Source organism: Cuculus canorus, chromosome 2 (assembly GCF_017976375.1).
Source record: "Cuculus canorus isolate bCucCan1 chromosome 2, bCucCan1.pri, whole genome shotgun sequence".
Classification (NCBI taxonomy): Eukaryota; Metazoa; Chordata; class Aves; order Cuculiformes; family Cuculidae; genus Cuculus; species Cuculus canorus.
In genome coordinates, this window is record NC_071402.1 from 100,408,295 (window position 1) to 100,552,473 (window position 144,179).

At 40.4% G+C, this 144,179-nt stretch overlaps 1 protein-coding gene across 6 annotated transcripts; it reads left to right on the top strand.

Moving 5' to 3' along the window:
• The first annotated feature begins 1,980 nt into the window (after positions 1-1,980).
• On the top strand, positions 1,981-72,891 carry TPPP (tubulin polymerization promoting protein). 6 transcript variants are annotated; one of them, XM_054059404.1, is made up of 5 exons: positions 2,039-2,115; positions 7,161-7,291; positions 21,271-21,585; positions 58,397-58,550; positions 69,579-72,891. In XM_054059404.1, the coding sequence occupies exons 3-5, from the start codon at positions 21,275-21,277 to the stop codon at positions 69,771-69,773; spliced, it is 660 nt and encodes a 219-aa protein (XP_053915379.1). In that variant the 5' UTR covers positions 2,039-2,115; positions 7,161-7,291; positions 21,271-21,274; the 3' UTR covers positions 69,774-72,891. The 6 variants fall into 6 exon arrangements, with proteins under 6 accessions (XP_053915375.1, XP_053915379.1, XP_053915381.1 ...); XM_054059402.1 differs by lacking the exon at positions 2,039-2,115 and adding an exon at positions 2,521-2,907; XM_054059403.1 differs by lacking the exon at positions 2,039-2,115 and adding an exon at positions 2,928-6,900.
• The last annotated feature ends 71,288 nt before the right edge of the window (positions 72,892-144,179 follow it).

Here is a 144,179-nt window from a genome sequence, read left to right on the forward strand (position 1 = left end):
CATTACTGGGCTATTTACCATACATTGTTTCAAGTTAATCTACATTGCATTCATTATTCCCTTCTAAACTAGGCTCTGACTTAAAGCTGTACCTGTCTTAATCTGCTTCTCAGCTGTATGGCAGGGACTCTTGCTGAGCCTCATGCCAGCTCAGACTTCATAAAGGGTAGATTTTCTGTGTCTGTACAGCGAAGGAAAAAAATACATTATCTTGGTTTGTGTATCTTAAGGCAAGTATAGGCATAAGAGTATTTTAAAAAATTAGTGACATATCTATCCTGCTTTCGAAAAACTGAGATTCTACTGCACACTAACTAGATCTTTTTGCATTTCTCCCTCACTTCTGCAGGTTTTAACTTCATTCCAGCACAGCAGATATCAAGTCCTGGTCCACCAACCTTTGCTGGGTCATTGGAGTCTGGTCATAAATTCATGAATGAGGATGAATAACACGTCATCACATTTCTGCTGACTCTTGAACTCTCTCAGTACCCTAAGATTTTTGATGAGATGGCTCCAGATGAGGTTAGCCGCTGCACCTCTCCACTATGCCAGACCTAGGCAAGAGGCAGAGGGGAGGGAGTCTGCCTAGGGAGGGACTTTTTATAAGGACACGTATTGATAGGACAGGGGGCAATGGCTTTAAATTAGAGAGGGGAAGACTTAGACTAGATGTTAGGAAGAGATTCTTCATGATGGGGGCGGTGAGACACTGGCATAGGTTGCCCAGGGAAGCTGTGGATGCCCCATCCCTGGAGGTGTCCAAGGCCAGGCTGGATGGGGCCTTGGGCAGCCTGATCATGTCGGAGGTGTCCCTGCCCATGGCAGAAGGGGGTGGAGCTGGATGATCTTTAAGGTCCCTTACAACCCAAATCGTTCTATGAAGTTCTCTGAAGTAGCAGACTGAGGGAATGCAAGGTTTTACCGAATGCATGCTGCACAGACCAGTCTTTTACATGATTTTCATCTACTTTATGTCAACCACAGCTTAAAGCACAGCAGAGCAATAATCTGGACCCAAGCCTGCCAGAGCCCAGTATGACACAAAGGACTGTGGCACCCCTTGTTCTCTGCTTCTGATACCGAAAATACTGGCAAATAAAACTCTCTAAGACTCTTTTTGGAGTTTTAGGAAACAAAGCATCCTTTTTCAGGCCTAGGCAACACAAAGAGTGATCTCCATCAATCGTGTGCAACAAGACAAAAGCTGTTTATGGGATGTATTTCCCACTTATGTGTCTATGTATAAATTTTCCCAGAAATCTTATGCATAATCTATTACTTTCCAAGATCTAACATTAATATCATGAAACTTTGCAACAGTCAAAACTCTTGCTAATTTGGAGTTGGCTTCAGCTCTGCCTGACCTGGCCTTTTCAGATAAGACAAAAACTCCAGAGGCGATTAGAGACGATGAGAATTCTTCAGCACAGATCACACTGCAAACAAAGCGTTATCATCTTCGAAGAATGAACAGTGTCTGGGGGAAAGAACCCCTGCTTTAAAGAAAACATGCTTTCACAGGGATATTCTGTCCAACTTTCAAAAAACACAATTGCTTTGATGAAAGTTAACTGTCCTTTAGCTTAAATCAAAATATTCCACTTTTTGTAATAGTAACTACTTCTTGTATCGCTTTTGCCTCGGGAAGGTGCAATAGGATGCTCGAGATGGCGGAGGCTGCTGAACCCGGCCCTGGCTCTTCCCAGCGACCCCGCGAGTCGCTGCCTCGCGCCCCCAGAGCCTCAGAGAGGGAAGGAGTCAAGGAGCTGCCGCCTCGCCTCGCCTCGCCTCGCCTCGCCTCCCCCTGCCCTTGCCCCTGCCGAGCACCAGGCAGCAAACAGGGAGGAGCAGGCAGAGGAGCCGCCGCTCGCGAGCAGCCATTTAAGGCAGCGAAACCCTCCGCTACCCCTGAGCTAATTCACTGCCGCGGGCTGCGGGGGGCGGGAGCGGCCGCCCCGCCTCGCCTATGGGGGAGAGTGGTGGGCGGGGCCGGGCGGTCACTAGTGCCTGGGCGCAGAGGGTGGTGCCTGCGGAGCCGCTGCGCCGGCTGGGGACGGCCGCCCGACAGTGCGGAAGGCGGGCGAGCGGCAGGTTGGGACCCGGGAGCCGCCGGTGAGTGGGCAGCTCGCACGGGGCGGGCGGGACGAGCTGCTCTGCTTTGGGAGTCGAGTGTGCGTGCGATGGTCCCGCGGCGGCCGGTCTGGGGACCGAGAGAGCAGGGGAGGGGGCGGGTGCGCTGCCCTTATGTAACGCGGCGGGGGCTGCGGCGGCGGCTTCCCTGCAGGATTAACCCCTCGGCGTCCCTGCTATTTCTCCGCGTCCCTCCTGCGCCCCGCGAGAGCCCCGACGGGGAGAGGGGCTGCCCTTGCCTGCCTCTCGGAAGGGGCTGCGGCAGGTGGGGGTGCGGCTTGGCTCTTTCTGCGGGGGATCCGCCGCGCGCGGCCCCCTCATTGGAGATGAATGGGTAAAGACTATTTTCTTCTTTTGTTTGTTGTTTTTTTTTTAATGCCTAAGTGTTAACTGAAGGGGCTTTTTCTCTGAGAACCGCGCCTGTATGGGTTCTTCCATAAAACCGGCATCAGGCGTGGGAGACCGGGCACTGCAGCGTGACGCCCGCAGACTCTAGGGAGGAAAAAACAGGACGAGACAAAATCCCGTGAATTAACCTGCGAGTTTGGCTAACTAGTTTGCAAAGGAATGCACCTCCCACCCCAGATCAGGAGCGGTTGCAAGTATTTCTTCGATCCTGGGTAACGGTTCTTGTGCCGGGGTGAAACGCTTCCCGGGAGCCCGGAGTGCGCTGCAGGTGCGGAACGCGCGTGTGAGCAGTGGGTGCCTCGAGCGCGGGCAGCGCGGGAAGCCTGATGCTGCTGACAAGGAGTTTCCCTGTGCATGTTTTTCAGGGTATGTATGAGCAGAGTTGGGGGGGGAAAATTCTTTCGGATGTTACAGAGGATTGCATAACTGCATATATATATTTGAAAAAGAAAAGGAGGGGCAAAACCAACCCCGATCCTGAAATGGAACACTTGATACGAGACTGACTTTTACTGACTCTTCACACTGTTTCTCAAGCACTGTCATTAAATAGCATGCTTTAGAAGATTGGCAAGTATAAGCATGATAGTGAAAGAGTAAGGTTTGAGGTCCCCCCCCCAGTTCTGTGAAAGCTCCGGTAGAAAACAGATACCTATCAACTTTCATAGTCTCAGGCTTAAAATAGCATGACAGTGGACATTTTTTTAATCCTTTAGTGATGAACCACTTCTTTTTCAAATTATGTTTTTTATAGGCCCTACTCCAACTCCAACCTTGTCCTTCTCAAAACCAAAATAAAATTCTGTTTTGAATGCTTTTGTACCTCTGGGTCACAGTCATATGCCCTTACATAGTCCATCATTTGTAACTGCTGAGGTGTGTGTCCAGTTGTTGTGGTTTAACCTGGCAGGCAGCCAAACACCAAGCAGCCGCTGGCTCACTCCTGTCCCTGATGGGGGTAAAAATCAAGGGGGGGGGGGAAAAAACAATAGAGTTTGTGAGTTGAGATAAAAACAGTTTAATAAGACAAGAACAGGAGAGAAAATAATACTCGTAATAATGATTAAAGACTATACAAACCAATTTGACGCCCCGTGCAACTGCTCACCACCCATCAAATGACTGATGCCCAGCCTATATCCGAGCAGCTATTCTACCCCTAGCCAATTCTTCCTCCCAGTTATATACTTAGCATGATGTCGTATAGGATGGAATATCCCTTCGGTTAGTTTGGGTCAGCTGTTGTGGTTATGTTCCCTCCCAGCTTGTACACCTACTCTCCAGTAGAGCATGCAAAGTTGAAAAGTCCTTGACTTAGTTAAGTATTCCTTGGCAACAACTAAAAACATAGGTATGTTATCAACATTATTTTCATACTAAAGCCAAAACACAGCACTATATGCAACTACTAGGGAGAAAATTAACTTTTATCCCAGCTGAAACTAGGACACCGGTGTTAAATTGTAGTACAATTTAAAACTTAGACAGCATGCTATGCAAGGATCAAATAGCTGATAAAGTTCGCATAGGAATCTCCTGCAGTACCTGCACTTGACTCTTGTAAATGTACGGAAAGATCTTTATAAATGGAAATATACATCCAGCAAGTTGTTGTTTCTGTGCCCAATTTAAAATGTGAATGTGTGAAAAAATAATGTCTTTTAATTTTATTTTTATAGTAGTTATATTCATTCTCGTTACTTTCTGAAGGCAGCTGTATGATAGAAGATGTTTTTGCTTCTTGTGCATTGAGCTTAATATTAAAGAAAAGAAAGAAAGCAAGCTCTTTTACTGAGGGAGGCAGGCAGGGCCAGGCGGTTCTGTCATTTTATGTTAAGATTACTGTATTCTGATTATAGGTAGAGGCAACTAATTTTACTTAATATATATCAGAATGTTTTAGAGAATAAACAGTATAATGTTTAATCTTGATCATTTGCTCTCAGATGATAAGCTAAGATGCAAACTAAAATAGTTCCAGACATTTTTCTTACTTTGCATGCTTTGATTACATAAGTCTTCTGTGTGAGAATGTGACTCTTTTTCACAAGCCTGTATCACTGTATGAACTAAAATAAGAACAGTCTTCCCCGTGGTGTAGTCCTTCAGTGATGTCCTGTCCTTTGTATTTGTACATGCATAATACTTGCAGCCCTTGCCTAAATGAAATGGAAATGGACTCTTCAAAACCATTTTTATGCCATGTGTAACTGGATTTAAAGACGGGTATATAATTTTCTCCTCTAGTGTTTCTCTGCCATACTGGCATCACTACTACCGCCTTAAGTACTTTTGTTGTCACTGCCAGATAGTTGAAAATAAATACTTTGCTGACTGTTTGTATTACCATAGTATCTGGGAGCTGGCCGTGATTAGGGACCTTAACTAATGTGTTAGGTGCACTCTAACCGTGGAACAAAAACTTGGTCCTGGTCCCCAAAATTTAATGGTCCAAAATACAGAACAAGACACTGAGTGGTACAAATGCAGCTGTTGTTAAGGAGAAGACACTAGTACATGTGTGTGCATTATGCAGGTAGGTATTGTCTCTCATATGTTAGAGCAAAGGGAATTGTGGTAAAACTGGATGGTAAGGCTTGCACGTTTCTATGAGAGGAGTTCTGGTATCAAAGAGCACTCTTGGGACATGTGAGTAATGGCTTGGGTTTGTGGGATTTTTTAAATGTACTCTAATTGACTAAATGCTCAGAGTTGAAATAAAATAAAATCTGTGTTGACCCAATATGAAACATTTTATCTTCAGGCAACTTAATTTTTACAATTCTTTAGATTTAAGGTAATGTTTTAAAATTTTGAAATGGAGTTTTTATTTCAAAATCAAAGCGTCACACAGGAAAAATCACATTGATTTTTCTTTTCCTCAGTGTTTTCTATAAGCTACTTTAGCTTTCATCATCTTATCTCTCTCATGTGCTCAAACATGCAGAAAATATCTAGTAACAAATACACCTTCAGCAGACAGAAATTTCTTAGTGAATGCATCACCCTGCCCATCCTAAATTGCCTGTACACAGAAGTACTGCAAAAATTTCCCATTGCACTGTACTCTGATTATTGGAAGACTTTGATGTTCTAGTGAAAGCAGCTGTACATTGAGAGGATTTTAGTGGTAAAATATCCCAATATGAATATGATATTTAACTATTCAGACTCTGCACACATAATGCCGGACAGGCTTACATGGCCTGTTCAGGTTTCAGGACATTTTTCTGACTGGCTATTTATCTCAAGTGCTGATGGAGCAGAGCAGACTGATTTTTGTGCTGGTCATTTTTCTCAGCTCATAGTAATAATGAGCTGTCCATCGAAACAGATGGGAAGTTTTTCTCTTTCGTTATTTGTTATATGTAGTGGTTCGTCAATTCAGTTTACTTCAGCTAAGAGGAACTCTTCACTGTGCTAGGACTCTAAGGCAGATGGAGAAGCCTAGGCTTTTACTCTTGCTAGTTGTGTTACGTTTCCCTCCTTTTCTTTTCCTCCTCATCTTTCCCCTGCCTTGCAGCATCCTGAGTGTGTGGTATGAACTTACCTTGTCCTAGATATAAAACCAGGAGTATACAGACCAAAACTTCAATGCATTGTGTATTAGATGAAAAGACAAAAATGGATCCATACAACTGTCTTAAATAATTATAAAGTTAGTTCATGGTGAGTTTGGCTAATCTCAAGAATATGCTGTGTGCCGGTTTTGAAATATTGGAGCATTTGGCAAAATGAGCACAGAGAAACTTTGAAAAAAACAAAAATCAAGGGCATAACAGTTTTTGCCTGAATCTGAGGGATGCAGACCTAGTTTGAACAAGTTCTTAGATGTATAGGAACGGTGTTCTGTTGGATAAGTGCTAAGGAAGTTCTTGCAGTGGAAATTCAAATGCTAAGAGGTCTTGCTCACAAAAGCGTTCTTTCACTGACGATGGCTCTGCTTATAGGTAAGTTTAAAACATCTATGTCTGCCTGTCTCATCAGATTTCACTATTGGAAGAATCAGTACCTGAACATACATAGATGTGAAAGAATTTATTGATGATTCAGCAAGGGAAGTGTTGCCTTCCTATTTTGTGCTGAGCTGTGGGTAGTAGAAGAAAATCTGTACTTAAAGGTTAGGGGGTTTCTTCATTATTCAGAAAAAAATGAAGCAGCAGAATTTAATAACATAAAGGATCTTCAGACAATCTAATCTGACTCATGCTTTAGTTATTTGCAGTTAGTTATCTGAGATCAATAACATATACTTGATAAAAGCCTGTCTTTCAGAGTCACCAGGCTAAGCATGTCTTCTGTATTAAATGAAGTCTAATGTGCAGATGTCAAGATGTGAAGTATTTGCAACTATTCTTGGTAATTACCTTCAGTATTTCCAGTGGCTGATTGTCTGTCTCTGAGGAAGTCTTATTTATAATTTGCATTGGCATAGCCTGAATTTTCAGCTATGTTTTTTTTTTAATATGTCTTTGACAGTAAATAGCCATTTAGTATGTGATGCAGTTTCTCTACAAAAGTATTTGATACCTCACTCAAGTAACTTTAATCAACTGACAAATTACATTGGTGAAATTTTTTAAGTCTCTCATAGTAAAACATTTTGTCTCATTTTGTAGCTCATACACCATCTCCAGCTCTTTGAGCATGCTCATTCACTGGTAAAATACTGAAAAGGACAAAGTCTTCAAAGCAAAAGCAATATTTCTATTTTACAATTCAGCGCTGAATTGGATGCCCTCCTAAAAAGGTATAACATCTGACAAAAGCGGTGGGTATATATACTAGTTTTAGACAAAGAACCATATAAATCTTCAAAGAATGCTCATTATTTTTTTGGATTATCCAACCGTGTCTGGAGACTCCCTTCAGGTTATCCCCTGCAACAGCTGCATCTTACAAGGCAACTAAGCATATTGATACATTCTCACAGCCCTAAGACAGACCATCTCTTAGCCTAAAATATCTACATGTTACAAGACAGATTTGCATGACCAGATAAAACATACAAACCAGCTGCAGCAAAACTTCTCAGTTAATTCTCACAAGCAGAGGTGATGCTTTTTGTGACTCTTAAATTTTACAATGTTTTCCAGGCCTGTAAGTCTCTGTTAGCTGAATTTATCTTCGATCTAACTTCTATCTTTGTCAATAGCATCCACTTGATTCTCTTGATATTTTTACCTATAGCTGGTACACAAAGCCCCCGGTCTTACTGATTTTTTTTTGAAGTGCCCTCCTTGCTGTACAATCTCTGATCTCCTTTCATAGAGTGGATCTTCATTACTCATGGCTTTTGCAGAAATATTTTGGAAGGGTTCTATGGAAGTTCAGACTAGTAGTCAGGTCTGGGTGGGGGTGGGGTGAGGCTGCGATGTTTAGTGTATGAAGAAAGGAGGGTAAGCATGCTCTGCAGTTGTAATATTACAAGTCAGGAAACCTGTGCTCAACTCATACTAAAGTGATGATAGATCCAGAATGTTATTTGGAGCTGAAAATTAGTTGTATGACTAACTACTGCAGAGAGCAGCTGTTATTGTCCAGTGTTCTTGGATCTGAGATTCCCTGCCTACATTTATGCTTTTGCCTTGTGTAGTTTTAAGTGTTATCAGGTGAACATGTGTCATTTAAAAGAGAAAAGTTCTAATAGAACTATTGCTGATAAAAGGTGTGGGTGTTTGTGTATAGATGCTTCATTTATGCGTTTATAAAGAGGTGATATTTTGTGAAGTGGTTCTTTGGAATGGAGAAATGTACTTTACTAAGAACTAAACTTAGTTTTGAATATAAGTGATATTGTAGTAATAACTATGCAGGTGCATAGCAGCAATAGTTCTTAGAAATAAAATAGCGTTCTAGTTTGAACTAAATTAGGATCAGTTTTCTGACTTTTCAGCTAAGCCTCATCCAAGTAACTTCATTTTCTGAAATTTATGTTTTTCAGACAATGATTTTATCTAGAAGTGGTAATACAGTGCATTGGTATGCAGAAAGGCCGTTGCTTATACTTATTCCTGAAGAAGCCAAGGCCATTCTCAAGCTGGAGGAATGTCATAGGTGAAAGAGTTGAAAAGGGGCTACACCTGTAGGGAGGAGCAGACAGCACAGGTGACTAACATGATATTCCATGCCATGTACGTCATACTTGAGATAAAACTGAGGAATCATGAGGATCAAGCTCACTTCTTCAATAGCTGATGTCCAATGAGGACCTTGTCTTATCTTTTTGCCCCTGATCAGTTCTGTGCGTTTCTGAATCCAGCTGCCTCCTGCTGCTGAGTCCAGCCTGGGATCTTTTCCACATGCCCACTGTGCAGTATCTGTGGTGATATAGCCACCAAGGAAGGGAGCAGTTTAATATATTAGTTTATATGAATAATAGTATTAATAGTATTTTCATTATTATTATTGTTTCATTAAAACCGTCTTTTTCTTAAATTTCCCTTTCCCACAATGGGGCATACGTGGTGGGAGAGAACTGGGACTGCTTGCTTTTGGCTACCAATCCAGCTGGGCTGGGGCTAAGCCATGACAAGGGGTAACAGCCATTTTTCAGCAGTGAAAATAATCTTTCTGGTTGATAATGTGTTTTCCGAGGTCCTTCCTTTAATAATATATGGAACTTCATCGCAGCATGAAATAGTGTTTTGCTAAGAAGAAACACTGGATGACTGCAGTAACCACCTTTGTTGTTACTTGGTGTGTGTCCTGCTGAAGATCCTGATATACAATCTAGCTAGCCTTCCCCTTATGTATAGTGCTAGGTGCACATATATTTTTAAGAGAACTTGAGGTTCAGTACTGCAGTGCAGTTCTTCATAAAGCCTGTGAAAATATTGCATTTTCTTTAAGTAAAGATGGGTTTCAGTGTAGATAGAGCTGTAGTAGCTTTGCCTGGTCTATGGTCTTCTCTGCTCATTTTCATTCTGTGTTACATGCTAGGTAAAATGCATAGCATTCATTCACTTGAGCATCACGTGTGGAGAAATATGCCTAGAGCAGGACTTGGAAGAGAAATCCTTAACTCTGGTTCCTACTGATAGCTGTGAAAGAAGCTTAAAGGAAGCTTTAAGATTATTGTGTAAAGAATTGCATTTCATTAGGAGGATGTTGCATTTCTCCAGCTGTTTATCCCTTCCCTCAGCTTGAATGTTTATGCAAAAATGTGGGGAAAAGATTCCATCTGCTGTACTTTGTCTCTGCTGGTTTTATTTGGCATAAATAGTTTCAGAGAGAAAATAAATGAGAATTCCCTTTAACTGCAATTCTGTAACATTTTTAAAACAGAGGGCAGATAGACCAAGTACTAAAATAAAACAGACCCAGTCAGACAAATTCAAATGCCTTGCACAATTTGATAATGTTGTGAATCCAATTAACTCATAAAAATAGCACCTCTCATGCTTATTGGAAAGTAACTTTCTTTTTTACTTGGATTGGCTGGAAGGTCTTACGAAGTTTTGGGTGGCAACTATTTGTGGTGCAGCAGATAAGTTTTGCCAACAGTACAGAAACAAATTCTGATAAAAATTATACCTTAAGCACTTGCATGCTTACCAAAACTTGATGCGCAGGAAGGATTAGCAGGAGAATGGAAGATAAAAAGAGGAAAAAATTAACATAAAACTACTGTGTGCCTTTGGGCAGAATTCTCTGTAGTATGCCCCTTTTCTGAAAGCCAGTGACCTTTCAAGTTTAAGACCATATAAGAAATTACTTTAGGAAGGCTAGTAGTTTGATTAGGTTGAAGAGCTGAGAATGTGGGTGTGGAGATGTTTAGGCTTATGCATTTATAAGAGAATGGCACAAAAATAGGAAGCTTATTGTGAGGTTAAAACGGAAGTAGCAATCTTAATGTTAACAACATATAACTCTTCAAATCTTTAATATGGGACTTATCTCAACTTCTGGGCGGTGTTAACTGCATTGCAAGGGTCCACCATTCAGCAGAAAGGAAGCAGTCTAGGAGGTTCCTGGAGTGCGTGGAAGACAACTTCCTCACACAACTGGTGAGTGAACCAACAAGGGAGGTTGCCCTCCTTGACCTGCTGTTTGAGAATAGGGAAAGGAGCCGGCAGGGGAAAAAGCCAGCTTGGTTGAGCAGGGAGATCTTGAGATGCATCAAAAAGAAGAAGAAGGTCTATGAGCTTTGGAGGAAGGGGCAGGTGACTTAGGTGGACTACAGGGAGGAAGTGAGAAAAAATGAGGAAAAAATCAGGAGGGCTAAGGCCCAACTAGAAATCAAATTGGCTAAGTCTGTGAAAGATAATAAAAAGTCTTTCTACAATTACATCAACAAGAAAAGGAGGACTAGGGAGAATATTCAGAATATTGGATGCAGAAGGAACAACAGTGACAGGAGATAAGGACAAGGCTGAGGTACTTAATGCCTTCTTTGCCTCAGTCTTTAATAGCAAGGAAAGTTATTCCCTCTGTGTACAAACCCAGGAGTTAGAGGAGCAGAATGAGGCTCCCATGATCCAAGAGGAGGCGGTTAGAGACTTGTTTGCCCAGCTAGACACCCACAAGTCTATGGGGCTGTATGGGATCCACCCAAGAGTATTGAAGGAGCTGGCGGATGTCCTTTCCAAACCCCTTTCCATCATCTTCCAGCAGTCCTGGCTGACTGGGGAAGTTCCACTAGACTGGAGGCTGGCTAATGTTGTGCCCATCTACAAGAAGGGTTGCAGGGAGGATCCGGGGAACTACAGGCCTGTCAGTCTGACCTCAGTGCCAGGGAAAGTCATGGAACAGGTAATCTCTGGGCCGGGCCCAGAGAGTGATGGTAAATGGAGTTAACTCCAGCTGGAAGCCAGTCACAAGTGGGGTTCCTCAGGGCTCGGTACTGGGTCCAGCCCTGTTCAATGTCTTTTATCAATGACCTGGATGAAGGCATTGAGTGCACCCTCAGCAAGTTTGCGGATGACACTAAGCTGGGTGGAAGTGTGGATCTGCTGGAGGGTAGGGAGGCTCTGCAAAGGGATCTGAACAGGCTGGACCGCTGGGCTGAGGCCAATGGCATGAGGTTCAACAAGACCAAATGCCGGGTCCTGCACTTGGGGCACAACAACCCTATGCAGTGCTACAGCCTGGGGGAAGAGTGGCTGGAGAGCTGCACGGAAGAAAAGGCCCTGGGGGTGTTGGTTGACAGCTGACTGAACATGAGCCAGCAGTGTGCCCAGGTGGCCAAGAAGGCCACTGGCATCTTGGCTTGTATCAGAAACGGTGTGACCAGCAGGTCCAGGGAGGTGATTCTCCCTCTATACTCAGCACTGGTGAGACCGCACCTTGAGTACTGTGTTCAGTTCTGGGCCCCTCACCACAAGAAGGGTGTTGAGGCTCTGGAGCGTGTTCAGAGAAGAGCAACGAAGATGGTGAGGGGACTGGAGAACAAGTCTTATGAGGAGCGGCTGAGAGAGCTGGGCTTGTTTAGCCTGGAGAAGAGGAGGCTGAGGGGAGACCTTATTACTCTCTACAACTACCTGAAAGGAGGTTGTGGAGGGGAGGGAGCTGGCCTCTTCTTCCAAGTGACTGAGGGAATGGCCTGAAGCTCCGCCAGGGGAGGTTCAGGCTGGATATCAGAAAAAAATTCTTCACAGAAAGAGTCATTGGGCACTGGAACAGGCTGCCCAGGGAGGTGGTTGAGTTGCCTTCCCTGGAGGTGTTTAAGGAACGGGTTGATGAATTGCTTAGGAACATGGTTTAAGGGACTCGATGATCCAGTGAGTCCTTTCCAACCTGGTAATTCTATGATTCTATGATTCTAAGACATAGCCATTCCTACCTCTCGCATTTGATCTTTTCCCTGTCACTCTAACACCAGGAAAGGAAATGAGCATTTTTTCCCCCCTCCAGCTTAAGGTGTAACCACAAACTGGATACATATATGAGCAATATACTAGTGCTGCTGGACCTGGAAGAAAAAGAAATATGCATCGTGGCAGATATTCTTTACCAGCAAAAAAAAAATTAATTACAGTGACTAAAACGGTAAAAATACTAAAACTAGGATTAGGAGTAAAGGATTTTTTAGAACTATATCCCAAGTAAAAGTTTCCTGCATAAAGCAGCTTTAAGTTTTAAATTTATTACCTTTTTCTACACTCCAAAACCATCCTCTCTCCACTTCCCAACAATTAAAATATTATCAAACCCATTTGAAATGCATAATTAACTAAAAAATTCTACAGTTGCAATGTATGTCAAGTCTTGTAGGAGACTGAGAACATAACTCCATTAACCACACAATCTGGCACTTTTGGCAAGCCATGTATGGTACGTGTATGCCATATACCACAGCGTCCAAACTAGCAATGCTACAACCCCTTCTTCCTCTAGAGGCAGGTGTCAAAAAAGAGCTCCAAGTTGCTGCTGTGGCTATTTTTACTCAGCAGGACAGCACACTCCTATCCTCCCTTCTATCTGTACAGTCATGGGTTGAATGCAGAGGGGAAAACAAAGCGAGAAGGAAAGAAATGACAGAGGGAAAGTCTCTTAGCAAACCTACATATCTCTTAAGACACAGGATCAGCCCCCCACCATGTTCACCAAAATGCCCTGAGGAGAAGGACTTGGGGGCACTAGTGGATGAAAAATTGGACATGAGCAAGTGATATCTGCTTGCAGTCCAGAAAGTCAACTGTATCCTGGGCCGAGTCAAAGGAAGCATGGTCAGCAAGTCGAGGGAAGTAGTCCTGTCCCTCTACTCTGCTCTGGTGAGACCCCACCTTGAGCACTGCGTCCAGCTCTGGAGTCCTGAACACAGGAAAGATGTGGACCCATTGGAGCAGGACTCAAAAATCATCATAAGAATGTAGGACCATAAAAAGTATCAGAGGGATGGAGCACCTCCCCTGTGAGGAAAGGCTGAGAGAGTTGGGGTTGTTTAGCTTGAAGAAGTCCCTGGGGAAACTTTATTGGGGCCTTCCAGTAGTTAAAGGGGCCTTATAAGAAAGATGGGGGCAGACTTTTTAACGGGGTATATAGCCATAGGACAACAGGTAACGGTGTTAAACAAAAAGAGGGCAGATTCAGACTAGATATAAGGAAGAACGTTTTTACCATAAGGGTGGTGAAACACTAGAACAGGTTGCTCAGAGTGGCTGTGGATGCCCCATCACTGGGAACACTGAAGGTCAGGTTGGATGGGGCTCAGAGCAACCTCATCTAGTTGAGGATGCCTCTGCTCACTGCAAGGTTGGAAGTTGAACAGATGACCTTTAAAGGTCTGAGAGAGCTGGGCTTGTTTAGCCTAAAGAAGAGGAGGCTGAGGGGAGACCTTATTACTCTCTACAACTACCTGAAAGGAGGTTGTGGAGAGGAGGGAGCTGGCCTCTTCTCCCCAAGTGACTGAGGACAGGACAAGGGGGAATGGCCTGAAGCTCCGCCAGGGGAGGTTCAGGTTGGATATCAGAAAAAAATTCTTCACAGAAAGAGTCATTGGGCACTGGAACAGGCTGCCCAGGGAGTTGGTTGAGTCACCTTCCCTGGAAGTGTTTAAGGAACGGGTTGATGAAGTGCTTAGGGACATGGTTTAAGGGACTCGATGATCCAGTGAGTTCTTTCCAACCTGGTAGGTTACCATTGGTATCAACCAGTTAGGGTACCATCTCCACTCTATGTTGTGGCCAAAGCTCTGAGGTGTGAATGTAAGCAAAACAGAACCTTGGACTTTATATAAAAACAACAGCAAAAGGAATTGCAGAACAGGAGGAAGTCAAGGACTGAATTTGTAGATTTTGCAGCTTAGTTGTCTGGGCCATATGGTAGAAGAAGTTAAGAAATTAGGGAGGGATCAGGGTTAAGATCAAGAACCTGAGCTGATGTTCTGTTTTAGGGCTATTTTATCCAACTTCCTGTCTTTGAACTCAAGATAAGGAATTTGAACTGGAGGCTTTGGATTTTAGTTAGAGGATGACCCTGATGCTCAGTGTAAGTATAGCTTTGGGATTTTGTGGAGTTGTATTGCAGGTTGCAATGGAGCTAGTTGTGTGTGATGAATAAGGTTATATGCAAAGACAAGCATTACATGAAACAATAGATGTTAGTAATGCCATTATTGTATTTTAATTGTGATGTTGAATCTTTGCTCTAAGTTGATCACTCAGCAGTCTCCTAAGCGTAGGTCTTCTTGATGCTTGAATGCTTTCTGCCCTTAAACAGTTTAAACTGAAAGTTTTCCTTAGTTAACAGGACTCTTGACCTCCTTTTAGCGAGATCTTGGTTGGTAAATATTCTAAAAAACCAATCGGTTTTACAATAAGCTGCCTTTTCTATTAGCAGGATTGTATCTGAGGCTGTAATAAGTATCTACTGGAATGTTCTAGTCTTTTGTGCTGTTTTAGACAAATACACTCTTATTCATTTCCATGGCAGTTAATGCTGTAAGAAGACTTCCATTAAGAACTGATTTTGTAATACTTGCTGCAAATGAAAGTAAGTTCTATTTATGTTGGGACAGAATATTCCTAGCGTGCTAGAGGCAAACCAGACAAAGCAGATGAGAAAGTACATGGTATAGCCTAAAAAGCTAGACATTTACATTTTTGATAATTTCTTGTTGATTATTTTTTTTAAAAGTTTTTTTTTTTTTGTGTGGAGATTGTAAACTTGGTTAACACATTTGCAGCTAGTGAGACAATACATGTGTTTCCTCCATAGAGTCAGGGAAAATTTGCTCTTCACCGTGCTCCATACGATCATATATACCTGCTTTATGTGGCCTCATAATTAAAGCAGTGTAGAGTACGGGTCTCAGGGTTCTCATTGTGTTCTGAACTCTGGCAACAGAACAGATGTGTTTCTTCATTCCCCCTGCTTTGGGTTCCTTCTCTGTGACATCGCAGCAATGCTAACTAACTTCTGTTACAAGTACTAAGCTGTCTCCCTTCCTGAGCATATTAGTCGTGCATTAGTTCCCAAGGACGGGGCAGAGAAGGTGCCACAATGAATTCTGACCATGTAGGGTATGTGCAGGTTCCATAGGGTTGCATAAGTTGCTGAAACTGTTGGTAAAAATAATCTAGGTTTTAGTAAGTCTTGGTTTTCCTTGTTGGTGTCTAGAGATAGATTACTTCTATGAGTAATTCCCACAAATCTAAATCACAGCCACATCAGAATTGCTGCAATATGTTGACAGCTGGAGAGAATGCAAATAAGTGCAATAAGTAAATTAATATAAATCTTTCAGTAGACCTGACTATTAGTCAGTACTGAGCTTTGGGGCTTATTTCTGTGTACCTGGTATTCATGCAGCTGTAGAGAAATGGCAGCTGTAATTCACAGAAATAGTAGCTGTTTGTCTTAACATTTTTTGAATACGAAGTCTGAAACAGAAGACCGTGAGACTGTGCCTGTAACTTTTTATTTAACAAATTAAGAAAATCAACTATGATCACCTTCAAAACAGTTCCATGCTGAGTCAGCACACAGCTGCGTATGATGCTGCCAACGTTCAAAGCAATTCCACAGATCATTTTCTGAAAGGCTATTGAGGATGTCTGTAATTTTTGCTTTCACATCTACCAATAAAAAATGGGTTCCTTTGAGCACCAACTTTATCTTTGGTATCTCTGCACTGTAAGCCTCAGACAATAGTTTCTATCATGAATTTCTTGAGTTTCACAAGAAACTTGATGTTAACTCACTTTTCAGTCTTGCACACCAACATTTTCCAACCAAGGGAACGTCTGTATTTGAGCACACATCCACTCGTACTGAGTGAAGTGATTGAGTTGAGCCTTGTCTCACTGTGACAAATCAGAACACATTCTATAACTATCTCTTTGGCTCTCCCTTTCCACTCTTGGTTCCCAAGCTGTAGAGTTAGTCTTGTGGGATTTTTTGTATCGGACTTCATAACACAGATACATATGAGACTTTATCTACGGGACCTCTCTCAGCTGTCTGCCTGCAGATGGGGTATGTATTGTAGTTTCTGGCTAAACAGAAATTTGATGAGATAACTCTTTCTAATGGGTTAGGCATGTGCTGAAAACAGATCTGCACGTTCACTCTATTTTAGCATGCGTTAGTCATGACCTCAATTTGTTTGATCCCTAGCTTAATCTATGTCTGTATAATGTGCTTTATTATTTACCTACTACAGGGCAAGAACTGTTGTTTCATGATACTGAAGGAGTATTACATGACATAGACTATAGCTGTTCATAAGAACACCTAGTCGTCTAAATATTCTGTGGATTTCTTGAACCCCATTTTTTGGGGACATTTGTTCTTTAACAAAACCTTCTGAACTCTAGCATCTGCTTATACCTCTTTCTTAATGTCTTGTATGGCTGCTTTTGGTGATGTGTACCTGCTAGATTGGAGCCAGCTGTATTTGGAGAGGATGGCATTGGTGGTTATTCACTCCTTCCTTCCCTCTGCTGGCTCTGGAAATGTGGTATTATCTAACTGTGTGTATATTGGACTTCTTGGATGGTGATAAAAAGCAATTCTTTTTAGATGCCGGTTGTTGGCACCTGAACAGCACATGCTATTGAACAGTGGTTTAATTCAGTTTAACCTAGTTTTACAATTGTTATTTTAGAACACTCACTTTCTTTTATTACTTCCATCTATCACCCTGCTGTGGCCCCTCCACAAATTACTGCTGGTTTACTTCTAGCAGAAGCTACCGAAGAAACGCAAAAGGAAGATTAAAAACTGCATTTGATCATGAAGTTTGGCAAAGAGGTTATTCTGTATTTCTATTTGTGAGATCACTTCTTCAACATACCACGACCTCCTTCCTTGTCTCTAGTCACTAAAAAAAACTTAAAGGAGCTGACCCCATTAAAAAACTTCATATCCTATGTTGTGCAATACTTTACCTTCTTATAATACTGTATCAATGAATGTATTTCTCTTCAGAGTATGCTGTTTGTAGTGTAAAGAAATGAAACACATTTTTAGTTTGAAGCTAGATCAGTATTTCCACCAGGTAGCTGCTTTTTAGTAAATTTCCTACTATTGCATAGGATTTTAACAAGTAAAATTTAATTATGGTTCAACAAGAAAAGGGGTATCCATGGCAATTTTTAGCAACCGCAGCAGACCACTAGTTTTAATCTATCCTTAACCTTCTTCACATGATGAGGATTTCTTTCAAATTAGTCTGCTTTGCATACCAGATTTCCATTCAAAACTGAAGCCTTTTTTTATAGAGTGCATCCTGTTCCTGTTTCCCCTGGCCCAGAATAACTTCAGACACCTGATGTGGTTTAGTGCTCCCCAGCCAGGTCAGCAGCTAAACACAAACAATTGTGATCCCAATCCCCACCCCACTCCAGAGAAGGAGGAAAGGAAAATGAAAGAGAGACTTGTGGGCTGGAAACTAAAACTAAAAGAGCTTTAACGACATAATAATAAAAAAGGGAAGTAAATAAGATAATAATAAAATATATACAAATATACAAAATTGACCCACCTGATGACTATATGTCACCACTAACACTGCAAAGCAGGTATAGGGAAAGGTCCTGGACTGAATTCAGTGGCAGATGGGAACTGGACTCAGGAACTGGATTCAGGAATGCGTGATTCAGGAATCTGGGATCAGGGGCAAGAGGACAGATATCAGCTATCAAAGAAGACAGAGCTTGACCCTTGTGATCCCTGAGTTTTATTGTGAGTATGGCATAGATGGAATGAAATACCATGTTGGTCAGGTTTGGGTCACCTGTCCTGTCTGCTCCTACAAGTGTGGCCCTTTTTTGCCCCTTTCACCTATGACGAGCTTGAGGATGACCTTGGTTTCTACAGGAAAAAATATAAACAAAGCCTATCTGCATACCAATCCTTGTGTTATCACTAATAGAGAAAAACACTGTCTGAAAAACATACAGTTAACTTTTAGAAAATGGAGTTACTTAGATAAGGCTTAGCTGAAAAGTTAGAGAATTGATTCTGCTTTTAGCTTAGAGCAGAAAAACAAACCAGTACAAAGTTCATAATAAATGAATGGCTGAGAGAAGTATATCAAGAAGTGAACTATCTTTCTTAAGGCCAAGATGTTTCTTTAGGCATTTTTCCCATATGAAGTTTATAACTGTTAACTTATTAGAAATTGAAATCAAGTGAAAAATATTTTCAATAGTTACAACTATCACATCAAAGGCAGTGTAAGACAGTAGTAGGGACAGAAAACAATGCAGTCATTTTAAAAATCGCACAATTAAGAAAAGCAGAACACTTTCAAATGTGGGTTTGGCTTGTGATTTGAAATCACTAGTTGCCCTTAAAAGACATTTCTGCTACGCTGTGCCAAGTTGTGTTGTGGTTATGAGTGACATGGGATTAGGCAAAGTTTTCCTTCAAGGCACTGACACTGACTAAACAAAGGGTTTGTTCAGGACATGCTTAAAAATGTAGGCAAGTGGTTATTTTTTCTAGTTTCTGATGAGACAGAGTGGCACATAGTTTTTGTGCTTATACAACTGTGCAGTTGTATCTTTCAAGGATATTCACACTGAGTATAGCTTCTTGACAAAATTGCTAAGAGCAAGAGTGGGCTATTCCCAAAAATCTCTTGGAAGATTTATTTGGCACAAGACAAAATTGCAAAATTATATGAACTGAACATGCCTTAATATTAGCAGATCTCCACCTTTTCTCTTGTTACTTGCTTATGAAGGTAACTTTAATTTTTAATATCCTATACAGACATTTTAATATGCTATACAGACGAACTTCACTTTTTTTCTGATGTGTACTCACTCTCCCTTTCTTTTTTTAGCTAGTTAGTGTTAGCTTGGAAAAGTGGTTCTAATTTCTAGTTGCAGTGGATTTGAAATGGTGCAAGCTTGGAAGAGACTTCTCCTTTTGGAAGTCAGGCTTCCTCAAAGACAGAAATAGATCATAGATCTTCATGATCTGATTTTTTTGATGTAATTCTTTTTTGCGTAGGTTGTGTCAGCAGTGTTTTTGTTGTCTTCTTATGGTCTTTCACCATTGTTGTGTAACAAAAGAATGCATATAGCTTGATGAATCAGACAATTTAGACTGATCTAGACACTATTTTGGTGAAAATTTAGGTATCTGTAATACCTATAGTGGCTTACAATTTACTGGGGATGCTGACTGTTTTGCGGTTCCAGTATTGGGACACTTTCAGAACAGTTTATTGAGGTTAAATTGATGTTCCTTGGAGAGCTTGCAGGGTGCAACTGAAAAGAAATGGGAATTGGTTACATTTAACTTTTTAATTTAGTAACCTCCCCCGCCCCCCCTTTTATTTCTAAGGTGCACATATAACTCTCAGGCTACAGTTGGTAAATTGCCATTGGTTTAGCTTTAATTTAGCATTTTGATTTGCTGGCCAAAACTTGTGCTGAGGGTGTAAACAAAATAGAAGGATCCCCAGTCTTAAGATGTATCAAGGATTTTAAGTGTTTACTTGAATGTTTTCAATATACACAGTAGTGCTTTGGCCAGCTTGCATTTGCTGAAGTGTAAAGGGCAAAGGTCCTTTACTATAGTTTTTTTTAAAGGTTGTTACTAATCATGAAGCTTAACACTGCTGTATAGCAGGTAGCGTGGTTAGTTCAGTTGCAGCATGCCGGAAGGGGTATGCCTTGGTTGTTCAAGTGATAAAAAGAAGAGGTAGAATTTTAGAATTGTTTCTGTTGCTGAAGAGTTTATTTGTTTGTTTGACCTTAACTAGTAATACATACCAATCTTTGCACGTGTTAGTCACATACCGTGTATAACTGTAACTTTAGAAGACTGGCCAAGGTAAGTATGGTGGGCTTTCCAACCCTTGTACAGTATTTCCTGAACTTTTGATACCTGAAGCACCACCTTATGGGTAGCAGCACCACAGATGTTAGTCTGAGCAGCAGTCTACAGTGCACCCCATCCCTAGGCTTTTCAGTACCTCTTAGTTCTGCCAAGCTAAGAGTGTATGGGTAGAAGTTAAGTCCATGGGACATTAGGGTTTTTTCTTTTTATAAAGACACCTGAAAATAACTTAATGTTCTGTTGGTCGGTGGAAGGTTTCTTTTAAAAGGCAAACCTATACTACATAAACATGGGGTAATTTGGAAGTTGTTCTCTGTAGTAATGACATTCCTTCTCAGTGCTCGTGCATCATGGATATGTTTGTTCCAAATGAATTCCACAGCTACAGTTCTTCGGGCATAAACTTGAAAAATTAATGTTTTTGTTAACAGGAGAGATTTGTCTGAGCATTTCTGAGACTTCCTTACTTGTTCGCACTTACATTAATATTTTGTTGCACTTCCAAAATATTTCATTTCTCATTAAAAAATAATCAAAAAGCCACAATCCAGAAAATAAGCCACAATCCAGAAAATAAAGGGCTGTTTATTTTTCCTTCAGAAATAAAAATAGGTAGTAATGCCTACTGTGTAAAAGAAACACTTTTATTCAAATCAGTAGAATGACTGTGGTGATTGCCATTTAAAACAAACAAAGAAAGAAATACTAAGTGCTCTCATATTGGCTGATGTAATAATAGTGAAATTGGGTTTGTGCCCTGTTTTTTGAAAGACTTTTTCTTTATTATGCTAGAATTTTTTTCTAGATAGACAGAAAGTTACATAGTTCTATGTATAGACTGTTGTTTAATGTGGAGAGCACTGAGTTCTTGCTAACTTTATAGACCATTCCTCTTCATGCATTATGATGTGGACAGTACCCTATAGATTAACAGAAGGTAAACTAGTACAAATTATTATAATGAATTTACCCTCCTCTTCTTTGTAGCACAATGGCTGACAGTAAAGCAAAGTCGACCAAACCTGTGAATAAGACTCCTCCCAAGTCTCCTTCAGATCCAGCAAAAGACCGGGCAACAAAACGGTTATCCTACGATTCAAACAGCTCCCATGAGGGTGCTATGGCAGGAGAAATAAGTGCTCTGGAAGAGGCCTTTAGAAAATTTGCTATCCATGGTGATACAAGAGCCACAGGAAAAGAAATGCATGGGAAGAACTGGTCAAAGTTATGTAAGGACTGTCATGTGATAGACGGGAAGAATGTGACAATCACAGATGTTGACATTGTCTTCAGTAAAATCAAGTAAGTTAATTTCCTTGTCTCTCAAACAAGTTCTGTATATACCCTCCAAAATTATGTGCTGTCGCTTACACGTGTTGTGACAAAGACATAAAGTGCCTCAAAATCGACTTCTTTCTTCTTGTTTTATGAAACTATGTTGCTTTATCTGAAGATACAGCTTTCAGCTTGTGTTCTGCTATCTTAAACTGACTTCAATATCACAGATATTATGATGTACAAACAGGTATGGTGTGATCAGGACAAATGCAGGCTGTTCCTAGAAACATGTTTTTTGTACTGCAGTAAATGATGTGAATGTTTCCTGAGGTTGTAGTTTTACATCTTGCCAAAACTCAGCTGCAGTGGACTGAGGCTCAGGTGCAATATGTACTAAAAGCCATTATATTAACAACAGTCCTGATGTCCAGCACAGCACCTACTCAAGTTTCAAGTCCAGAGCCTTGCCAAACCGACAGTGAGTTTGTGATGCAGACTCACAACTGATTAACCAGTTAGAATTATTCTATGTCAGTGGTCCTAGCTTATTCTTGTGAGCAAACTGGAGCTCTAGTGAAGTCTCCTGCCCAGATTGAAAACCTAGGCAGGCTTGATCCAGAAATCCATCAAATCAAGTGAAGGCATTCAACTGTTCTGGCATGTTTTGTGTGAAGCGCAAAATATTTTTTTTAATACTTGCCTTATGTGTAGAATGGGATCATTTTCATCTTTCCCCTCCCCATGATATCTGATCCAAAAGCTTTGTCTTTTCTGCTTTTTATTACCACAGTAACTGTTTAAAATCTCTCACATGTCATTGTGTCAATGGGCGTCCTTTGAAGAAGGTCCCTTAATTGAACTTGCAGCTTGTAGAAACATTTATTTGGCTTGTGCTCTCAGCTACTATGATATAATGCTGGGGAGGACATGCAAACTCAGTTGCTCACAAGGGTAGCTGGGAAAACTTGCTACAAGCACTGACACTTTAGAGTCCGTTAAAGCTTAGAAAGGCAGAGAAGAAAAGCCACTTGATCTTGGAAGGTTGTCCAGTGTCTAACATGCAACAACAACTGGTTGTCCAGTGTCTAACATGCACGGTTAGAATGACATTATTTATTTGATTTCTGTCTGTCTGTCTTTCTGTCTTAACACTATATGTGCATACCTCAACCCTCCTCTTCTTCTGTCAGTCCACTTTCTCTTTGAGTCCCTACTTGTGTTTTTTGGAAGTTGAGTGGCTAGAGTTAGTTATACTACCGGTGAACTAGCCTATTTGAAATGGATGTTTAGGCTGTAGGATTGTTTTTTATTGATCTGTGATAGACAGTGCTGGCATTTATTTTCAAGTTTTCATTAGTTTTCATTGACTTAAATTCCTCTGTATCTGTTATCACAGAAAATAATAAATCTTATCACTACTTTCTCATGTCAGTATCTGGACAAGTTAGTTATCTGGACAACCCCATGATATGGCATAAACAATTATGCAACACCAGATATAAAGAAATATCAGTTTTAGTGCTTGCATTGTGAGGTATCAGGGACCTGAAGCTCAAGGGAAATATCAGCATATGCCCTTGCATTTCTTCGGCAGTCTCAGCTCAGCTTGAGGGCATTTTTTTCTGCCTTTGTATGAAGGTAGAAAACTGTTCAGCAGTTTCTCAGACCTTTCTTCTGAGACTGCTGTGAAGTGTTGTCATTTCTCTTGGAAGAAGCATGCCATTCCTTCCTCTCTTGACCTAATATTTAATAGTTTAGAAGATGACTGCATCAAATGTAAAAGCATTTTGATCTTAATTTTTCATTAATTACTTGCTCTTTTCTCACCTGCACATGTACATAAAACATGTATTTTTCGTATTCTTTAAATTTAAAAATAAAATAATTTTAAAAGAATATTGTTTAAATGACAGATGGGGAAACTTAGAATAGCTGAGATTTACTGCCTTTATTGGGAAGGTCTACTTTTTTGTGTGCATGCTTTTGGTAGGTATACTTCCACATTTTCTTAATGTTGGGTTCTTCTGGGTTTTTTTGTTTTTTTTTTTTCATTTTTATTCTTGAGAGCAATTTGTTCTCAAGGTCATGTTTATTTCACATACAATATTTTAAATTTTGACATGGGAAGGTCTAATGACTGTACTCAAGTTTTAGTAATATGCTGTAACTTAAGAGCCGTATGCATACACTGAGTATACAGGATTTCTCAAGCATGTTCAGACTTCTCTTTGCTTTCTTTTTTGCTTTGCATTTAACCCTGCTAAAGGATGACCATAGTTTTGGTAATGCATCAAAAGAAGGATACTCGCAGAATAAACTCCTACTCATTTCCATTTTAGAAAAAGCTTTTTCCCGGTGGAGCACTGTAGTTTTTTGTCAGCTGAAGTTTTTCCCCATCTGTGTTGAATGAAAAACATTCAGTGCTATAAAGGAATCTCTTAACTCCCCAAAGTGCAGATTACTACTTCCATGCCTCAATAAGAGTTATGCTTATAGGTATCAGAATGCTCTGTACTTCACTGTTGTTTTTAGACTGATCTAACAAGATGGTCTTTGGCCTTGGATTTGTATGGTCATCCATGGTGACTCAGTGAGATGGGGCTGGTATATCTTGGAAGTTGTAGTTTGGCCAGGGAATACACCCAAAGGTGGTAAGAGATGTTTGTTGTACCTGACTAGAATTGCAATCTAGTATTGTGATTGTTGGGTCTATTGCTGGGAAGTTACTGTATGTTCAAACACTAGAAAATAATTAATCTAAATGTTTTTGGATTTATTAATTGCTATGTTTGTGTATAAAGCCCATGTTTGTCATCTTGCTAAGTTTCCCAGGCTTCATTTATTGTCGTGCTACAGATACTGGCAAAGTAGATAGGAATTACAGGTTGCTGGCAGTCAGGATAAATTAACTAGGGAATTACTAACAGATATGTTTACCTAGGAACTACTGAAAAATAGTGGTTTATTCACTGACTGCTGCAGGAGAGATTTTATGAGTTCAACTCTGAGAAATAATGAGCATTTCAGACTAAGCGCCTCTGTCAAATCAGGTGAACAAAACTTTGAGAAGTTTTGAATAGTTTATGATACTTCTTCAAAGCTGGGTTTATGTCTGTCTTTCAGAGATTAGTTCATTTAGGGTTAAATTTATGTTGTTATAAAGGTTGAGGAAATTCTAAGGCACTGTTGTCGCAAACAAGAATATCAGTGTAGAATGCTGTTTTCCTTCTGCATGAGAATATCTGGTGAGACTACAGTATAATTTGTCTATTTATCTTGCATAACAGGTCCATTGAAAGCCTTCCTGTGAGCACAACATTTATATGTACTTTAAGATAAGAAGGAGGAATGGTCTAATGCAAGGAATGCACAGTACTAGACATAAAATAATTGGTAGAATTACATTGTTTGCTATGAGAAGTTGTCAATTGGGCGATTCCCCCCGCCCCGTATTTCTGTTTAACAGTGATTTGTAGGTTCTTAAGGGTGTCGCAAATCCTTCCAATTTGGAGGTGTGTAAATTAAGTTTTGTGCGTTTAAAAATTTAAATAATAGATATATTTTTCTGCCTTTTTTGTCACTTTTTACGTTGAAACTTTTCTGTTATCAGCTCAGAAAATACAAGAAGCTAAGCAGCCATCAATTTTGCAGTGGAATTAATTGAAATGAAAAGCCAAAGTTCACTTGTGAGAGTAACCACGTGTATGAATAAGTTGCATCCCTAGAGATCAGAGGACAACCACCTACAGTTATACCAAATATTTTGACTGCATTGATATAGTTGGCATAGACTGCCATTTCTATAATAAGCAGAAAAGAAAATTTTTTTTAGGTTATGAAAACATAGAAAAAAGACATCTTATGCAATATTGTTACCTTTCAATGCGTGTTGCACCTAGAAAAGCAAAACAAATTCTGAAGAGTGAATTACAAAGTTTTACTTTGGGATGAAATCTATTAAAAATGCAGCAAAACCAACCAAAGTGTATAACCATAAATGCAATTATGTAGTAAGCTTACCTTACTGTATTTTATAGTTACACAGTCAAAACTTGAGATATTGGACTCTCTTCTTCATATGTTCATTGGACAGAATACAATAGTAACACTATGGTTACTGAGTAAATTTTCACTTCAAAGATAGCTCCTTGCTTTAAGTTAAGCAAAAATATCTTTTGCTAATTGGTATGAGGATAGCCTTTTCTCTTTAAATGGCAAAAATATAACAACCCTTTCTCTGAAAAAATGTTAACCGTTGTTTAAAAAAAAACCCAAAATCCTGAAAATGCTCATAGGAAGTAGTTTTTTTCACTGGTTCCTAAATTCACTGCCATACTTAAAGACAAGGATAAGTCACTATCACGTACTATAAAAAGGAAAGTTTTCATGAATTACTGTATGTGAAATTTTCATGACAGGACCAAAAATAGTATTTCACTATTTAGTTTAGTTTAGTAATGGTAACAACTTCAATTTCCTTCTAGCTTAGGCTTTAGCTAAAATGTAGGGATTTAGTATAAATGTCTTAGTAAAATTAGATGATTATAAACTTTTATCATTTGCAAACTACCTGAACCTTATTTAGGCATCTTTCTTTTCTGTTTTGCAAATTAAAAGTGACAATACAATCTTGATGTACTGAATATAGAGACACACTGCGAAGATGCAGTAGCATTTGAAAATGGATGGTTTTTATGGGAATGGGAATTCCGTGGGTATCTTTTTAGTAGCTGAAACAGTAGTAGCTGAACTACACAACCGTAGCTGAAAGTTTAGTAGCTTTCCTTCTTGGAAATTTTCCTCATTAACTGACTGGTTTTTTGTTAGTCTTCAAGAGTTGCAGAAGTTTGTAGGCTGTGTCTTGTATTGTGCTGGCAGAGTGCAAGGATGGATTTAGTGAATCTTGTTGCCTTGGATAAGGCAAGCTCATGAGTGACACAGGAGAAGGGCACCTTAGTGTTCTGCATTTGGTATGAAAAGCAACATTTGGCTGCATTCCTCTTCTTAATCCAGCAAGACAGCGAGACACAACAATCTTAAGAACTTCAGAGTTTTGTATTAAGGAAAGCAGAATACACAAGAGGAATAGATGTTACTGATCTCTGACTAGCATTGTGGCATGTTGCCTTTGTTTACTGGAGTCAGCAACTGCTCTGGGAAATGTGATATGTTAGCTATACATACACATACTCCACTTGTGGTATGTAGTTAATATGGTAATAGTGATAGCCCCAATATAAATACTTCTGCTCTTATTTAAGAAGTCTTACCACTCAGCAATGCAAGAATATGGTTTAAGGACTGCCATAAAATGCTAATTCTATGACATGATTAGATAGAAAAATAATAATATTTCTGTTTACAGTGGCATGTTACTATGGTTGCAGTCAGGCCTGGATGACGTCATGCCTTGGATCCATTGTGAGCATTTATTTAGGTAGTTGTCTCCATGGAAACATGTATTTGTTTTGATGTTACTATGTGTTAAATTTTAAACAAATTTTTGTGGTTCTATACTGGATTGTTATTGAAGACTAGTTAATCTACGGAAGCTTTGTAAATATACCTTACTGCCTGCCTTCTAGAATATTTTTGGTAAAAGATTAAGTGAAAGCATAGTTGTCCTCTCAGATTCCATTAATAGCTCCTTATGTTGCTTTGATGTGTTTTCTTGTTGCTGAGGAAGCCATGTGTTCTAAAGGTCAGAAAACTCTCCTCCATCTTTCTGAGAAAGGAAGGTTTTGTTCCCATGGAGAATCTTCACAACAGACTATATCATGCCCTGACTTTTGAGCAGTCCCACCCATACTCTATCCTTAGTACGTCTTGTACAGTCAGCTGTTTAGCCTAGTTCCCACAGTCTGGATCAGTCAGAGCTCTACAGGAGTGCTCCCACCTGAGACCAGCTGGCTCTTAATTCAATAGTATTTCACCATTGCTACAAGACTGTGGAAGAAAATGGATAATGTTTGCTTTAAGCAGCTGGCAAAATACTTTTTCGCAGGAATGAAAGCATACATGCTTTCCCCACTTGTCAGCTATAATATAATTGTCTTTTTTTTGTATTGAACATTTATAGTACTTCTTTCTTTCTTAATGTATTTGAAAGAAGTAGTACTTTGATGCCTGTACTCATTCAAAACCAATATCTCTCCATAAGGTTTCTCTGAAGTAACTTTCATTTAACAGAGATTTTAATGAAACCTCTCAATTTTTTTTAAGCTGTAAATAGGTATGAATTAGTTTTTATATATAAATGAAGCGCATAGATATAAGTTGTGTTTTACTTCCCTGCTGGAGAGATTCTTTTAATAGTGACATAGAATCTGATTTGTGTAATCCTACTTTATGCATAAAGTAGACATAACAGTTAACTTGTGTATTCAGTATGTCTGCACCAGGAAATAAGTTTTAAGTGATTATAGTGTTGTGCAGAGTGGTTTAGTGGTATGCAGAGCGCAGTCTGTGCTGATAAATCTCACCCAGGCAAATTGTGAAGTAGTGCAATTATGGATACAAATGTAGGTAGGTTACAGCAGAAAGTGTTCTTTACCACATCATCTGTACTTTATTTTAATTGAAATTAAGATTCAGTTTGTCCAAGAGGCCAAATGTAATGTTGCCTTTTGCACTTTCAAGGATAAAGGCCTTTTATTTAAAAAAACAGAGCAAATCTTTTCCCCCTCTGCCAAGAGCATAAATTCTAAAAGTAAAACAATGACCACTAATGAGAAGAAAGTTTGATTTAGATTACTCTTATGCAGGCTTGTTTTATGCTTTTCAAATGGACAAATTCTGTACTCCTAATTATGTATCCTGATAACCTTTTGTTGTGAGTAGAAGTCACATGAAAGCCTCTAGATAACAGTGGTGGGTGGTTCAGTTCTGAGCTGATGAGGAATGCTGCATGATGCCCTACAGAGTACTATATAGTGGCTTGCTTGGTATTTGCTACACTTTCTGGCATATGCTGCTTGTGGACTACAAGGACTTCTACTGATTTAGAGTAAAAGTAGGGCTGAGATATGAGATCTTTCTTGTATTTAGAAGGCTTTTTGCCTGTCTACTCGCTTTTTTATGTGAGTCAGCCTAATTTCATCGTATTGCATTGTCATTTAAGATTGCCTGTTTTTCATTTATAAAAACAGCTATGTGAAATCTGTGTTAGTTACAAAATGGCAGGAGAACATGCCATTTTAAGGGACATGGAAAAGGTAGAGATACTCAATACCTTTTTTTTATCCTTCCTTTTCAACTGGTAGGACTTGCCTTCAGGGTTTTCCTGGTCTCTGAGCCTGCTAGTGCAGTCTGTGCATGTGGAGCAGTACCCACAGAAAAGGAAGGCAGAGTTAAGAATCATTTGAGCCAATTAGACGTACACAAGTCAGTAAGACCAGGTAGGATGCATCCAAGGGTGCTGAAGGAGCTGGGCAATGTCATTGTAAAAGCTGCTCTCTGTCATCTTCAAAAGGAAAAGGTATGGAGGTTCCCAGTGACTGGAAGAAGGCAAACGTAACAGGCGTCCTCAAGAAGGGCATAAGAAAAATCCAGGTAACTACAGGCCAGTCAGCATAACCTCAGTCCCTGTGGAGGCTGTGAAGCAAGTCCTCTTGCAAGCTCTTTCCCAACACACAATGGACAAGAAGTCGATTTGGAGCAGCCAGCGTAGATTTGCCAAGGGCAAGTCATGCCTGATCAACCTCATTGCTTTCTATAATGAAATGACTGGCACTGTTTGCAAAGGGGTGTAGTATATTTTGGCAAAGCCCTGGTCACATCATCACCCGATTAGTAAAGTAGGGGCTAGATATCAGACCAACAGTCTAGGAAGCAGCTCTAGAGGTCATGGTGGACAACCAGTTGAACATGAGGAATGGGAGCAAGAAAGGTTAGCCACATCCTGGGTTTCATGAGTAAATGTGTAGCCAGCAGGTCTGAGGAAGTGATCCGTCCCTTCTGTTTGGCATTAAAGATCATCTAGTCCCAACCCCCCTACAGTGGACAGGGACATGTCTCACTAGATCAGGCTGCCTAAGGCCTTATCCAGCCTGGCCTTGAACACCTCCAGGGATAGGGCATCCACAGCTTCCCTGAGCAACCTATTTCAGTGCCACACCACTCTCATTCCTTCTGTCTAGCCTAAATCTGCTCCTCTCTAGTTTATACCCATTGCCCCTAGTCCTATCATTACAAGCCTTTGTAAACAGTCCCTCCCCAGCTTTCTTGTAGGCCCCCTTCAGGTACTGGAAGGTTGCTGTAAGATCTCCTTGGAGCCTTCTCTCTTCCAGGCTGAACAACCCCAACTCTCTCAGCCTGTCCTGGTATGGGAGGTGCTCCAGCGCTCTGATCATCTTTGTAACCTCTGGACCCGTTCCAACAGCTCCATGTCCTTCTTATGTTGATAATTCCAGATTTGGACACAATATTCCAGATGAGGTCTCACAAGAGAGGAGCAGAGGGGCAGAATCACCTCCCTCCGCCTGCTGGCCACGCTTCTTTTGATGCAGCCCAGGATACGGTTGGCCTTCTGGGCTGCAAATGTGCATCACCAGCTCACGTCAAGCTTCTCATCAATCAGTGCCCCCAAATCCTTCTCCAGAAGGCTGCTCTCAAATCACATCATTCCCCTTTCTGTACTGAAATTGGGGATTGCCCTGACCCAGGTGTAGGACCTTGCACTTGGCCTTGTTGAACCTCATGAGATTCTCACAAGCCCACTTCTCCAGCCTGTCCAGGTCCCTCTGGATGACATTCCGTTCTTCCGATGTGGCATCTACACCACTCAGCTTGGTGTCATCTGCAAACTTGCTGAGGGTGCACTCAATCTCGCCATCTAGATAATTTATGAAGATATTAAACAGCACTGGTCCCAGTACAGACCCCTGAGGGAGGACACCACTTGTCACAGATCTCCATCTGGACATCAAGCCATTGACCACTACTCTCTGAATAGGACCATCCAACCAACTTCTTATCCACCAAACAGTCCACCCATCAAATCCATATCACTCCAATTTAGAGAGAAGGATGTTCCCGAGGACCATGTACCAGGAGGTCCTGACTAACTCCTTGAAGAGCTGGAAGTCTGCTTTCCTGAAATTTAGGAATGACTGTACTCCTCACTTGCCCCACATCCCTCAGGACCTTGAACTTCACCAGTGCATGATCACTGCAGCCCACGTGGCCTCCGATCTTGGCGTCATTGATGAATTCACTTGTATCCCCTCAGGTGGGGGTCTCTGTTAGCTGGATTAAGAAATTAACTTCAGTGCACTCCAGGAGTCTCCTGGATGGCCTACAATTTGCCGTGCTACTTTTCTAGCATGTCAGGGTGGTTGAAGTCCCCGAGTAGGATGAGAGCTTGCGAGCATGAAACCTTCTGTATCTGGAGGAAGAAAGCTTCATTGGTAGGCTCTCCTTGATCAGGTGGCCTATGGTATACACCAATGACAAGATTCCTTTTGGTTCCTCGGTCTTTTATTCTGACCCACAAGCTTTCAATCTGTTCATGGCTACTCTTCAAAGACAACTCTTCACATTCTATCCCTTTCCTGACATGGAGGGCAATGCCTCCACCCCTCTTTCCCGCTGTGTCCCTTCTGAACAGCTTGTAGCCATCAATAGCCACACTCCAGTCATGGGATTTGTCCCACCAAGTTTCAGTGACGGCAACTAGATCTTAGCTTTCTAGTAGCAGGGTAGCTTCCAGCTCCTCCTGTTTGTTGCCCAAGCTTCCTGCGTTTGTATAGAGGCACTTCAGCTGGTCTGTTGGCCACATTGCCTTCTTAGTGGAAGATTCCTTATTTCCTTCAAGGTGTTTTGCAGAGTTTCCTTCCTGGCACCTGCTACCTCAGGAGCCTCCCACTCATCTCCACAGGACTTCAGCTGTGCCATGGCATCCCCAGCATGACCCTGGACAGCAGGTGGAGGGCCCGTACCAGCACTCATTCTTCCAACCATTGGCTATCCGCCCACCATTTGCCAAGGCTAGCCAGAATTAAGCTGTATTTAATCTGCCTGTGGGTATAAAGCTACTAAAAGAATTAAGATGTGTTCTGCTTTTATTTTTTAAATAAAAAAGCCGGTAGGTTGACTTAGGAGGCCCCAGTTCTTGTGTTCTTCACGTTATCTAAAAGTTTAAGAGGACTATTTTACAACTGAATTGGAACAAGTCTCATTAGAAAATGGTTGTAACATTAAGTTGAAGAAAGATTCACCAACGCCCCAGTTTAAAAACCCACAAGTCTGTACTGTCTTCCCTATTATGTTTCATTTTCACCAACAATAGAAATGTACTATAAAACTCTTCTTTGGAGAAGTGCTGGCATATTGGTTTTAACTTTGTAGAAGGCTTGTGTTAATCGGGCTCCTAGATACTATGATTTGTAGTTGCTTCAAGTCTTGAAATGTTTGGGAGCTGGAGTGTGAGGCTAATGCTACAGAAGAGAAAAGAGAAGGGTCGCTTGTAAGTGCTAAGGATGCAGCAGCCAATCTGCCAATGCCCAATGGCTGGGCACTACACGATCTTATCTTAATGGAATTAGATGTGGGCCAGGTAGGTTTAAGTTACTGATTTGAAATTGTTCCTTGAAGTGATGTCCCATGCAAGGCATGTTCTTAATGTATTTTGGTCTAGCTCTATCTGGACTACAGCTAGTGACTAGTTTCAAGTGCTGTGTATAGTGTTAGGACTTGCAACGTGAAAAGACCAAAGTAGTGTTACTGGAAACTACTCCTTTGAAAGTCATCACCCTAATTAGTTAAAATGGTGTTACTTCCTACATTGTGGCTTTATTGAAGTGGAATCACTTGTCACTTTCATTTGTGTGTGTCTGTGCCTGCACTAAACTCAAACAATACTGATGCAAATTTTTCTTTGAACCTTGATCCCTGTTTCTGTCTTTTTTTGCAGAGTTTTTTTAATGTCTGTGCATGTATTCCGTATTTTGTTAAAAAAAAAAAAATTGGTTTGGAGCCCTGTTATAATCCCCAAAAGAGGAAAAAAAAATCCCTTTGAGATTTCCCCCCCCCCCCTTCCATTTCATAGTCAGGTTCAGCTTCTCATTCTTTACAAAGGTTCTGGATGTTACCAGGAAATCAATAATTTTATAAACCTTGCCAAGATTGCTGGTGTTGGTGCTGATTCTGAAGGCTCCCAGAACCTTTCAATTATATAAACTAATCTCTATGGCAACCTTTTCTAGGAAGAAACACTGTTAGTTACTTCATGGTTGAAAGAGCAAATACAGAAAGGCATTCATTTTCAGTGAGGAACTGAGGAAGGATTATTATGGCTGATAGAGTTAAGAGTGTAGCCAGGAAGACCCTGGCTAAAATATATGCCCTTCTGGTAAGGAGTAATATTAGCACCTTACCTACTGCCCATCACTAGCATTTTTGGCAGTGGAAGAACACCCAGCAGACTGCTGCTCTTCTACAGTTTTGAAGAGCAGCATTGTATCCTGAATAGCCAGCAGCAGTTTTTGCAGCTGTCCTATCAGAGTGTTAATATCATAGATTTAATTTAACATGTGAGTTCAGAAAAGATTTTTTTTTTTTTTTTTTAAAGTTGGAGTGTGGGGGAGTAATGTTGTCAGTCTGCCATTTTGTTACGTTTTCCTCTAATACCCACTTTGATACACTAAGAAGACGCAATACCCAAGGCAGGAAGGGAGTGTTTCTATGCTATCTGGTCATTCATAATTCAGGCAGAAAACCCCAGAAAACCTTACTACAATGTTTTACAACAAGCCAGTAAATTTCTGCTTAAGCTGAGGAGTTTCATTTAAGTTGGCTTTAAATCAAGACAGCATCCTTGTCAGCAATGGCAAGCGATGGACAAGATCTTCAGACAGGTTGTTTCAGTGGACACAGGAGTTCGTTGTAGAAAGCATTGCACTTGAGGTCTGTTTTGAAAGTATGTTATTCCTGAAGTTCAGTAGCTTTTCTAGCTGTTTTTGCTTCGGAGTAATTGGCTCTGGAGATCCTTTTTGGGAGTGGTGCCATGTTCTGTGCACAGCTGCACAGTGCACAGCTTAACGAGCTTGCTAGGGACTGTGTGAGCTGCAGAAATGGAATCAATGCAGCTACAGCTGTGTGGTGCTGCACTCAGCAGGTTAACCAGCATCTTGTATTATGCCAGGTGAATGCTCCAGCTTTCTCAGAATTAGTTTAGTATTATAAACTGCATGCTTCGTAAAAAGGATAGTGATGACAGAAAAAGAAAAACACAACCTTAGCAGCACTGAGTTGTCTTCCTTCTTTGCCTCAACTTGGTTCTGGACAGAAGAGTCCTGAATGTGTGAGGAGTCTTTTAGTCTTACAGTGTTACCCTGTTTTCATGATTGTGGCACATGCTTCATGGGACGCTTAGAAAAGCAAAAAGCTTCCTGGAGTGCTCCTTCAGCAGACTTAAAAGTACAAGTCTGTAAAGAAAAGGATAAGCCACCATCATCTGGTGAGAAGGAATTAGTGCTGCAGACTTATTAATCTATTTTTCTGTACTGATACTGCAGAGCATTGTACCACTTAGTGCCATTTGTGATCATTGGCAGCAGCAGCTGCAGAACACTGGTGATCTTTGGCACCAGGCTGTGACTATCTTGACACATGACAGCACTTGCTTCATTGCCCAGATGTCTTGAGTCTCTATTCTATGCCTTTCAGTTGCAAACTCTGTTTAAAAAAAGAAAGTAAGCTAAAGAGAGGAGCAGTTGTGTTTTCAGTGACTATTTTTTATGCTATGTAAAAGATGCAACTGATAGCTTTTATGCCATCATAAAAATGTGTACCAGAGTGTGTATAAGGATCAGTTTGTTGATCTTTCACTAACAAGAGCATACAAGTGATACTGTAACATGGATAGTAGTTCATTTCAGTATGAGAAAACAAGAGCTGTCTGTGCTTATTGATTGGAATCTCACTCAGTTACACAAGATCTACAGATAATAAGTCATATTCGCATGCCAGTTAACTGTGGATTTACCCTGCTTCAAGATATTTGATGTGTTTGTTGCTCTGTGGAGTGATATTTGTTAAGCTTCTTGAATGGAACTGATAGTGCTTAGAATGGAGAGTTACCTGACCCAGAGGAGGGCAGTGTGGAGTAATACAAGAGGCTACTGATGTGAGGATCATAGAGGAAAGCGGGTAGGCAGCTCTTACTCATCACTCATGTGCAGTCTGTATTTCACAACAAGGTGTTGTGTGTTCAGTTTTTGTCGTGAACGAAGCCCTTTGGTATAGGACAGATGAAGAATTGTGACTGCACTGTTTACCATCTTCTCCAATCACTTTCCTTTGTATAGCAGCTACTACTGCTGCATGCCAAGCTAGCTTGTGGCATTGGTGGAATATAAAGAACCCTATGATACTTCCTTATGCTCCAGTCTTCCTGTGTCCTCAATTTGAAACAGATAATAACCTTTCTTCCAAATTTAAGCTATTTTAATTTTCTATCCTGTGGCGCATGCTGTATGGGGAACAGATACCTGGGGTACTGTTAATCCAAGTGGAGATAAGTGTGCTCTTGTGGGGAAAATAACATGTATCATACTATTATTATTTGGCATTGTGTTAATGGAAAGTTTTGCAGGGTTGTGAGCAGCATACATTGATTAGTGTGCACAGATCTAGTATGAAGGTTCTCTAGGGGAGCAGGTTTAAGTGCGATTTTTTTGTGTGTTTCATTTTTTTAGCCAAAGAAATGAGCAGATGAGTTGGTATTCATATAAGAGCCTAGACAAAGGAAGAAAAAGGGAGTAATTTGGCATTTATAGGGTCTTACATGTTTAATATCTCAAGTGCTTTGTAGGTTGGGAAGATAGGTTTCAAATATAAGAAAAAACAATAGGAGGAAGATACTCTGAAGGGGAAGTTATGATGAAAGAAAATGTTTATCCCCATATGGTAGCTGATGGCTATGTCCAAAAATGGAGAGCTTTGATGCTTTTCAAGTATTATGTATTGGAAATAGGTGTTGGTTAAAAATGGTGGTGAACTGACTGTGATTTGGGTTAGGAACAATTTTTTATGCTAATAAAGATAATGACTGGTGTGAATGCAAATGTTCTTTTTCTCCTAGTAAGTCCTGGTACTAGTTTAAAATTAACAGTGAAGAGTATCCGTTTTAGTAATTCCTTGAAAGGAGCAATACATTTGCCATGTAGTAGCTCATCCTTTATTAAGACAGCACAAATAATGTGATAGGTTTTCTAAGCTTTTATAGTAAAAAGAAATAGAAATTATTTCTTTACTTTTACAGAAAAGTAAGGTCTGTGGTTCCAGGCAGGTTGATTTATTTTCATTACTTCATCTCAGATGAAAGTAATGGGAGAGCTGCTGTTGAACTGAATTGCACAGAACTAGCTTCATCTTCTTTTTTGTCAAGACAATAGACTGTGGCCTATTGGATCTCCCCTAGGCAGATGTAGAAAGCTATAGAAAGGATACAGAGTAGTAATTTAAGGAAACTGTTTGGTATTCCTCCTGCTGCACTGGTAAGATGAACTCTGCTTGCTGGTTTAACAGTCCACTTTTGAGTTTTATTTGCAAATCCAGTTGACTGCAACTTCAATCAACATTGGCCATTTTGAACAGTTTATCTGATTTTAATAATACTTTCTCTGATTTAGTCCAGTCTTCTGTTACCAACAATATAGTATCTCACGCATGCTTGGGAGATTGTTCCTTTTATTCCCATTTTAGATGCTACACTGTATCACTCGGTCATTGGCTTCCTTAAGTTCTAGTTCCACATCTTTAAATGCTAATCTATGAAAGGCATAGTCCAGATGGATAGTGAAGTGCCAGTCACCTGAGGCAAACGGTAAAGGTACATAAGAGCTATCAGAATTGCTGCCCATTGAGAACTGGCTTTCTTTACTGTTAGGGATACTGACCTGATATTATCTGCTATGACATTTGCACTTTTTGGGTGCGTGTCAACTCCATTAGTCATAGCCTTGAGATAAAGAAGATGACCAGATGTAATTTCTGGAGACAGTTACCCAAATAACTTATGCCAAGTGTTGACAAGATTCCTGTATATGCTTGTTGCAAGTGTAATCTCTTAGTCTTGGAAGAAGTAATTTGTTGAACAGCACAGTTTCTCTAACATAAATGGTCATTTTTTTTTTAAAGGAGTTACAGTATTGACTAACCTGTTGACACCATTATTGAAATAGCTCATATGCTGCTGTTTAAGAAAATAAGCACATAAAGAGTGCCTGATTAGCATGTACTCAGAAGAGTCCTCGCCAGTATTTCTGCTTGTCATTTTCATTGAGCTCCCTTTGAAAATCTGTGAGGATTTTTAGAGCTTTGAAGAGTGAGAAGATTATACTTCTGATGCTTCTAGAGGGGTGGACACTCTACCTCTGCTGCAGGCTAGAAAGGCACAAAGACCTCATAGTTTTTGTAGCTGTGGCTTCACAGGGCTTTGACCTATGGAGGTGTAGAATAGGGTGGTTAGCAGCGCGTTAAGCTTGCTTTGGTATTTTCTACCCTATCAGACTTTGTTCATTAACTGGTGCAGAGCATTGGCCTGAACCCGTTGCTGTTGAGCTCCTCCTAGTGTTGCTGTCCTTACTCTGAGAAGTTAGCTCAGCTATAAATACACACATAAAGTAATTAAGTTAGTTTTAAATTAACTACCTGTATAAACATGCCTAATTAGAGGGTTTGTGATAAAAATAACCAGCATATAACCCTGTGAAGGTGTTTGTCCATTGTTTGTAATGGGAGCTTTCCACAGTAGACCCGCACAGGTTGGTATATATATGCTGTGCAGTACATATTGCTTAACAATGCGTGTGTGTATATATATACACAAATACACATGAAATTCATCATAATCTGTTGTTTTCATCTCATCTTGCGTTTCTGGAAGAGTGAGTTTGCTGTTTTGCTTTATACGCTATGAGGATATACTTGACTTGCTTATTAACAGATATTTACCCTACAGGCAGTGCTAGTGCAGTGTGAGGGACCAGATGTTGAATTAGGTCTATGAAAATTCATTAGTGGTCCTCATTTAGAAGACTTTATTAGGTTGTTGCAAAAATAATTGCTGTTTTAACCATCAACTGTAAAGCAGTGTATCTCATCTTAGAGATTTATTAATTTATTTTAAAATTTCTTAATAAAAATAACATTTAGAATCTACGCATTTTTGCCAACAAGAAACAAGTCTAGAATTCTGGAGTCCTGGAACTGATTAATTCTTTGATGGCATTTGGAGCTGCTGCTTGAGAAAACCTCCTCTTGCAGGAAGTTGTTGAGATGCTTGAAAAATGTGATGATCAGTGGGAGAGAGGTCTGATGAGTAAGCTGGGTGAGGCAGATTTTCATAGCCTGGTTACATTATTACATTCTTACATTAGTGATGTCTAGCTATCTACACTAGGAAAATAAGGCTTCATGTATTTTTTTCTTGAATTACTATCTCAATTCTGGAGATGACATATTGGGTTTTTAAGCCTTTTTTTTTTTATCAGTTGAAGAAGAGAAGTCAAGTATTGCCTCTGACAATATGGTATTTTGGTGCAAGAAAGATATGATGTATACTAGATAGTAAACTGTGTGGGTAAATATCCATTTATTGTAAATTTTGGATCTTTTAAATATATCCAGTGCTTTAAATTGAGAGAAGTGTGATGTAAATGAGATAATATCTGTATTGCTGTCGACTGTCATAATTTTCAGCATTTCTTTGGGATTGGTTTCAGATGCACATGAGTCAGCACTGTCAAGACTGGTAAACAAACCTTTAATCCAGGGGAGGAGATAAGGTTCCGATTTGGCCACTGTCTGTTTATAGCTCTCACAAAGTGCCAAAACATCATTGGCATGCACTGTTCTGCAGATTCTATGGTAAAACTGACACTTCTGTTAGTTAAATATGTTTCCATCATTGGACACGGAGAGAAGATTGATCTCTCTCACCTTAAGGAGGACTGCCTTAGAATCAAAATGGCTTATTTCTGAAGCTGGATGTAGCTTTATTGTAACTACTTGGTTGGCACATTTTCTCTGTTAGCCTTATCTTAGGATTTTGAACTTTAGCCTTAGTATTTTTACCAGGAAATGGATAGAATTCCATAGTTGGCAAACCCTGTATTTTTTTCTCTTCAATCTCTGCTTTGCCTGCTTTGAATGGTTTAGGTCTCAGAAGATCAAGGGCTTGCACTGAACCGCTTGCGAGGTATATTGCACTTCCTGCAGATGTTCATTCTTAGGATGTAGGGATACTTCATTCAAATTGATGGTTGTCTTGTCAGTTACTGCACCTTTGTGTTGGCATCGGAAGTACATGGACATGCCTCTTGAGGTATGCAAAATAAGTAAGTAGGCAGATGCATTAGCTGTTTTTTCCCTAAGCTGTGCAAAGGTGCATATCTCCAAAGAATATGGTAGAGAAAAATGGTAAAGTTTTAGCAGAGGAACTTTTTAAAGAATATTCTCTTTATTGGCAATAGTGTGCATATGGAATTGCCTTCAGACTTGTGGATCTGTAGAGGAAATGAGATGCCACCTTTCTCACATGCAAGTGTTATATAGCTTTTGCTGCTGTATAATTTAGCCTGTAGACTTCCAACTGTGTTGACAGCTACCTCTAACCCCAGCTCTCTTTCTGTAGGGAAGAGAAATTTGCTACCGTAGAAATTAATAAGGAAATAAACACCCCTGAACTCATACTTGACTAGAAGGCATGGATAACAGAAGAGCAAGTATTTACCTCTGAATTCATATCTATCTCTGTGGCACGCATGAACAATAATTTTTGAGACAAGCTACAAGTATTAGCAGCATCTTTTCAGCTTCTGCATGAAAAGTCTAGCTCTTTTCAGTAGTTAGAAACTGATCATCAGTCTGTAGATTCTCATGGAGGTTATTTCAGTGCCTGTTCTGCAAAACAACACTGAAGGTTTTTCTGGACATGACGGTGATGCTTGAGTGAGCAGAGAGAAGTGACTTCCATAATAATGTGCATCATTGCTTTATGGTAATGTTGCAACACAGCTTTTTTCCAAGAATGTAGGATATGGCCTGAAGTCAGATGATCAAAGCCATATTAGCTTCTTTGAATCCATACAAAAAAATATGGTGAAAGGACTGTGCTTAAATAAGGATACTATTGACATGAAAAATATCTTGCGTTTACTTCTTCGGTCTGAATGGAAGCAGCCTTCGTTTATGGCTATTTATGGTTTTGATTTGCTGGGATTTTTTGTTTCTTGTCACCCGATTGCAGCATCAGTTTTCTGAAAAATATTGACCTGTTTGGTTTTGTTGAGTTGTTTTTCACTATGCTTCAGTTTCAGGTTAACTTGAAAGCATTTTATTATGTGCCATGAGAAGAATTCAACGTGTTTGGTGTTCCCCTATTCATTCACTGTGGTAAGGACTTAATAAAACTATTTCTGAAATATGACTGAGCAAAACTGCTCTTGACGTAGAGTTTGTCTTCTGACATTGTCTTGAACACACCACCTTAAAGCATTAATTTTGAGCGTGATTTCTGAGTGGGTTACAGTTTTGCTTAGATGGTCTTCAAAAATATTATGTTTACCTACTAAAACTCTTTGTTACTTAAACCCTTTCTTCACTTGCATAGTGTTCTAGATGACTTTTATACAACCTGAAATTGAAAGCATGATATCTACGAAATAAGAACAAGAGCAAATGTGGAGATATTCCTGAAAACTTGATTTGGTATCTGGAATACCTTTGCTTTCAAGTTGTTTTTTCCTGTGAAGAAAATTTTAAAAAATACAAGACTGAATATTTTAAAAACAATTCTTATAAAACTTGTTTAAGTTCAGCTTAATTCCTAGATTTTTTCATATCAGCAAGAATTAGGTTGGACTCACAGACATCATGTTTTGTTTTCTGTCTCCTATTCCTCCCCCCTATTTTTTCTCCCAAGTGATAGGAAAATACTTTTTGCAACACATTTTTCTGTGCTGTTCAGTTTTGAGTGAGCTAATAACTTTGTTCCTAGTTCAGTAACTTAACTTTTCTGTAAGTTTGTAGCTGATTGAAGGATGCTTTACCCAAAGAAAGAACATGATTTAAAGTGTTGAAATGTCAGTAGTATACATCTCACAATACTTGCTTTTTTTTTCTGTGTCTGATTTTTTAACTTGTGGGCAAAGATTACAAGGAATATTTTGCACGTGAAAAGCAGTTTGCTGTTTAGTCTCTTTTAAAACTGCACTGTTCTCTTCAGGTGGGTATCTTCACATATTCTCCTGCTTTATTGTAAACTGCTTGAGAGACTGTTTTGGTCACCAGTCTGCCTGGTTTTATGTCTCTTTTTTGTTTTATAAAAATGGGAATGGCTGCTGGCAATGCAAACTATTGGATTTAAAATCTAATTTTTAAATCAACTAACTGCTGTTTCAGAAGACATGAAGATAAGAGGTATATGGAGGGCAGGACATTGTTGTGAGTGTTCGGTTTAAACCAGTTTTCAATCTCCCATACAAGGAACACCTATAGAATTGGAAGATTGAAGGCTGCTTCCACATTAGAGCTTTCATGAGACCATCCAATTTTCCTTTCATGTGGGGAGGCAGTCTTCAAGAAGAGGCAATGAGCTATTTCTTCATTGTGTAAATTATATTATCTTATTTTGCTGGAAGAGAAATTATGATATTTTCTGCTGTGTATATACTGCAGCCTGAACTCTCCGTTCTTGAAGGTTGTCATTTAGGTCCATACCCATTGGTTACGACAAACAGATGTGTTGTGGGTTTTCTCTGCATGTTACCTCTGGATATGTGAGTGCCATTATGGTTAGCTTTTCTTATTTCACTTTATTTCACACCTATTGTCTCCATCTATTGTCAATGTAACCCATAGACTGAGTTTCACTCTCAGTTAATGCCAGCTGTCTGTTCTTAATGCTGCCCCATTCTCATATTGCAGCAGAAAATGTTAGGCAGAATATGCATACACACGTTTTCTCCCTGTCTTCAGGATCACTAAAACAACCCCTCCCACATGCACAAGCTTTTTTGCTTATCTAAGTATATCTGATTGCTCAGGAGAGTTCATTATCATTGAGCTGTCAGAGTTCACAACTACTTTCAAGGTTATACATAATTTAACACAGAAAAAATCCAGCCCTGTGAAATACTTTGAAAAACTGAGTGTTGCTGTTTGTAAAACCATTTGACAATTACTTTTTCTTATGCGACAATCTGATTTAAAAATCTGTTGTTTTTCAGTCTGTGTTATCAAACTCTTAAGGAAGTCCCACCTTGGATTAGATGAGACTGCTCTGGCTTCCACTGCAGGATCTTTGGAAGCAGTGAGGTGCTATCAACAGTCTCCTGATAAATGAAGCCGTGTTGCTTAGTGCTTAAATTATGTTTCAGATATAGCTATGCAAATGACACTTGTTATGTGTAAGTATTACATGGTATTATATTTTTCTCTTAAGAAAATCCACAGCCAGTCTGTAAATGGAAATATTTACTTGGATGGTTGGGGGGCAATCTCCTGGAGCTGAAGGGGAGCGGCGTATCTCAGCTATCAGCTAGTGCTTTCTAAATATCTTAGCCCCAAATTAGGAGTAAGTTGCTGAGTCTTGGCAGGATGGTCATTAACAAACAGCTGTGCCTAAATAATAGCGTGAATATGCAGTATGTGAATTAAAGGTTGCTTTTTCTATTCCTTTCCCTTCAGTATAATCATCTTCAGTCGGTGACTTTTTTCCTTATGCTGAACTGTGTAACTTCTGAATTAGGAAGGGAGTTTTGTCAGAGGCCTCACAGGATCAAGTGTTCCAGACATCTTTCCCATGGAGGAACAAGTAATAAAGTGTTCAAATTACACTTCTAGTTTTACTTGAGATTAAAACCATGTCCCCCACAATACACACCCTTTGTCTTTGCTACCATCTTGCTTTGTACTTTTCATGCTCTGCTCTGATATGGGTTGGCCCAGTATAGGTGAAATAGCCATTTTGGTAGCTGTAAAGATCCTACTGGGGAATTAAAACCCCCTCATGGTATTAGACATTGTGAAGATACGGAGCTAGGCTTTTCACTGAAGCATCACAAAATCGCAGGAAGAAGACAAGAAAGAAATTCCAGGAAAGTTAGCAACTCATAAGGTTTTGGGTTTTTTTGTTTCTTTTTCATAATTTTAAGGAAAAACTGAGAGGAGAATTTTTTTTGGATGGTATGTTTCTGGAAAGATCCTCACTGTTGTTTCATAATAAGAGATGGATTCAGTTTATTCTGTTCCTTGTGCAATGTTTTACTTTCAAGGTCTAATTCAGATTCTTAATGAAAGGTCATAATTTAAGTTCTAATATCTTGAGACTTAATGAGTTAAATCCTATTGAATAATGGCATTGTTCTTTGGCCTTTTCTGGTTGTGTTTGATTTTTGTCTGAATTTAGTAAGAAGTGTCATATATAGAATATCTAGTCCTTAGTGAGATACTGAGGACTTCTGTTCTGAGTCTTGTTAATAAAAAAAAAAACCCCTGTCTTATGTAGCTATTTCATTTCTACTGGTGGAGATTTCATTGTCTTTCCTCTTATCAAATTGCTTTGTCCTGTTCTTGGTTTGCTGGTCTCATCAAAAAGGGGTCTTCCTGAATGTTAGCACAGCCAAAACAGATACTGCGTGTGGAGAGAAAGCAGTAAGGAGTGTTACTGGCTATCAAAAGCCTGAAGACACTGGGTACACAAAATCTCCTTGGTTACTCTGTTTCCTATCACTCGTTGTTATGTATGTATACAAATTCAGGTTAATAATATAACAGAAGTCCTGAAAAATAGCTAACAGTCTGAAAGCTGTTCTTGAGAATCTTTTTCTTTTCATACTTACAAATGATTTTGTGTAGTTTCTGTGGGTAAACTGCTTGGGATCAAATGCATTAGCTTTTACTTAAGAGGACCTTAGGCCATGCAACATTGGCCTTGCGCATGGTCACAGCTTGTGATGGTATTTTAGCTTCCTTTCATTAGTGTCTGTTTTGCATTGTTTCATTGTTTGTAGACTGCTTTCCTTTTTAACAAATTATTTTCACACTATGGGGGAGAGTGTATCAAGATAAACCTAGCAGCTTTTTTTCTTTATTTCTGGGACCCAGATGAAATGTGTCAGCTCACATGGGATCAGTTGGTGATAAGGTATTCCCTGCCTGCTGTCACTCACCCCTGCCATGTCCTTTAATGTCTGACTTCCGCCTGAGTTGTGCTGATGAATAGCTACCAGTCCTTCCTGCACCCAAAAGATAGATTTCTATATTACTGAACAGCGTGCTCTGTAAGTTGTATGTAATTTATTGCATTCTTTCTCAGAAGTAAACAGTATTCTGGGGATAAAAGTAATACACTTGTGATAAATTTACCATCCCTATTGTACGTACAGTTATTACATTCCTTGTGTTTAGTTACAGCCAGATTGACAGCCAGAACATCTCTTCTTTATATGATACCAGTAACCAGTATGATAGCATAACAAAGAAAAGTTTAAGTCCACCCAGATTACTCAGTAGTGCATGTTTTCTCTCTCTTTTCAAACTCAGGCACATGCTTATCATGAGAAATGCATTTGTAGACTACTTTGATGTAAGTTGAAGCATGAAGTTTCTTTAGGCTTCACAGTTTTCCAAATACTTCCTTTGGAGCTTTTTGTTAGTAGCTTTTATATGGATCTTTATTCTTAAATATCCAGATATAACATTATTTTTGTTCTCTTGAACAGAAAAAAAAACCAAAAACCCAAATAATCAAATTTTGGCTACTCTTCTAAGCTAATGTCATCTCTTCCTCTAAGCCTTTGTGTAACCATCAGACCTACTTTTCTGCTTGGACTTTTCCTTTCCCTCAGCCTCTAAGTCCCATTTACCCCTTTAGCTCATTCTGGGGCTTCTTTCCTTTGGAAGCTTGTACCTTGCCAAGCCATTTTCTTCCTCTGGAAATCCTCTTCATTCCCTTCCCACTACTGTTTTTATCTGATGGTTTATAGCTTTGGGGTTTGCCCTTTTTTTTTTTTAAACTTCAGATTTTTTTACTGGAATGATTTTTTTTTTTTGTGAGTGAGCACATAGGAAAGAAGTGCTACAAAAAATAAAGCCAAGAGGAGAAAAGAGGTCAGCTCTCAAATATGGGAGAAGATAGTGTCTATGAGAGAAGCCTGAAAATTATTTAGGTTAAAATAAAGCCTGATAAAGGTAATCAACTGCTGGGTGAGTGAGCTGCTGAAGTCCTCTTGCTACAAATTTTCAAAGTATGCCAATTCTCAAGCTGTCACAGTTTCAGATACTTAAAATGAACTAGGCACACCCTCGTTTTACCCTTGCTCTGTTAAGAGACAAGATGCTGGAGAGAAAACTGGCACTTCCAAGCTTAATTCCTGAGTGATGATGTGTTTTACTTTGCCACTGTCCTGATTCTCAGGGGTTTCTGCAAGTCACGACTATTGCTGTGATACAGAGAGAGCATTTTGTGCTGCATTTTGCACTGTGCCTCTCTTGTTGCTTTGCTGTCCTGGAATGATGAGAAAACTGATCATGGCATTGCTTTGTTGTTGCGGGATATATGAAGCCATTCAGTCCAACTCCTTATGTCTGACTTGGCCAAGATGCTAAAAGATAGAAGTATGTAGTGATGTGAAGGTCATCTGGATGTTGTCTTTGTCAGTCCTAATTTCTCCCTCAGAGAATCCACTTTGGTAAATAGCCGTGCATTCAAAGGGGGTGTATCTTCTTCCCAGGATCATAGAATCATAGAGTGGTTTGAGTTGGAAGGGACCGTAAAGATGATCCAGCTTCAACCCCCCTGCCCTGGGCAGGGACACCTCCCACTAGACCAGGCTGCTCAAGGCCCCATCCAACCTGGCCTTGAACACCTCCAGGGATGGGACATCTACAACTTCTCTGGGCGGCCTGTTCCAGTGCCTCACCACCCTCATCGTGAAAAATTTCCTCCTTATGTCTAGTCTAAATCTGTCCCTCTCCAATTTATTGCCATTCCCCCTCATCCTATCACTACAAGACTTTGTAAACAATCCCTCCCCAGCTTTCTCGTAGGCCCTTTCAGGTATTGGAAGGTGGTTATAAGGGCTCCTCAGAGCCTTCTCTTCCCTAGGCTGAACAACTCCAACTCTCTCAGCCTGTCCTGGTATGGGAGGTGCTCCAGCCCTCTGATCATCTTTGTAGCCCTCCTCTGGATACGTTTCCAACAATTCCATATCCTCTTTATGTTGATGATTCCAGACTCGGACACAGTATTCCAGGTGAGTTCTCACGAGAGAGGAATAGAGGGACAGAATCACCTCCTTCAACCTGCTGGTCACGCTTCTCTTGATGCAGCCCAGGATACGGTTGGAATTCTGGGCTGCAAGTGTGCATCACCAGCCATCACATCAAGCTTCTCATCAATCAGCCCCCCAAGTCCTTCTCCAGAGGGCTGCTCTCAATCACATCATCTCCCAGCCTGTATTGAAACCGCAGGTTGCCCTGACCCAGGTGTAAGACCTTGCACTTGGCCTTGTTGAACCTCATGAGATTCACACAGGTCTACTTCTCCAGCCTGTACAGGTCTCTCTGGATGACATCCCATCCTTCTGGTGTGGCATCTACACCACTCAGCTTGGTGTCGTGTGCAAACTTTGTTGATAGTGCACTTAATCTTGCCATCTAGATAATTTATGAAGATATTAAACAGTACTGGTCCCCCTGAGGGACACCACTTGTCACCATGTGGACTTTGAGCCATTGACCACTACTCCCTGAATGCAACCGTCCAACCAGTTTCTTATCCACCAAAGAGTCCACCTGTCAAATCTATATCTTTCCAATTTAGAGAGAAGGATATTGGGGGGATCATGCCAAAGGCTTTACAGAAGTCCAGATAGATCACATCCCTTGGTTTTCCCGTGTCCACTGCTGTGGTTACCCCATCATAGTAAGCCACTGGAGGATCACGAGGATCGTTTTCCTGAGGGCATCTTCCGGAAGGATATCTTCTTTCTTAACAGTTTGCCAGTTCACTCCTGTTCACACCAACATCCACATATCTAATTTCAGTATCCCAGTTTTACACATCAATTGGGCAGAAATAGCTAATGCAAGGTGGTACATCAAGTTTTGTTTTCTTAATTGGTTCTTTTAAAACCACCTTTCTTTAGAGTTATTAGTGCAGCACAAAGAATCTGATAGAATTGTATTTTAGTGTCTTTACTTCCCCCAGCCCCTTTTCCCTTCAGTTCAATTAGTCAAATTTTTACACGTCTGTTTTGAGTTACCCATATATTATTCAGTTTATCTTCTTTAATTTTTGCTAAGATTTTTTTGTATTGTATATCTAAATTTTGTAATTTCGTTTTTGACTCATGTAGCAAGAAACAAATCTTCACAGGATATGATAACTACTTCATTAGATTTTTGCAAGGTTCTACCAGCCTGGTTAGTCTACCTAGGGACCTAGCTTTAATTTGAGTCTCTTTTATTTTCTGTGAATTGTAAGGCTGATAGGCAGCAAAAATGCTAAGCTGTGTAGCCCAAAGAATGCAGAAAGTGAAAGTTGTAAACCACAAAAGGGGGAAAAAAGTAAGCAACCAGCCCTATGGTATAATCTGCATCATGGTTGAACAGGTAGGCTGGTAATATTGCAGCAGACGTTCTCAGAAAAAACAGAATACATGTTAGATGAGTGATGTATTTTGTAGACACCGGTGCAAACCTTTTTGGCTTCAAGGAATTTGTCTATTATAGAATCGTGGAATAGTTTGAGTTGGAAGGGACTGTAAAGATCATCTAGTTCCAAACCCCTGGCAATGGGCAAGGACACATCCCATAGATCAGGCTGCCCAAGTCCCCATCCAGCCTGGCCTTGAACACCAGGGATGGGGCATCCACAGCTTCCCTGGGCAACCTGTGCCAGTGCCTCACCACTTTCATAGTGAAGAATTTCTTCCTTCTGTCTAGTCTAAATCTGTCCCTGTCCAGTTTATACCCATTGCCCCTAGTTTGATCACTGTAAGCCTTTGTAAACAGTCCCTCCCCAGCTTTCTTGTAGGCCCTTTCAGGTATTAGAAAGTCGCTATAAGATCTCCTCGGAGTCTTCTTTTCTTCGGGCTGAGTAACCCCAACTCTCTCAGCCTGTCCTCGTATATAGGAGGTGCTCCAGCCCTCTGATCATCTTTGTAACCCTCCTCTGGACTCATTTCCAGCAGTTCCATATCCATCTTGTGTTGAGGATTCCAGACTTGGACACAATACTCCAGGTGAGTTCTCACAAGAGAGGAATAGAGAGGCAGAATCACCTCCCTCAACCTGCTGACCATGCTTCTTTTGATGCAGCCCAGGATATGGCTGGCCTTCTGGGCTGCGAGCGCACGTTGCCGGCTCATGTCAAGCTTCTCATCAATCAGTGCCCCCAAGTCCTTCTCCAGAAGGCTGCTCTCAAATCACATCATTCCCCATTCTGTACTGAAATTGGGGATTGCCCTGACCCAGGTGTAGGACCTTGCACTTGGCCTTGTTGAACCTCATGAGTTTCTCACAAGCCCACTTCTCCAGCCTGTCCAGGTCCCTCTGGATGACATTCCGTTCTTCCGATGTGGCATCTACACCACTCAGCTTGGTGTCATCTGCAAACTTGCTGAGGGCACACTCAATCTCGCTGTCTATATCATCGATGAAGATATTAAACAGCCCTGGCCCCAGTACGAACCTCAGAGGGATGCCACTTGTCGTGAATCTCCATCTGGACTTCAAGCCATTGTTCTGTCTGAACACGATCATCCAACCAGTTTCTTATCTACCGAACAGTCCACCTATCAAATCCATGTCTCCAGTTTAGAGAGAAAGATGTTGTGGGGGACCATATGAAAGGCTTTACAGAAGTCCAGATAGATCACATCCGTTGTTTTTCCCGTGTCCACTGCTGTGGTTACCCCATCATAGAAAGCCACTAAGTTGGTCATATAGGATTTGCCCCTGGTGAAGCCATGCTGGCTGCCATTAATCACCTCCATGTGCTTTAGCATGTCTTCTAGGAGGATCTGTTCCATTATACCTTTTTGCTGTGAAACATATACAGTACAATTGCCACTAACCATTGTTAATAATGTGCTTTACATTTATAAACTATCAAGAAGACTTGGTGTATTATCAGGAGTATCAAGAAAAGAATAAATGTCAGTTCTACTAAACAAACAGGAGTGAATGCTTTGGGAAATACCACATCATGAAGTTACTACTGTGAAGTGGTAAATTAGCAAAATCTCTTTGTATGAAAATCAAGGAGTTTCAGCTCTAGTGAGTTGCTATTATAGTATGGCATGTTGTTCTTGGAAAAAAAAGTAAAGAAATTCTGGAAAAGCTGAGCAAGATCCATTTATTATTTCTCTTCCTAAAAAGCCCAAAAATACACAAACCCTGTTTTAGAAGAAACACTTCTCATTTTCCTTTTTTTTTTTTTTTAAATAGGTGCTGTTGGTCTGAATGTCATTAAGAAAAAAGCCTTTGTTAGGATTTAGGGTAACAACTCGGACTTCTGGTCTGTTCTCAATGTTATCATGACACCTGTACATGATTCATTTGAATAATTTTAATTATTATTTCTGCTGATTCATGAATGTTTCTTATTATTTGGTTAGCAGTTATGTACATTGCAATGGCAAATCAGAAATTGCGTGATTAAACTTATTATGCCAGTAAATCAGAAACTGACAAATAAGCTAGTTGGGCATTCTGTTACCAGCACAATCCTTTATTTTGTTTTCGGAATGAATGAGACTGCTTTGGTAAGGGAATGAGTAAAGGGAGTACCCAAAATCCTGTTTGCTATAATTTACAAGAGATGAAACTGCTGACATCTACTTGATTGCTCAGTAGACTGAGACACCCAACTCCACAGTGAGTTTAGACTAAATAAACCTTTATGAACAAAACTGTATGTACAAGATTTTATGCAAAAAGGTTTGTTGGGCTCCCACCTCTAATTATGCTGTCTTCAAATCCTTGTCAGATTTTCTAGACCTTTGTGGGTGGATGACAACTTCCATAGCCAAACAGTACTGGTTAGTGTATCCTGCTGTAATCCTCTCTGGCATACTAGCAAGAATAGAAGCTTCTCTGAGTGTTTTTACATCTTCTTTCCCATCTTCAGTCTAAGAAAATTGAAAAGAAAAGTGACCTTATGTGATGGGAATGTCAGGTGACTTTTATGTAGATCAGAGATAAAGACAGAAAACAAGTTGGACCCTTCTGCATTAACACTGAACTGTAATAGGGCTATGGAGGTAAAGATTTCTAATATTGGCCAGGGATTTTGTTTATTGGGTATGTTGATTATTTATATAGTTTTTCTCTTCAGCTAAAATTTTAGACAACTGTTAATCCAAATAACATTCAAGTCTAAATAGCATAGAAGTATTAATTTGCAACAGTACGTTTTCACACTGTATTGTTATAATCTTGTGAACACAGGGCACTGCTAGTTAGTAATATTTGTAAATGAAAACTGCATCACTTGCTGTTGCAGTTGCTATTGCTATTGGGCTCATGTTTCATATTTTACATTTTGTGTTCACTGAAGCCCAGTCTCAGAACTGGTGCTTTTACATATGTATGTGAACTTGGGCTCCCAAAAGCAAACTGAGGAATTTGAGCTTTAGTTCAGAATCTCCTCATTGGTAGTGGTAACATGTAGGGAGACCCCTCAAGGAAGGGGAGGTAATGGGAGGTGGTCAAGTCACCTTCCCTGGAGGTGTTTAAGGAACGGGTTGATGAAGTGCTTAGGGACATGGTTTAAGGGAGTGTTAGGAATGGTTGGACTCGATGATCCAGTGGGTCCTTTCCAACCTGGTGATTCTATGATAATGGAGAGCTTTTTGAAATTATTCTATGTTCTGCCTGTTCCCAAAGGTTAAACAGATATAAGCAACTTTCGTGAGTATACCGTGAATAAACTGTTTCCTCCAACAACGGATGATGCATTAGAGCAATTCTCTTTGTTGTAAAAAGCAGAGCTTAACAGAATGGCATCTTAAGAATGCATCCTTCCTTAATATAAAGGTTTCTTTATGTCTTAATAAATTACAAGGAATTTAGGAGAATTATTGTCCCTCCTATATGTTTTATTCTTTTCATTAAGGTGGCCAACCTTATGATATGCCCTTCCCCTCTATTGTTACCATTTTCCATTTTGTATTGTTTTCTGATCAGATAGTTTTAATTTGTTTTTCCAGTGTCTGATTGTGCTGCGTTTCTGTATCTGTTCACACCTTCCTTCTATTCCATTCATTTTTTTTCTTTTTCTTTTTTTTTCCCTTTTCCTTTTTTAATACACAGTATTCTATATTCATTCTAGGCCTCTGTTAACTCTCTGGAGTGCTAAACCTAAGAGAAGAGTGTTAATAGCTGAGAGATTGCCCTTGGCATACTTAATTGTAGACAAATTGTTTGAACTTATAACACTGGGAAATTGAAAAACAAATATATTTGTTCATTTACGTCCACAGAAAGGAGATATTTATAATAAACTTCTAAAAACAAGTTACAAATACACAGAGATGATTCTCTGTAGCAATTATTTAATAGAAAGAAACTGGTTTGTTTGGGGTTTTTTAGTTGTGCTTTATTTTTTAGTTTAACTTCATAATCTCTGAAAAGCTGGTCTCAGGAAGGGGCTTCTGGAATGTGAACAGGCCAATAAAACTGGTGGAAATAAGCAGAGGGTACAGCTGCTTTGTGTGTCATGCAGTGTTCACATTATTATCATTTTTCATAGAATCACAGAATAGTTTGGGTTGGAAGGGGCCTTTAAAGGTCATCTGTTCAACTTCCAACCTTGCAGTGAAGCAGAGGCATCCTCAACTAGATGAGGTTGCTCTGAGCCCCATCCAACCTGACCTTCAGTGTTCCCAGTGATGGGGCATCCACAGCCACTCTGAGCAACCTGTTCTAGTGTTTCACCACCCTTATGGTAAAAACGTTCTTCCTTATATTTAGTCGGAATCTGCCCTCTTTTTGTTTAACACCGTTACCTGTTGTCCTATGGCTATATACCCCGTTAAAAAGTCTGCCCCCATCTTTCTTATAAGGCCCCTTTAACTACTGGAAGGCCCCAATAAAGTTTCCCCAGGGACTTCTTCAAGCTAAACAACCCCAACTCTCTCAGCCTTTCCTCACAGGGGAGGTGCTCCATCCCTCTGATACTTTTTATGGTCCTACATTCTTATGATGATTTTTGAGTCCTGCTCCAATGGGTCCACATCTTTCCTGTGTTCAGGACTCCAGAGCTGGACGCAGTGCTCGAGGTGGGGTCTCACCAGAGCAGAGTAGAGGGACAGGACTACTTCCCTCGACTTGCTGACCATGCTTCCTTTGACTCGGCCCAGGATACAGTTGACTTTCTGGACTGCAAGCAGATGTCACTTGCTCATGTCCAATTTTTCATCCACTAGTGCCCCCAAGTCCTTCTCCTCAGGGCATTTTGGTGAACATGGTGGGGGGCTGATCCTGTGTCTTAAGAGATATGTAGGTTTGCTAAGAGACTTTCCCTCTGTCATTTCTTTCCTTCTCACTTTGTTTTCCCCTCTGCATTCAACCCATGACTGTACAGATAGAAGGGAGGATAGGAGTGTGCTGTCCTGCTGAGTAAAAATAGCCACAGCAGCAACTTGGAGCTCTTTTTTGACACCTGCCTCTAGAGGAAGAAGGGGTTGTAGCATTGCTAGTTTGTAGTTTGGATGCTGTGGTATATGGCATACACATACCATACATGGCTTGCCAAAAGTGCCAGATTGTGTGGTTAATGGAGTTATGTTCTCAGTCTCCTACAAGACTTGACATACATTGCAACTGTAGAATTTTTTAGTTAATTATGCATTTCAAATGGTTTTGATAATATTTTAATTGTTGGGAAGTGGAGAGAGGATGATTTTGGAGTGTAGAAAAAGGTAATAAATTTAAAACTTAAAGCTGCTTTATGCAGGAAACTTTTACTTGGGATATAGTTCTAAAAAATCCTTTACTCCTAATCCTAGTTTTAGTATTTTTACCGTTTTAGTCACTGTAATTAATTTTTTTTTTTTTGCTGGTAAAGAATATCTGCCACAATGCATATTTCTTTTTCTTCCAGGTCCAGCAGCACTAGTATATTGCTCATATATGTATCCAGTTTGTGGTTACACCTTAAGCTGGAGGGGGGAAAAAATGCTCATTTCCTTTCCTGGTGTTAGAGTGACAGGGAAAAGATCAAATGCGAGAGGTAGGAATGGCTATGTCTTAGAATCATAGAATCATAGAATTACCAGGTTGGAAAGGACTCACTGGATCATCGAGTCCCTTAAACCATGTCCCTAAGCAATTCATCAACCCGTTCCTTAAACACCTCCAGGGAAGGCGACTCAACCACCTCCCTGGGCAGCCTGTTCCAGTGCCCAATGACTTTTTCTGTGAAGAATTTTTTTCTGATATCCAACCTGAACCTCCCCTGGCGGAGCTTCAGGCCATTCCCTCTTGTCCTGTCCCCTGTCACTTGGCAGAAGAGGCCAGCTCCCTCCTCTCCACAACCTCCTTTTAGGTAGTTGTAGAGAGTAATAAGGCTCCCTCAGCCTCCTCTTCTCCAGGCTAAACAACCCCAGCTCTCTCAGCCGCTCCTTGTAAGACTTGTTCTCCAGCCCCTTCACCAGCTTTGTTGCTCTTCTCTGGACACGCTCCAGAGCCTCAACATCCTTCTTGTGGTGAGGGGTCCAGAACTGAACACAGTATTCAAGGTGCGGTCTCACCAGTGCCGAGTATAGAGGGAGAATAACCTCCCTGGACCTACTGGTGACCCCATTTCTGATACAAGCCAAGATGCCATTGGCCTTCTTGGCCACCTGGGCACACTGCTGGCTCATGTTCAGTCGGCTGTCAACCAGCACCCCGAGGTCCTTCTCTTCCGTGCAGCTCTCCAGCCACTCTTCCCCCAGGCTGTAGCACTGCATAGGGTTGTTGTGCCCCAAGTGCAGGAACCGGCATTTGGTCTTGTTAAACCTCATGCCATTGGTCTCGGCCCAGCGGTCCAGCCTGTTCAGAACCCTTTGCAGAGCCTCCCTACCTCCAGCAGATCCACACTTCCTCCCAGCTTAGTGTCATCCACAAACTTGCTGAGGGTGCACTCAATGCCTTCATCCAGGTCATTGATAAAAGACATTGAACAGGGCTGGACCCAGTACCGAGCCCTGAGGAACCCCACTTGTGACTGGCTTCCAGCTGGAGTTAACTCCATTGACCACCACTCTCTGGGCCCGGCCGTCCAACCAGTTTTCAACCCAGGAGAGTGTGCGCCCATCCAGGCCAGAGGCAGACAGTTTCTGAAGCAGAATGCTGTGAGGAACTGTGTCAAAGGCTTTACTGAAGTCCAGGAAGACTACATCCACAGCCTTTCTTCCATCCAGTGGTCGAGTCATTTTGTCATAGAAGGCGATCAGGTTAGTTTGGCAAGATCTGCCTTTTGTAAACCCATGTTGACTGGGCCTGATCACCCGGTTCTCTTGCATGTGCTTCATGATAGCACTCAAGATTACCTGTTCCATGACTTTCCCCGGCACTGAGGTGAGACTGACAGGCCTATAGTTCCCCGGATCCTCCCTGCAACCCTTCTTGTAGATGGGCACAACATTAGCCAGCCTCCAGTCTAGTGGAACTTCCCCAGTCAGCCAGGACTGCTGGAAGATGATGGAAAGGGGTTTGGAAAGGACATCCGCCAGCTCCTTCAATACTCTTGGGTGGATCCCATACAGCCCCATAGACTTGTGGGTGTCTAGCTGGGCAAACAAGTCTCTAACCGCCTCCTCTTGGATCATGGGAGCCTCATTCTGCTCCTCTAACTCCTGGGTTTGTACACAGGGGGAATAACTTTCCTTGCTCTTAAAGACTGAGGCAAAGAAGGCATTAAGTACCTCAGCCTTGTCCTTATCCCCTGTCACTGTTGTTCCTTCTGCATCCAATAGGGACTGAATATTCTCCCTAGTCCTCCTTTTCTTGTTGATGTATTTGTAGAAAGTTTTTTTATTATCTTTCACAGACTTAGCCAATTTGATTTCTAGTTGGGCTTTAGCCCTCCTGATTTTTTCCTCATTTTTTCTCACTTCCTCCCTGTAGTCCACCCAAGACACCTGCCCCTTCCTCCAAAGCTCATAGACCTTCTTCTTCTTTTTGATGCATCTCAAGATCTCCCTGCTCAACCAAGCTGGCTTTTTACCCTGCCGGCTCCTTTTCTGGAACATAGGGATGGCTTCCTCCTGAGCTGCTAGGATTTCATTTTTTAAGAGCGCACAGCCCTCGTGGGCTCCCTTGCCCTGAAGGACTGTCTCCCATGGGACTTTGCAACCAACCTTCTGAACAGTCCAAAGTCTGCCCTCTGGAAGTTTAATGTGACTGTTTTGCTAATTCCCTTCTTTATCCCACCTAGAACTGAAACGCTATCATCTCATGATCACTTAGTCCCAGGCATCCTCCAGCAGTCACATCCGCCACAAGACCTTCTCTATTCTCAAACAGCAGGTCAAGGAGGGCACCCTCCCTTGTTGGTTCACTAACCAGTTGTGTGATGAAGTTGTCTTCCATGCACTCCAGGAACCTCCTAGACTGTTTCCTTTCTGCTGTATTGTACTCCCAGCAGATATCTGGAAGGTTGAAGTCTCCCACGAGGACAAGAGGTAGACATCTAGAGACCATCCCCAGCTGTTTATAGAAAAGCTCATCAGCTGCTTCTCCTTGGCTGGGTGGTCTGTAGCAGACTCCGATCACAATGTCTGCCTTCTTGTGGACTCCTCTGATTTTAACCCATAAGCACTCAGTCCCTTCCTTACTGTAATCCAGCTCAAGGGTATCGAAGCACTCTTTAACATAGAGGTCTACCCCGCCTCCTTTTCTACCCTTCCTGTCCCACCTGAAGAGTTTATACCCCCCCATATCTGTACTCCAGTTATGTGAGTCATCCCACCACGTTTCTGTGATGGCGACGTCGTCATAGTCACGTTGCCCTACAACAGCTTCCAGCTCCTCCTTCTTATTGCCCATGCTGCGTGCACTTCAGCTGGGCTGACAAACCTTCAGCCCTCATAAAGGAAATAGAGTTCATTCCCAATTGACTGGTCCTTGGAACAACTAACTCCACAGTTCCAGTTTCATTCTTGTGGTCCACAGCTGTACTCGCCCCCTCTTGCTCTGTGGTGGTGTACTGGTGGTCCACTCTGGCACACCATATCTCAGTCGCTGGAGTCCCACTTCCAGGCTCATTCCCAACTAGCCTGGTCTCCTCCCCCTTCACACCTAGTTTAAAGCTTTATTTAAGAGCCTAACTAGATTTTTAGAAAGTACTTTAGTCCTCCTTGGAGACAAGCATGTCCCATCCCTAGTAAGAAGGCCTGGGGGTGTGTGGGTCACTCCATGATCAAAGAATCCAAAGCCTCTCTCCTCACACCAGGCTTGGAGGCAGGCATTAATCAGCTGTCTTAGACCAGAAGGAAATGTTCTTTGTTACTCTTGGCATCCTTATTCATGTATTTTTTCATTTTACTACAAAAAGTCATGCTGTTCTATTTGAGAGTGTACAACCAAAAATCCTGCGTGTGTTAATAAAAATAAAAGGAGTCAACATGAATTTCAAGTTTTTACTGAAAAGGGACATTCCCTTTCCCATTGTAATGTTCTTGACTGATGATCCAGGCTAAACTGTAGCAATCCTGATTGGCGATTTCCAGGTAGCCTATGTGCTACAGAAAATTCTATTTGCAATCTCCATCTGTTAGACTTCTGTGTAGTGAACAAGGGCCTTAGTATGGCATTATGCTAAAGCTTTGCAGTGATTACCCAGTGCCATTTCTTTCTAAATGAGAGGCAAACCAAATTGAAGTCCTGACCTGTTGAGCTAGTTAAGAGGTCTTGGACATGTTAATTCTACTAATGAGATGTTAATTCTATTAATGAGAATCCTAAGCAAATTCCAAGTACTTTATTGCACTTTATTCTATATCTTTCTGATTAATGAAGTACTGGAGTATATTCTTAATTTTCATTGTCATTATGTTCTTTCACTAGCTAATTCTGTGAGATACTGCAGCATATGCTTCACCTAAAGCAGACACATAATTGCAAACAGCAAAATTTGGTAAAAAAACAAACAAACAAATCCCCCAAAACAGATAAATTTTATTTCTGGTGAAAATAGGGAATGTGAGGCATGTAGGGATATGCTACGTGTTGGGCTGTGTTGAAAATAAAGGATACTAGTAATGAACAGTAAGTAAAGGTTTGCATTAGTGTTGAGTTTGTTGTGAATAACTAGTTTCTCCTTTTTTCAGAATCCTGGGATATAAAATTTCATTTTGTATTTAAGTAATTGAAGTATGTGTCACTTCCTAACTGTTAGTGTCTAAAACTGAGAAACCTCACTTCCCCCTTTCATTAGTGGAGGTATCCTCTGAAAGAGTCTGACAGAAGATTAAAGATAAATCAGGGATGGATGAATGACTCTTTGCAGTGGCTCTTTGTGATGCTTGAATTAAAATTAGATTTTTATGTGTAGCATTTGTAGTCTGAGATTTCTGTTGCCAATGCGCACTTTCATTGTCCTTACGTGTATCGTTTATTCCTGTATAAAGAGCTGTCACTGTTGAAAGGACCAATCTGGGTTGTGTTGTGGATTGGTTTTGTTGTTTTGTTCTATTGTTCGAATTTTTGTGGAGTTTTCTGATTTGCTTGAAGTGCTCTCTAAATTGGCACAAAAAGAAATGCTTACATGGCAAACAAAACTCATGTACCTGAATTTAAAAATGAGGAACACTAAAAATACATTTGTATTAGGGAAGAGAAAGGAACAGTGTGTATGCTACTACCTTATCTCCTGCCTAAACTGAATATTTTAAAGTGCTAGAAAAAAGACTTGCATTGATCCCCTTTTGGTTAAACACGTCTTCAATTTATGATTTTATGTGTAAGGGTTTTATCAGTTGAACCCTTTGGCTTGATGGGTGTAAAAGATCTGCAGGAGTGACTGTATAAGGAGATGTTTATTATGAATTTCCCACTAGTCAGATTTTGCGCTGTACACTGCTAAAGCCAAATCTTCTCCACAAAAAGTAAACCTAAGCAAGTAATTTACTAGTGTGGAAATAATAGTTTCCTACTAGTAAAAGCAACAGCAAGTCTTCAGGTTTGAATTTTTGGAGGGGGTTATGAATTTATCAGACTGCTGTATTGTGTTTTCCATGAAACTGTGAATGTTTTCTGAAAGTGATGGCCTAAGAAGGAAAACAGTTGATTAATTCAAATGCACAACTTTAAAATTTGCCAGTTTTTAATAGAGGATGAATTTCAAGTTTTTAAGAGCTTTTCAATAATTTTCTTTACACCACACTGTTATTCTCAGTTTACTTGTAAGTACTTCTGAATAATATGTCATAACCAGTTATTCAATGAAGAATCAAAAGTATTAAATAACGAAACTCACCTGAGATGCTTCAGTTCTTGTATTTTATGTATGCAAGTTTTACAAGTGATTAGCCAAATGAGATTAGATTTTTTTACATGAGCTGCAGACGTTCTGACAGCAGGCCATGACCCTTTATTTCCTATTTATTTCTGAGCATTTATCAAGGGAAGTTTCTTAAACACTGTCCTACTGTGTACCTAACAATGAATTTATGTTCCTGGATATATTTTATTTGACACCATAAATGGGCTGCATGGGTCTTCCTGTTCTGTTGCACTTTTCTGTCGTCACTGTGGTAAACTGAAATCATTCTGCTATTATCTTGTTGTGCTCTCTTGTAATTTCTTCCGATTTCTGTGTGTGTTTCAACAGGGGAAAGTCTTCCAGAACTATCACTTTTGAGCAGTTTAAGGAAGCTCTTCAAGAACTCTCCAAGAAGCGATTTAAAGACAAGAGTGATGAGGAAGCAGTTCAAGAAATATATAAACTAATTGAAGGAAAAGCCCCGATTATATCTGGAGTAACGGTATGTTACTGATTTAATTGATGGATTGTTCTTGCTGTCCTTTTTTTCTTCTGTAGTACTGTTACAATCACTGTACAATCCACAAACCCAAGCAGCGTGGTTTTGTGGTCCTGAAGGCAGCAGCTGATGAGTGGAAGCAAAGATTATGCAACAGCTGAGTATTGCACTACTGTGTATTCTTGTGTGGTACTGTCATTGCTTCTACCAGGAATTACAGTACCACTTAGCAGCACAGTCAGGAAAATTCAAGGATAGCTCTTGTCCATGGTTAGAATGTACAAACATTCATGAAGAGTGGCGTATCCTAATCAAAGAGAGTAAAAGGGAATTAAATTTAGAATCTTATTAGACAGTTCTAAGATATTGTGTGAAATACCAAGAAGACTAAAGCAAAGACATCTTCAAATACTTTTAATATACCATTTAAATTCCAGGACACTGGAAATCTGTGAAAAATTACCATGTGGACTGGTCTTTTTTTTGTTTGTTCCAAGTCTATCAGAACTATAAATTCTTTTGTTTTCTTCATTTTCATTTTAAAATATTGGCATTAAGCTTTATATACGAAAAGGAAGTTATAAAGATCAGTGTACTTAAGTTTTAGGTTTCTTAGGTTAGGCAAATGTTTACCCTGTATTTTAGGAGATACTGGAGTGTTTACCATCAACTTGAATAGTCCTGTCAGTTTAGTTCATCTTCTTAAAATTTGTGATCCTCCTGAATTTTGACTGTAGAACTGTGAATGAAAATCTAACTGTAAATAACCTTTCCAGAAATTGATTCTGCACAGATGAACAGTGGAAATGTCCAGTGGAGACCTGGTTCGAGTTGTACAACTTGTCATATTTTTACAAAATTTAATGTATTACTCCTGTGCTCTCATTTTAGTGAGTTCTCATAACTTGTTCATCTATCCAGGGATTCTCCCTTTGAATTGTGTGCATTCTTCTAGGCCTCACTCTTGATTCCATTTTTGGTATTTAAGCAGTCCGATATTGAAATGATCAGTAACTGCTAATGAGGGAACAGCCTCTTTCTGCGTGGATGACAGAGTGATGAAAGAGCTTTGCAGATGCAGGGTAGTATCAGGTAGGTGTTGCAGACCTGCATGAATGTGTCGAGTGAGAGGAGTGGAGGGGGAATATGAGCCAGCAATGAGAGGCCTGGCGGTACTTCTATTGTATGTGCAGTCCTGGAGAGAGTTGAGGAAGTAAAGAAATAATGGGAGAGTGAGAGGAACAACAATATTTTCTGGCAGAGTAAGAAGCAGGAGGCAAAACTTAAAGGGAGGGAGACTGCAGGCTGGGAGTGTGGGAGTAAAAAATGCCCAATCTCCTGTTTGTTTTATCAAGTTAATTTAGTTCTGGGGTGGTATAAATGACCCAAACACTTCAATATTAAAGGCATCAAAATAAATACATGGCTAATCCCTTGTCACCAACCTGGGAATGCAGATATGAAATCTATGTACAAGCATTCTAATGCTTTGTCTACTTTAAGAAGTCTGTGTCCTGGAAGTTTTAAATTGGACTGCTTTCTATATGTTAGACAGCTTATATGAAGCTTTTCTTAAACTGTTTTGGAATAACTCCGTCAAGGCATGTAGTCTGTTCCCTGCTCTGTATAGCTCTGCTGTAGGTCGTGTAGGTTTGGTTCAGGTTTCAGCCAGAGGCTTGTGGATATAAGTATACACCAAGGCCTTTTGCAGATCAGGTCAAATTCTTAATAATCACTGTGCAATAGAATAATCATAATCTAGACTCTGACTTTATAAAGTATGTGACTCAGTCGCTCAGTCCTCAGAAGAATTATGACAAAGGAGGAGTCACAGAGAGGATGTCATGCTACTGTAGCCCACAGTAGGGGTGCTTCCCTTTTTCTCATCTGTCATGGAAGTGCAAAAGGCATTTCCTTATATCATATCAGGAAGTGCAAAAGGCTTAGCAATCTGTCATGTTTTGAATCAGCTTCAAAAACCTTTTGGATAAGCTGACATATTTATACTTCTCAGTTTGGGGATTTGGTCTGTCCAAATCCCATAAGTTTGTGGATTCTGAAGAGGCTGTGAGTATGCAAGAATTTTGGCTGCAGGAGACTGCAAGCTGCAGGTGATAATGGTTGCATAATGATCTTTTCCTCCTCTTGTCCACTGTGACCTGCCTACGTGTTTCTCTTGCTTTGGCTTAATGGTGCTGCTCCCAGCATATATGAAGCCTTAGCATGAGCTGTGTGTTAGTCAAAATCCGAGTAAGAGTTGAATGAACAGACACAGGAGGCATGCCTGACAACCAGAGGATCACAGCTTTTGCCATCTAGAATATATCATGTGCATTCCGCTTCCCTGTTCCATGATGGGAGCAGCGGGTACCAGTCAGAGATAGTTACTGGAGGTTCCTCTTGTGGATGATTGAGGTGCATATCTTCTGACCACATTAGATATCTTAGGAGTTTTGTTGTTGAGATACGCCAGGATATGGGAGTGTTGAAGATGCACTGCCAAGATTGTCCAGACTTTTAACAGACCCCTTCCTTCTCTTCCTTGTGAGTACCAACACCTTGTGAGTACTGCTCCAGAGGTAACCTGAAACATATCAAGAGACACTAGAGAAGTCTAGCAGGGAGAGTGAAGGGCATGGACCTCTGGTCTTGCCTTCCTAATCCTTAGGAAGGAAAACTTGCACAGAAGTGGACTGTGCCTGGCTGTATGGCTTATGATGCAGACAGGGCTTTGGCTTCTGTGACAGGAGGAATGAGGGCTGCTGAGCAGAATAAATCTAACAAAGTGGAACAAGAGTGTCTTTGCAAACTAGGCTTGCTTATCTGCTGAGGATAGTGTTAAACTGGGTATGGAAGGTTAACATATCCATAAGAGGAAAAGTCATAAATGGCAGAGCTGATGTTTCTAGGTGACAGGCTTGACAAGGGAGGTTCTAACCCATCTGTAAATGCAGCAGGCCCATCTCAAATACTGGGAAAAATATAGGTATGTTTCCTTATGTTCCTATATAGACAATAGAAATTAACTTGCTGCTCTAAAGTTGAAGCAGAAATTTTATAGGAACAAAGCGTGAGTGTACGCATATACATTGTTTGACTGCTAAAATAAGGACATGAGCTAGAAATCATCTATCGCGTAAAGAAGATTAATATATGATATACGTGGTAATTAATTTAATTTATTTAATCTGCCTATGTGTATAAAGCTAGTAAAAGACTTAAGATATGGTCTGCTTAGGATGTAATGCTAAGCATGTAAATGGAAACATGCTGCATTTGACGCAGGTTTTCATCTTCCTTCGACCTTTTCTTTTTTTTGTGTTCCTCACATTATCTAGAAATTTAAGAGGACAATTTTACAACTGAATGGAAAGAGTCTCATTAAAAAATGATTTTAACATTAAATTGAAGAAAGATTCGCCAGCATCTCAGTATAAAAACCCATGAGTCTGTTCTATCTTCCCTACTATGTTTCATTTTCACCACTGTAAGAAACACTTATTCACTGGTGAAATATCGAAAAGGATAAAGTCTTCGAAGCAAAGACAATAATATTTTTATTTTACAATTCAGTGCTGAATCAGATGCCCTTCTAAAAACAAAGGCATGACATCTTACAAAAGCAGTGGGTATATATACTAGTTTTAGACAAAGAACCATGTAAATCTTCAAAGAATGTTCATTCTTTTTTTAGATTATCCAGCCATGTCTGGAAACTCCCTTCAGGTTATCTCCTGACCTACAATAGCTGTATCTTACAAGACAACTAAGCATATTAATAATTCTCGCAGCTCTATGACAGATTATCTCTTGACTTAAAACAGCTACATCTTACAAGACAGATTTATATGATGAGATAAATAAATATACAAACCAGCTGCAGCAAAACTTATCGATTAATTCTCACACCACCAATAGAAGTGTACTATAAAACTCTTCTTTGGAAAAGTGTTGGCATATTGGGTTTGACTTTGTGGAAGGCTTGTGTTAATCAGGCTCCTAGACACTCTGATTGGTAGTTGCTTGGAGTCTTGAAATGCTTGGGAACTGGAGTGTGGGGCTAAGTACAGAGGAGGAAAAGAAAGGATCGCTTGTAAGCGCTAAGGATGCAACAGCTGATATGCTTGTTATGGCTGGACACTCATAAGCTGTCTGGATGGACAAGCCCAGAGAGCAGTGGTGGCTAGTCACAAGTGGTGTTTCCCAGGGCTCAGTGTTAGGGCTGTTTCTGTTTAATATCTTTATCAGTGATCTGGACAAGGGGATCGAGTGCATCCTCAGTAAGTTTGCAGATGACACCAAACTGGGCGGGAATGTTGATCTGCTTCAGGGCAGGAGGGCTCTGCAGAGGGACGTGGACAGGCTGGGTTGATGGACCAAGGTCAGTTGTATGAGATTCAACAAGGCCAAGTGTTAAGTCCTGCACTTGTGCTACCACAGCCCTTTGCAGCTACAAGCTACAGGCTTGGGGAAGCATGGCTGGAAAGCTGCCTGAAGGAAAAGGACCTGAGAGTGCTGTGGACAGCCAGCTGAACATGAGCCAGCAGTGTGCTCAGGTAGCCAAAAAGACTAACAGCATCCTGACTTGTATAAAAAATGGCATGGCCACCAGGAGTAGGGAAGTGATTGTGCCCCTATACTTGATGCTGGTGACGCCACATCTTGAATCCTGTGTTCAGTTTTGGACCCCTCAGTACAAGAAAGACATTGAGCTGCTGGAGTGTGTCAAAGAATGGCAGCGAAGCTGGTGAAGGGGCTGGAGAACAAGTCTTCTGATGAGCAGCTGAGGGAACACTGCGGTTGTTTAGCCTGGAGGAGAGGAGGCTGAGGGGGTAGACCTTATCACTATCTACAACTACCTGAAAGAATGTTCAGAAAATTTGTAGACGTGGCACTTCCTGACATGGCTTATAAGTATGGTGTTATTGGGCTGGTGGTTGGACTTGGTGATCTCAGAGGTCTCTTCCAACCTTAACAATTCTATTATTCTGTGTGCAAATAAAAGAAGAAAAATGAAGGCTTCTGTGGAGTCACAGAAAGGAGGGGAGGACGTTGCCTCCAGGGAACTTGTTAACCTTTAGAAAGATGTAACTAGAGAGATTATATAAACATACGCTAGACAGTAAACAGTTCTTTTAAGCAGAATTACTATAGGACAAGACAGAATCATTTGTTTGTGATTCATCATGAAAAAGAAGTGACTGGCTAAGGTGGAAATTGTCCTCATCCAGCCCTTTGTGCTGTTCACAATATTTCTTCCTAAATTTTTTCTTATTGATGAGGGATGGTCAGCTCCACCCAAACCCACTCTTGCATTCACCTTTAGTTACACCCTACTCCTGACACCAATGTCAGAACCCACCCCATCCTGCAGTCAAAAAGGAAGGGTAAGAAGGATTCTTTGGATATCTGTACCAGCAAATCCGAGACCAACAAATATTCCAGGGTAAATTAAAATGCAGTATTTATTTTGCACAGAGCCAAAACAGATACTCAGGTGCATTCGGGTCCACTTCGCAAAGTTGCAAAATAGATCCTGGTATCTTCAGATCACAGTCTGATACCTTGAACACAGCTGAAGTTGCTAAACAAATTACAACACAGCTTGATTGGATCCAATACACAAAAAAGCCGAAAAAAAAGGTACAATAATCTTAGAGAATTGGAGAAGGAGAGAGAAAGAAATAGCATGAGAAAGGGAAAAATTATGACCACTCCAGTGGGGCACAGAGGTTCTTCAGAAAAACATGGTCCATCTGGCAGCGATTCCTTCAGCAGCAATTCTTCAGGAACACATGGTCCAGTAGTCCTTCAGGCCTATCAGCAGCAGCACATCTTCAGTCTGGTTCCATGCAGTGGAGGGCACACACGCTGTGCCTTCTTGGGAGGCACTATTTATAAGGCAAGCCCATGCCCTACAATGATGTGAGGAGTGATCTTGCTGTGAATGTTCTTGAAATGGGGCATGCGGACAAGTTGCTTTGGGAAAGTTCTAGCATTGAGGCATCCTCCTTCAGGAAAGTTCTGGAACTGGAGCTGGGGGGCTCCAGGGTCACTGGCAGTTCAATAAACCCTTGCCAGAATAACCTGTGTGTGAACACTTCAACTGCACATGTGCAGTCGGTGGGGGGGACATGAGATGACACAGCACCTGCTGCAGCACCTTCTCCCCCTCTTCTGTGGCATCCTGGCTGGGACAGTTAGCCTATCTGCAGGTGAGGGGGGTAGGGAGCAGTGCTTGCTCCTACACCTCCCCTCTCATTGTTAACCAGGAGCCACAGAAAAAGCCACCGAGGCGCACACAGGCCTGAACTCAGACAATGTTTAAGACACAGGTACAAGTAAAGAAGTTGGTCTTGACAACTCCCAATGCCTGTGTGCAATTAGTGATGAACAGCTTGGTTTCACAGAAGAATGAGCTTCTAGCTCCCTGTTTAATTGGTTTTGCCCTTTGCTGGATTGCTAGTTTAGTCTCCATAGTTGGTTTTAGTGTTCATAAAAAGAAACTGTATTTTGATAAAAACAAGTTGAGTGCACATTTGATTCCTAAAGGCAGTTGACTAAAAGTTAAGTCATCAGCTCATAAAGAAATCTTTATGAATAAACTTGTCACCTTAGGACACTGAAGGTGATAGAACAGCTAATCCTACAAATAATTTCTAGGCACGTGAAGGACAAGAAAGTTATCAAGAGTAGTCAGTATGGCTTCACCGAGGGGAAGTCATGCTTTACTACTACAGTGCATCAACACTGTTGATGAACATCTACAGTGAAATGATTGGCCTCGTAGATGCAAGAAAAGCAGTGGATAGTGTCTACCTGGTAAGGCCTTTGACATGGTCTCCTCTAAAAGACTCGTGGCCTTTCATGCTGTTGCTGTAGGGGTGGGATTTACAGACAGTGAGGTATATTGAAAACTGGCTGAATGGCTGGGCTCTAAGGGTGGTGATCAGTGGCACAAAGTCTGGTTCAAGACCAGTAACTAGCAGTATGTCTTGGAGAGAGCATGCTTGGTCCAGTCCTGTTTAACATCTTCATTACTGATCTGCACGATGAGGCAGTGTAGCCTCAGCAAGTTTTCTGATAACACAAAGTTTGGAGGTGTGACTGATAGGTCATCCAGATTCTGACATCAAGAGGGACCTTGACAGGCTGGAGAAATGGGCTGACAGGAACCTTGGGAAGTTCAGCAAAGAGAAGTGCGAAGTCCTGCACCTGGTGAGAAACAACCCTGTACACCAGATATATCCTGGGGGCCACGCTGTTGGAAGCTAGCTTGGCAGGTAAGAACCTGGGGATCATGGTGGACACAAGGCTGAACATGAGCCAGCCATGTGCACTTACCATATGGAAGGCAACTGGTATTCTGAGGCACATTATGCAAGTATTGCTAAGCAGGCCGAGGGAGGTGCTCCTTGCCCTCTGCTCAGCCATGATAAGGTCACATCTGGAGCGCTGAGTTCAGCTCTGAGCTACCCAGTAGAAGATTGATATGGGACTACTGGACAGAGTCCAGTGAAGAGCCAGGAAGATGATTAAGGGACTGGAGCATCTCTCCTATGAGGAAAGGCTGACAGAGCTGAGACAGTTTAACCTGGAGAAGACAAGGCTCAAGGGGAATCTTATCTGTGTATATTAAATGCCTTGAGGGAGGGTGCAAAGAGGACAGAGGTAGGCTTTTTTCAGTAGTGCTCAGTGACAGGACAAAATGCAGTGGGCACAAACTAAAGCACAGGAGGTTCCCTCCGAACATCTGGAAACACTTTCTTGCAATGAGGGTGGCTGAGCACTGTCACAGGTTGCCCAGGGATGTGGTTGTGTCTCCATCCTTGGAGATATTCAAAAGCCATCTAGACTAGGTGAAGGAGTGGGGGTTTGAAGCAGATGACATCCAGAGGTCTCTTCAAATCTCAGCCCTTCTATAATTCTATGATATAAAGTGCCACTGGCTGTTCTGGTTGAGGAGTCCAAGACAGACGTGAAGTCCTTGTGTATGCTTACATTGGACCTGACCCTTCAGTGTAGTGTTCACACGACCCTAGAGAGGAAGTAGTATTTTCTTTGTAATCATAAGAAACATAAAAGGAGAAGAAAAAGGTGAGATAGGGTGTTTTGCCTAACTTTATGGTGGCATCTCATTATCTCTGCATATATGGATCAGGGAAGTAAGAGGATATTGTACACAGAACTAAAATTGCTCCAATTTTGTACTGTTGGAAACAAAGTGAGCCTCCCATTTGATAGAAAATGTGCTAGCAGGAAACCAACAGGGATTGTCATCTTTACAGTTGTAATATTCTGTCACATGCAGGAAGAGGTGTGCTAGTGGCTTCATATGCAATTTAGGAAAAGCCTGCAGTTCTTAGTTTAGAAACAATTTTGAGAAAGAATGTTTGCTTTGCAGCTACTGCCTTTATTTTCATTTTGCATGTTGTGACTCCTGTGATGCAGGAAACCTTCTGATCTAGGCTGAAAGAACACAGGATATGGGATCACTATCATTCTTGCTCTGGATTTGTGGTGTTTGTGCTGGGGCTTTAGGTTTTGCTCAACTGTCTTTCAGGACAAAAAGATTGTATTTTTTTAATCTCATGTTAATTTACCTTTACTTGGAATGTTGATTTTTTTTCTCTTTCCACATACATGTATCAACTTTGAGTTAATAGGTATGAAAACCTGAACTGTTAAGTTATTGTCCCAAGTTGTCCGCTAAAAAGTGTGATTATTTTTTTTTTCTGGTGAGGTGTGCCAAAGGGGTGCTGTTTTTTTGTATTTCAAACATTTGCTGTAATGCTGTTGCACTGGGAACACGCTTGGCTCTAGCAGATGAAGAATGAATTATAAAAGAATGTTTACATGTTAGTCTTAGCACAAGTTTTCACCAGATGATGTAACAGAGACACCAGGAAGAAGCAGTGGATTTAAAATCTGTAGACACATGACTGGTAAATTCCAAATGGGGAAGTAGCACAGGAAATCAGTGAGGAAATAAGCAAGCAAACAAAATCGTAAACCCTCACTAAGTGGGCGATCGTACAAAAGGGGAAGGTAAAATTTATTTACGAAGTCTCTAGTAAGCTAATTCTCATTCACATATACCTATATTCTAAGAGATTTCATTCACTCACATTCAGTCAAGCTTGAAGATGTGTGTGCCAAATTGGTCAACATTTTGACTCATGCATCGTGTCCCTTCTGTGTGTGGGACAGAGTACAAGAGTTGCTCACTGCTGAGACACATCTCCTGGGTTCCTTGTGATTGACAATGACAGTGTGGCTTTTGGATAGATGTTTCGTGACCTTTAAGAGTCAGTAGATGTTGCAGATCAGTCTTTTGTTTCAGAGTCTTAATTCAGCCTCTGTAAATTGTAGGCCATGCTGTTTTCCTTTTTGGTTTGAAATGTCTTGCTGTTTTCCCAGTAGACTAGCGGGATAAAGGAAAGGCTTGTGTGGTTTGTTGCAGCCTTGTTGCTACTATCGTGTTCTTAGGATGCACCTTTTATTTCTGATAAGTCAACTGTGCTGTGGTCTTACCAGAGTGCAGGCTGTCTTGATGTAGACAACGCATTCCTCAAGTAACTGTTTCTGCCAATAGTACTCTGAGATTGCAAGAAAGAAGAAGTCTCTCAAGGTCATTCAGCAATGCTATTTTGAGAAATGAATGCTCAGTGGTCATTGTCTTTCATAACTACACAACACCTTTCCCCTCAGGGCCTTATGTGAAATTAACGCTGCAGAGCAGTGCAGTATTGTATGCGTCACATGTTGGGTGTGTTTGAAGGGAGAAGAGCAGAAGTTTACAACCTGAGCTTCTCATTAAGTAGTTATGTACGTGGGCAAATTCCCTCAAAACAGCATTTACTTAGATGGTGGTGGTGGGGTGTAGCTTCCATGGTGTACAAGTTAGAGCACTCATCCCCAAACTAACTGAATCCAAGTATCCTGTTCCTCTTGGTATAGATTCAAACATCTTTTCCAAGTCTCCGCATTAAAAGATATTCAACATATGTCATGCTATGGAAGAGCTATGTGTCACTTCAGAAGCCTGTTTGTTAGGTCTCATTAATGAACATTTATTTGGGCTGTGGATGTGCAGAGGAGAAATGAGATTTTTGATAAAAGCTAAGTTTCCCAGAGCATTTACTTCACTGCAATGAAGACCATGTCATTTCTGTCTCTAAAATGCAACCTGACAGGATGGAGCACATAGACACCCAAATTTTGTCAGTCTTTGTTCATCTTAGCTCCATTTCCACTTCTACGCAAAAATCTTCTGTGTTTTCCCTTCTCCTTTAGTGTCCTTTCTCTTCTAATTTTAAAATGTAAACTTAAAGATCAAGGAGACAGCTCCCAATCCAAACACACAGCAGGTTAGCATGCTCCTATATTGTTCTGTGAGATATCTTTTTCTTTCTGTTTGTGTAGTCAAATTTTCTTTGTCTCAGTGACAGAAAACCTTTTAGTTTAATATAACTCAGTGGAAGCAATGTAGAGGAAAGTCTTTGCTCAATGCCATTCCATAGACAGCTAATTTGCTAACGTTGAAAATAACTTTCAGTCCTCCTAGTTTGTTACTTCTCATATGAATCCTAGATTTTAGAATAAATTTGTTGAAGCAATGAATTCTAGGTGCATTGGTTTGCTTTTTCTGTATTGGTGGAGCCGGGCTTTTACACTTAGATGTTGACCTAGTGGATTTGGAACATGGTGTTTTCTAGGACTTCTTCATGTCTTTGGTGATTATTAGAAGTATCAGAAGTATCACTATAAACAGAAGTATCTTATCTTTAAAGTATCTTCCAAAAGTTTTTGACATAACTTGCAGTATTTTGTCCTTGAGTATATGATTGTTGTCATTGTATGTAATGGCAAGAAACAAACATTTTTTGTATCCTTTTGCTGGAAGCAATTAAATATTTACATAGTCTCCATCAGGAGCAAATAATTAAATGTTGGTAGCCTGTACAAATATCTGCATTAAGAATAATTGAATTCTGATGTGATTTTTTTTTGTTTCTTTTCTTCTAATAGAAAGCCATTTCATCTCCAACTGTATCACGCCTTACAGATACATCAAAATTCACGGGTTCTCACAAAGAGAGGTTTGATCCCAGTGGGAAAGGAAAAGGCAAAGCTGGCCGAGAAGATCTGGTGGATGCTTCAGGATACGTATCTGGCTATAAGCATGCAGGCACATATGATCATAAAGTACAAGGAAGCAAGTAAGGCTGAGGGATTACAACACAGTGGGAGAAAGAGAGGGACAAAGAGAATATATTTGTAAGAATGATGTAGATGAATCCCATATGTTTTGGTTATTGTGAATGCTAAGACTATGTTGTCAAGAAGTTGTTTTCAGGAACTGGAACTGATTTCAACATCTGCTGAGCTACTTGCAGCACACCACCACTTCATTACATTCCTCATGTGTATATTGGCAAAAATAAATAAATCAGTACGAAAAAGATATAATTTTCTGGAGCTTTAGACAAAAAAAAACACACCCAAAGTCAAGAGCAGTCATACAACATTTTGTCAATCCAGGCAAGAGATCTCAAACATTCCAGAATGTCCAGTTATCCTGAGGATGTCAAAGAAAATTTTCTGAAGAATATTCCATTATTTATGCAGTTTAATTTGGCTACTGTTTTAGGGCTTTTTTTAAATGTCTTATATGGGATCCAGCAATATACTATTTAAAAGATCCAATGATATACTATTGGGGAGTAAGTGGTTGTAATATATAAGGTGGTAGCCTGTAAATGCCATATACCACTGGTGAAAAACTGAAGAAAGCTATTTCTAGGACAATATAGGTTCTAAAGTGTTTTATGTCAGCAGAAAGAGGTGAAAAATACCAGCCCTTACTTTCCTCCTGTCTATACTTTGTGCTTGTTGCTATGTGTATTGTAGCTTGGTTCTGACTGGCTGGATTTGAATGGAGCTGTGTACTAACCTGAGAGGTGAGGAACAAGACATGACTAAGAAAGTCTATTAAAGCTATTTGCAGTCTGTTTTCAAGTTTGCACTGCCTCACATTTGAAATGAAGGGGGCATTAAGCTAATAATGCTTTAAAATATTGATTATGACTAAACACTGCCAATTTGATTGCTATTAAGTGAATATTATTATGCACATACATTTGCACATATGCCCTTTAAGCTATGTAGGGAAAGTTTACAGACCCTTGGAATAAGGACATTTACAATTAATATCCCTGTAATTTGCCCCCAAAAATACACTGTTGTAACTGGGCTATGTTTTATCTTAGATCCTTTGAAGCCAAGGGATTTGATTCTCTGTTCACTTTTGCGACTGAACTTGGGAGTGTTAGTATTGATGGAAATGGCTTTACTCTCATAGAAGGAGAACCAGGTCCACAGACTTAAGGTACAGGCAGCTGAGTCTGACCTACACGGAGCCTAAAAACAGCTTAATAGGAATAAAAATAAATAATTTTAATATTTTTAAAAAAGAGAAAAGGCTTGTCCAATTTTCTACCAGAGCTGAACAAATACCCTAACATATTACACTGCTTCTCTAAAATTATGAAATGTAATATTTTCAGTATTCAAAACCAGCTGCCAGCAGTTATGCTTTGCTTTCTTTCAAGAATAGCTCAGGCACTGATTTTCATGTTTGACTGAATAAAGTTTAGTAAGCTTATTGTTCTCCCCCACCTATATCAGCATCCCATAGTACATAAAGTTTAGCTAGCAGTGTGTGCTGTCATGTGCCATGCAGGTCAACAGCCTGTATTTATCCAGTGTCCAGGAACAGAGCACTGGTTTTCAGCCCTTAAACTGTTCACGTTTTGGTTTTCTGACATTGAATGGTAGCCTTTCTTGTAACTTTGCCTCCAGTGACCCTTTGAGCTCATACATCAGCTTGAAACCAAAACAACAATAGCAAACAAAGGCAATGACTTCCTGGTGAACTTGGAGATTTTTTTGTTTATAATTTTTGGGGGGGGTTGTTTTGAAGAGGGAGGGAAGTTTGCCAAAACTCAGCATGTGTTCTTGTAAAGATTTAAATGGTTTTTCCCATGGTTAGCTCTGGTTACGTGGGAAGATTTTTGATGTACATAAGGATGCTGAGGATAAGAAGCATCCAGCTCTGTGAAGCCTTTCCAAGATTTACCCATTGTTCTTGAAGAAAAATTTCCATGGAATGAAGGATTATCGATTCCTGTGTTGCACTGATGACCTGTCACACTCTGAGCCAGAAAATAGCACACTGTGATACCAACAATGGCCAAATTATTGCAGCACAGTACCAAATGGTCTAAATTTAGACAACCTTCTTCTATGTCACTGGTACCTGTGCACATGAAGGTGGCTCCAGAAAAGTCTTATTTTTTATGAATAAAAAGGCTAAGCCTCTAACCCTTCATAAATCTTTAATTGAACTTACAGGCAAAACCAGTGACCCTGTTCTTCCCACTGACTTTAAAATTTGACTCATAACTCGCTGGTAACTGAAAAGATCTGGATCCAGCCCAAATGAAGAGTGAAGTCAAGTCTACTGCAGAGGCCTTTCAGCATACTGTTGATCTGACTCTTTGTTGCTAGCTAGCTACCTGGCACAGCAGGTGAAACTTAACCTGAGGTGCACAATTGACAGGCTTTCTCAAGTACCCAAATACTGAGTGTCAGTAATGCCAGATTGTTGTTACACAGGATGTGTGATCGGCTAGGATGTTTTTAAGGTAAAATTAGGTTTTAAGCTACTAGTTCACAGAGTGAGAAAGACCAGCAAGCTCATAAGATGGGAGGCATGCAAAGGAATTGAGAATGCAGACAAATCCAAACTAAATAGAAATTGAGCTATTCTGTTTGCTTAGAAGAAGCTGATGGAAGTAGCTGGGGTTCTGACAGAGGTTACTTTGCATTACTTGTACAGTATAAAATCCCTTCCATGAACCAAAGCATTTTGTATGGACCTGGTGCAAAGTTCTTTGAAATACTTTAAATGATGTAGTAAGCTTTGGATCAGGACCTGAGGATATGCTTCAGATAGCAGTATTTTACTTTGAAGAACGTACTTGTTTCTTTACTTCTACAGTTGGATAGTTTTAAAAATCAAACAGAGACATGAAAATAAGTCATTCAGATATAAATGACAAAGGGACTTGTGGCTGCAAAGATGGTTCTTTGGAAAGATTTTTTCCTTTCCCTACACTTGGTATGGAACATAAGGGCTATGAGTAAAATCACCATATGCAACTTGTGTATTATTAGGGGTTCAGTCAGCTACTTAAGCTCTTACTTTTCCACTAATATCTGTAGGAAATTGATAAGCTTACATAGTGTCTTGAATTGTTAGCTGTAAGTTCTAGGTCTGCTTGGGGAATAGAGGCTACGAGAGTACATTTTATCGTTCGTATGATTGCCATTTCCTTAACTCTCAGGAGAGCAAGTATAGCTGGTACCCCTCAGAGATCAGGAGAAGAGATAGCTCAGGAGGTGCCCCATTGTCAACCCTTGAAGCACTGTAGAGCATACGCTCTTCCTGTGCACCCATACTCCAGACTGTAACATCTGAGGAGATACACATCTGAAGTGAAGACATGGATACCTAATAAGGTTTTACACTCATCTCCTTATTTTGGGCATCTCAAATCATTCGATCTAACCTTGCAGTCTAATTTTCAGCATCTTATACTATGCCACTTCTTCTATTTCGAAACTCGTTTGTTCCTTATTGTACTTTCCTCTTCATTACTGCTGAATATGCCTGGCCAAAGAAAAGTGATCTAGAAAGTTCAGGTATCTTGTAGCAATAACTTGCCTGTAAAGCGCAAACTCAAATTACACTGCGTTCACCTTAAAATATAAACACCTTAATATTGTATGGCAGTACAGCATATTACACCTGTATCATGTCTCCCTGGAAGGCTTGAACCTGACCATCAGTAAAGCCTTTGCAAGATTGTAGGCACAAGGAAGTAAAGAGTCACTCACTGTGAGTGCCGAGAAGAATATGTCCTTACTAAAAAAATTTGTAAACAAATACTAAGTAGTGTTTAAAATTAATAGGCGTAAGTTCAAGTGAGTTTTCTTGTATAATGCTTGCTTACTAATTCCACTCTAGGTCACTCCATGTCGTCTTTAGTTACTTGCTGAGAGTTTTGCTAACAATTTCTTATGCGCGATATGGAACATATCAGAAACAAAAGTTACTGTCCTGCTATCAAAGCTATCAGCAATAGTGGTACTGAGAAGCCCACATTAAACAAAGCATACATTGTTTCAACAGTCCTATGTGAACAATTGTTTTATTATGCTCACTTAATTGTAATAGTATATTTGGAATCCAAAAGGAATTGTTAACCATTGGGATCGCAGCAAGATCTAGCCACTTTTGTTTGGTTTTTTTAAAAACCTACAATATTTTTTATATCTTTTTCACTCTAGGGAAGGATAAAGGAGATTTTTAAAACTATTCACATGTCACAATTTGTGTTTTTCATCAGCAATAGAGATTGTCCTTCAAAGATATTTTGGATTGAAATATTATATTTTCCATATATTTTACTGAGCTCACCTAAATTAAAAATTACTCTGGCAACCTTTTGACATTATAGAAGGTCTTGTTCATGAATTAGCGTTTTAGTCACCCATTTTTCCCCTCTATTGACTCAATATGTTTTATGGCAGCTGGAGTTAGTCAGAACTCAAAGGCAAATGACTGCTATGGATTTGGCTTGTAAATTATAGCTATCCCAGCCATCTGTAACCAGCCATAGAGAAAATCCTGATGTATCTTTCTCCAACTGCAAAACTTTAAACTTGTAATTGATTTTTTTTTTCCTTAAGGCTTGTCATCGTTAATAAATTTTAATTCTTTGTGCCTGCATGTACGATGCTCAAAACATAACCCTGCTTTTCAGTGATCCATATATTCTGGTGGCATGTGCCTGTCATCCATGAATGAGAATTCTCTGTTTGTGCTGGCCAAGAAACAAACCTTTTATCTTAATGATAGAGCAAATGTAATGTGTTCAACTAGTACATGTTCTCTTAACTGATTGTTAGCCTTGCTCGTGTGCCAAAATGACTACACTTTTGTGTACGTTGTTTGTAGTGTGAATATTATGTTCTTGGCTTGTGTATTAGTTGGTAATAAGTAATGTCATACACAAGACTTGTACAGGTTTTTGTGTGCATACACGTACTCTGGATCCAGTAATTAAACCATATAGATATTGATCCAAATATTAAATCTTACTAGGGCCAAGCTCTGGGCTGGCAGGCAGTGCCGCTCAGCTTGGCCAGTTGGTGATGTTGCCATTCTCCCTCCGAATGAAAGTAAAGATCTAAAGAGGCTTTTATGATTTTACACATCCTACCCTGTTCCTATTTCTGGGGGAAATCAGTGATTCTAACATCGACTTGATGTGACAAGAAGGAATTTCCCTCTAGTAGTGAGGAAGTAGCAAAATGACTTCAGGGTAAAAGGCAATGATGTTGCTTCTGAATGCTCTTAAGAGACACGACTGCAAAACTACAGAAGAGGCTTTTTTCATTTAATACCTTATATTTGGAAATTGCCATTGAAAAGCCCAGCCAACTAAACTGATTTGGAAAAGTGGTAGGCACCTACCATATTCCATTGCAGGTAAACAGCCAATTAATTAATTTTCAAATATTGTTATACAGCATCTCTTTTTGAGAGTTACCATAAAGCTTATGGCACTGTACAAAGTGAGTTTTGTTATAAGCATTTGTAAAGGTTTTAAAGAAATGCTCATGATAATTTGCCCTTCCTTTCGGTTATATTTATTCAAGATTATTCTGTTACTTTGCATATTTTTCAGAACAGATCACAAACATGAATAAAGATATGTTCAAGCTAATTAAAAATGTAACTAAAAATACATTTGTACTCCATCCATCTTTATATTTTGATCAGGACCTATATTATGCATGATTAACAAAATAAGAAAAAGGATGACAGTTTATATCCCCGTAACGATGAATTATTGTAAGCTTCATTTTACATCAGATGAGTTTCTGTATGGTTGCATTTGCTCAAATGCCATTTTTAAACAAAGTAAATAATGTGAAGTAGTGCAGCCTGGGTTCTGTTAAGTAGGGTTATATTAATGCAACTGAAATGCTGTATATCTGTAATATTTATGCTAAATACAAACTAGTTCTTTAGAAGGGCTTTGTGTAAGGTCAGTTAACCTACAAACTCTTAATTTCCCATATAAAATCTTATTGGCAAACTACTTTTATTAGCACTGTAGTTTATGAAATGACAGAATCATAGACAAAAACAAGCTATAGGATGCCAACAAAAGTGTGTTTCTGTTGGTTATCTTTGTGCTGGGTTCAGAATATATCAGCTTTGGTCAAACTGTTGCAGCAGGGAAAAAGTTTTGTCTAATGCTTATCATACAAAGTATTTTGTCTTTGAATTCTGTAAAGCAGGAGAAATGGTTGATGTTAGACTTCAGTATATTAAAGTTTATTCTTGAAAAGATTTTATGTTTCACAGATTTAAATATTACAGAGAAAGATATATTATAGGGGAAGCATAATTTTTTAATGTTTGAGGTTGATTTTCTTCAGTCATGAACCTTTTCCTTATCCGTTCTATGATTCTTTATCCATATCATTCTTTATTCCCTTGGAAGATCATTTATCTGCCTTTGGTTCCAACATCCATTGCTAATTTGGTTTAGATGGTTTGATTCTTTCTTTGCACAAATCTGGATGTGTGTGCTGTCAGGATCTGATCATAAAGTGTAGAGGCAAAACTCTTCTTCCTTAACTAGAACATTAATAAACATTTAATTGTTAAATAGTTGTGATATGGAGATAGGTCTTGATATAGCCTTCCTTTGGAGCACTGTATAGCATGATCAAAACCTTCAGTGAATCTTACTGTTTCTTGTTCTTACTTTCATATCTCTTTCATCTTGGTCCAGAAAACCTGGAAGCTGCTGTGTGCTAATAATTGCCTGCAATGTTTATAATTGCAGGTGTTGCAAACATTAAAATTCAGCTGTACTAGCCTACTGTGTTCACTGTGAAATTTTAAACACAGTAAAAATTTTACATGATCATTTAACGTTAGAAGTTTACTTTTTTCCTCACTAATTTAACACTGAATGCTTTTTTTCATTATTGCAAATAAACAACTTAAGCATAGCATTTCTTAAACTTAACTATAATAGGTAAACATATCCTTAGCAAAGGATGATATATCCTAACCGCTTGATGAAGGGGGCCAGGCACCATCCTGTGCAAAGCACACGGGCAAAATCTTATCCCCAATGCTAGTTGGTGCCAAAATTCTAACTGGTGTTAGCAAAATGGAACTATTATTCCAAGGGGGTTTAATGTGCTTAGTAAACCATGACAGACTGTTATGGGGGAGCACAACAGTGATTCTCTGTTCCATGTTTTTTTCTGTTCATTTAAAACTACTACTATTCAATCTTTAAAATCATTAAAAGAAACTTGAAGGGGGGATCATATGCTACTAGTTCTGTACTAGGGTTTTTCAGGAAAAGGAACAAATTTATATATATATATATGCAATATATTTTTTACACTTTATTAATGGCTAGAAAGTTATTAAATGTATCACTTTATCAGTGTGAATGTTAAAGTAATGATAACATAATGGAAGTTTTAAACCTTTTAAAGTTGTCTTATTAAATTCTAAAACCCACATTAACAATGGAAAGCTAGTTTGCCTGTATTATTGGTGTTTTAGGGAAAATGTGCAAAGTACAGTAGTTGTTTGATTAATCACTGTAAAAAGCTTGGCTTGAAAAGTTGTAGTAAATTCATATTGCAAACCATATTTTAAACCATAGCTTCTCAAAGTATGTTACTGCTGTTGACTGACTGTATAAAATTGTATCTTTAGTTGGTAAAGTGATCAATAAATGTGTTACTACATCGATTAGTGGATTTCTTGAATTATATGTTATTTTACTGATAAACTTTGTTACCAACAGGTTATTTTACAGTTATTTTGATGTATAATTTCATTCAAATATTCTCTGAACACCAGCTATCTGGTTCTGAGCAGAATGTATTCATTCTTTATTTTCCTAATTTTAAAAGTAACGCTGACCAATAATATTTTGAGAACTATAGTGTGATCCTTGAGTAGCCATGCTGATAGTGATCCACCAAATGACATCTGTGAGGGATGAAATAATTTCTTCATAACTGTCTACTTAACATAGATTGGTCCTCAGTCTCAAAAGCCTAAGTTACTTCTCCACTTTCTTTGAGCACTATTGAGAATGTTTTACTGGCAAGAAAAGTCATTTGCTGGACACAACATTGTTTTAAGGACGTTACATTCAAAAATCAAATGTAGACTTTCATTCATAAATAACAGTATTCTTCAGCTTCCCAGTAGTAATAGTGCCACAGTTTTTCAAGAAACAGAAGACTGAAGTTATTTAATTAAATTCAGAGGATCACAATAACATAATGAATAATGTGACAATAATCCAGGCACAGTGCTGCTTTAGAAATGTAGGAGTACTGGATTAGTCAATACAAGGAAATATAACTAAACATCATACAGCTACACTGTCTTTTCTCCACTTGTTCTTGAACTAGAAGTGATGTTCTTTGTGCTCACACTAAACAGCTGCCTATAGAAATGCCTTTTAAGTGAAATCTACTACAATTGTGTCGTGAGGTAGCTTTTGTTCCTGCACAGAGACCATATACTGTTTGTAGTAGGACTGCCAGATGAAGTCCCTTTTATCTCTGAGCATGTGTGATTGCTCAAACTATAAAAAGCCCAATGAAGCAGAACCTTTAGGGATTGCTAAAGGAAAAAAATCAAGATTTTTTTCCATTCAAAAAGTCCTTGAGGAAGGGAAGATATTCTCATAGGGCAGAAAAGCACTATAAGACACTAAATTCTGTATTTTCAAAAGAGTTGAGGATTTTTTATTATTTTCCTGTACACCCTTTAGAAATGCCTACTCAGCCCTACACACCACTTTCACACCATATCTTTAAAATATGAAAAAAACATCTGCCGGGATGTGTTCTCTTTACTCTAGGAATACAATTATTTGGGCTAGCTTTTCTCTATGTGTAGCTACTGTTACAATAACTACACGCAGATTGCATATGTAGACATAGTCCTATTGAGATAGGACTGACAGAGTGCTATCTAATCCTTGCTAGCTTTCTGTTCCACGTTTTCAGAACTGACCACTCACATCAGCATCTGTTAGGTCCATATGCCAAAAGCAGGCTGATCTTTCCCACTTCTGCCAGAGCTGCAAGGAGAAAGCAAGGAGGGAAAAGACTCAAAAAAAAAAGGACTCCTAAAACATAGTCTCCTAGTGAGCCTTGTTTTGTTTTCATTTCCTCAGCTTCTTACTTAACTCACTGCACTGTTTTATTAATAGTGTAAACTAACATAGGCTCATTGAAATTTACTGCTCTGGCTCATGTTCCTACCAGAAGTTCATTCCAGGTCTACATCACTTGATATTTCCAAGACTGTGAACTCAAAGAGATTACACAACCATCCTTGGGTCACTAAAGGGCTCAAGGGCTGCAGGGCTTTTTCCAGAATGAATGTAAGAATATAAGAGTGGCAGGGACAGTAGGAAGAATAGCCAACTGGGGCTGCTGGAACGAATCATGGCTTGCTTGCAGCCAGCCTAAGTGTGTCCTCTGTCTTTGAGGCGGTAAGCTAGTCAACCGTAGCATCACCCTCATTGCAATGATAACAAAAAACTTTTATCCATCTATTATATCATTACTGTGGCAACAAGAAATTTGTTTCTGTAACAATCCATGATACTAGATATATACCTATAGCAATAAAAATACAGGCTTAAGGCCCCATTTTCACTTGAGTTCTGTGAACGCTGTAATACTAGGAGAATTTTATATGCAGAACAGAAATTGGCTGTCATGCTGTAGAAGAGCACTCAAAAATGAGGGGTAGTGTTCTGGTCAAATTTTACAAATACTTCCATTTTACTGACATTATTTTGCCCATTTTTTTGTGTATTGTAAAATGGTCTTTACTTGGGTTTGAAACACTGACATGTATTACCTGTTGGACAGCACTTGAATACTAAAAACAAAGTGCAGGCAGGATTGTTCTGGTAGCTGTAATTGATGTTTAATTTGGTCTTCAAAGAGAGAGCAGTGAGCTACAGTGACAGTAAACTGGCAGGATGACAATGTATCATAAACTGAGAAAGAAAATCTTCCTTTCATTTACTGTTCACCTGCCGCTAAAGTACTGCCAGAAAAAAAAAAACAGGCAGTTTCCAAAGTTTCAAATTAAGTACTGTTCAAATTTCATACTGTCTGTGACTGTAGCCAGTCATTGTCCAGAAACTCTTATCATTTGTTCTGTGATTAAAAAACTTGTCCCCATAAGCGCGAAGGAGCATAAAGGCATGGTGGCAGCTGCGGGAACCCAAATAACTCAGTGAGAGAAAGGGGCTCTGTCACAGTTATTCATGGGGCTGTCACAGAAGAGCCCTCAGTCTCTCTTGTTCAGGTGTGGAACATACTGAGACAAGCCAATGGCTCTGCAGAGCACCTTACAGATCAAGGCAGGTTACTACCTACAGGCCTGTGCAGGCATGAGCATTTAGGAATTGTACGTTATGGGATATATACAGAAGGAAGCAAAAGAAAGGATATAGGTGTTCTGGGGAGGAATAAGAACAGGAAAATAGAGTGATAAGGGGCTGGTCACTGGTCTGTACAGTTTGGCAATGCCCCGGACCTCATAATTGCCAGCTGTCCTGTCTTATTAAATTTCATTTCTAATTTTTTTGGTGAGAGGATTCAGTGTTCTGGGTACATAAGTGCATATGGAGGTCTAATTGCCAGCAACTGGAGTCAGACAATCACAATAGCCAGTGGTCCCTGTGGTGCTAGCAACTGGATGAAGTGAGGGGATCTATACCACTGTGTGACTGCTAGCAAGTATCAAGCTGAACCTAGTCAGCAAGTAACTGAAAGGAGGCTTTAGCATCATTTACCAAAGCAGCTGTAAGACCGAGCCAGTTGGTCTTAAGGACAACTGGAAGAGGCATACTGGAGGGACAGGGCAGCCCAGGCAAGCTACTGAGGAGACCACAAGATCTGAAGGTGTGTGTCCTGTATGCAGGAGATCAATTGGAGATGAATCCAAATCCAGGAGCCAGTTACTCAGCTGCCTGCACATCTAAGACCAGTTTCCACACATAACATTGTGTTATGGTATGCATAAGGAAATGACCCCAGCAGCTGTGGTTCTCAGGTCCAGGTGCCAGCAGCAGGGTAAAAGAGGAATAGATTATCTGGAGGGAACTACATTTAATATAAGCACCTTTCCTAATAGCAGGTCTTCATACTGGTCAGTCAGACACAAAGTGCATACTCGTTTGGATTTTGTTGGTGGTGCTGGCTTTGTTTTTATAAGTAGCCTTCAGCATAGTAAATTACTACAACACTATTCAGTAACAAAAGAACCAAAAAGTAAGACAGAGCTAAATGAACTAGTAGCACAAATAATGATGTTATCTTACATTTCCATTTATGGTGTGGGGAACTAATACATTAGATAAAGTCCTCAAAAGAGTCCTTCTTTGTTGTGCTTATGATATAGATCTGTTCCTAGTAAAAAAAAATCCTCTGGTATTTTTACATCTAGATTTGGATGCTTGAACTCTGCTGTGTTGCTAAAGTAGGTCATATGCTTTTGCTGCTGCTTCTTCTTTTTTAACCACCACTATCTGAGTTATTGTCAATAGTCTTTTTAATGCGGGTAATATCTCCTCTGTTGAGTTTAGTGGGCAGCAGCAGAACTGCTTTTCTTTTAGAAAAGTATTAAGTACTGGATATACTAAACTCTGCAGTCTTTTCTGGCACAGCAGAGACTGTTAGGCCATATGGATTAGTGGCACAGCTGCCTGCAGAATTTTTTGCTATTTGTCTTGTGCCTCCCTATAAAGGAAGTACTGAAGCAAGAGTGAAGGAGTTTGAACTTTGGACATAAATTTGCTTCAGATCTGCAGAGTACTCATGAGAATGCTATAGCCTTTTATATGCTATATGAGCACCACAGATCTCAGTAGATCAAAACCCATAGCCAATTTACACCAGCATTAGAATTAAAAGTTGAAGAAATTTTTGTACTCCTGCTGACTTCAAGCCATTGCAGTGAAGATAAGCCTATAGTTCCTTCTAGATTCACAAGTGGCTAAAGAAGAGTATGAGCAGGGGGTAACAGTCTTTAAGAGGCAAGACAGAAAGTGCTGTTGGTGATGTCAGATAATTAGTATTTTGCAGTATTGAATACTGCACAGATGAAGAAGAACTCTGTGGCTTTGTATGAGGTCCTTGCCCTAGACCCACAGTTTTGAGACAGATTCCTGTCGGATTTGCAGAAGCTAGGTTACTGAAGAGTTCAAGTAGGCCTAATGTCTGGATGGGTTAACTGACTTGGCTTTTAGGTGGGGTTTTTAGCTAACTTAGAATCTAAGAGACAAATATTAACCTGACTTAAAGTAGATTCTGTGTAATTACCACCAATGACAAGGACAGGTTAGATGCATTCTCAGGAGCTTTGCTAAAGACGCATCCAAAGCTTTTACAATACAAAGCTGTGATCTTCGTTAAGTTCAGTGGGCCATTCATTCAATCATCACATTTTTGCTCCTGTTGAAACTGAGACAGATGTTTTATTCCTATTGTGCTTTACTCCTGGATTGGTAGTTACAGAAAGTTGAGATTAGTTTGAATGGAGTAAATAACAAGTAGGACGACAACAACTAAAACAAAAATATGCCTGGTTTTGTACCAGAAACTTGTACCAGAAACTTCAGAGAAAAGGGGAGCAGCAAAAGCTAGTCACAATGAAATTAGAGAAGGCACACAAGAAGTAGCCTGCGGCCTATGAATTTAATAGAAAGAGCGTCTGTACATGACTGTGGTTAACCTTTTGACAGAATAAAGTGAGATGTTTCAATAAGTACTTACAAACTTGCGACAGTGTCTGTTATTGGTTTGAATTGACATAAAGCTGTTCAAAGCCTAGAAAGCTTGCCTCTGACATAAAAACATGAGTTTTTCTGAAAGGCAGAACTCCTGCAACACAAGAATTTGCAAATTAGCATCTACTGCTGAATGTATCTGTGAAAAAGAAAATGTGTAAACAAGTATAGAGTTAAGGGGTTTGTTTTTGTTTTTTTTTTTTTAAATTACAAAGACAGATGTGCAGGCAACTGGAAAATGGTATTCACTTTATCAAAAGAGTTGCTCAGTCCCACGAGAGCTGTTACAAAATGTCAGTGGAAGTTTTCCATACAGACACTACCAGGTTGTCAATACTTTTTATGTAAGTAATCAAGAGTACTTAAAAAAAAATTGTTTTAATTAAATCAGCTTTCTTTTAAAACCTGAAAAACTGACTTTATCATTTTCTGACTATTTTGAAGTACATTTGTGCTCCCTCCCGACTTCAACAAGGCAACTAGCAGCATCGGACACCTCCTCTCTGCATGTTGCTTGGCAGCCCACCTACTCAGCCTGTCTTGGCCTCTGTTCCTGTTCCTGCTGCAAGACTCAGCTTCCATCCACAATGGAAGCCTCAATACCGTCAGCTGCAACACTGTAAACAAAAACATGAGGAAGGGCAGCAGGAGGAGGAGAGATTTATGCACAAGGATAGGTTCCCTCTGCTGCAGAATATACTACTGAGCAGTGCGCTACTATCCCCTCTAACCAGAGCTTTCAGAATAAACGCAGAGGTCTGGATCATTCACACCTCAATAAGTACATACATTTCATGTTGTTGACAGGCATGCACAGCACCTGATTAGCTTATCGTTGCAGCACACAGCCCAGTTTCAGTTGGCCTGTTGACTGTCATCAGATGGATAAAATAGGAGAATCTATTTCCAGCAGAAATATAAAAAACAACAGGAATTTATGCTTGTTTGTTTTGTAAAACAGTTGATCTACAATCTCCTTGACGAAAATCTCTGCTAGGAAAATTCTCCAAATATCACTTCACATGAATTTGGAAGTGCCCAACTTCTATGGAAAAATCACATTTCTTTAGATTTGTTTTATCACATAACTACAGGCCTTTAAATACTTACTTTACACAGTTTTAAATCCAGAAAACAATACTACAGTAAACTAGGCTGTTATCTTCTCTGACTGTTACAGCTTCCATTGTATTCCATTGTATTCCATTCTTCAGCCTAAGGCAGGGGCTATAAAGCAGAACAGGAAGTCTCTGCCCTCCCTGTTCCCTCTTCTTGTCTGACCTACCTGGACAGAGCAGTTTTACTATGGGCAAACAGACAGCAGAATACCTGCAGAGACAGATGCCAAGTAAGATCACAGCTAGCCAGAAAGAGCCTGCAATGAACTCAGTGACCTAAGTTGTGGCAGGATTTTGAGAAAGTTACGGAGGAAGCAAACTTTCTGTTTCAAAGTCGACACTTCGAAAAAAATATAACTGATTAATCATCTGTTGGATGTCCTTATTTTTGAAACTTCGATGCCAAGTGCTGGTCCATCTCTGGGTCCCCAGCCACAGCCCCAAAATGCTGTCCCAGCCTGCTGCCCCCTTCTAACAGCTGTCATGTCTAGAAGCCTGCCCTAAGGTTCAGTGCCAGTACTTCTGAGGCAGAGTACTCTTCCCCAGAATCCCACCCATGCTTCCTGGCATGTTATCCAGTATTTAAGGAGTAGAGCAGAGAACAGTGTTGGTAACAGCACTGACAGCACATCTTTTGGAACCCTGATTGTGTGTTCTTATACTTTTTAAAGTTAACAGTCTCTCCTTCACTAAAAATCAGTCATCTTTCTTCCCAAAGCCTCTTTGCCCCACTCTTTTACCTCAATATTTGCAACATTTCATATGAAATTCCTAATCTCTAATCATTCTACCACCTACCTACTTAATGAGAAAGAGAATAAATTGGTTTTCACAACATTAGGCACAATTTTAGCCAGACCAAACAATTATGTCCCTTAATCATTTAACACTGCAGGGTGCTTGTGAGCAAGGTGAATACACATAGAGAGAGGCAGAGTGACATACAGCTTCATAGTACCGAACAGAATTGGAAAAAGGAAAAAGGAAAAAAAAAAAGAAAAAAAGATATGCTTGTTACTTGTCTGTTTCATGCCTAGGACATAAAGTGTACCTGTAACTCCCAAGTTTATCACCGTGTTGAACACACTCCTTCAAGCTAATATTTTCATTTGTTACCTGTTGATGATTTTGAAGTTCTAAAAATAATAGATTATTTTCTACAATATTCAAGCATACATTTGTTGAATCAATCTCAAATTCATGCCAAAATATTCTGTAACATTTTTCTTGATCATAACTTAGTACTTGATAATTTTCCACCAACTATATAACTATGCAGCTGCAGAGTATTTTCATTAAATTTCAATACACATCCTCATCTTCAGCTTGCAATAAAATTGTATTGCCAGTCAAGTTCACTTTTTATTCTGAAGGTAGTTACTTATTGCAGCTACACTGTTAGAATGAGCAGCTGCCATTTGCTGAAAATATTGTCATTAATGAAGTGATGCATCTGAAAACTATCTTGCTTAGTTTGTAAAATGCTTCAAGATCCTATGGGCTGAAATCTATATAATGTCTTTTAACCAGGCAGTTTCACAAGCTGTCTTCTGACTTTGAGTCGCAGGCTTGACTAGAACAATATGCACACCATATATCACACACATGAAGAGTACTATATTACATCATATTCGCATCTAGATGTGAAGATGCTAACTTATTGCACACATTTGGTGTCAAAAAAAGCCAGTTTGATATGTAGTATTGCAAGGAAATAATTATATTAAATATAAATAATTCATTATAAAACAATTAAAATATTGTTATCTTCACCCTGCAGAGTAGAGTTTCTTGTCAGCATATCCATATTTTCGTTTACATAATTGACTACCACCACTCTACCTAGGTCAGAAGTCCAGAAGACTTACTTTTACAGCTCATTGATTTAGGAACAAGAGAAGACAGCAACATGTTTTTTAATGCAGAATATAAGAACATTACTCCTGATATCTTAAGGTCTGAATCAGCTCAGGGTGTTCAGATGTTAGTACTGTTAAAACAGCCAATAAAAACAAAATGGATGCAGTATTGCAAAAATCCTTTACATCACATATGCATTAAAAAAAAATAGAAACAAACTCAACATTTTGAGTTCTGTAGTTCTAATGTTTTTCTGAAGAAATGTTTATTCTCTTCAGATGAGAAAGCCTATGTTTAGCTCTGGTATTAAGCAGAGTTCAACAAGCTCTGGCTTGTCTGGGAGAACCCCAAGCACTACTTTTCCGTCTTTTCTTAAGTCAAAGAGGTTTACCATGGAAAAATTTGGAGGCAGTTACTTTTATTAAAGCTCTTGAAAAATTTTCTTTACAAACTGTCATTCTCTTTTTTTACAAAACTGTAATCTTTTGGACTAAATGGGAGACTTAAGCAAAAGCTTTTTGAATTGCTCCTCTACTACCTCTGTAGCTCTTCCACTTTATACAGCTTAACTTTTCCTGTAATTAAGTCCCTACCAACATTACTAAAAACCTGCCCAACCCGAAGATAAATGAAAGAATTGAAACAATTCTGTTGCTGATTTCACTAAATGACATATTTGGATCAGAAATAACACTAATGCAAATATGTGTAAATCAAATTGCTACTGTACTGTTTTACAGAAGCCACAGATACTTCTGGCAAAAGTTATTCCAATGAACTGGACAAGATGGTTGTTCTTGCCACATAAGACTGTGCTTTCATCACCAGTCTTCTAGCTGCTTACCAAATGAATGAAAACATTAGAGTCTCCTAAGCCTGGCACTGCGGAGAACAGGGCTCTCAGCAGTTCCTAATTTTGCAAGCGATAAAGGTACCGAGTAACAACTATATTAATTGTATACTTAATATCATAATATTAAGTATAATTAGAATTGTAATTATAAATAATCATATAATACATTACACTGCTTTTAATTTTAATATTTCCCATGTATTAAATAGATTTACCTATATAATAATAAGTATAATTAAGTATATTAAGTATAATCTAGTATATTAAGTATAATTATAATTACTTATACTTAATATTATGATATCATAAAATTAAGTATAAGTAATTATAATTATAATTGTAATTATAAATAATCATATAATACATTACACTGCTTCTAATTTTAATATTTCCCATGTATCAAATAGATTTACCTATATAATAATAAATATTTTTAATTAATATAAACTTATTTAAAGGAAATGTAATTGTCATTAAAGGTCCACTTTAACATTTGTGATACATAATGCATAATGATAATCTCTCTTTTCTAGTGCTTACCTGCCTGCCAGTTTCATTTTTTGTTCTTCATGTACAGTTTCCAGAAATGTCATGAATAATATCTGCTTAGGCATTGATACTCCAGAATTAGGTTGCTCGTCATTCTTCCGCAAAGCTATTAAGTTTTTGTTTCTCAGCAGGTCATTTTGTTTCATTGTACAATTTTCTGTTGGTAGGCAATTCAGATCCTGAGAGTGTGTTTGAAGTCTCCTGAGAGTTCATGTGCTTCTCTGAAGATCACATGAAATAATTAATCTATTTCTGTTGAGTCTGAAAAAATATAAAATACACAGTCCAACAAAATATCCTCATTTTAAAACTACTTTCAAGAAGAAAATCTTTATTGACTTTTTTACTATGAAAATCCATCTAGTTTTTGAAATTAGGTCTGGACACAATAAAAACACTTCCAGACTAATGATCATTGATGCCATATATTAAAGGAAATATTCTTTATGATGTTACTAAACACAACTGGGAGCTAAACAGAAAGGGATTAATTAAGACTCTTCTTTTTTACCTAGACAAAATAACTAGGTTGTGCGTTACCTTTTGGCAACCAGCAAATACTTGCTGTCACGTGGATCTGTGAAAAGATGAGTCTCTGGAGGGATATTAAAAAGAACCACTAGGTGGTGCACAAGGCGCAGAGGAGCGACACAGCGCTCTTCAGGCCTAACTCCCACCTAGACACTGTTTTCAATAAGAAAAAAAAAAGAAAAAGTAATCACATAGAATTAAAAGAAACACTAAAATCTAAGGCTAAAATTATCGATGACAAGTGAGAAGTCCAGTATATAAGCAAATTTCACCTCACTTTGGCAACGCACATTCACTGACTACATCTGGAGGGAAAAGGAATCTCTCTGCTGCGTAGGCAAAGATTTATATGCTCCTAAAGCCTACAGCAGATAAGTAGTTGCTGTTTCTATAGAAAGGCAGGGAGAGACTGAATTCCTAGATATCTAATGGATGATACTGAGCTGAAACCTAAAGGTCACATCCATTGCTGCTATTGCACAGGAAGAAGGAAGTACAGGGGTTTGTGCAGAGAAATTTTATCATAAACTCCAGTTTCATTTTGAAGTTCTAGATTTGGGTCTTTTTTAGAAAAATCTTTAGTCCTACTAAGGATTTTACCCTTAAATTTAGTACTGTGTAATCTGTGTGTATCTACTCATAGGCTAGTGTAGTATAGCATATGGTGTTCTCTGTCTTACAAACTCTCTAAGCCATTAGGAACATGTAAGTCACCTAAAAGTATACAGTCATGAGTTAAATAAGCATAAAACCATTTATAATGAGTTTTCAGATGTGTGTTTTCATTTGCCTTTGCTGTTAAAGTAGGGCCTTCATGATTTACTGAAATTAGTTCGAGTGATTTTAAGCTTTACCTGTTGTTGTTTTTTAATGCGCATACTCTTTTCTGCACATTTCTGTTATGCCCGTAATTGATATACATACCTCAGCTATATAGACGATGAGAGAGACAATACTCACTGAAGCGCTTATGCTTGTGCCCTGTCTTCTACTGCAATTACATGGTTATCAAACACATATCTAACAAAGACCCAGTGGAGGAAGTTCTCTTCTTGGATTGTCTCCTGTTCCTGCTCCTGTATATCTCCAAAGGAGATGTCCACCAGGCTCAGTGATTTTAATTTTGTGCTAACAAGGCATTAAGGCACTGCAAGGTCATGTGCAGCAGCCTAGCTGTTCACATGAGTTTGCAAATGCCATTTGAGGCCTTCAGAGAAACCTAATTGCCTTTGACTATCAGTCTCATTAGTACTTATGAGGTATTACTAGAAACCTTGATGAACTCAAGTATCGACATCACTGGTTTTCGGAAGGAAAGAGGTTTTGTTATTGTGACATGAATACAAACGCTTTACAAATAAAAGGAAGTCTGGTTATTTCTCAAAGAAAATCTATAAGAGAAGAGTAAGCATGTTCAGGAGGCAGCAAGCACAGCCTATGGGAAAGTTTGAAACAACCAGGGTTCTTACTTTGAAAAAGAGAAGGCTGGAGGACAGAAGGATGATGCAGCATTCTTTAAACATAAATATGTAGAAGACTATTTTTACAGAACAAAGTAACCTACATGCCATGAGTGGGGTAAATATGATAAGAGTTAACAAATTTAACTGCAACAAGGAAAGCCGAGAGAGCCATAGTGAAGTTCTCCTCCATCCTTGGAGGAATTAAGAATAGATCAGACAGGCAGGTGTCAAGAAGGATGCTCATACAAACCCCTTAGGCAGGGGTATGGGTAAGGGATAAGATGAATTCTTTACTTTCAGCATTATCACTGTTAGTCAATTATTTTAAAAGCTTTAGTACAATTATGATAGCTTATTCTCTTTTATGTTCAACTTCTTTCATGTATGTTCAACCTACCCAGTATCTTATTATTAACATAGTATCTTACTTATCTTATACGAGCAATTAAATAAATCTGCCAGATATGTGGATTTTAGAGTGAGAAGTGCTTTAGAAAACACATCTAGTTGTAACGATACTTCTTATAGATAAAAATCACATTGAAATAAGGCATGGAAAGTTGGTTTTTTAAAAAAACTTTTGTTTCTTTTTGCTCTGCTGCACGTTTTCCATTTTGAAAAATTAAAACCTCTGCAAAATCTCCCTCCACACAGAATTTTTAAATCATACATTATTTCAGAATTCATAATGGTAGGGCCCAGTAATGAAGTTATTTTAATAAGTTTAATTCAGGAGTTAATACTAAGTTAGTCTACTTTTCTTTTCAGGTGCTGTACAATGTGTTTGAATCTTTTGTTACAATAGGTCCAGACAATGTGATAGGGACTGAATGTGTGAAAGGCATAGGAGTGTAGAATTGAATTCTGTATCACATCATTGATGTACATACAAGGTTTGACACAAAAAATCTGAGACTAACTGTGTAGCTCAGGAACCAAGAGTGAGAGGGGAGAGACAAAGAGATGGTTTTAGAACATGTTCTAACCTGTTGCAGTGAGACAAGGCTCAACTCGATCACTTCACTCAGTACAAGTAGACACGTGTTCAAATATAGATGTTTTCTTACCCTCTGTCAGAAGATGTCAGTGTGCAAGAGTGAACAGTGAGTTAACATCAAGGTAATACACCATCCCAAAACACTTTGTCTGTGAAGCAAACTTCCCATGATTTCTTCCTTTTCCCAAAGACCAAGTTGGTGCTCAATGGGATATACTTTTTGTTGGTAGAAGATGTGAAAGCAGAAATGATGGAGGTGTGAGCCTCATGAGGTTCAACAAGGTCAAGTGCAAGGTCTTGCACCTGGGTCGGGGCAATCCCACACACAGTTCCAGGCTGGGTGGAGAACAGGTTGACAGTAGCCCTGAAAAGGCTTGGCAGTGCTATGGATTAAAAGCTCAACAACCAGCAGTCCGGTGAAATCCCCACAGACTGGAAAAGGGGAAGCATAACTCCTATTTTTAAAAAAGGTAATAAGGAAGACCCAGGGAACCACAGGCTAGTCAGTCTCCCTGACAAGATCATGGAGCAGATCCTCCTGGGGCCTCTGCTGAGGCAAGCACAAAATAAGGATGTGATTCGTGACAACCAACATGGCTTCTCTAAGTGCAAATTATGCCTGACAAATTTGGTGGCAATATATGGTGGGGCTACAGCATTGGTGGATAAGGGAAAGGTAACTGATATCCTCTACCTGGATTTGTGCAAATCATTCAACACTGTCCCACACGACATTCTTTTCTATAAATTAGAGATATATGGATTTGATGGATGGGCCACTCGGTGGATAAGGAATTGGCTGGATGGTTGCACTCAAAAAGTACACAGAATCACGGAATCACAGAATGACCTAAGTCAGAAGGGACCCACAAGTACCATCAAGTCCAACTCCTATCCCTGCATTGGACAACCCAAAATTCACTTGATTGGGTTGATTGGGAGTTTATCATTTGCACAGTCTTGGTCCTCTAGTCCAAGGGTCTGGGACAGCTCGAGCCCATCATCAGTATTGAAGACAGAGGCAAAAAAAGCATTAAACATCTCTGCTTTGTCTATATCTGTGTTTGTGAGGTGTCCACGCTCATCAAGTAACAGGCCAATGTTATTTCTGGCCTGCCTTTTGTTACTAACATATTTTAAAAAGCTCTTTTTATTGTCCTTCACAGTGCTGGCCAGCATCAGCTCTAATTGAGCTCTGGCCACACGAATTTCTGCCCCACAGTGGCGAACAGCAACTCTGTAGTCCTCCCATGTCACCTGACTCAGTTCCAGTAAGAGATCCCTGCTCAGCTAGGCTGGCCTTCTGCCTCACCTGCTTGACTTCTGGCATTTTGGAATTGCCTGGTCCTGTGCTCTTAGGAGGTGGTACTTAGAAAGTGACCGGCACTAATGGAACCCAGCACCTTCAAAACCTTTTTCCCAGGGGACCTTAATGAGCACCATCTTGAGCAACCTGACTTCTGCTTTCCTCATATGCAGAGTTGAGGTCTTGCTGTCAGTTTTCCTTCTGTTACCACAGATGTTAAATTTGACTGCTTCATTGTTGCTGTGGCTAAGGTAGCCTCAAATTGCCATTTCACCCACGAGACTCTCTCTGTTAACTAGCAACAAATCAAGGAAGGCAGTTTTCCCTGGTCCATTCCCTCAGCACCTGTATCACAAAGTTATCATCCAGATAGTATAGGAATCTTCTGGACACGTTTGTACCAGCTGTGTGGTACTCCCAGTCGATATCCAGCAAACTAAAGACCCCCTTGAAGACAACGGCAGATGACTTGGAGGCATCCCTTAGTTCCTTAAAGAATAGCTCATCAGTGTCATCATCCTGGTGGAGTGGCCTACAGCAGCCTCTCATGACAATATCCATTTTTATTGTCTGTCCCTTGATCCTTACCCAGAGGCTCTCAACTATGCTATCGCCAACTGCAAGCTCCATGCATTCCAGCCCTTCTGCTACATACAATGTCTGCTTTGTCTATCCTTCCTGAAGAGTCTGTAACCATCTGTCATGGCACACCAGTCACAGGACTCATCCCACAAAGTTTCACTAATCTACCTGATGGAGGAAGTCCTTTGACTCCTATGCCACAAGTTGTGGTCAACAGCTCAATGTCCCAGTGAAAACCAATAAAATTGGCATTCATCAGGGGCTGGTATTGAGACCAGTGTTACCATCTTTGTTGGAGACATGGACAGTGGGATTGAGGACACCCTCAGCAAGTTTTCTAATGACACTAAACTGTGTGGTATGGTTGACACTGGTTTGAAACTACACAATTCTTAAGGTCCTTCCAATCCAAGCCATTCTATGATTCTCTGACTCCAAGTGTCAGGAAAAATTGTGAGGATGTTAAAATTCACCACCTAATCATCTTGAACTTTGAATTAGCTGGTAAAGCAGGTATAGAAGATGACCATGCTATGCCAGCTGTGCATTAGTCTTCCTGCATTAGTCTGCTTTTCCATACAATTCTACTTAATTTATTAGCAATGGATGTGTCAGTCAGAATATTGACCTTCAAGCAATAACAAAAAACCCTATACATATTTGGCAAGTAAAAGAAAGGTTCACCTGGAAAGAAGTATTTGAAAGAAGTATCTGTTTGGGGGTTTAGTTTTAGCGTAGCAGATAGTGTCAGACTGCTCAGTTCAATTGTGCCTTAAGTTACAAGCTAAACTTGCAAAAGCTTTGAGACATGTTACCAGTTCAGCAGAGCCCAGCTTTGTAAATATCATTTTAGCTATCATTAGCAGTGGGAAGAAATTTTATGACTACACTTAAAAAATAAAACCAAAGCATTAAGGAAAGCAATAAGAAAGGGGTAGACAAGGCCAAACTAATAATGCAAGGCAAGATTATTCCAATGACAGCACAATTTACCTCAGCTGTAACCTGAAATTTTGAGTAAATACCAGGCTGACAACAGAACAAAGGTGAATATCCCAGAAAGAAGTTCAAACATTTCATCTATAACCAAAGGAAAGGTATTTCTATAAGCCTATAATAGGAAAGGCTTGGGTTTTTACCATGAAATCTCTGGTACCAAAACAGCTAGGGGTACCAGACAGCTAATGGCAATACAATCTTACATATTTATTACCTTGTTCCTTCCATACTTCAGAGGTGGGTCCAATCTCAGACTTCTTGTTCTTTAACATTTAGGCCATTGATTTTGTAGATCACAGAATCAGAATCACAGAATCACAGAATCACAAGGTTGGAAAGGACCCATTGGATCATCGAGTCCAACCATTCCTAACACTCCCTAAACCATGTCCCTAAGCACTTCATCCACCCGTTCCTTAAACACCTCCAGGGAAGGCGACTCGACCACCTCCCTGGGCAGCCTGTTCCAGTACCCAATGATTCTTACTGTGAAGAATTTTTTTCTGATATCCAACCTGAACCTCCCCTGGCGGAGCTTCAGGCCATTCCCTCTTGTACTGTCCCCTGTCACTTGGCAGAAGAGGCCAGCTCCCTCCTCTCCACAACCTCCTTTCAGGTAGTTGTAGAGAGTAATAAGGTCTCCCCTCAGCCTCCTCTTCTCCAGGCTAAACAACCCCAGCTCTCTCAGCCGCTCCTCGTAAGACTTGTTCTCCAGCCCCCTCACCAGCTTAGATACCAAGGAAATGGCATTTTAAAATTCAAAACCAAAATAAATTTACTGTAAGTACTAAACATGCATGTCTGTCTTAAAATTATGTCTCAAACTACCGCCTAAGCAGCAGTTGCCTTCATCACTTGAAAGTAAAATTATACAAATTAGAAACTTAGCTCACACGTTAACCCAGATGCAGAACTAAGCTATTATCTTCCCCTTATCCACAACTTTACTTATCAAGGCTTTGTTTTTTTCCCTGAAAATTCAAAAAAACAGATAGATCTAAGATGACCTATGTTTTTTTTTCACCTTCCTGAATGCAAAGGTCATATTATACAAGGTAGAATTAACAGGAAAGATCTCTATCAGATCAATAAGACTTTTGTGGGCAAGCTTATGACCACACTAATAGAGCTCATTCCCCTTCTCCCTACAGGGGTCTCTCACTAGAATGCAGCAGCTAGAACACTGCTCTCTCTTAAAGCATAGAAGAATCCTGCTGTAACCAATAGCGGGGAAGGCAGTTGCAGCAGCAATGAGAAAGCAGTGGTGTCCTTGGAACCTGAAATACCAGCAGATTCCTGTACTTAGTAATTCTGGATCCTAATCAAATTTGTATCAAAACAAAATGAGAAACAGCAGTCTCCTATCTGATGCCTAAGTTTTCATTATGGCTATCCTTCAGACGCTAATAAAAAAAATAGAGGAAAATATAAAAATATCTATATCAGTACTTCCGATGCAGAGCCTTTCTGGTTTTGGTTACTTCACAGGATTTTTCCAAGCTTCTAGAAAAGCTTTGTTCACTGGATTGTAGTAGGATATTCTTGCAGCTGTGGCAGGAACAATTTAGTTTTAATTAGAGCTTCATCAGAAATTTCTTTGAGTGTTCTTGGTCTGTTCACCTCATATGTGTTCCAGCTTCCATTTTATAAAATGGGGAGGTTGTTCTTGCCTACTTACTGTGTCTGTGTCATTTTTCAACACAGTTCTGCATGTGATTTCACTAATCCAAACCACAACTTCAGAACAGGGTTTAAACAAAAGGCAATAAATCTCTGAGAAAACTTTCCAAAACCATTTTGAGAGGAAATTCAAAATTTAAAATACCATGTTGTATGTCACTAGCTTGTATTTTAATTAGAATCATAAAACACCTCAGGATGTAAGGAACCTCTGCATGTCCTTCATTGTCCAACCTTCTTCTCAAATGAGATGTAACTTTAACATCAGATAAAGCTGTGCAGTCTTCTGTTCAGTCATGTTTGAAAGTCCTCCCTGTGTGTATGACCAGTGGAAAAAAATCTTCCCTTAAATCCAGCTGGAATTGTCTTTGTTGCCATAGAAATTCTAGCTGCCTCTTCTAATTTTGCTGTGTATATTTGTGAAAATCTGGCTACACCTTCTCTATACTCCCCCATTAAGTAGTGGAAGACAGCAATTAGATTTTCCTTCTGTTCCCCTTTCCTCAACTCTTCTCCAGGGTAAACAAAACCAGATTTCTCAGCCTATTCCTTTTCTGTTATATTCCAGTCCCATACCATCTTAGAGGCTATCCTCTGAACTCCTTCCAGTTTTATGACCTCTCATTTAATAGAGAACCTCAAAATGGAACACAGCATTCCAGATGCTGCTTCATAAGTGTTGAGTGCAGGGGAATAATTGCTTTTCTCAATCTGCTCTTATTAACGAAACCAAATTTGTACAGCACTCATGGGGAACTAGATCATCTTTAAGGTCACTTCCAAGCCAAACCATTCTATGATTCTATCATTCATTACCCAGCAAAGAGCCCAAATTTTCTGCAGAGCTGGTACCTAACCAGCCAGACCCTGTACCTGTTGCAGGGGGTTATTCTACCCAGGGTGTACCTTGTCCTGTAGGATTTTGCATTTGTCTTTGCTGAACTTCATTATATCAGCCAACTCCTCAAGATTGTTAAGGTTCCTTTCCAGCAGTAAGGCAGTTTGTTCTTTGCTAGACATTTGTAAATACCAAATTCCTTGTTAACTAGAAATTATCTTGTTGCTTTGGGATGGGAGTAGAGAAAATAACATAAATTTACCCAGAATCCATTTATTCAGAATTACTTGCTTCATTATCTCACCTCTTTGAAGGTATCTATAGAATCACAAGAGGAAGAGAAAAAGCAGATATAATTGAAGGTGAAAGCTCTACACATAAGTCTATGCATCCACTTATGCCACCTAAGTTTGAACGTGCTGAGGAATTTAAGTAAATGCACACTAAATGACAGTGGTCTTAGTTTTTTCTTGTTCCACAATTTTCTGACTGCCTGTCCAGAAAAACAAAGTCTTAAGAGGAGGAAGAAGAGCAGGTGTATTGGAGTCTCTATGTATTGGTGGCTAAAATAAGCCTACTAATTTAGATGTATTAATGAAAAACTTTAAAATTAATAATCATTGAATACACTGATGTGATTTTGCAATAAAAATATTTAAGTAGCTCAGATAACTCCAAAACACAAGCAATAATTCAAGATCCACATAATGCACACCTGGGATCCCCATGATGCTACTGAGAGTTCTATGTTGGAGTTTTCATGACTTTGCAGTCATTATTAAAGAGAAGTTCCTCCATGTGTTGTGACTTCAACCTGCAGAGGCAAAATGTTCTTCTACGTACTCACCCACTAGTGTAATATACTTTTTCTGAAAGACAAACTTTGAAGTTTGAATTACGTATCCAAGTTCTACATCTACTTCACTCAAACTACTGCCGAAGGTCTGCTTGCTATGGCTGCTTGTTTTGAAATAGACTAAAACCATACATGTTTTCTGCTTTGGTTCCACCTGGGGAAGAGTTGATTTTCACAGGAGGCTGAAAGAGGACACAACAGGGAAGCTGATCCAAACTGGCCAAAGGGATATTTGATATCATACTTATGTCATGCTCAGCATATAGGGAAGTCAAGGTCTGTGGCTCGGAGATGTGGCTCAGGATCACGGCTCAGGGGCATGAGCATGGGGTGTCAATTTTCCAGACAGGGAGCAGTTTGTGTTTTGTTTCATTCACTTTGGTTATTCTTTTACTGTTATTGTTATTGACGTTTTTCTCCTTCTTTGCTGTCCTGTTAAACGGTTTATGGCAGGTACACCTGTCCCTGAGAGGGAATGGGCCTGCGGCTTGGTGCAGGTGATATGTGATTCCAGTTACAAATTCCACCCTGATGCTGCCTCAGAGACCACACCATTCCAGAGTGCCTTTGTGACCATATATGACCACACCATTCCAGAGTGCCTTTGTGACCACAAGCCCCAGTCTGACTTGGGTATAAATGGTCTTTCCCCCACTAGAGGACATTTTGAGTCCTCCCGGAGCAGTGGGCCAGCAACACAAGATGCTCCAAGTGGTAGGGTTGCCTAGCACAGCCATATCTTCAAGGCTGAGTGTCCTCACTATAATGGGTGAGTGAATGCACTATAGGGTCCTCCTACTGAAATCTTTAAAGCTTGTAGTAGTAATCTGTGTCAGCACTTTGTGGTCTTTACCATTCTGTAACTACATGTGGATCAACTCCTGTGACACACAAACCTTTGAACTGTACGGACACCCTAGCTTTGTAATAAATTATTAGTTGTTGTTCCATCTGTGATAGTCTTGGTTTTGCAATACCACATTTATCCCAACTCATGGGTTTCACCTTCTTTGCTTCCAATTCTCCCCATCCCATCAGGGGGTGAAGGGGAGGAGAAATGATTGAGCAGCTGTGTAGTACTTAGTTTTTGGTTAGGGATAAACTATAACAGTCTTTTTGGCACCCAATTAACAGCTTGGGAGGTTGAGATAATGACAATTTTGACCAGAACATATTAACACAAATTCTTTACAAGCATTTATTATATTAGTTTAATAGTTGCTGGTCACAATGTTCTATTATTTGTTCACATGGTTGTGTTATGTAGATCCTTATAGGCATCAGGTATTCCCTGTGGTGCTGTTTGGCACTGCTGGGGAAAGGGATAAGGATTATCATTTTGCTGTACTGTGTAATACCAATTTACGATAACATCACTGACCATGAGGTTAAGTTCATATTTGTATGCAATATTGCTGGTATGTCCATACATACAGACAATTCATTAATAATCGCTCCCATCTACAGGGAAGACAGGAGGGAAACTTCCCCCTATTCTTTCACCTTCCCTTTCCCCTTCAGGCTAGTTGCAACAGCTCTGGAGAATTTTTAATATCCCTGGGATGTTCAAGCCAGCATACTTTTATTGACATGTGTCCTGAACATGTTTCATATCTTGTTTAGGTTTAAGCAACTATTTAAAAATATCACCCAGAAATCTGCCCCGACACTGGATAGTTATGAATGGCAAGGTGTGTGAAATAACATGGGCAAATGCCTAGGACGGTGGGAATTCCAGTGTGTTGGAACTTCACCTCTGAACAAGCACAAAATCCTGAAATACCAGTAGAATATTTGGAAGAAGCATGCTGTTACCCTGGCAATTCCAGCAAGACACAAATGACTGCAATGTGCTGGGGCCTGGCCCCAGGCTACCAAGCCCTGTTCAACGTTATGCAGCACCCTCGGGAGGAAGAGAGGGCACTGCAGCTTCTCCAGGTGATGCAGCCTGAAGAGGTCCCACTGTATAATAAACTGCCAAGAAATAATAAGCAATATGCCCTGTTCACTGATGGGTCCTGTTGCATTGTGGGAAAGTATTAGAGGTAGAAGACTGCTGCATAATGTCCTACAGGACAAGTCACAGAAATGGCTTAAGGAGAAGGTGAACTGAGCTGGTTTGTGGAAGTAAAAGCCACCCAGATGGCTTTAGATATTGGTGGTCAAGAAAAATGGGCTGTGCTCTGTCTCTCTATAATGATTCATGGATGGTGGTCCATGTCTTGTTGGGGGTGGTTAAAGTAATAGGAGCAGAGCAACTGGCAGCACAGAGGCAAAACCATCTGGGCAGCCCCATTGTGGCAAAATATTGCTGCCCAGCTAGAGAAGCTGGTTGTAAAAGTATGTCATGTACCTGAGAATCAGGCCTCTGAAGAACATCACACTAACCTGAAAACTACACTGAGGGCAATGGGTGGTGGGACCTTCACATGCTGGGAGGCATTTTTAGCAAAGGCCATCTGGTTAGACAGGGAATCTACCAGTCAAGCTGGCCCTGCCCAATCCAAACTTCCTCGTACTGTAGAAGGGGGTAAAGTTCCCATATTGCACCTGACAAATGTTAGTAAAAGCAGTCTGAGTTAGTCCTGCCTCAGGCAAAGGCAAACCCACCCAGGAGATTGCTTTCACTAAAGGACCTGGGCACACTTGGTGGCTGATGCAGAAGGATGGAGAAATCTGATGTGTACCTCAAGGTGATTTGATATTAGGTAAGAACAGCCAATGATTAGAACTGTTTTATGTTAAATGCTAAATGACCATGCCACTGTATGTCAGCACTACTACAGTTGCTATATGCTATATCAATGGTATTACAGTAAGAATGAAGCAAATTAATGAAGAATGAACTTTGATGAAACTGAGCAAAGCACAGTGGTGATGGAATTAGAATTGGCTTCAGCAACTGGTGTCCAACAACTTCCTCAAGACTGACATCTTCAACGCACAGACAGTGGGCATGGTCACAGCATATATACGAGCCACAAGCTCCAGGTGCAGTATGCAACAAACCAACAACACAGACCATATCTCCTCTCCCAAAAGACTGTTATGACAGATGTAGCCCAAAGTCATAGATTAAATTAACTCAGTGGACATTTCAGAGTTATGGAGCATGAATTAAATCTGTGTGTATGTAAATGTAAACATATATACACATATATATATATCTTAAATACAGGAAAAGTGGTGGTGATTAATTGGAAAGTGTAAGATCTGGGCATGACGTACATGGTATAGAATATGGGGTAGATAATGTCCTGGTTCTGGCTGGGAAAGAGTTAATTTTCACAATAAACTTGGAGAGGGGACAGTCTGGCCAGCTGACCCAAACTAGCCAATGGGATTTGATACCGTATTGATGTTACACAAGAGGGAAAAGTTTGTGGAGTGGGGTTGCGGATTGGGATTGCGGATTGGGATTGCAGCTCCGGTTCACACAGGGTGTTGGTTTTCCAGGTGGTGAGCAGTTTGTGTTGTGTATCATTTCCCTTGTATATTCTTTTATTGTTATTGTTGTAAGAAGAGACAGCCGACCCTTTCTTAACCTTGTTTTCTGTGTGCTTTTAAGACACAGTGTGTATTGGTTACATATTTCTTGAGATAGTTGTCCAAAAAACAACCAACCAAACATACGAGTCCTTACCTCCAAACTAACCAATGCATTGCAAGCAAGGTCTAGTTGATGAACACTTTTCAGAGAATTTCATAAATAAGTAATTTTCTCTTCATGTTTTCCAGAAAGGGACAAGGACTGAACACCACTTACAGCAGAGTGAAAGGGCAGACAGGGTGGGGGCATGAGTGGGAACACACATGACCTCAGCTTATGTATAAGACAGACAAGTAATATCACCTACACATTTTAATACTTAATGTGGTTAATACGTAATACATGATGAAGCTATTCTTCAGTATATCCTTCTGCTATTCTTCTGTCAAGAACTAGGACAACAGTTTTAGTACTAAAAAAACAGGAAACAGATTTTGCTACTTGTTGCTACTTAAGTTTCTTTGGTTTGGGTAATTTTGTTTGTTTTATTTTTTTTAATGGTAGAACTAATACTAGTAACTATTTGGTAACCATTGCAAAAGGATGCAAGAAAGAATAGTTTGGGCTGGAAGGGACTTTAAACACTACCTAGTTTCAACTCACCCACCAATGAGTAGGGACACCTTCCACTAGATTGGGTGCAGGACTTTGCACTTCACCTTGTTAATCTTCATGAGGCTCGCACGCACCCAATTCTCCAGCCTGTCAAGGTCCCTCTGGATGGCATCCCTTTCCTCCAGCATGTCAACCACACCGCAGTTTGGTGTCATCACCAAACTTGCTGAGGGTGTTCTGAATGCCACTGCCTATGTCTGCAACAAAAATGTTAAACAACACTGGTCCCAATATTGACTCCTGTAGAATACCACTCATCATCAGTCTCCACTTGGACACTGAGCCATTGACCACAGCTCTTGGAGTGCAACCATCCAGCCAAATCATTATCCACTGAGTGGTCCAACCGTCAGGTTCATGTTTCTCCAATTTAGAGACAAGAATGTTACGTGTGACAGTGTTGAATGCTTTGCCCAAGTCCAGGTTGATAATGGCAGCTTCTCTCCCATTATCCAGCAATCCTGTAGACCCACTGTAGAAGGCCACCAGACTTGTCAGGCACAATATGCCCTCAGTGAAGCCATGTTGGTTGTCACTATTCAAGTCCTTATTTTTCATGTGCCTTAGCAGAGTTTCCAGGATGCTCTTGATGGGCTCAAATATCACTTAATATGAAGCCAACACCTACTCAAAACACTGCCTATCCACTCTTGAGGACAAAATAATCTCTATGCTTCCAATTTTTCCTTGAAAACAAGTATTTATAGCAGGTGTATATTATGCAAATTAAATAACTATCATCTTGTGTACAGGAAGAACACAAGAACATACCTCAACTACACAGACCTGTGCAGAATCTTCCTTAGGAATGAAGCTATGAAACAATAACAACAAAACCTCAGTTTCTACATGTGTGAGGGTTTTGACGACAAACAACCTCTTAGACCTTTTTATTGCGGTCTTATGAGGCCGCAATATTTTCTCATTTTTTCAATTTAAAGTTTATTTATCAAAAAGAAAATAGGTTGTGTGTTGTCTGGTAGTGTTGGTAACTTTGCTAAACTCTATGACATTATTTCTGTAAGAAATGTTTTTTGATACAGAGCAGAAGGCATTCTGAGTAAGAAGGGGGAAAACGCTCTCCTCTCAATCGTATAGAAATGAAAAGCTTAAAAAGCTCAGAAACCTGTCTAGATCTACTTATAATTCTCTGGGCCTGTCTAGATGATTCCTATTTAGGTCACCACATTAGATGCCCAAAAGCTAATAAACTGCATTTTAGCTTGAATTTAGCATTACATACTTGTGATAGTTAGGTTAATATAGTATTGGTTAACAACTTCTTTATCTAAAAGCACTGGACAAGAGGAACAGACATCCCTTTGTATCTTTTTTTTAATCTCTCAGCATCCACAACCTACTAATAAAGGAAAAGGGTTACAAATGTTGGCTAGCCAAAACAGAAAGGATAAGTGTTGCTTGTGCTTCATTATCACCTGGGAACAGATGAAAAGGCGATGGGAAATAATGGAAAATCCTATGCAGGAATTCCAGGCCTTCTGGCTTACTTAACAATGTGACAGCGGACAGGCCGCCAGCGAGGGAGCGAGAACCGCCGCCGCCACCGTCTTCAGCGGCCGCCCCTCGCCTCCACGCCCTCCCGCGAGGCGGCGAGGCCGGCCCGCTAGCAGACCCGTCCCTGCCTCTCCAACGCCCCGCTTCTTTTCCTTCTTCTTCGTCTTCCTCTTCTTCCTCCCCCACACCCGTTCTTATCTTTTGTCTACTTCCTCCCTCCCTCCCTCCCCTCCCGCTCCGCACAGTCCAGGCGCGGGAGCGCCTTGCAGCCCGCTAATATACTAAAACTAAATATAAATAGTATAAACCAATACTATTTATACTAAATATAAATAGTATAAACCAATACTAAAACATCCCTGAGCACTTCATCTCTCCGACTTTTAAAACCTCCAAGGACGGTGAGTCAACCGCCTCCCTGGGCAGCTGTGCCTGAGAACCCTTACGGTGAACAGATTGCTCTCGCTCTCTAACCTGAACCTCCCATGGCGCAGCTTGACGCCGTTCCCCCTCGTCCTATAGTCTGTCACTTGGGGGAAGAGACCAGCCCCCACCTCGCTACAGCCTCCCCCGAGGCAGCTGCGGGCAGGGTGTGAGTCAAAACCCTTTCTAATTTGGAACCAGCTCTGTCTGACCTTGCTTTTTGAGGTAGGGAAACACTGCAAACAGAGGGGATTACAGAAGAGACATCTGTTCACCACGGATCACACTGCATGCAAGGTGTTCTCGTCTTCAAAGAATCAAGTGTCTGGGAAAACACTCTTTTAAAGAAAACATGCTTTCAGAGGGACATACTGTCTAACTTGCAAAAAACGAAATTACATAGATTAAATTTAATCCTATTTGAGTTTAAAGAAAAAATATTTCACTTTTCGTAACAGTAACTACTTCTTGTATCACTCTCAGGGTTAACAGGTCACCCTGCCCACTGGAGAGCACAGGAGACCTGAGCAGCCGTGCTGCAGCCAGCGCTGCCCTAGCAGAGTGTGTATAGGCTGTGCTCAACCCTAAACCTCTAGGGGGTGAGTGGAAGCGATAACAAAATGCAAAAGACAGAAAAGGATAAATTGTTTGCGTGGCTTTATTTCTGTGCGTGAAACGTCAGTGGTCGCGATCTGCACTGACTTAAGATGTCCATGCTTATTGTGACAGGTTGGGGGGGGGGAGGAGTTTCACTTTATGACCTTTAAAGGCATTTCTCGCCCAAACTACTCTAATTCTATGACTTAAGATGTCCATTAGTACTTGCCATCTGCAGCCAGTATAGAAGTTTTGCTGCTGTCTTCCTTTCATCAAATACAGGCAGTGTATTGTTAAATGAACTTTTTTGCCACCCTTTGTGGCAAACTTGAAATTAACTTGAAATATTGTTGGTGATATATGGTATTTATTAGTGATGAAAAAGTAATTGCATTCAAAAAAAAGTGCATGGAGAATAAAATACATTTTAACTTGCTGAATTTCCTTGATTTTTTTAAGTCATCTAGGAAGGTCTTAAACTACAATATGTTTATGGGCTGTGAATGAAGTCAATTTTTATGGTATTTCAGTTTAAAACAGCGAGCTTATGTTAGGGTTAATGAAGTAGTCCTTAAATTCTCTACATTGTAACCACGTTGCTGTACTAAAGAAAAGGAATGCATGAGCCAGCAGAGTTTGGGGTTTTTTGACCACAGGTTGGTCTACGTGACACCAGACCTGCTGGGATGGATGAGAGTACCCTTGTCTCAAAGAGGGAAAAGGATCTTTGCACAGGAGTAAGCAGGGCTTAGTGAAAGAGCTTTAAACTAGATTTGAAGGGGGAATGGGATAAGACCAGGCTTGTTGGAGATAAGCCTGGGGGCAGCATGCCAGTGTTTGAGGGATGGTGTGCTAGTAAGGTCATTTAGTCTGCTGTCTCTGTGGAGATATGGGATGGAGATCCATGCGGCAGCAAAGATGGAAGGATTATTGATATGTTAGGAATCATGAGAGAATGATTCCTGAGAATGCTCATGAGCTTCTTCCCCTGAAAGTCGGTGGGGTCATTAGAACAACTGGACTGCATCTATACCAATGCATGCAGCATCATCAACAAACAGGAGGAGCTAGGAGCCATTTTACAGAAGGAAAATTGATGTTGTAGCCATCATGGAAACAGGGTGGGATGACTTGCACAACTGGAGTGCTGCAATGGATGGCTATAAACCCTTCTGAACAGATAGGCACTGCAAGAGAGGCGGTGGAGCAACTCTGTATGTTAGGGAGTTTTTTGATTGTCTAGAGCTTAGTGATGGCGACAGTAGGGTTGAGTTTTTATAGGTAAGAATCAGGGGAAAGGCCAACAAGGCAGATAGCATGGAGGGGAGTCTGTTACAGACCACTCAACCAGGATGAGGAAGCAGATAAATATTCTATAAACAGCTGGAAGTCTCATGATCACTAGCCCTTGTTCTCATGGAGGACTTCAATATACCAGATGTCTCCTGGAAATACAATATGGTGGAGAGGAAACAGTCTAGGAGGTTGAGTGGTGATGGAGCCAACCAGGGAAGGCACCCCACTGGACCTATTCACGAACAGAGAAGGACTTGTTGGGTGGGTGATATGACTGTTGGAGTCTGTCTTGGGCACAGCAATCATAAAATAATAGAGTTTTTGATTCTTGAAGAAGTGAGGAAGGGGGGTCAGCAGAACAGCCACTTTGGACATCTGTAGGGAAGACTGACCAGTTAAGGAGCCTGGTTGACATAATGCCCTGGGAAGTAGTCCTAAAGGGCAAGAGAGTGAAGGAAGGCTGGGCGTTCTTCAAGAAGGAAATCCTACAGGTACAGGAACAGGCTGTTACCATGTGCCAAACGATGAGCCAACAGGGAAGACCTTCCTGGCTGAACAGAGAGCTTTGGTTGGAACTCAGGAAAAAAAGGAGAGTTTATGGACTTTGGAAGAAGAGGCAGGCAACTCAGGAGGACTACAAGGATGTTGTGAGGTTATGCAGAGAGAAAACAAGAGCAACAGCCCAACTAGAACTTAATCTGGCTACTGCTGTAAAGGATAGTAAAAATGTTTCTGTAAATATATTAGCAGCAAAAGGAGGGCTAAGGAGAATCTCCAGCCTTTATTAGATGTGGGGTGAAACATGGTGACACAGAATGAGGAAAAGGCTGAGAAAAAGGCTGAGGTACTTAATGTCTACTTGCCTTAGTCTTTAATAGACCAATTGTTCTCCAGATACTCAAGCCCACTGAGCTGGAAGACAGGAACAGGGAGAGGAACAAAGCCCGTGTAATCCAAGAGGAAATGGTTAGTGAACTGCTACACCACTTAGACAAACAGAAGTCTATGGGGATGGATGAGATTCACCCAAGGGTACCCAGGGAGCTAATGAAAGTTCTCACCAAGCCACTTTCCATCATTTTTAAATCAGCAGTCTTGGCTAACAGGGGAGGTCCCAGTTATCTGAAGGTTAGCAAATGTGCAAGAAATCTACACCTCATCTACAAGAAAGGCTAGAAAGAGGATCTAGGGAACTACAGGCCTGTCAGCCTGACCTTAGTGCCAGAGAAGCCTATGGAGCAGGTCATGTTGAGTGCCATCATGTGGCATTTACAGGATAACCAGGTGATCAGGTCCAGTCAGTGTGGGTTTGGGAAAGTCAGGCCCTGCTTGACTAAGCGATCTTCTTCTATGTGACCCCCTTGGCGGATGAGGGAAAGGCTGTGGATGTTGTCTACCTAGACTTTAGTAAAGCCTTTGACACTGCTTCCCACAGAATTCTCCTGGAGATACTTGCTGCTTGTGGCTTGGACAGGCATACTCTTTGCTGGGTAAAAAAATGGCTGGATGGTCATTTCGTAATGAAAGAAGTTAAGTTCATTTGGTGGCTAGTCACAAGTGGTGACCTCTGGGCTCAGTGTTGCAGTCAGTTCTGTTTAATACCAGTGGTCAGGAGTGTTGGCCTTCTTGAGGAGAGGAAGGCTCTGCAGAGGAATCTGGACAGGCTGGATCAATGTGCCAAGGCCAACTGTATGAAGTTCAACAAGGCTAAGTGTCAGGTCCTGCACTTGGACCATAACAACCCCAAGCAGCACTCCAGGTTTGGGGAAGAGTGACTAGAAAGCTGCCCAGTAGAAAAGGACCTGGTCAGCAGCCGACTGAACAGCAATGTGGCCAGGTGGCCAAGAAGGCCAATAGCATCCTGGTTTTTATTAGAAACAGTGTGGCGAGCAGGACTAGGGGAGTGATCGTGCCTTTGTACACAGCACAGGTGATGCCACACCTTGAATAGTGTGTTCAGTGTTGGGCCTACTCTGTACAAGACATTGAGCTGCTGGAGCATGCCCAAAGAAGGGGCAACAAAGCTGGTCAAGGGTCTAGCAAACAAATCTTCTGAGAAGTGAATGAGGGAACTGGGGTTGTTTAGTCTGTAGGAAAGGAGTCGGAGAGAAGGCCCTACTACTCTCTACAGTCACCTGAAAGGAGGTTGTAGTGAGGTGGATTCATTTCAATAAAAAGGAATGATATTGCAGATAGATCAATGATACAATGCCAAAAATAATTTAAGAGATCTTAAAAGTCATTTCAGAATTCTAAAATGTTATTTCATTTGCAAAGCCAACTGTGTTGTGTTTTGTGTCTAGCCTGAAAAAAAATCTGGAATGCTGAGGACTAGTTCTCTCTTCAGATCTATATTCTTCATTGTAGTGAAGAATTAGTCAAGGTGGTTTTTTTTCTTTTTCTTTTTCCACTCTTCATTTTGGAGATGACAGAAAATTGGAAGTTGCTGCAGGTTTGCAGTTCTGGTTGGGCCATGTGTATTAGTGGTCAGGAGTGAGTAATGTTAGGACTACTCTATCGGGTTTGGATTACTGAAGTGTCTTATATAGAGATTAGTTTCCAGTGATTATGTACATTAGTTACTCAGCTGGTTTATTCCAGCAGTTGGCCAGACACCATATAGCTTTTAAAAAATCTATTTGCTGCTCAAAATAAGAATATCCTGACAGCATGATCTTGCCAAGGCCGTTTCATTTATCAACAGTGAATCAGAAGGTACCATTGGATCTAAAGTAGAACACTGAAAGGTGTAAACCAATTCAAGTCTTCACTGTATCTCAGACACACTCAACACTTTAACCAAACTAACAGTGGTTTGGTACAGGCTGCAGAAGAGGTAGAGGCCTGAGCTGCAGCCAGGTGAAGAACTCCACTAGCTTCAACCTGTTCTCCAAAAACCCACAAAGATCAGAGTCACACAGTGAGCGTCAAGGCATGGAACACCAATCATTTGATTAACACATGAATAGTGGGTGGCTTTTCCAAGGCTCATGTATCACGGAACGAGGAAAGTTATGGTGCAAGGAGGCTCATGCATAGCTTTACTGTCACATGTAATTTGACTATCAGCCAAGAACTTTATTCCATAAATATGACAGCTTAGGTGAGCCTTCTCTGAGCTTTCCCTACTAGGCAGCATGGGTGCATGGTGGTGATCTTCCCTTGAGCTGAGATGCCTCTCTTAAGGTTGCTCCTCGAGGTAGAGACCTTTTATGAACAGCAGATCTTTGATAAGTGACTGGTAGCATGCTGAATTAATACAAATGAAACACTACTAATCCATGTAGTTGATACCAATTATTATAAACTTTGTGTAGATAATTTCACTAGACTGTTGTCCACTGTTGTCCAAATCTGACACTAAGATTGGATGTAGCCACATCTAGGCTCCATAGGGAGTTTAGAAAGCAAAGGGGTCCACTCTGAACCTTGCCACTCAACGGGAGGGCCTTCCTTACCCAAATTCCACTGAATTGATTGAATTCTGTAAAATTATTATTTTACCTTAATAAAATATATTGCTGCTTCTTTCTTTTGTATGAGGTGCATTACACTCCATTTTTATGACTCACTGTCACATGATAAGCATTTGTACTGATCTGGGGACAGGATTTTCTAAAGAGTCTAGGAGAGATAAGTGCTAGAACTCTTTTTAATTTCACTGAGTTTCATGTGCCTAATTCCTCTAAAATCTCCTAAAAAATGTGAGTTTTGTGACTGAAATATTACAAGTAAGTTAGATGCCACTGCATTCCATTAAATTCTGACTTCAAGTTCTAGTATTCATAAATACACATATACTTTATATGTATATATGTGTATGTTTATATATATATAAGGCTATAAAGATCTTGTCTTTTCTCATTGTTCTTTTCTCTTTTGAGTTTTTTGGCAATTTCAGTTGCTCACCAAAGATAATACTTTGCTTTGATAACAACTAATAAAAATCATAGAACCATAGAATGGTAGGGCTTGGAAGGGACATCTGGAGATCAGCTAGTCCAGCCCTCCTGCTAAAGCAGGTTCACCTAGAGCAGGCTGCACAGGAGCATGGCCAAGCGTGTTTTGAATATCTCCAGAAAACGATATCCACAATCTCTCTGGGAAGCCTATTCCAGTGCTCTGTCACCCTCAAAGTAAAGAAGTTTTTCCTCATGTTCAGATGGAACTTCCTGTGTTCCAGTTTGTGCCCACTGCCCCTTGTCCTGTCACTGGGCACTACTAAAAAAAAGTTTGTCTCTCTCCTCCTGACACTCATCCCTTAGATATTTATAACCGTTGATGAGATCCCCTCTCAGTCTTCTCCAGGCTAAACAGACCCAGTTCTCTCAGACTCTTCTCACAAGAGAGATGCTCCAGTCCCCTGATCATCTTTGTGGCCCACCGCTGAACTCTCTCCAGTTCCTTGTCTTTCTAGAGCTGGGGATACTAGAAGTGGACACAGTACTCAATGTGTGGCCTCATTAGGGCAGAGCAGAGAGGGCAGAAATAGCAGAGCAGACTCTTGACCTGTTGGACACACTCTTCTTAATGGACCCACGGATGCCATTGGCCTTCTTGGCTGCAAGGGCGCAGTGCTGTTTCACAGTTAACTGATTGTCCACCAGGACTCACAGAGCTGTTTTCCAGCTGGTCAACCCCTCACCTGTACTGGTGCAGGGGCTTATTCCTCTTGAGGTGCAGAACCCTCCACTTCCTTTTGTTGAACTTCATTATGTCCCTCTATGCCCAACTTTCCAGTCTGTCTAGGTCTTGCTAAATGGCAGCACAGGCTTTTGGTGTATCAGCCAGTCCTCCCAGTTCTGTATCATCAGCAAACCTGCTGAAGGTGCACTCTGTCCCCTCATCCAAGTTCAACATGTTCAACGAATATGTTGAACACAACTGAGCCCAGTACCAGCCCCTGGGGAACAACACTGGCTACAGGCCTCCAACTAGGCTGCACCACTGATCACAATCCTTTGAGCTCTGCCATTCATCCAGTTCTCAATCCACCTCACTGTCTACTCATTTAATCCACATTTCACTCCTGAAAACCTTCTTTTCTTCCAGATGCTTAGAGAAGACATCCAGGATGAACCTTTCCAGGGATGGAGGTGAGACTGACTGGCCTGTAGTTTCCTGGGTCTTCCTTCTTGCCCTTTTTGAAGACTGGAGTGACATTGGCTCTCCTCCAGTCCTGAGGCACCTTTTCTGTTCTCCATCACCTTTCAAAGATGAATGGAGAATGGTTTAGCTATAGCATCTGCCAGTGCCCTCACCACTCATGGGTGTGTCCCAATGGGGCCCATGGATTTATGGGTGTCAGGTTTGCCTAAATGATCTCTAACCTGATCCTCCTTGACCAGACTTTCTCTCTTTCCTCCAGGATCTGGGATTCTTGGGGGTTGGCCTTAGCAGTAAAGACTGAAGCAAAGAAGGAATTCAGTAACTCGGCCTTCTCTGTATCCTCCATCATGACAGCATCCACCTCATTCAGCAGTGCTACACTTCTTTTTGCTACTGGTGTACTTGAAGAAGCCATTCTTGTTGTTCTAGACTTCCCTTGACAGATTTAATTCCAAGTGGGCGTTAGCCTTCCTCATTGCACCCCTTCATACTCTGACAACATTCCTGTATTTCTTTTTAGTGGCCAGTACCCTTTTCCACATTCTGTAAACTTCCTTCTTCTATTTACTTCCTCCAGAAGCTCCTTGCTCACTCTTGCAGATCTCCTGTCTTGCTTGCTTGAGTATTCTTAGGAATGTACTGATCTTGAGCTTGAAGGAAGTGGTGCTTGACTATTAACAAGCTGTCTTGGAAACTCCTACCTTCTACAGCCCCAACTCAAGGTTTTTGAAGAGGCCCAAGTTAGCTATCCTGAAGTCCAGTGTAGTAATGCTACTTAACACCCTGCTTCTACCATACAAGATCCTAAACTCCATCATCTCATGGTCACTGCAGCCAAGACTTCACCCTAGTTTCACATCCCCAACCAGTTCTTCCTTTTTGTTAATACAAGGTGTAGCAGTACATATATCCTCATTCATTCCTCCACCATCTGTATTATTAATGCTTTACAGGAACCTTCTGGACTGTGTGTGCCTAGCTGTGTTGCCTTTCCAGCAATTATTTGAGTGGTTGAAGTCTATCATGCAAATCAGGGCCTGTGATCATAAGGATACTTCCAGATACCTGTAGAAGGCCTCATCCACTTCCTCTTTCTGATCAAGTGGCCTGTAATAAACACAACAGTGTTGCCCCTTGATTGTTACCCATAGGATCTCAAATCTTACCCTACCCAATATATAAGCTTTAGTGACTATGATAAATATGAAGTTAGAATTGATTAAAGGAATGAATATATTATCAAGAGTGAAGTGTAAATAACTAATAGGCAGTGCAATAACTGGAGTATTTAAACACTTTTTTTTTCTAAATATTTCTACTACATAGAAGCTCAATGGAGTTGGTCATCCAAACGAGCAGCATATCTTAGTTTTGGCTCCCTTTTTCAAGTTATTTGAGGGAAGTTGTGGGCTGATTAAGGCTAGTCATAACAAACTAAAGCAGATCATGATACTTTTGTGCCATATTGTTTTACTATAGGATGAGAAGGAAAAATATTTCTTACTGAAATTACAAAATAGCTTGTTAGAAACAAATGCCACCCTAAAACTACCTACCATAGAAATGCTTGGACTGCACGCTCCTTGTGGCAAGGATTATCTGTTGCAAAGTTAGGAATCTAGGCTTCATAACCACAATTTTTCTTTTCAATAATTGTGTAATTTAAAAAGCAAACTTGCATCTGTTCTTTCATTTCTTAATTCTCAGTGATAAGGCTTTACAGGTATCCTGCGGTGTGGAGCAATCATGAGAAAAAAATGTGAATACCAATAAATGCTTGTCATAAGTGTCTGCCAAGCCACTTTAAAATCTCTGCACGGAGTTTAGCTAAAATGCTTCATGTGGAGAAACTTGCTTGTTTTCTGCTTCTTCATACAATTTTTCTCATTCTACTCTGCACAACTGACTGCGCCTACTTACAAGCAAACACAGATCTAGTCATTTGTGACCGTCTCATCTTCCATGTCTGTCTTATACCCTCCCTCTAAGCCAATTAGACACCATATTAAGCTCATTGTAAAGTAGCATTTACATTCTGACCTTTTCAAGTGATGTTATAGGTATAATTATACATTACACAAGCATCCATTATTACTGACCCATTTTGCTGGAACCTATCTTGGACTGCTGTCTGTAATGAAACAAGCATATCCTTGTCCTCAGGTTACCAATGGAAATGGACCTTCCTAATTTCCTTCCCAAGTTCTTATCATGATTTTCACTTGATTTTTATGTTCAATCATTCCTGTTGACATGGTTTGCATATGTTTCACTATTGGAGGGATTTCCCAGCAATTGTAAAAAATTCATAACACGTACGTTAGCTAACCTATTTGCTGGCGTTTCTCCCTGTTCCCCCTGTTTTTGTTTTTGCAAAAGAGTTTTGATGGTGCAATGCGTTCGTTCAACAATTGCCTGTCCAGTTGGGGAATGTGGAATGCCAATAAGGTGTTGCACTCTCATCTGTAAAAACTGTCAGCCCATTTACCAGTGTGGGACTACACTTAGATTTTTCCTCTAGACATTCTTGTTGCAAAAAGGTTATCAAGTGATGGCCTGAATGATGAATTTTAATTTGTCCACTACAGTTCGCCAAGGCCACTTGTAATTCTAAACTGTTCTGCATATTCCATTGTAAATGTTGTTCTGTCATTGGAATGACTATTGATTCAGGCTCTTTCCCATTCAATTCCTCTATCCAATCTCGACCTTTCTTAATTAACTGTGCAAACATTTCTACTATTGTTACAATTGTCTTTGATGGTTGATTAGATAAGAACTGCCATTCTATAATTTTTAACTTGTCCAAATTGGTTTCAACCCATTGCATTATTAACCCAACAGGCTAATAAGCGTCATTGATGATAAAAAAATCGACAGGCCACCCACATACTACACGATGTTCTTGTCTGTTGCTTACTGCATTTTCTATTTTTTTCCAACATTTGTTCTGCTTCCTTTGTTAGTTTCCTTGGTGCTAATATATCCGTATGTCCTTTTAACAACTCAAACAAAGGTAACAATGTTTGATTATCTACCCCTATCAAATGCCTGAGCCAATTGATATTACCCAGCAAGATCTGCACATCGTTAAGTGTTTGGATGTTAATTCCATATAATACCCTTTGTGGTTTGATGATTTTATCCAAAATTATTCACCCCGAATACATCCATGGTGCAACACTCTGCACCTTTTCTGGTGCGATTTGCAATTGATGTTTTTGCAACATGTCACAAAATTCCTGTTTATACCTTTCCAAATTATCTTTCCCTGACACTAGTATATTATCCATATAATGATGCACTAATAGCTGTGGATATTTTTTCCAAAAACCTTGTAAGGCATGGTCAACATAAAGTAGGCACATTGTTGGCGCATTTTTCACCCCTTGTAGTAACATCACCCATTGATATCTCTACACCTGTCCCTGTCTGCCTATTGTCGGAACCAAAAAGGCAAATTTTTCACTATCACTGGGGTCAATAGGTATGGTAAAAAAACCCGAATCCTTTAAGTCAATAACTAAAATGTTCCAGTCTCTATAAATCCTTGAGGACTGACCAGCGGCCATCCTTCAGGCCAGTCTTTTTCTTCCATGACAGTGACATCTGCAATGGTATCCACCAACACAGTTATTTGAATTGTTTGATTGTCTAATATCAATGTCACTTTTAATTGTGGTTTTGATTTTTGAATGTCTAATGCTCATGTTATCTGTTTATCTTGTCCTGTAGATCCAAAGCCTCCATTTGCCCTTTCTTTGTTTTCAGTTTGGGGAGCTTTACTTTTAAAAGGTACTAATTGTGCTATTAAACCGCATCCTGACACAGAGTAACAAAACCAAACAAACATATTGGATGACCATCAAGTCATCTATGGGCTTTTCTCTGAGCAATGGCTTTTTCAGTTTTGCCCAAAGTTTGTTGTGCCTCACTCCTAAGAGTAGGAGGTGCTGTTAAAGCCATGTCCCCCTGAAGAAGATCAAATAATGGACTTAGTTCTGCATTAGTAATACCCAAATAAGGTTTAACTCGATTGATTGTTCCTAGGAGCTTTTGTAAATTGCTTTAACTACTATTTGCAATTTGACTTGCTGAGGTTCAATTATGGCATTCAAAATTTTCCACTCAAGATATTTCCAGGTTTGAATTTTTTCAGGTGCGACTTGAAGGCCTATTTTCTCTAATACAATGTTTGAAATGGTATTAATTGAGCAATATAACTGCTTTGAGTGATATACACAGGTGGAAACAGTCTGTGGAATTAGTTATTCCAAGGACCAGTCAATCGAGAATAAACTCTCTTCCCTTTACGAGGACTGAAGGTTCATCAGCACAGTTGAAGTGCATTTACACCAATGCACGCAGCATGGGCAATAAGAAGGATGAGCTGGAAGCTGTTGTAGGGCAAGGTGACTATGATGTCATTGCCATCACAGAAACGTGGTGGGATGACTCACATAACTGGACTACAGCTATGTTGGGATATAAACTCTTCAGGCGGGACAGGAAGGGTAGGAAAGGAGGCGGGGTAGCCCTCTACGTCAAAGAGTGCTTTGATACTCTTGAACTGGATTACGGTGAGGATGGGATCGAGTGCCTATGGGTTAAAATCAGAGGAGCCCACAAGAAAGGGGACTTTGTGATAGGAGTCTGTTACAGACCACCCAGCCAAGAAGAAGCTGCTGATGAGCTCTTCTATAAACAGCTGGGGACAGTCTCTAAATCTCTGCCTCTTGTCCTTGTGGGAGACTTTAACTTTCCGGATGTCTGCTGGGAGTACAATACAGCAGAAAGGAAACAGTCTAGGAGGTTCCTGCAGTGCATCAAAGACAACTTCCTTGCACAACTGGTTAGCGAACCAACAAGGGAGGGTGCCTTCCTAGACCTGCTGTTTGTGAATAGAGAAGGTCTTGTTGGGGACTTGACAGTTGGAGGACGCCTGGGATTAAGTGATCATGAGATGATAGGGTTTTCAGTTCTAGGTGGGATTAAGAAGGGGGTTAGCGAAACAGTCACATTAAACTTCCAGAGGGCAGACTTTGGCCTGTTCAGAAGGTTGATTAGCAAAGTCCCGTGGGAAACAGTCCTTCAGGGCAAGGGAGCCCACGAGGGTTGGGCGCTCTTGAAAAATGAAATCCTAGCAGCTCAAGAGCAGGCCATCCCTGTGTTCCGGAAAAGGAGCCGGCGGGGGGGAAAAGCCAGCTTGGTGGAGCAGGGAGATCTCAAGATGCGTCAATAATAAGAAGAAGCTTTATGTGCTTTGGAAGAAAGGACAGGCATCTTGGGTGGACTACAGGAACGAAGTGAGATCGTGCAGGGAAAAAATCAGGAGGGCCAAGGCCCAACTAGAATTAAAACTCACTAAGTCTGTGAAAGACAACAAAAAGTCTTTCTACAAGTACATTAACAGGAAAAGGAGGACGAGGGAGAATATCCAGTCTCTATTGGATGCAGAAGGAATAACAGTGACAGGGGATAAGGACAAGGCTGAGGTACTTAATGCCTTCTTTGCCTCAGTCTTTAATAGCAAAGAAAGTTGTTCCTTCTGTTTACAAATCCAAGAGTTAGAGGGGCAGATTGAGGCTCCCATGATCCAAGAGGAGGCGGTTAGAGACTTGCTTGCCCAGCTAGACGCCCACAAGTCTATGGGGCCGGATGGGATCCACCCAAGAGTATTGAAGGAGCTGGCGGATGTCCTTTCCAAACCCCTATCCATCATCTTCCAGAGGTCCTGGCTGACTGGGGAAGTTCCACTAGACTGGAGGCTGGCTGATGTTGTGCCCATATATAAGAAGGGTTGCAGAGAGGATCCGGGGAACTACAGGCCTGTCAGTCTCACCTCAGTGCCAGGGAAAGTCATGGAACAGGTAATCTTGAGTGCTATCATGAAGCACATGCAAGAGAACCGGGTGATCAGGCCCAGTCAACATGGGTTTACAAAAGGCAGATCTTGCCAAACTAACCTGATCACCTTCTATGACAAAATCACTCGACTACTGGATGGGGGAAAGGCTGTGGATGTAGTCTTCTTGGACTTCAGTAAAGCCTTTGACACAGTTTCTCACAGCATTCTGCTTCAGAAACTGTCAGCCTCTGGCCTGGACAGGCGTACACTCTCCTGGGTTGAAAACTGGTTGGATGGCCGGGCCCAGAGAGTGGTGGTCAATGGAGTTAACTCCAGCTGGAGGCCAGTCACAAGTGGAGTTCCTCAGGGCTCAGTACTGGGTCCAGCTCTGTTCAATGTCTTTATCAATGACATGGATGAAGGCATTGAGTGCACCCTCAGCAAGTTTGCAGATGACACTAAGCTGGGAGGAAGTGTGGATCTGCTGGAGGGTAGGGAGGCTCTGCAAAGGGATCTGAACAGGCTGGACTGCTGGGCCGAGACCAATGGCATGAGGTTTAACAAGACCAAATGCCGGGTCCTGCACTTGGGGCACAACAACCTTATGCAGCGCTACAGACTGGGGGAAGAATGGCTGGAGAGTTGCAAGGAAGAGAAGGACCTGGGGGTGCTGGTTGACAGCCGACTGAATATGAGCCAGCAGTGTGCCCAGGTGGCCAAGAAGGCCAATGGCATCTTGGCTTGTATCAGAAATGGGGTCACCAGCAGGTCCAGGGAGGTGATTCTCCCTCTGTACTCAGCACTGGTGAGACCGCACCTTGAATACTGTGTTCAGTTCTGGACCCCTCACCACAAGAAGGATGTTGAGGCTCTGGAGCGTGTCCAGAGAAGAGCAACAAAGCTGGTGAAGGGGCTGGAGAACAAGTCTTACAAGGAGCGGCTGAGAGAGCTGGGGTTGTTTAGCCTGGAGAAGAGGAGGCTGAGGGGAGACCTTATTACTCTCTACAACTACCTGAAAGGAGGTTGTGGAGAGGAGGGAGCTGGCCTCTTCTGCCAAGTGACAGGGGACAGGACAAGAGGGAATGGCCTGAAGCTCCGTCAGGGGAGGTTCAGGTTGGATATCAGAAAAAAATTCTTCACAGTAAGAATCATTGGGCACTGGAACAGGCTGCCCAGGGAGGTGGTCGAGTCGCCTTCCCTGGAGGTGTTTAAGGAACGGGTGGATGAAGTGCTTAGGGACATGGTTTAGGGAGTGTTAGGAATGGTTGGACTCGATGATCCAATGGGTCCTTTCCAACCTTGTGATTCTGTGATTCTGTGTGATTCTGTGATTCTGTGGAAAGGAATAAAAACTGCATCTTGTATTTGTCCAGTAAAATCAGAATTAATAACACCGGGTTACACAAAAAGACTTTGCAAAGTAACACTTGAATGACCCTCTAACTAAGCACTTAAACCATTACTGATAGGACCAAAAGATTTGAGCGATACCTTGTGAACGCATTAATCCCTTATTTTGATTGAGGAGGTTGTGGAGAAGATCCAAGCAGGAGCATTTACTGTTGTCACGTCTCCGCTGTGCGCTGGGTTGCTGGTTTCCTTGGTTCTTTAATGTTAACAGTTTACCCCCAATATCTTATTTGGAATGGGGTTGATTTGTAAAGTGACAACCTTTTCGACATTTATGGTAATGGTCAAGGTGCTGTTGAATTCCTGGCTCCTTTTGTCTGTTTTTACCTGTATGGGAATTTTTAAGGCTGCAAATGCATTAACTCTTCTATTCCTTTGCAGTTTTTTAATCTCAGAGATACTCCTTTTGGACATGCTCTCATTAGTGTCTAGCTAAAATCCCCTTTGCGGTTGTCTGCACTAGGACCCAGCAGTTGCTGATCTAAGAAGGGACACTGGAATGCAGAGTGTTCTTCATAAATTGTTACTCCCCTAGAGAGATAAGGACTCCCAAGATGAAAGAAAAAAAAAAAACACAAAAACTCCACATTAAAAAAAAAATCAGGAGAAAGGGGGCGAAGAAAAGGTAGGAGGAACTCACACACAGCCACAGGGCTGGGGTTTTTTTCAATTTTCTTTTTCTATTTTCTACGTTCTTTTTTCTATTTTTCTATTTTTTCTTTTTCCATTTTCTTTTCTGTTTTTCTTTATGTATTTCCTATTTTCTTTCTTTTTTCTATTTTTTTTCCATTTTCGTTTCTCTCTCTCTCTTTTCTTTTTTTCTAGGTATTTTAAAATTTTGTCCTCTGCAGCCTTTCACTTCAAAGGTTCCAGGTAAATCTACCTGTTTGCCAGCTTAGTGGACGTTTGAGATTGAAAGATCTCAGAGTTGCATTTTTAAGATTAATCAAAACAAACAGAAGCTCAAACTCCTATAACCAAAACCCAATTTGCGAATCTCACAAACATTTAAAGCACTTTAAACACACACACACACACAGAGAACCATTCTTTTGAGAACTAGCTAAATATACCTATACAATGTTGTTTATGACCAGCCAATAAGAATAGCATGATGATATGAATATTTAAACTATACATGGTACTGAACACATACAACACTTAAAATATGCACATGTACTATAAAGTAAGGTCTGTATCAATTGTTTAACAGGTAATACTCTTTGGTTGTTACAGCATTTTCGTGACAAAGGACTGTCCTTTGGTGGCTGTGAATTATGCATGCATGCGATGGAGCCGGCGACTGCTTCAAGCACTGGAGCGGTGGGCAGCGTGGTGGCGAAACAGTCAGTACTTTCTCTTTTTACAACTTTTTGAATTTCTTTTATCGCTTCATAACTAACTGATTCCCAGAGAAGATCTGCATCTTGTAATAAATCATGGTAAAAATTTGCAACAGTTCAACCTGTTCCCACTGCTGTGCTTCCCTCCTCGAGGAGAAGGACTTGTGCCCATCTGAATTACTTTCATTCTCATAAGTTTCACTTGGTAGTGAAGGACAGAGGAGCAGATTAGTGATATTCAGTGGAGATCTTACCTTGGAAAGAGGTGGGGCAGAGGACTATACTACAGCTAATCGTTCACCTTTACCTTTTAGCTCAGATTCGCTCGCAAGTTCGGTGGGCGTCTTATAAGTCCTGTCTTTAGTTAGATATGATCGTTTCTTAACAGTTTCCTCATCCTCAGAATCAGTCCACAATGGTGATCGCTTTTTTATTTTCCTTGAAGTCCTTTTAGAAGTCACCTTTAGGTCCTTCACTACCGGACCGGAAGGGTCAGGATTATTTAAGGCAGTAGTGTTTCACACTTCCAGTGTTTCATATAGCAATCGCCATGTTATTAACACATGGGAAGGATTTAAATCTCCCTTTGTGGCATGTTCAAACAGTAATTCACCAGTCTCCTTCCAAGTCCCAATGTCAAAAACACGCGGTGATTCCGCGGGCACATTCTTACTCCTTAACCATTCTAATAACAATTCCAGTTTATGTTCTTCATAATGAGCTCCTTTTCTTTTCAAAATATGCTTGAGCATCTTTACTATTGCCTTTTCTTCTCTCAACATATTCGCCCCCGTCTTACACTACTTAGTTTCTCAGCTACTCACCCAAATCTTATAGAACAGGTGATTGAGGGCCCTGGGACTTTCTTCTTCTTCGTCCGCTCGGTCCAGCTGGCAAGATGATTGTTCAGCTGAGACATCTCCCCTGTGCGCTATCCTTTCCAGCGTCTCTCAGATTCCCAGATCAGCGGCTCTCTTGCTGCGCCACATGAATGTCGGAGTCACCAATTGAGGAGATTAATGATACGGACTCCTATATCTTGGATCGAAAACTTAGCTCTTAGTGAGCTCCTTATATACACAATGTTATGTTGCATCTAAAACTTGGCATCATTTGATTGGTTACAAACAACTGCTCACGTGTATAAGTTTATACTACTATTGGTTAGTTGCTACTGTCCACACGCCTAGATCAAATGCTTACTTGGTTAATTAGCTTTGCATATTTTATATGCTTTTCCCCTAAGTTATCATGATTTCTACTTTTCTAGCTTACACCTCCGTCTCAGCTTCTGGGCATACAGCCATAGCTTACTGTTGCTATCCATTGTTTCCTTTTACCGCGCTGTTCGTGGTCCTTCAAGGGCATCATGGCTTTCGTTAATATAAAATGTTTCTACACAGAACCATTCCAAATGCTCTTCACCAAAAGCAAGCATTAAATTTTCTGATAGAGATATATTTAAATTACCTATTTCTACCAAGTATTTCCATTCTCTTTGTGTCATCTAGAACTCAGGAGTGGAATATTAATGTTATCTCTATAATTAAGAGAGCTTAATCATATTTTCCTGACTTTAAACAAGTCTTAGAGTAGGATTTTAGAAAACATTTTCTCTCATGATGTATTTCAGAGGAGGCTGATAGCACACACATATTCAGTTATGACAGCTGAGCTGGTTAGTGGCCACTGGCTATGATCTGGTACCTCAGTAACAAGTCCATACCCTCAGTCTACTGACATTAGTCTGTATTGGTAGGAAGAACAATTTCTGAGGTCAACTGCTGTAAAATTCTTGTTCATTGTTATTTCTTAGTATTATTTCTTCTTGCCCTGGGAACAAATTTCAGTGGGAATAGTATATGACACAAACCAGAACTGTGTTATGTTAAAGGACATCTGCAACAGATGCTCTTGTAAAGAGCTGCCACAGGTCAAGTGGGAGAATAGAGATGACAGGCAGCACCGCAGCAGTCAGTGCAGCTATGCAGTGCAGAGTATGGGTGTGAAATTGATTACAATTACTTGGTATCTTAGAAGCAAGTTTTAACAACAGTTCTGAAATGGACCTGAGCATAATTTGTTTAATTTATACTTCCTTACCTGTAATCTATCCATATCTAAGCTAATAGCACCAATGATATTGTAACAGTTTTTATATGTGATAAAATACTGAGCATTTATTTCCAGAAAGGATATTGTACTCCAGACCCCTTGCTAGCAGTATAATGTAAATTCCGTATTTTAAAATTTCTTCAATAGATGGCAGTAGATGCTTATTGGCTGATGAATTAAAACCATACATAGCACATTATATAAACATAAAGCAGTAAAACTCAATTATATTAATATATAGGCACTTAATGTAACTAACACAATTATGTATAAATATGTCACCTGTTTTCCATATAACATGAAATCCTTTCTGAATATTTTCCTTTTGAGTCTGTTGGTTTGCTCAGAATTATGGGATAGTATAAAACTAATAAAACTACTATAGGGCGATTAAGGATTAAGGACAAATATATCTCAGAGCATTCCTAGTTCTGATATCATTTGGGTTGGTCTACATTTATTATCTGTTGCAGCTTACCTTGAGCAAGCTCATCTTACAATTTCTTACATCTAGATTAGCATACCTTATTGTAAATTATCTGGCATTAAATTGTGCTTTTATGATTGGCATTTTACTTTCATATTGCAAGTTTACAATGTGAAACATGTCATGTTGAAAGACTGTCAAAACCTGCCCCTCTTTTTCTACCATGTTTTGCTGCTTCTAGGATTTCTGTTCATCTATGTTGCCTCTTCTATCCTGGAGTCATGGTAGAGTATAGGTGGGCAGGGAGGTTTAAATAGCTTAATGACACGTTTTCCCAGCCTTTCTCTCTTTCATGGATTAAGCGCCTTTCCTTCCACCTTGCCTGCACCCTGACTGCTATTCAGCTGTCTTACACACTACTTGTTACTGCTTCCCTATTTCTGTAAGTATATACTAAGAGAAAGTGTCCCATTCTGTGCCCCTTCATCATGCCGCTTCATCTCTTCACTTCCACCTAGTTGACTTTTCATTTCCTGAACTGACTATTTTAAAGAAAGATGTACATAGAAGAGAGACGCAAGAAAGTGATCTAATTAAATATGTCCCTGCTCCTACAAGAGGATTGAACTAGATGACCCGTAAATGCTTTGGGTTGGGTCCTTTCCAACCCAAAGCATTCTATGATTCCATGATTCTATGATTCTACGGTTCTATGATTCCATGATTCTATGATTCGTTATCGTGGAGAGAATGAAAGAGCACACATAACTCTCAGCTTTTCCCTAATACTGCCTTTATGTGGCTTCACAATGTTCACAGGAAAAGCAGCTTGTCAGTGGTCATTCATTTCTCCAGGTCAGCAGGGCAATCAGTTGTTACTGTGATGTTTCATAAAACACTTGAGGAGTAACAATACACAGGAGAAACCTGAATTTTTCTTCTTTTTGCCTTATAGCTCTAATGACATGAAAAAAAGAGTGAGGGGAGGGAAAGTATAGTGAATGATGTTGTAAAGGCAAACAGTTTTCTTAAATACATAGCAAGGTAGTCTTTTGAAAGTACATAGTCTTATGAAAGCCAAGGCTAAGATTTTTATAAGAATAGTATAAGAATAGTGTTGAATAAGACTTTTTCTTCTCATTATTTTGGGTCATGGTTACCCCAGTCATCACCATCACTAATGATGGTTCTCCATCATCATCATGACATATTCAAAGATTCTGAAATAACACAGGCAATTCAAGCCTATTACAAGAACTGTATTACTGTATATGCATGAATGTGCAGCAAAAGTAACACTAAATGTGATAACATTTAATTGAACTGTGATACTAGTACACTAAGCCAAGAACATAATGTAGCATTTCTAAGACATGTCCTCTATGAAAAAAAATTGTATACTGATAAAAAGCTGAAATTAGTATCAGTGTATATGTTCAATACATTACTCATTTTTTGAATCAGGAGCATGTCACTGAGTTCTCCTTTCTTACTTACAAAGCTTACTTTTTTCCTACTCCGTTGCAAAAGACTCTCTCTTACTTGATTTCCTGAACTTCTGCAAAGCACATCAAGAAGCAATCAGAAAAAAAATCTTTTATCTGGAATCTTTATCTGTCTTTCTTTCTTTCAGATGTGCCACTGTATTATGTCTTGGTCTTTTCTATATATCTCATTGCCATAGGTGAACTCTCTATACACAGACCAAACACAGACATACTGTGAAGAAACATTTTTCTCTGTTATAGAATATTTTTCTGAGTCATAGAGTAAAAAAACCCAAACATTTGAACAATCAATAGCCTTCTTAGACTTAGAGAATGCCAGCTATGTAAAACCATTTAAAACAATCAATAAGATAAAAGATACAGCTTGGGTTGTTGTACTAATCTTGGATAGAATCACATCTCTATCATGACAGCCCTAATATTTGAGCTACTTATATGCCAAATTAATTAATAAGTACCACAATAATAAGATAGCCACTGTCACATGCTTTTTTTGTCTTGACATTCTTCTCATGTATGGGAGGTAATATCTGCACCCACAGGACAGACTAAGCAGAGAGTTCTAAGTGGATTTGAGATCCTACAGTTCTGCTGCCATGTCCTGCCTGTCATTTGGTCCACTAGTGAGTAGTATCCGACTAAGCCCAAAGCCACTGCATTCCTTTGATGGTGATCCTGATTCAAAAGTTATTCTTGGCTTTATATATGTTGTCAACAACTGCGTTCATCACAATTTGTTCCAGACTACCTGACTTCACTTTGAAAAAGAAATAGGGTTATGAGACCAAGACAGTAACAGTAACAAGAAGAGAAATTCTGCTAATGGCAGAGAAGCTTCAAAGTTGGTTAAGTTGCAACACAAACATGATTGGTCAGGCCCACAAGGAAACAAGAGTGCACACAATGTTTGTACAACTGTACCAAGTAAGATATCAAAAATAAGAGTGGAATCTAGTGCCAGTGGTCACAGACATATCAACAGTGTCCTATTCCATCCACCACTGATAAGCATCACAAAGTCAAGGTGGGTTACAAATGAGCAATATCCTGTAATAAGTCATTTCCATGTGGACACAACAATTGTAAAGACAAAGCCCAGTTTTGGACAAGTTGGAGAGCTGTGACTCTTCAACAATGAACAGCTCCCCCATTCTAATAATCTTCCACATCCCCAGCAAACATGGATCTACTGTTTTAGGCACAGTGCTGAAGATTTTCTTCTCTGAGCTGGGAAGAGAGAGGTGGTAGAAAGGTTGTGGCCAGCCTCACCGCAGACTGGGTACCTTCTCAAAACAGGCCTATAGAATGCAAAAGTGCTCCTAGACAAGACATGACAGCTGCCCAAGATGTCAAAATGATTTGCTGTGACTCTGCTCAATTAAAACTCAATCAATAGTAAGTACAATGCAGTTTGCCTTGTACTTACAGTTGTCTTTTTCCAATAGTCTTTGCAAATGGAACTGCAGCATATCTAATGCCACTTTCTTTTCTTCATCATAAAGAATTCACTTGGAGCATTTCATAGATCAGCGTTGACTTCCAGGACTGTGCCATCCAGTTTGAATGCAGATTCAGCAGGCTTTATACAAGTGAAAACAGCTTGGCTGACAAAAGTTGTAGATTTAATTAAGTGACAGCTGAAATAAAGGAACTTTTGCCTCAGTAAAACAATTATTTAACTAATCAGCTAATATAACTGCATGGGAACGGTCTTTTATCAGCAAAGAAATGACTGACACAGCTTTCAGCAAATGCTGACTCCTGAAAAGAATACTTCTGATAGGTATGAAAAAAAGTCACTAATTTTTATCCTTTCAGAAAAAAAGAAAATTTGTGGGATTTTTTAACTGATAGAACAAAATGTAATTTTATTTAAAGGAAAAAAGTGTTGAAATAGTCGAGTAGTTCACTTAGTTTTTGAAATCAAAAAGCAGCCAAGGAATTCTGCTTGATCAATAAAGTAGGGTATTTCCTTAATTATAGATCTGACATATTCACTATAGTGCAACAAACATTACAAGTACATTAGAGTTTATAGACTTAGTTATGTCCACATTTCTATGTGAATGCAAAATGTAAGATTTCACATTTTGTTTAATTATAAACAAGATCATAATTCCAAACTATACAAGCTAAACAAGACTGAGCAAACCTAGTATCAGGTTTTTTCATGAGAAATTTTGAGCATTTAACCTTTATTATTCCATCCTTCAACATGAGGCAAAGCATTTCTCTACATAAAATATCTGCTTTTAAATCAATACTTCTTGATTTGGTACTCTCTGGGCAGAAGAGATACGGCAGCCCAGACATCTTTCTTAGTAGAAACTTAGGATCCTAATGGAAACAATTCATCCCCAATGAAACATGCTAAATGGAGATTTATCCAACATGATGCTAGGTATTTATCAGTTGGCTGCAAATGGAAGGCATAAAGCTTGGGGAGTGGGGGAATCTGGTAAGTTTAGTGTAAGCCATCCTTACTAAATAAGGTTCTTCCCTACTATGGCGTCTTCTCATAAAATCATAGAATCATAGAATGGTTTGGGTTGAAAATGACCTTAAAAATCATCTAGTTCCAACCTCTCTGCCATGGGCAGGGACACCTTCCACTAGGTCAGGTTGCTAAGAGCCTTATCCAACCTGGTCTTGAACACCTCCGGAGATGTGAGGCATTTATTCTCTGGGCAACGTGTCACAATGCCTTACCATCCTCACAGGAAAAAAATCTCATCCTTATATCTAATCTAGATCTGTCCTCTTTCCACTTAAAACCATTAGCCTTTGTCCTGTCAATACACTCCCTGATAAAAAGCCTCTCCCCAGGTTTCTTGTAGTCTCCCTGTAAGTTCTGGAAGGTCTCCAGAGAGCCTTCTCTTCTCTAGGCTGAACAAGCCCCATTCTCTCAGCCTGTCCTCATATGGGAGGTGTTCCAGCCCTCTGACTGTCTTCATGGCGCTCCTCTGGACTCACTCCAACAGATCCATGTCCAGCATAGCACTTCTCCTTACCAGCTCTTCTATCACTTGGAAAACAACGTTGTCATCAACACCTTCCAGGAACCTCCTGGATTGCTTGGTCCCTGCTGTGTTGTCCCTCCAGCAGATATCAGGGTGATTGAAGTCCCCCATGAGGACTAGGGCTTGCAAAAGATCAGCTGTGCTTATCTGTCTATAGAGGGCCTCATCTGCTCGCTCTACAGGTCTGGTGGCCTGTAGCAGACCTCCACTGTAATTTTTCCTGTCCCTACATTTCCTTTAATCCTGACCCAGGGGCTAGCAGTCAGCTCCTCATCCATCCCCAGGTGGACGTCGATGCACTCCAGCTGGTCACTGACATAGAAGGCAACACCCCCTCCTGGTTTCCTATGCCTGTCTTTTCTAAAGAGCCTGTATTTCAGGAAGTTCTCATTCCCATATACTAAAAGGAGAGGAGTCAGCAGAACTGCCATCTTGGACTTCCAGAGGGTAGACTTTGGACTGGTCAGATGGCTGGTTGATGAAGTTCCATGGGAGACAGTCCTTAAGGGTAAAGGAGCCCAGGAGGGCTCTTTAAGAAGGAAATCCTGACGGTGCATGAGTAGGCCATCCCCATGTGATGGAAAATGAGCCAGTAGGGGAGAAAACCAGGCTTGCTGAGCAGAAAGATCTGGGTGGATCTCAGAAAAAAGAGGAAAGTATATGAGCTTCGGAAGAAGAGGCAGGCATCTCAGGAGGAATACAGGGGTGAAGTGAGATCTTGTAGAGAGAAAATCAGAACTTAGGTTGGCCAATTCTGTGAAGTTAATAAAAAATCTTTCTACAAATATATCAACAGCAAAAGTAGGGCCAAGGAAAATTCCCATTCTTTACTGGATGCGGGGGGAGGGGCACATTAGTGAAAAATGATGAGGATAACGCTGAGGTACTTAATGCCTTTTTTGCCTCAGTTTTCCATAGTAGGGAAAGATGTTCTCTGTGTACTCAGCCTCATGAGCCAGAATACAGGGAGGGAGAGCAGAACAAAGCTCCCATGAACCATGAGGAAACGGTTAAAGATCTGCTTGGCCAATTAGACATTCACAAGTCTATGGGGACAGGTACACCAAAGGGTATTAAGGGAGCTGGTGGACGTGCTTGCCAAACCCCTTTCTATCATCTACCAGCAGTCCTGACTGACAGAGGAAGTTCCATTTGACTGGAGGCTGGCAGGTGTTACACCTACTTACAAGAGGGGATGGAGGGAGGATCCAGGGAACTGTGGGCCTGTCAATCTGACCTCAGTGCAAGGGAAGGTCATGGAGCAGGTCAACTTGAGTCCTACCACACAGCACATGCAAGAAAAATGGGTGATCAGTCCCACTCAGCATGGGTTTATGAAAGGGAGGTCCTGCCAAACAAACCTGATGCCTTCTAAACAAACCTGATGCCTTCTATGACAAGGTGACCCACTTGACAGATGAAGGAAAGGCTCTGGATGTAGTGTACCTGGGCTTCAGTAAAGCCTTTGACAACATTTCTTACAGTATTCTACTTGAGAAACTGGCTTCCACTGGCCTGAACAGGCGCACCTTCTGCTAGGTAAAAAACTGTCTGGATGGCCAGGCCCAAAGAATCATGGTAAATGGAGTTAAATTCATTTTGAGGCTGGTCACAAGTGGTGTTCCGCTGGGTCCAGTTCTATTCAATATCTTTATCTGGATGAAGGGATTGAATGTAAGTTCATGGATGACACTAAGATGGGCAGAAGTGTCAATCTGCTTGAGGGTAGTGAGGCTCTGCAAAGGGATCTGAACAGGTTGGATCGATGCACTGAGGCCAATAGGATGAGTTTTAACCAGGCCAAGTGCAGACTCCTGCACTTGGGACATAACAACCCTGTGCAGGCTTGGAGAAGAGTAACTGGAAAGCTGAGTAGCAGCGTGCCCAGGCAAGGCAGCCAAGAACATCTTGGACTGTATCAGAAACAGCGTGGCCAGCAGGTCCAGGGAAGTGATTGTGCCCTTGTACTCAGCACTGGTGAGACTACACTTTGAGTATCAATCTGCTCATGTCTAGTAAGACAATGGTAACACATTCAGTGATTCAGACAGTAAAAGCAAGACTGTCCCTGCTGCAAAGTTTAATACATATTAAAAGAACGTACCTAAATATCAGTAACAGGAAACTGCTATTGTGCAAACTCTGTTATATACCCTGCGATAATTAAGAGATAGGAAATACTTACGATTTTACTCTTGCATGCGCATAAAGACACAGACACATCCCTTTGTATGAGAGTGTAAACATCTCTAGAATTCTTGCATCTTTGTCTCAATTTGATTCAAACAGAAGCATTGAATACTCCACCTAACTTGCAGGAAATTCTCTGTGTTTACAGACTTTTTTTGTGTTTACTTAATGCAAAATAAGAACAATGGTAGACTTTCTTTTAATGCTTTTTATCTTTTGGAATTTTTGGAGGTCCCGCAGTTCTGTCACTAGGTCACATAACAGATAGTTTAGCTTTTCCCAGTTGTGTCACAGAGTAACTCTGCTTTGATACCTAAAGTCATCTAGTTTGAAAAAGTTGCATCTTTTTAGAAAAGGTAAACTCAATTTCCTTTTTTATACACAGCTTTTCAGCTGATATAACTTTACCAAAATACCTTAGCTGGCTTTCCCAAGGTGCACAGTAATGACAGTGGGATACGATTTCAATCCTTGCATCTGGTCACATGGTATCCTGTCATGTGTCCTGTGTTCTGTCATGTGTCCTGCATTAAATTAAATGACAGGGACATGCTTGCGCACTGACAGCACATAACTGGCTGACCACAGGCACACCTCTGTTGCAGCCATCCTTCTGTAGGGCCTGTAGTTTCATAAGCAATGACTAGGACAAGAAGTAGGATTGATCTCAGCTCAGCTCAAATTTGGGGCTAGTCAGTGTGTTTAGGCAATCCACTTCATCTTATTGTATCTTGATTTTCAGATGATAATGACTAAGACCTCATTCCACATTACATTAAAAAATTCCACAGAAGATCTAAGTAGGAGTATTGTTCAGCTTCTCATGTTGTAAAACCCTGAGAGTCTAAGTAAGACAGGCATAGCCTCTGCTGTCTGGATGGCCTGGCCCAAAGTGTGAAGGTAAATGGAGTTAAATCCAGTTGGATGCCAGTCACAAGTGGTGTTACGGAGGGCTCAGTGCTCGAGCCCGTCCTGTTTAATATCTTTATCAATGATCTGGACAAAGGAATTGAACGTACCCTCAGTAAGTTTGCACATGACACTAGACTGGGTGGAAATGTTGAGCTGCTTGAGGGTAGGGGGGCTCTACAGAAGGATCTGGATAGTCTGGATCAGTGAGCTGCAACCGATTTTATGAGGGTCAACACAACTGAGTGTCGGGTCCTGCATTTGGGACATATTAACTCCATGCAACACTACAGGCTTGGGTATGAGTGGCTGCAAAGCTGCCTGGTGGAAAAGGACCTGGGGGTGTTGGATGACAGCTGGCTGAATATGAACCTGCAGTGCGCCCAGGTGTCCAAGAAGGCCAATGGCATCCCCATGTACCAGAAAATGAGCTGGTAGGTTAAAAAACCATCTTGATTGAGCAGAGAGATCTTGGTGGACATCAAAAAGAAGAGGAATGTCTATGAACTTTGGAAGAAGGGACAGGCATCTTGGGTGGACTACAGGGAAGAGAAAAATAAGGTGGACTAAAGCCCAACTAGAGCTAAGACTGGCCAATTCTGTGAGAGATAATAAAAAAATCCTTCTACAAATACATCAATAGTAAAAGGAGGACCGGAGAGAGTGTTCAGTCTTTATTGGATGCAAACAGAACAACTGTGACTAAGGATGAGGACAAGGCTGAGATACTTAATGCCTCCTTTGCTTCAATCTTTAATAGTAAGGAAAGTTGTTCCCTGTGTGTACATCCCCATGAGGTAGAGGAGCAGAACAACGCTCCAATGATCCAAGAGGAAGTAGTTAGAGACTTGCATGGCAAATTAGTCACTCACAAGTCTGTGGGGCCGGATGGGGTCCACCCAAGGATATTGAGGGAGCTGGTGAACGTGCTTGCCAAATCCCTTTCTATCACCTACCAACAGTCCTCACTGACTGGGGAAGTTCCACTCGACTGGAGGCTAGCTCATGTTATATGCATTTACAAGAAGAGTGAGAGGGAGGATCCAGGAAACTACAGGCTTGTCAGTCTGACCTCAGTGCTGAGGAAAGTCATGGAACAGGTGATCTTGAGTGCTATCACAAAGCACATGCAAGATAACAGGGTGATCAGGCCCAGTCAACATGGGTTCATGAAAGGCAGGTTCTGCCAAACTAACCTGATCGCCTTCTATGACACAGTGACCCGCTTATTGGATGAGGGAAAGTCTATGGATGTAGTCTTCTTGGACTTCAGTAAAACCTTTGACACAGTTTCTCACAGCATTCTACTTAAGAAAATGGCTGTCTCTGGCCTGGACAGGTGCACACTCTCCCGGGTGGAAAACTGGTTGGATGGCCGGGCCCAAAGAGTTGTGGTGAATGGAGTTAACTCCAGCTGAAGGCCGGTCACAAGTGGTGTCCCACAGGGCTCAGTGCTGGTTCCATTACTGTTCAATATCTTTATCAATGACCTGGGTGAAGGCATTGAGTGCACTCTTAGCAAGTTTGCAGACGATACTAAGCTAGGAGGAAGTGTCGATCTGCTTGAGGGTAGGGAGGCTCTGCAAAGGGATTTGAACAGGCTGGACTGATAGGCTGAAACCAATGGCATGAAGTTTAACAAGGCCAAATTCTGAGTTCTGCACTTGGGGCACAACAACCCTGTGCAGTGCTACAGACTAGGGGAACAGTGGCTGGAAAGCTGCCTAGAGGAGAAGGACCTGGGAGTGTTGATTGACAGCCGATTAAACATGAGCCAGCAGTGTGCCCAGGTGGCCAAGAAGGCCAATGGCATCTTGGCTTGTATCAGAAATGGGGTCACCAGCAGGTCCAGGGAGGTTATTCTGCCCCTGTACTCGGCACTGGTGAGACTACGCCTTGAATACTATGTTCAGTTCTGGGCCATTCGCTACAAGAAGGATGTTGAGGTTCGGAAACATGTCCAAAGAAGAGCAACAAAACTGGTGAAGGGGCTGGAAAGGAAGTCTTATGAGGAGCAGCTGAGGGAACTGGGACTGTTTAGCCTTGAGAAGAGGAGGCTGAGGGGAGACCTTGTTGATCTCTACAACTATCTGAAAGGAGGTTGTAGAGAGAAGGGTGCTGGCCTCTTCTCCCTAGTGACAGGTGATAGGACAAGGAAGAATGGCCTCAAGCTGCACCAGGGGACGTTCAGACTGGATATCAGGAAAAAAATTTTCACAGGAAGGGTCATCGAGCACTGGAACAGGCTGATTTTGAATCTGGTCTGTTATTTCTGCCAGGCTATTTCCCCTTGTTGGTAGCATTTACTATGTGCTCAGTAGAACCAAAATTGATGTCTTATGTAGTTTTGCAATATGTACTCTGCTGACATTTCTGTTGCCTGTTTAATTCTTCATTACCAAGTCTACAGCAATGCCAAACAGTTGTGAAGAGATGTAATCCTCCTGTATCAACCTAGTCATTCCCTATGGAAATATTTTGTTATGTGATGATTGAAACCCTACAAGTCACTTTACACGTAGGAATTTGATGATATTGATGGCCAAACTGCAATTCCATAGAGCTGAAAGTCCAAGCTGTAGGTCTTTGCAGAATGACTTCTGAAGAGTAACAAAAATAAGTATTGGAGTTAGCTGACTATTCTATGCATATAGCTTTGAATGTTCTTAGTGTGAATACCTGCTAATATATGATGTGCTTAATATGCAGTAGAAAGATTTACAGTATCTCTGTTTGCAACTTCTTGTGAGCTTTGCATATTGCACATGATGCTTTGGCACTATGCAGCAGAAGGCTCTGTGCGCAACAGGGATTATCAAGAATTCTTTCTAGTCACACTCACTGAAATATCCTTCTGTATATATTCTATCAAAAGTTCCAAGTTTCTTTCAGTGAGCAGTGGGCCTCTTCAGATTTTACTCAACAGTTCTTTCAGTTTTAGTGGTAGGGAGACTGCTTTAAAACTGCTGTTTTGACTTGAGTTTCTCGGTTTGCTTCTCTGTTCATCAGTTTCTTAATTATAGTTTGTATTTCTCTTATTTCCATGGACTGATAGTTCATGTATTTCACCAAAATAATGTGCTGAGTTAGTAGACTGTAAAATGCTTTGAAATGCTGTGCCCATTCACTTATCTGCTTTATCTCAATTGTAAGTAATTTGATGCTGACTGAATAACTGGATCTTCCTAATACATACATGCAACCTGATCTCTCTCATGTCTAATGAATTCCTGACTTCTTCAAGACTATTTTGTTTGGGTTTTACTGCTTAAAACAGCAACAGAGATAAACTTGCAACATGATGCTTTCCGTGTTATGCTTAATAAATGACTCATTTCTTCAGATAGACTCACCCAGATAATGGTACAATACAATGGAAACTTGCTTTAACCGTTAAAGCATATCCTTCGGTCCTAAGCCTGAAACTTTGGATGTGTCTCCATCAGAGTGCAGCTTTATATAGCAAAGCTGGACCTAGTTCTGATTAAGCTGGTATATATACAGAGCACAGCTCGGTGCCATACAGAGATACCAGGCTTGATTCCCAAAGCAATATATTTACATCAGCTCAGACTCCACTCTCAACAACACATCCTGCTTCCCACTAAGAAGCTTCCCACTAACACAGCAGGAGAGCTCTATGCTGAAGAGGCCATAACGCTGATCCCTTAGCTAGTTAGTTTTGAATTAGTCTACATATATTGATAAATCTGTGTTCTGTTCTTCACAGAGGTGTTCTATACTGCAGCACTGATCTATTGCAATTTGGTTTTGTAGAGCATATTTCACAGAGAGATATGGGATAAAACTTCCCTAACTCATCCAAGTCTGCTTGTAATTTCAGAGTTGAGTTCATGTATTTCCTGGAAAGCATCTGAAAAGAAACGTGTCTCTTCCTTTCACTGCTGATAAATTAGTAATTATTCTTTTTCCACTCAAACAACATTGAGTTAGCTATCACAACCATGGAAAGGGCAGAGCCCACCTTAATAAAATTAACAGTACAACTTGCTATCTCCTTAATGTTCAGCACAGGTCTGTTCTCTGCTCTTTGCCCTGAAAACAGTAGGGTAGTTATGCTACACTCAGACTATATATAGCACTTGAAAGATATCAAGAGTTGACTGTGACCTCAAGCCCCTACAAATACTTCAGCTTTAAGAAGTCACCTGGTGGAAGGTAGCAGATATGTTTTAGCCCATTTGCTTCCTTATGAAAATTTTATTATCAATGCTTCAGGAGGCACACTTACTGTATATCTTTCTAACTGACATATTTTGTGTGCGTTTCTTTAAAAAGCCAATATAGAAAACGGGTGCTCTGGTGGTTATGTTTAACTGTGTTTCTTGATACTGAATATTTATCCCCATTAACAATAAAACATTTTTCTTTCTCATTTCCCTCATTTAGGCTCTTTATAATGAACACAAAAAACGGCAAGTTTTTTTTAGGAAAAAATTACCAATACTGTCCTGGATTATGTGAAATACATTACAAAATAAACTGCCAAGGATTGACTTGCATGCTATGGGCATTCGTTGTTAAAAAAAAAAGATAAACTGGTGTCACATTGCAGTTGAGACCACTGTCTCCCTGCTCTCAAATGTGTAGTTCCCTCTCCTCAGCTTTTGCCAGTACTCCTTTGATCAAAGGGTAAGCTGACTCAATTCACTAACCAAGCAAAAATATGTGTGTGTTTAGCTTGAATAATCTCACAGTGCAAACAGACCTAAGTGCCAGAGTTAAAAAGGTAAAGACAGTGGTTGATTAGAAAAGGAAGATGGAGGAAAGAGTAAGTAGGATGTCTCCTTTTAAGTAATGAAAAATGATTAATTTGGCTCACTGTAATATAAAACCATATTTAGCTACACAAGTAGACTGTAAGTACAGTGATCGTTCTGTGGAGACAAGGATTATGTCAATAGAGCATGTTCTAATGCACATTTCTCATGTCTTTAACTTGTGTGCTTGAGAATTTATAAAATAGAGTCATTTGCAGAATGACGTGCAGTCATTCATAAGAACATTCTTCAGAATGCACTAAAACCAGATGGAAATAGACCAAACTTCATAGGAAGGTACAGATACATCAGCTTACCCAAAACAGTTTTTCAGGTGGCTCCAACAGCAGCTAGACTATTGAGGTTTTAATGCTTCCTGATAGGATACAGGTCATGTCCACACCATCATGGAAGAGAAAGGATGAGCATTCTCATCATCAGCTAGGTAACTATGTTCTTCACAGTGCAAGGGTTAAAAGTTATGAGCTGCAAGTTATGAATCAGAGCACTTGTGAGTTAGAAACATTAATTCAGTGATGAACTACTGAATTCATGTGTTAGCCTAGTCTGTACAAAGGAAATACAGCCCTTGTTTGTCATGTAAGTTTTCTTTCCTAATAATCTAAAAAAAAAATAAAGTTTAATATAGTTTTAATAAGTATGTTGCCCTGCGCATTTGAGAGATCCAAAAAGATGGTGACAGATTAGCCAAGAACAACACTGGGATATTTAGCCTTACTTTAGAAGAATTACTAGTGTATGGAGACAGGTGTTACGAAAGGGTGTAAATTTATATGAAATGTGCTGGACAGATCTGTTTGAGACTGACCACTTTCTGCTGAGAACTGATGTGATACTTCTTTCCTTATAGGACAGGCAGACAAATAGGACTATATAGAGCACCCATTTCCATCAGTAGACTTACTGGTCACATTCCTCAGCTTCTGGGTTAATTGTTTTAGGGACAACATGGCTGGAAAATCAGAAATAGAAATTCAGCAAAGAATTTTTTAAAGTCATCTTATCTCTAAAACACTTAGATATTAGAGATGCACCTGTCCTAGTCTGATTTCATTTTCTGTGTGATCCCAGATTCTCAGTATCTTAGATTAGCAAAGCTTTCCTGCCTGCAAGACATTGTTTCCTTTACTACTGCTTTAATTTGCCATCCAATTGCTTCTCAAGTTGTTCATGGAGGCATCAAGCTTCCCTGCACTGTGACAACTGTCAATCATACAGTATGTTATTTCCTGCAGACAACCTAATATATCTGTTCAGTTGTTCAGTATAAAATGCAAACTGGTATTTGTAATTCTATTAAGTTTTTCTCTCCCTCTGTCCTCACCTCTTCTAGTCAAAATCATTTTATACTCTATAAGTATGTCTACATATACTTTCCCAAAGCACTAAATTCTGTCAATTCAGAACACTCAATACTGAATTTTACTTATTATTGAGAAGTGTATACTATCTAAACTTAAAAAACCTCAAGTAGACAAATTGCCTGACAATATGTTTTTCCTTATACACCTCTATAAGAGAGAAGCATTAAAGCAGTAGGATAATAAGTTGGATTTTGATGTCTGCTCATTTCAGGATGGCCAATCAATAAAGGAAATGCTGTGGTTTTGGAGTTTGAAGAGTGATATGATGATTTGCCTAATGGAAGTATCTTGGTTTTAAGGTCCATTATTTGTTATCAGATCAGGCAAAGTTTATATTATATATTTTACTTCTTGCCACACACCAGGTCTGATATAGCGTTACCATTTACATGCTCTAGTAAGAAAACTAAATGAAAGAACATTCCACTCACCCAGCTGTGGTTTTGGTAGCTAGATTTATACCTGAAAGGAATTTGAAACCAAAATAAGAGTATTTCACAATTTTTCTGGTCACTGATACCAGCATAATTAAGATGTTGCACATGAATGGTTATGTATTATGTACTTTTGCATTCAGAAAGGGGTCATGTCCCTGTGTTTTACTTTAGAAACCGAAAAGTTTCAGAACTGATTCGACTGAAGGTGCAGGAATACCCAGGCTCATAAGTTCTCCCACTTCATCTGGGTTGGTAAATTCTTGAAAATAATTAACAAAAGATGTCCTTCCTCTGTTTTTTGTCAATGGAGATCAGCAGTCCATGGAAAAACAAAGAAATAATCAAAGGTTCTAAATTACCTAATTATAAAGCCTGCCCTCACCTATTGGATACTGTTCACTTTCTTAACTATTACAATGCCATAATTGTACTACTTCTCCATTTACCATGAAGTCTGTATGACAGATAAGACAGCAGTATCAATCAATCCAAAATATATTTTGTATTGGTACAAATACATATATACATACATGTATGTATATGAAAACCTGAACAACGTCACCTTTTACTCATAGCAGTTAGTTCCCTCCTGCTATTCCTTTTACAGATTTAGAAGGAAATTAATTTGTAATAGCAGACCGTGTGTTTTTCCCTGTGGTGTTAGTCAAAGCTTTAACACAACCTGTCACATTGTACTTTAAGATTTCATGCCCACACTTCATTATTTAGCTCATCAACTATTTTCAAGCATTACAGGACTGTGTAAGATAAGAAAAAAGAATGAAAGAGATTAGTGAAAAGAACAAGGAAGGCCTAAAGCCTTATGTACAATTGTAATAACAAGTCAACATCTTGCATCTTGGAGGGAACTATACCTAGATGGGGCAAGATCAGTATTCAGAAATTTCAGAAACTAGTTGGAGTTTAAATACATTCCTTAAATATAATCTGTGCTGGAATGAAGCCTAGAAGCAATGAGAATTTTGGATCCCATTTTGTTTGGGACAAATTCTCCCTAGGAACATATTCTGCAAGTCTGTTGAGCATCTGAGATCAGACTTTGTATAGAAGGCATTTCAGGAGAGTGAGAAAGTCTAAAACTAGAGGCAGGTGTTGAGTTCCAACAAAAATTGCTCTAATAGGAACAAGCCAGAGAAACCAGTTCTTGACTGTGTCAATCAGCAAAAATGTGATAAAGAAGAGCTTAAAGTCAGCTTTTTCTTCAATGAAACAGGAAATAGTTGTTAATCTGCAAGGCTTATTGCCCTAAAACTTTATATGCAATCTGGTTCAAGAACACAATAGAGAATTCGTAGTTCTGCTTTCACTCCTTCAAATAAACCTAATCCTTTACATGGAAGACAGCAATGCATGTGGGGTATTGCAAATTAAAAAAATATATTGAAGGCAAAGCAGTCAAGTTTTCTGACAAAAAAAAAGAATGTGAAGCACATACACTGCATTTTTGGAAAAAATGAAGCAATTTTTTTCTTCATTAAAAGAAGAATTTTTACGTATTGGTTACTTTCAAAGTGAAAACCAAGCAAGGAAGAAAACAAACAAAAAAACATAGGGAAAGCAAATTGCTAGATGCTATGCCAAACTAAGCTGGAAAAAAATTAGTTAAAAGAAAGTCTTAGTTAAAGCAAGACTTTCGGGATTCAAACTATTTCATATGTTCTAGTGGAGTCTGCAACCTTATATAACCTTATATTTAAAGCCTTTGACACAGTCCCACACAACATCCTTCCCTCTAAATTGGAGAGATGGATTTGCTGCATGGACGGTAAGGTGGATAAGAAACTGGCTGGATGTTTGTATTCAGAGAGTAGTGGTCAATGGCTCAACGTACAGATGGAGACCTGTGACAAGTGGTGTCCCCTAAGGATCCGTACTGGGACCGGTGCTGTTTAATATCTTTATCAATGATATTGACAGCGAGATTGAGTGCACCCTCAGCAAGTTTGCAGATGACACCAAGCTGAGTAGTGTAGTTGCCACACTAGAAGGATGGGATGTCATCCAGAGGGACCTGGACAGGCTGGAGAAGTGGGCCTCTGAGAGCTTCATGAGGTTCAACAAGGCCAAGTACAAGGTCCTGCACCTGGGTCAGGGCAATCACTGTTTTCAGTACACGATGGGAGGTGACATGCTTGACAGCAGCCCTGCAGAGAAGGACTTGGAGGTGCTGGTCAATGAGAAGCTCGACATGAGCGCACAATGTGCGCTCATAGCCCAGAAGGCCAACCATATTCTGGGCTGCATCAAAAGAAGCATGGCCATCAGGTCAAGGGAAGTGATTCTGCCCCTCTATTCCTCTCTTGTGAGACCTTATCTGGAATATTGTGTCCAGTTCTGGAACCCTCAGCGTAAGAAGGATATGGAGCTGTTGGAACGGGTCCAGAGGAGGGCTACAAAAATGATCGGAGGACTGGAGCACCTTGCCTATGAGGACAGGCTGAGAGAGTTGGGCCTGTTCAGCCTGGAGAAGAGAAGGCTCAGAGATCTTATAGCGACCTTCTAGTACCTGAAGGGGGCCTACAGGAAAGCTGGAGAGGGGCTATTCGTAAAGGCTTGTGGGGATAGGACCAGGAAGAATGGGTATAAACTGGAAAGGGGCAGATTTAGGCTAGACATTAGGAAGAAGTTCTTCATCATGAGAGTGGTGAGACACTGGAACAGGTTGCCCAGGGAGGTTTGGATGCCCCATCCCTGGAGATGTTCAAGACCAGGTTGGATGGGGCCTTGGGCAGCCTGCTTTAGTGGGATGCCCCTGCCCATGGCAGGGAGGTTGGAACTAGATGATCTTTAAGGTCCCTTCCAGCCCTAACTATACTATCATACTATGATAACCTTTCTTTGCTATTTTTTTCTAGGATTTTACCAACTATTTTAGCTATTTTTATATATAATTAAAATACAGTTCAGCGTATGAAGTCTTACTTCTAAGGTTATTTGTATGAAATAATTAAAACACGCAGAATAAGAATGCTTTTCTTTCCTCCAGACCATGCTTGGGAAACATCCACAACCATCTCAGAGGATTGAGGCATACAGAAAACATGGAGGAGAAACAGTCTAAGCCTTACATCAGATAGGCCCTAAGATGATGGCCAACTCTGCTGACTTAATAGTAAATTATTACCCCTTGAAGCAATGAGGAAATGGTGTATATGTTTTGCCCCTGAGGTGTGTCTCTGGGACATAGTGCCTCCTGTGACTCCCACTCCCATAATGAAGGTTAAACACCAACCTTTGCTTAGGGCTGTGCCCAAAGGTATAGTCTACCTTTCAGAAGCGGATTCAGGCTTTTAATTCTAGCCTTAACTGTATGCAGATGGCCAAGATACTAAGTGGGCGAGAGTGTATCAACAGAAGCCCTTTTCCCCTGTTGCAGTGGTACTAGGCAAAGGCTGACCAGTATTCAGATATTCCTGAACCAGTGTAGCATAATTGTACTTGGTTGTGGGTGAAATGTTGAGCATGCTGGGGCTCTAGTTTCATAAAGATGCAGACAACATTTAGTTTCACTATATTTTCAGTGACGGACTGAGCTTTGAATCTCAGTGAGGTAGATAACCAGTGCAAAATGATAACGAGTAGAATGGGCTGCAGAAAGCTTTCAGATAAGATGACTTATTCTCTAAGGGATTGTATATTCATTAAAGCATTCATGGTTCAGATGATGGCCTTTCAATCATGCACTGCTTCCTGTATGTATGTGGTTGTAAAGGCTAAATATATATTTCTATCTAGACTTTTCCAATATTCTCCCAGAGCTGAACTTGTCTGCTAATGCGCATGTAGTAGTATAACTCAGGGACATTATATGGTGCTGTCACTTACTGCATCACATACATGGTAGATGCTTTTAGGAGTGTTTGATTGACTCTATACGTAGTCAAATAAAGATCTAAAATAATGTGGATATATTCTACTAGTACTATTTGTTACTTAGGATATTCAGTAAATATTACTTGTTTGCCAAGGCTTCTTGAATTTTACAGTGCAAAACATGTCTACCTTAAACTAGGAAGCATGTATAGGCTTCGCACTCTCTTCAGCACTTATTTCAACCTGCTAATTTTGTATTTCAAGTCTACAGGATGGCATGGGGCAGTCATTAAGAAGTCTAACATCTTATCATCTCCAGTATCACTAGCAATTTGCTGGATGTCCTGAGTTGAAAGTCACTGGAGTGAGTAGTGTGAAGGCCAACACCTGATGGAATACTCTGTATTTTTCAGTTTGCATATCTCCACCAGGCTGTTACTATTACTTTGGGACACATTGTAATTTTTTTTCTGTAGGAGGTAGGCTGGGGAGGATTTCAGGTAACCTCTTATCATCTTGTATTAACAATTAAGGAACTTCCAGGATGCAAATAGCTATGGTTAATATTGAAATGGGCAGCCCAGAGCTTCCTGAAAGTGGTTATTAAAGCTCCACATACGCATATAGCTTTAGTCAGTTTATTCAGATTCTCAGGTAAGAGCCAAAGGTCATGAAATGGCCCTTTGCCCTCCCTGGTTAATGATAGGCTATGTCAATAGAACCACTGGTTCATCAAAAATATCAATATTCCTGTGTCCTGAGATGAAGGAAGTAATGAAGTGTTAAACAATTATGCACATTGATAGATGACAATGCAAGAAGCCAGACATGCTCCTAATGGGTTAATATCCATGCACAGCATGGGTATTACAGCATCTGGAGAGCAATTTCCTATTCTTTTGTCTTGGCTATGTTTGCTAATATCCTCATTTTTTTCTGGTCTGTCTTACTTTGATGTCAAAATAATTATTAAACAACTAAGTACTCCCATTTGGCAAATGTTCTTTGTAGGAAATTTGTCCACAAATATAAAACAGTGAGAATGAATGACAAGTAAGTACACCTTTCACTAGTTATGTGCAGATTTGCTAAAATGCCAACGGCAGCCCACACAAAAAGAAACTGTTATTTGTCTGTTAATAATCCTGTCACAAGGGAGAGTGTGGCTATGTCTATGAAGTGTGAGCAATTTTTTTTAAGTGACCCACTCTTTAAGAGCCTTCATAACAGTTAAATGTGGTTTAACACCGAAGACGTTATATGGTTTGATGTCCTCCTATGGTAAATTACTGACCACATACTAAGAGAACACATTACATCTGCAAATCTTTATTCACGGACCTGGGTATTAATTTTAAGAAATGCAGTTATGTGTTTTGTCAGGTTACTGTGTACCTCTGTTCCTGTAGAAATAATGCACTGAATTAGTATAAAGACAACCACATATGTTCTGTACAAGTGATTCCTACAAGTGATGAACTACTTGTGTGTTAATAAGTGATTCACAAGAGTAAAGCATATGGGCAATAGAGGCAAAAGACAGCTCAGCACCTAACTAAATAGACTCTCCACTTCTACCACAGAGTGTAGTTCTGCTGTCTGCACCAAACATTGCTGGAAGCAGATGCGTTGAAGAGCACAGTGCAGAGACACACTGAGAATTCTGAATGACATTAGCTGATCTTGTTTATTTGGCCTTGGAAGACAGAAAGTGGCGGCAGCGGCCCTCGAGCAGTGCAAGGTCAAGACTCAGGATGAGAAACTGAACCCAGTGAGATGCAGAACATTGGTAGATTTTTCCAAGTGACACAAGCAGACTCAGAAACCACGTTGTGAAACTGAGCTGACTGTTATGTGATGTTCCAAAGCAAGCAGATGTATGTCTTGCCTGTCTAACAGTAATGTTTTTCCTTTTTTGCAAATGTATAGAAAAAGCACTTGTTGGTATTCCTGTGTATCAGATCTACAGTCTGAGAAAATACTTCTCTCTACAGATTGTCCCAGTATACCTGTGTATGTCAAGACATTTTTACACTACTATTTTCAAGTAAAGATTTGAGAGTACATGGACACTTGAGATCATAAGATCATAGAATCATAGAATAGTTTGGATTGGAAGGGACCTTAAAGACCGTCTAGTTCCAACCCCACTAGATCCCACTAGATCAGGCTGCCCAAGGCCTCATCCAACCAGGCCTTGAACACTTCCAGGGATGGGACATCCACAGCTTCCCTGGGCAACCTAGGCCAGGGCCTCACCACTCTCATAATGAAGAAATTCCTCTTTATGTCTATGTCAATGTGCTTTAAGTCCTTTAGGCTTACTTGAGCCAAATTACTTCATTTTAAGTTATTTCAATTAAAATCTAAGTCCAATCAAAATCATAGAATCATAGAATAGTTTGGGTTGGAAGGGACCTTAAAGATCATTTAGTTCCAACCTGTTCCAGTGCCTCATCACCCTCATACTGAAGAAATTCTTCCTTATGTCTAGTCTAAATCTGTTCCTTTCCAGTTTATACCCATTGGCCCTACTCCTATCACTACAAGTCTTTGTAAACAGTCTCTCTCCAGCTTTATTGTGGGCCCCCTTCAGCCTGTTTTCATATGGGAGGTGCTCCAGCCTTCTGATCATCTTTGTAGCCTTCCTCTGGACCCATTCCAACAGCTCCATATCCTTCTTATGTTGAGGATTCCAGAACTGGACACAATACTCCAGGTGAGGTCTCACAAGAGAGGAACAGAGTGGCAGAATTATGTGTGTGTGGCCCCAGCCACGCTTCTTTTGATGCAGCCCAGGATACGGTTGGCCTTCTGGGCTGTGAGTGCACATTGATGGCTCAAGTCAAGCTTCTCATCACCTGGCACCCTCAAGTCCTTCTCTGCAGCACCACTCTCAATCACATCTTCCCCCATCCTGTACTGAAACCATGGATTGCTCCGACCGAAGTGCAGGACCTTGTACTTGGCCTTGTCGAACCTCATGAGGTTCTCACAGGTCCACTTCTCCAGCCTGTCCAGGTCCCTCTGGGTAACATCCTGTCCTTCCAGTGTGGCAACTACAGCACTCAGCTTGGTGTCATCTGCAAACCTGCTGAGGGTGCACTCGACCTCGCTGTCTATATCATTGATGAAGATATTAAACAGCACCAGTCCCAGTGGGGGACAATACATGTCAAGGATCTCCATCTGTACTTTGAGCCGTTGACCACTACTCTCTGAATATACCACCCAACCAGTTTCTTATCTACTGAACAGTCCACCCATCAAATCCATATCTTTCCATTTAGAGAGAAGGATGTTGTAGGGGACTGTGTCAAAGGCTTTACAGAAGTCCAGATAGTTTTTCCACTATCTGGTTTTCCCATGTCCACTGCTGGGGTTACCCCATCATAGAAAGCCATTACATTGGTCAGACAGGACTTGCCCCTGGTGAAGCCATGCTGGCTGCCATTAATCACCTCCCCATCCTCCATTTGCCTTAGCATAGCTTCTAGGAGGTTCTGTTGCATGATCTTTCCAGGCACAGAGGTGAGGCTGCCAGGTTGGTAGTTCCCAGGGTCATCTTCTCTACCCTTTTTAAAAATGGGCACAATGTTACTTTTCTTCCAGTCACCAGGGACTTCTCTGGACTGCCATTAATTTTCAAATATCATGGAGAGTGTCTTGGCAACCACATTGGCCAACTGCCTCGGGACATTGGGATGCATCTCATCAGGTCCCATAGACTTATATATGTTCAGGTTCCTCAGATGTTCATGAATCTTATCCTCCCCTACCGTGGGGAGGATCCCCCTGGTCACCATCTTGCTGTCCCAAGACCCAGGAGGGGTAAGGAGAGCAGTTGGCAGTGAAGACTGAGGCAAGAAACTTGTTAAGTATCTCAGCCTTCTCCACGTCTGTTGATACGAGGTCACCATTTTCAACCATCGGTGGGGGTATGTTGTCCTTAACCTTCCTCTCCTGACGGATGTATCAGTAGAAGCTCTTCTTGCTAGTCTTCATTTCCCTTGCCAAGTTCAGCTCCAGCCGCGCCTTGGCCTTCTTGACCTCAATTCAGAATATTCCCATAACATCTATCCAAAGTTGTGTTAACAGATACATTGACTTAGATTGTGGTAATTTGAGCTCTGATTGGGTTAAAGCAATAAGGGGGGGAACGTTGCTACTGAAAAGAGTTTAAGTGCGTGGTCCTTACTGTTCTTTAATTTCTGCTGTAGCAGACCATATATGCTCCTCTGTTTCTTCAGTGGTAGTGATTTCTTCATAGAATCATATAAGCACTAGGTTAGAATCATTCAAAATTCTGACTTGGCTACACCTTCTGATGAATAGGAAGGCAGTAGAGTTTCAGGACCAACAGTTTGCCCCTGGAAAAGCAAAAACATACTATGGGCTTTTCCTCCAGAAAAATTAAGCTCGTTTTAAAATGAAAAGCCAATAGACTAAAATGAATAGGTAAACAATGACTAGCATGTATCTGTACTTAGTATTGTTTATGCTATAAGACCCCTTTTTGTTTGATTGATATCTAAGATAACAAAAGATAATATTAATTTTCTAATGTAATTATTTTCATTGCAATTTTCAGTTTTAAAAACTGTGATAATAAAAAAAATCTTGATTTGTTGCCTTGATTATTTTATTCTTGATTTTGTCCTGTTGTTCAAGAAAACAGGAATGTTCTTGTCTAGAAATATGCTACTCATGTTATTGTTTCTGTTCAAAAACATCTACCTGACAGGATCAGATTGCTGGACAGCTGTGATGCTCAGGTATGCAAATTGAACTGTTCTGGGAGCGGCAGCTAAATTGAGTTTGAACAACAAATTCTGTTAAAGACAAGGCCTCATGGCTGTGACCAAACCAGATGACAAATCCAAAATTAAACTCTTCACAAAATTCAACTAAGTGTTCTAATTGGATGGCTGAATTGTCTTGCTTTCATTAACAGCTGCTCTTAATGGGCTCCTGATCCACTCAGCAGAGCCTAATTGCCCAATATAAATAAAGCAATTAAATTCCAGTTTCTGATACAGATTGCAAGTTCCTTTTCAGTCTATATCTTGGGGGTAGCCTAGAAGTTCTGCAGTGTCACTCCAGACTTGTGGGAGGATGTAAAATAGAGAAGACTGACAGGATGGCAATGCTATAATAGCTAATAAAGCAGGGACTGGAGAATTCAGTAAGAAGATATTTTCCTATAGCATACAACAGCATGAAAGTCCATCCTCTTGAAACTACTGGAATTAGAGTAAATTAAAATGAGTATATATAAAAAAGAATCAAAGATTTATGTATTGACTTTTGAAGCAGACTTTCCTTGCAGTAGAATACTAGCAGTATTTATGTAAAAAAAAATAAGTAAAAAAAAAAAAGAGTAAAAAAAAGTAAAGTAAAAAAAGTAAAAAAAAACTATCAAAAAAGAGAATTTCGGTTATTTCTCTTCCCCATGAAAGTTTGATAATGTTATGTGCTCCTTCAGCTGTAGAACTGTAATAACTGGACACCACTAGCAAAGACCTTACACTAAAAGGGAAGGAACGGTAAAAAAATATTTCTTCCTGTTGTCCCTGTCTTTAATCTTAGCTTCAGCCTCTAGCAGTACAGAACCTACTATCACTGACCTACTGTGAGACAAGAGATTCATTCCAGATATAAGGATCTGTATAGATCTGAG

What these genes read in the sequence shown, in the direction of transcription:
- TPPP (XM_054059400.1), top strand. Translation starts at nt 21,275, where the DNA reads ATGGCTGACAGTAAAGCAAAGTCGACCAAACCTGTGAATAAGACTCCT. An exon ending in ATTGTCTTCAGTAAAATCAA is followed by an intron (nt 21,586 to 58,396) that starts GTAAGTTAATTT and finishes GTGTTTCAACAG; the next exon opens with GGGAAAGTCTTCCAGAACTA. An exon ending in CGATTATATCTGGAGTAACG is followed by an intron (nt 58,551 to 69,578) that starts GTATGTTACTGA and finishes TTCTTCTAATAG; the next exon opens with AAAGCCATTTCATCTCCAAC.